This window comes from Anomaloglossus baeobatrachus, chromosome 6, assembly GCF_048569485.1.
Source record: "Anomaloglossus baeobatrachus isolate aAnoBae1 chromosome 6, aAnoBae1.hap1, whole genome shotgun sequence".
In the NCBI taxonomy this organism is placed as follows: domain Eukaryota; kingdom Metazoa; phylum Chordata; class Amphibia; order Anura; family Aromobatidae; genus Anomaloglossus; species Anomaloglossus baeobatrachus.
In genome coordinates, this window is record NC_134358.1 from 393,174,189 (window position 1) to 393,318,367 (window position 144,179).

Sequence of the window (144,179 nt, forward strand, 5' to 3'; positions counted from 1 at the left end):
TCCCCCAGCATCAGCCTCTCTCCTCCCAGCATCAGCCTCTCTCCTCCCAGCATCAGCCTCTCTCCTCCCAGCATCAGCCTCTCTCCTCCCAGCATCAGCCTTTTCTGTCCCCAGCATCAGCCTCTCTCCTCCCAGCCTACCCCAGCCTCAGCCTCCCTCAGCATCAGCCTCCCCCAGCATCAGCCTCTCTCCTCCCAGCATCAGCCTCTCTCCTCCCAGCATCAGCCTCTCTCCTCCCAGCCTACCCCAGCCTCAGCCTCCCCCAGCATCAGCCTCTCTCCTCCCAGCATCAGCCTCTCTCTTCCCAGCATCAGCCTCTCTCCTCCCAGCATCAGCCTCTCTCCTCCCAGCCTACCCCAGCCTCAGCCTCCCCCAGCATCAGCCTCTCTCCTCCCAGCATCAGCCTCTCTTCCCCCAGCATCAGCCTCTCTCCTCCCAGCATCAGCCTCTCTCCTCCCAGCATCAGCCTCTTTCTTCCCAGCATCAGCCTCTCTCCTCCCAGCCTACCCCAGCCTCAGCCTCCCCCAGCATCAGCCTCTCTCCTCCCAGCATCAGCCTCTCTTCTCCCAGCCTACCCCAGCCTCAGCCTCCCCCAGCATCAGCCTCTCTTCTCCCACCATCAGCCTTTTCGGTCCCCAGCATCAGCCTCTCTCCTCCCAGCCTACCCCAGCCTCAGCCTCCCCCAGCATCAGCCTCTCTCCTCCCAGCATCAGCCTTTTCGGTCCCCAGCATCAGCCTCTCTCCTCCCAGCCTACCCCAGCCTCAGCCTCCCCCAGCATCAGCCTCTCTTCTCTCAGCCTCCCCATCCCAGCCTTCCCCAGGATCAGCCTCTCTCCTCCCAGCCTCCTCCAGCACGCCGTGCTCCTCTGCCGACACTCACAGATCCGATCGCATACACTCACACACACACACACACACACACACCCGATCGCATACACACACACCCGATCGCATACACACACACCCACCCGATCGCATACACTCACACACACCCAATCGCATACACGCACACACACCCGATCGCATACACTCACACACACTCGATCGCATACACACACACACACACGATCGCATACACTCACGCACACACACATTGACGATATTACACATACGCGCTCACACTCACAACATCCAGAGATACCACATGCTTCTGGCCATGTGATCCGCCGGCAGGTCCTGGAACCTCACAGCACAGTATCGCCGCCGAGAAGCAAGCGATATCCCAGGATGTTGTGAGTGTGTGGATGTGATGTGATGTGTGTGTGAGGTGTCTGTGAGAGTGAGTGTGATCTGATGTGTGTGTGAGGTGTGTGTGCTATTATGTGTGTGCGTGTGTGTATGTTCCGCCGCTGCAGGACCTTGATGCGCTGGTAACTATGCTACCATGGTTACCAGCGTATCTCGTCCCCCGCTCGCACAGGAGCCCACACCAGCGTACGCCGGCCAGCCCCAGCAATGCGAGGGTATGTGTCGGCTGGGTTAGCGGCGTACGCTGATTTGGGCTCCCGGGGGTACAGTACTCACCTGGGAGTCGTGGCTCCGTGTCGGTCGGTTCGGGTAATACGTGGGTGGGGGCGGGGCCAGAGCTAGCGTGCATTGCGTGAGGGGGGCGGGGCGGGGCCGAGTTGCCAATGCCTGCAGGGTGCCGGGGCAAGCGACCAATCCGTGCGGGGGGCGGAGCCGAGGCGAGGCGAGCGGCCAATCTGTGCGGGGGGGGCGGGGCCATGACGAGCCCAGCGGCCAATCAGCTTTGTGTCACCGTAAGGACACAATTTTGGAGCAAGACAGACAGACAGACAGACAGAATAAGGCAATTATATATATAGATATTGAAGCCACCTGAGTGTGGTTGAGCAGAAAAGCAGTTTGAGCTGGGTCATGAGGTATGAGGGCTCCTAGACCACTTGTCTTATACTTGTCATTCATCCCCCTCAATATTTCTTATGTTAGTAGCCTAGTAAGCTAATGGGTGGTCCATAAAAGTGAGGTTGCACTTTAAAACGGTTTGAGCTGTTTTGGCAGCTTTTGGGCCTCACTGGTGATGTTGTATATGCCTTTGTTTTTGCCTCCCATTGAATTCAATGTAGTTCTGATATATTCATCGAACACATGTGAAGTCGGTGAACACGAACCAATTCGAACTTTGGGAGTGTTACAAATCGGCGCCGTCATTGCCGCAAGCAGTCTGCTGCGATTCTTGTTACTCCCAGGCATCGGATTCCGTTTTTGCCTCAGGTCGTCCACCTGGCTGCTTATTCCTCCACGCTTAAGTGTGGAGAGGCAGCTAGTGCGCATGCGTGTGCCGATTTACCCCAGCGTGAGCCTATGTCTAGTGTTTCGTATAGTGATAGTGAGCATGCTCAGCCTGTTAGTTCCTTTCCTGAGGCTAAGTCCTCAATTCAGGCTACTGAGCATGCTCACACACTTAGTGCGAAAAGCCTCTTTGCCCAGGTACTTGGCCTTCATGCTTCGTGATCTACATCTTGTGTTATTACTACTGAGCATGCTCACACACTTGGTGCAGTATCTGAGGCTAATGTACCGCCCCGCGGGCTCGGCCGACAGCCGAGCCACTCGGATCTGTGCTCGTCAGTGGGTGGCTTGAGCTCTCCACGGACCCGGGGGTCACGTCGCTCTGAAAGGAGGGTTGGCGCTACGTGCAGGGACTTCGGTGGGGAGTTCCATGGCCGGGACCGCTGTGGCTTGTAGGGGATTTAAGTTCGTGACGCCACCCACGGGTTGTGATGAATGGATGGACACCACCGCTGCCATTGACTAGGCCTCCCGGGGACGGTGTTGCGCAGCTTGGTGTTGACCCCCTCCGTGGGTAGGGGAGTGATGGTCCCTGGGGCCCGAGGGAGGTGCTGAGGCGGGGGAGCGGGTGCGAGCTGGGTGCTAGTGCAGTGCGGCGCGGTGCGCGGCCCGAAGTCACTGGTGTACTCACTATGACACAAAACACTGGAGTCTCTGGTAAACCAAACAGGATGATGAACGGTGCCCGCAGCCGGCTGCAGCTTCCCCTTAACAGGTTGGTGGTTTCCGCCTTTCTCCTGCACCTCTTTAGTGTAGACGTTATGACTCCTATGCCTAAGCAACGGTAGTCTGCTCCCCGGCTTGCTGTGTGTAAGGAGAGCCCTGTTTGCCCGCAGACGCTGGCCCCTTGGGTCTCTATGCCTTGGCGGTGGCTTTACCCTAATAGTTGGGCTGTTGTCTTCAGTCGGGTCTTGTGTGGGAAAAGTCCTAAAGTCCAGTCCTCAATCAGTTGATTCGACTTAGCCTAGTTGTTTCTGGGCCTTGTACTGGGTCTGAGTACCCCTCCTTGTGCTCCGGTTTCCACTCAGCTCCCTGGTTCAATACCGGCGGGCCACCGCCCGACCCCGGTCCCTATGGTTCCACCGGCTGTAATCCCAGCTCCTGCAGATGGTGGCCACCACCATCTGCCTCCTTGCCAGAGGTGACTGCGCTCCAACCAAGAGACCTGGTAGACTATGGCAGGCCTGGTCACAGGTCTGCCCTTGAACTTGACTACTCCCGTCCACTGTCAAAGCTCAACTCTAACTAACTGTTTTTCCCGCCGCCTGTGCACTCCTCGTTGGGCGGAGTCAATCACCTGGCTCCACCCCCTCTGGTGTGGACATCAAACCTGGAGGGAGGTGACAAGGGTTTTGAAGTTTGGCTGCTGTCACCTTTTTAGGGAGGGTGTGTGTGTGTGGGACTACCTGGGATGACCTGACTAGTCCAGGGCGTCACACTAAGCCCCAAGAGGACTTCACTGGGAATGTCTGTGAGGTGGCTTGGCCTGATAGGCTGGATAGCATCAGGTGTCCTGCTGATATGGCCACTCCGGACTGGTTCGCGGAAGCCCGCCCTTATGACCTGGCACCTCATCATTGGTCTTCAGATGATGACTGGTAGGGTGTTTGGGAAGGTGATGCAATTGTGTCATCAGTGACGTGGCAGTTCCAGATAGGCTTCTGGTGACGTCACTAATGATGTGGCATTCCGCCATTAGTTCCTGACGGTGCCATCTTGTGTGACAAGGTGTTTGGGGAGGACCCTAGTTATTAAAAGGTCCTGGAAAGTGCACCCAGTTGCACAGTTATTACACATGGGCACACATGTTTGCTCAGAGAGCATTGGCAGCCATTGCAGTCTTAGAGCCATTGTACTGGAAGCAGTAGCTAGGGTTAGGAGTCTGGAGCCCGTTGCACCAAGATTCACGGTGAGGCACGGTAGGGCTAGTCATCCTGCTTCCCTACTACCATTCCAGTCTTGCTGTAGCAGTCCAGTGGTGTTAACTGGGCTGCGCCTACTGTCCCATACAAGTATGGACAGCTACCCTAGGACTCCCTGTGGTGTTAACAGGAGAGTTACTGATTTTAGTGTGTGGGCCCTGTGGCGTAAACAGGGTTCACTATAGTCCTGGTCCAAGTGACTTTTAACTTATATTATTTTGGCGCCACCTAGCTCTGTCTTGTCCGCCTGACTTTTGGGTTGCCAGCAGCAGTTTTCCATCACTGCATGGTGGACACCAACTGGCGATTGGGAGATTTACTACCTTTTCCTAATCCGCCAGTCCCCCTGTAACAGGACAACTGCACCAGGGTTTGGCTGGCATGGCAGATATACAGCAGCTTTATCAGGTCATACAGCAGCTAGAGACCAGAGTCAGGTCTTTGGAGCAGTCTGCTCTTGCTGCTGATATGGCTGATGTGGTGGCTCAGGTGGCTGCAATGGTTTCTTCTTCCATCAAGCCCACTCTACCCCTGCCTTACCTTTCTCTGCCCAATAAGTTTTCTGGGGACAGCAAGGCGTGTAGGGGATTTATGAACTAGTGCTCGATCCATCTGGAGCTGCTGGCTGCAAGGTTCCCTACAAAGAAACTCCCTGGCAAAAAAATAAAGAAAATAGTATTGTGCATCATAAGGCTGCTTTCACACATCCGGTATTTGCTGAGCGGCACAATACGGCGCTTTGCAGAAAAAACGCAAACTTTTTTTTGCCGCCGGTTGCGTTTTTTCCACATAGATTTGCATTAGCGCCATATTGTGCCACATGGCCTTGCGTTGCGTCCGGTTTTTGCCGGATGCGGCATATTTAGCCCATGCGGCGGCTGGATGGAACGTTGCCTGGCACGTTTTTTTGTGCGGCGAAAAAAACCGCATTACACCGGATCCGGCGCGATGCGGCACAATTTACAATGCAAGCCTATGGACGCCAGATGCGGCGTCCTGCGTCAAAAACCGCATCCGGCGGCTGGATGCGGCTTTTTGAACTGCGAATGCTCAGTATCAGGCCGCATCCGTCAAAAAATGGACGGGCCGCATGGAAAAACTTATGCAACAGATCCGTTTTTTTCGCCGCATCCGTTGCATACGTTTTTGAGCCAGATTGGGCCGCACTGCAAAAACCGCATGTGTGAAAGCAGCCTGCGACACATGATACCCATATTGTGGTACTAGAATAACAGACAATTAGGGTAAGTGGAGGCCTGTAGATTCAGATTATTCTGCATCACTTAGCAGTAAGGGATACTAGCTTTCCCTAAACTGCTCCCTGCCTGACAGCAGAGTGTAAACGCCCTAAATTTTTGTGTCCCCAGTCCGCATCGGTTATCCCTTACTAAGCCCTGCCTGCCTTATATGTATTGGGTACATGCTCTGCACACTTTTAGGATTCTCCGGTGTCAGTGAGGAGAGTGGACGATCATGTAAGCACAAGTATGCGATTTGTATACTTCTGGCCACATTCTGATTTGATGTGACCGGCCTCAGTCAATTCCTTTTCATTGAGCGAGGCCATGCATGTCTGTTCAGCACGTGACCACATCTATGTAAATCGCATACCTGCAGCATCGTAACCTCCCACTCTCACTGCCAGCACCAGAGAATCCTGACAGTGTGCAGTGTGCGCACTGTGAGTATTCAGAAGTGTGCAGTCACATAGAGTGACACATGCACTGTGTGCAGAATTATTAGGCAAATGAGTATTTTGATCACATGATAATTTTTATACATGTTGTCCTACTCCAAGCTATATAGGCTTCAGAGCCAACTACCAATTAAGTAAATCAGGTGATGTGCATCTCTATAATGAGGAGGGGTGTGGGGTAATGACATCAACATCCTATATAAGGTGTGCTTAATTATTAGGCAACTTCCTTTCCTTTGGCAAAATGGGTCAGAAGAGAGATTTGACGGGCTCTGAACAGTCCAAAATTGTGAGATGTCTTGCACAGGGATGCAGCAGTCTTGAAATTGCCAAACTTTTGAAGCGTGATCACTGAACAATCAAGCGTTTCATGGCAAATAGCCAATAGGGTCGCAAGAAGCGTGTTGGGCAAAAAAGGCGCAAAATAACTGTCCATGAATTGAGGAAAATCAAGCGTGAAGCTGCCAAGATGCAATTTGCCACCAGTTTAGCCATATTTCAGAGCTGCAACGTTACTGGAGTATCACAAAGGACAAGGTGTGCCATACTCAGGGACACGGCCAAGGTAAGGAAGGCTGAAAAATGACCACCTTTGAACAAGAAACAAGATAAAACGTCAAGACTGGGCCAAGAAATATCTTAAGACTGATTTTTCAAAGGGTTTATGGACTGATTAAATGAGAATGACTCTTGATAGGCCAGATGGATGGACCAGAGGCTGGATCAGTAAAGGGTAGAGAGCTCCACTCTGACTCAGACACCAGCAAGGTGGAGGTGGGGTACTGGTATGGGCTGGTATCATCAAAGATGAACTTGTGGGACCTTTTCGGGTTGAGTTGAGTGAAGCTCAACTCCCAGACCTACTGCCAGTTTCTGGAAGACAACTTCTTCAAGCAGTGGTACAGGAAGAAGTTGGTATCGTTCAAGAAAAACATGATTTTCATGCAGGACAATGCTCCATCACATGAATCCAACTATTCCACAGTGTGGGTGACCAGTAAAGGTGTAAAAGATAAAAAAATAATGACATGGCCCCCTTGTTCACCTGATCTCAACCCCATAGAGAATCTGTGGTCCCTCATAAAATGTAAGATCTACAGGGAAGGAAAACAGTACATGTGATGCCCTGGCAAAATCAGGTAGTCACAAATAGACCCTCGCATAACACCTTCCCTCACTAGGAAACACACAGCCAACCAGTAAACCCTAGTCACCCCCCTTAGGGAAAGATAGACACACCAGTGGGCATGACTAGGCAGTTGGGACACGCCCACCCAGGGGTTTAGACAGCCCAGGGCAGAAAAAAACGTAGATCATTTTTAGAGTTCAAGGACTGAGGAGTGTGGAGTGAAGGTCAGGCCTGTGTGCCAGGCATGACACTGACTGACAGGTACCAGGGTATGAGCCCTGGTGCCTTGGCTAGGAAGCAGACGGTGGTCTCTGTCAACAGGAGACGGGAATACAGCTCGGTGGAACCGAGGTGGACTGGGCCAGGGTTGTAGCCCACCGGTACCAACACGGGGAACCGACACGGAAACCGTATCACAAAGGGGGGTACTCGGACCCTGAAGCCAGGACAAGAACCTACTGGAGCTGGTTAATTAACCAATTGAGGCCACAACTAGAGGTCCTGTCCCTCCCAAAGTCCCTTATAGAAGACAACAGCCCACCGATTAGGGATAAGAGGTCACCGCCAGGGCCCATAGATCACACGGGCCAGCATCTGCAGGCACAGCTCCTTAGGCCACCTCCAGCCGGGAGCGGACTCCTACGTTTCAAACTGGGAAGTCATTTCTACTTAAAGCAGTGCAGGAAAAGGATAGAGACCACCAGCCAGGTGGGGGATCCCGAACGCAACTGGCTGCGGCACCGGCCACCACCACCATGGTTTACCAGAGACTTGTGTGTTTTACTGAAAGTGAGTACACCATCACCCCCTGCGGTCGTCATCTCCCCTGCACCAGATCCACCGGGTCCCGGGGCCACCATCCCTGCCCACGAAGTGGTTAACAGCTTGCTGCACAACATCTTCCCCGGGAGCCCCGTAACAGCAGCGGTGGTGTCCCCCATTTTATTCAGCGTGTCCGCGAGACCCCCGGGTCTAGAGACCCTCGAGCCACCACCCTTGAAGGCCCGGATCCGAGCAGCGTCGGCTGCTGGCACGGGGGCGGCACAGTACACCTCTCGGAACAGTGTCTGGGAGGCTGTGGTGGCTGCTGCATGCAATGTTGATCATAAACAGATCAAGCAACTGACAGAATCTATGGATGGTAGGCTGTTGAGTGTCATCATAAAGAAAGGTGGCTATATTGGTCACTACCTTTTTTGGGTTTTGTGTTTGCATGTCAAAAATGTTTATTTCTAAATTTTGTGCAGTTATATTGGTTTATCTGGTGAAAATAAACAAGTGAGATGGGAATATATTTGGTTTTTATTAAGTTGCCTAATAATTCTGCACAGTAATAGTTACCTGCCAAACAGACATCCTCCTAAGATAGCCAAATCTAAAAAAAAACCACTCCAACTTCCAAAAATATTAAGTTTTGATATTTATGAGTCTTTTGGGTTGATTGAGAACATAGTTGTTGATCAATAATGAAAAAAATCCTCCAAAATACAACTTGAGTAATAATTCTGCACACAGTGTAGAGTGACTGCAGACTTGGATAACCCCTTTAATGCTCCTAACAACAGAAATAAAAACATAGTAATCCTTAACATGTCATATGGCACAAGACTTTATTAAAGAGATTGTCTAAAATTTCAACATTGAAGGCTTTTCCTAAGGGGCACTTTGCACACTACGACATCGCAAGCCGATGTTTGCAATGCCGAGTGCGATAGTCCCCGCCCCCGTCGCAGCTGCGATATCTTGTGATTGCTGCCGTAGCGAACATTATCGCTACGGCAGCTTCACACGCACTCACCTGCCCTGCGACGTCGCTCTGGCCGGCGACCCGCCTCCTTATTAAGGGGGCAGGTCGTGTGGCGTCATATCAACGTCACACGGCAAGGCGGCCAATAGAAGCGGAGGGGCGGAGATGAGCGGGATGTAAACATCCCGCCCACCTCCTTCCTTCCGCATAGCTGGCGTGAGCCGCAGGACGCAGGTAGGAGATGTTCCTCGCTCCTGCGGCTTCACACACAGCGATGTGTGATGCCGCTGGAATGAGGAACAACATCGTAACATCGGTCATTTCCAAATTATGGAAATGACCGACGCTACACCGATGATACGATTATGACGATTTTGCACTCGTTAATCGTATCAAAAAGGCTTTACACACTACGATATCGCCTGCGATGCCGGATGTGCGTCACTTTCAATTTGACCCCACCGACATCGGAGCTGCGATGTCGTAGTGTGCAAAGTGCCCCTTAGCATAGGTCACCAATGTCTGATTGGTCGGGGTCCCACACCTAGCACCCCTGCCAATTGCCTGTTTTAGGTGCCGTGCCAGTGGTGGCAGGTGGCCAGAAGTGCTCAGTTCTGGATCTGCTCCATCTTCTGATAGTGGTAGCTGCCTTCTATTAAAATCAATGAGGTGGATGTGCAGTACCAGGCCATGGACACAATCAGAGGATGGAGTAGATCCAGAAATAAACATTTCCGGCCACCTGCACAAAGAACAGCTGATCAGTGGGGGTCCCATTGCGCTCACATCAGACATCAGAAGCAATGCGCAAGTGGAACCGAGGCCTAATGATGGGACATAGTCAGTATCACAAATAAACATTTACATTTAGGTATCTTATAGATGATGTTGTCTCTGAGTCATTTCTTTCTATTCTTCATCTTGTCCAGACGCCCTGATGACTTTTCACATTCACATCTCGTATCTGCAGATTTCCATCTTCTCCTGTCTTCGACAGTGCATCCCAACATCATGCAACTAAAAATAGCAGAATGATTATAATACTTCTATTTAAAAATATCTGCCGTACGCTGTGTCACAGAATAAATAATAGTCCTCACTGTATTCTCTGCATAAAATATGATCCACCTACTGTCCATCTTATGTTACATGCCCCCCAAACTCCCTCTTTTTTCTATACTGAGCCTCTTCACACTGTCTTTTACACTGTATCACTCTATACTGCCCAGTATTTATACTGTGCCCTCTCATCCCACCCTCTGCTCACTATGGCCTCACACTGTCCTCTCATTCTGCCCCCTCTCCATACTGCCCCCCTCCACTACCCAGTCTCTATTCTGTGCTCCCTCACATTTTTCTCATCCCTTACTGTTTCACTACCTCCTGTGTATCCATATACTTTTCTCCCTCACTCCCCATCCTGCCCACTTGCTCCTCATATCATGTCCCTCTTTATTGTGTCCTAGATTTCTTTCCCATTTGTTCTCCATACTATGTTTGTATACATTCCCCCAATCGCTCCACATACTATGTCTTTAGACATCACCCCTCACTCCCTATACTATGTCTGTATACATCACCCCTCAACCTCACTTCCTATACTATGTCTGTATACCTCACCCCTCGCTCCCAATACTATGTCTGTATACATCACCCGACCGTCTCTCACCATACATCACCCCTCACCCTCTCTCACACCATACTGTGTCCAAATATTCTTTCCTCTTCCCATCCTCTCTTCCCACCACACTGTGTCCACAGATATGTCCCTCTCCCCCCATAATGTGTTTATAGATACTGCCCCCTCCTCACCCTCTGTCTCACATACTGTATCTATAGATAGTGCAGCCTCCCCACCCCATGCTCTGTCCCCCCATACTGTGTCCACAGATCGTTCCCTCTACTTACACTCTATCCACCATACTGTGTTTATAGATACTGCACCCTCCTCACCCTCTGTCCCTTCATACTGTGTCCACAGATAGTTCCCTCTCTCCTCCATAATGTGGAGATAGTTCTCTCCTCACACTCTGTCCCCCATACTGTTTATAGATACTGCCCCCTCCCCACCCTCTGTTACCTAATTCTGCATCCACAGATAGTTCCCTCTCTCCTCTATATTGTGTCTATAGATACTGACACTTCCCCACCCTCTGTTCCCCATTTCTGTGTCCACAGATAGTTCCCTCTCTCCTCTATATTGTGTCTATAGATACTGACACTTCCCCACCCTCTGTTCCCCATTTCTGTGTCCACAGATAGTTCCCTCTCTCCTCTATATTGTGTCTATAGATATTGACACCTCACCACCCTCTGTCCCCTAGACTGTGTCCACAGATAGTTCCCTCTGTCCCCCATACTGTCTATAGATACTGCCCCCTCCCACCCTCTGTCCCCCATACTGTGTCCACAGATAGTTCCCTCTCCACACCCTCTCTCCCCAATACTGTATCTATAGATACTGCCCCATACAGCAGGGATGCCCTCCCCAATGGGGACTGGGTTCAGGTTTGGGTCATTATGGGCACCCCCTTAACATGCTGGGTCCGTTGTGGGTAACAGGATGCCAGGCAGCCTAGGGGCTACCCAGATCCACTGGACCTGGAGAACCAGGGTCAGGGAGAAGCAGTCACTAGGAAAGAGTTAATAACTTCTCTCATATAGGTCGTCCAAACACAGCCAGGAAGCTACAGTTCCTAGCAGACCCAGGTCACTATAACAACAATCTGGATCCTTGCAAAGGTGGGAGGGCTGGAGTAGGAGTAAGTTACAAAGCTGACAGGAAGTAGAGTTCAGTTCCAGTCAGACAGAGACATAGCAGACACGCTGTGGAACAGCTCCCTGAGGGGTCGCCTGCCGGGCACCCCTTGGGGAGGCAGAACAGAACCATCTGGGATGTAACACCACACCGACCTCTGCAGAAGTCTCTTGCAGAAGGGAGCCAGCCAGACTGGGGCTAGTAACACCTGGAGGGATGGGACCTGGTACCAGTAATCGTGGGCTAAAGCAGTACAGTCACTGGGAGAGTATGGGGAGTACTCACAGGACTGAGCACAGCGGGGTGCAGAACCCTAGGTCGGACAGACACTCCAGGCTCATCTGATAACTCTGCCCGGTGAGGGCATCGCCACGGTCCCTCACCAACCTAAGAGCCTGGAGCACAGCAGCAAAGGGAAAACCCAGGGAGCTGAAACAGAGGTCCAACCCCGACAAGGTTCAAGTTGCCTGCATACGGGCCAAGACTGAAAGACCAGGAGGGGACCCTAAACACTTAAGGCTACAGGGACCCACCAATCCAGAGTAGTGCACGGAGAAGAGAGCCCACTAATTACCAGACCGGGCCTCTGGCCTGTCCGGGATCGACCGGAGTCTCTGACGGTGAGAACCAGCACCTGGGGCGCGATACTAGCTTACCAATGAATAAAAGCACCTGGAACCCACACCCAGTGACTCTGTGAGTAATTGCTGCCGCCTTGTGCTCCGGCGCTCCCGTGGACTGCCGCTCTGTTTTCACCAACCTCCCGGGGTAATCATGCTCCGCCTGTGGTACCATCCTGTCTGCATCCAACACCTTCCCCATATAAAGAAACTCTGCAGCGGCAGCTAATTCCTGGCCGCGCACCATGGGTGGTGCTGCAAAGCATCCCCCTTTCCCTTCCAATATCTCCCTGGGAGAGGAACAGTCACTGGAAGGGTCTGCAGCAGAGGAGGCCGAGACCCAGTTGCCATTGCAACTGGCGACATGCTTTCCAGGGACCCATCGCCCTCCTTCCATCCCCATTTACATTTTAGGATGGGACAAGGATGGGGAAAATATATATCAGGATTGGGCCATGAATTCCAAGATGGGACAAGGATGGGGAACATATATACCAAGATGAAGGACATTAGTACAGAATTGTGAATCATTACCCTTATAAATGTGAGTCATGACCACATTTTTTACTTCAATTCTATTTCCTATTTCAAGCCTCTAAAACCTAGGTGCGCCTTATGGTCTGGTGCATTTTTATAGCTCCACAAATATGGTAATTAACTATTTTCTTGGGTGGGGTGTGGCACCATTCAGACTTTTTCTTTTGGGCTCCATGATTTCTATGTACACACATGGCTCTACCCCTTATTTTGTTAGTTCTGCACATAGAGAGGTTAAATTCTACAATTAAGAATTTTCCTGATTGAGTGTAGCTTGTCACAATAGGATTTCTTTTATATGCTTTTGATTAAAATAGTGCCAGCTAAGTACCATTGTGTTATTTGAATGTATTACCACTATAGATTTTCCTACTGTATTTTTCTGATTATAACATGCACTTTTCTTCCCAAAAATTTGGGAGGAAAACGAGCGGTGCTTCCTACAATCCGAATGTTGCTTACCAGCGATAGTGGAGAGGGGTCGCAGGTGCAATGCCATGGGCGCTATGCTGTGCTGTGGCTGCGGGTGCTGTGCTGGGGCTGCGGGCAATGTGCTGGATTTGCGCTGTGCTGGTGCTGCAGGCGAAGGAGCTGTGCTGGGGCGTGTGCAGATGGAGCTCTTGGCTCAAGATTTCATCTGTGCATCCAAGCACCATTTTCCTTAAAGGGGTTATCCGGCTTCTTTGACTTTTTTTTTTTATTTCCCTATTGAACTACATTGGGGCAGGTAAGTAGATAGAGACCACTTACCTGCCCTGCTGTCAGCCCCTCTCCCCCGGCTCAGAGCGGTCATGTGACCGCTCCTGCCGCGATTTTGCTGCTTCCGGTCATTTCATGTCAACATGGGCAGGCCCATGTTGACATGCAAATGTGGAACAGCATGTTGCTGCCCTGCTGGGCTGTACAGTACGAGGAGTCCCCGCCCCCTTCCCTGCACCCTCCCACACATTCCCCCGCACCTCTTTTACTCTCCAGTAACCTCCCCCTGCACTGCTGTGGGGTCCGTGACCTGGGGGAGGGGCCTGGCGGTGGCTGCCGTGGTGTCAGCACCAGCACCAGGCCCCCTGCCCAGGATCGCACATTCAAATGTACCGGCATCGCAGATCACAGATGCCGGTACATTTGAAAGTGCTGATGAGAAGCAGCGCAGCGCTGCTTCTCATCACTGTCCCTCCCGCTGTCTGTGCTCTCTTCAGCACAGCGGTGACGTCACTACTGTGCTGATATTACCAGAACACAGACAGCGCGCGAACGTGCAGGAGCGGCGGGGACCGAGGACGGGTGAGTATGTACTCCCTACATGTGTTCCCTATGGGGGGGGGGGGGTGCGCAGAGCCATATGTGTGCGTGTGCAGAGCCATATGTGTGCGTGTGCAGAGCCATGTGTGCGTGTGCAGAGCCATATGTGTGCGTGTGCAGAGCCATATGTGTGCGTGTGCAGAGCCATGTGTGCATGTGCAGAGCCATATGTGTGCGTGTGCAGAGCCATATGTGTGCGTGTGCAGAGCCATATGTGTGCGTGTGCAGAGCCATATGTGTGCGTGTGCGGTGCAGAGCCATATGTGTGCGTGTGCGGTACAGAGCCATATGTGTGCGGTGCAGAGCCATATGTGTGCGTGTGCAGAGCCATATGTGTGCATGTGCGTGTGCAGAGCCATATGTGTGCGTGTGCGGTACAGAGCCATATGTGTGCGTGTGCAGTGCAGAGCCATATGTGTGCGTGTGCAGAGCCATATGTGTGCATGTGCAGAGCCATATGTGTGCGTGTGCAGAGCCATATGTGTGCGTGTACAGAGCAATATGTGTGCGTGTGCAGAGCCATATGTGTGCGTGTGCGGTGCAGAGCCATATGTGTGCGGTACAGAGCCATATGTGTGCATGTGCGGTGCAGAGCCATATGTGTGTGTGTGCAGAGCCATATGTGTGCGTGTGTGGTACAGAGCCATATGTGTGCAGAGCCATATGTGTGCGTGTGCAGAGCCATATGTGTGCGTGTGCAGAGCCATATGTGTGCGTGTGCGGTGCAGAGCCATATGTGTACGTGTGCGGTACAGAGCCATATGTGTGCGTGTGCAGAGCCATATGTGTGCGTGTGCAGAGCCATATGTGTGCGTGTGCAGAGCCATATGTGTGCATGTGCGGTACAGAGCCATATGTGTGCGTGTGCGGTACAGAGCCATGCGTGTGCGGTACAGAGCCATGCGTGTGCGGTGCAGAGCCATATGTGTGCGTGTGCGGTGCAGAGCCATATGTGTGCGGTACAGAGCCATATGTGTGCGTGTGCGGTGCAGAGCCATATGTGTGTGGTGCAGAGCCATATGTCTGTATGTGCGGTGCAGAGCCATATGTGTGCGTGTGCGGTACAGAGCCATGCGTGTGTGGTACAGAGCCATGCGTGTGCGGTGCAGAGCCATATGTGTGCGTGTGCGGTGCAGAGCCATATGTGTGCGATACAGAGCCATATGTGTGCGTGTGCGGTGCAGAGCCATATGTGTGCGGTGCAGAGCCATATGTGTGCGTGTGCGGTGCAGAGCCATATGTGTGTGGTGCAGAGCCATATGTGTGCATGTGCGGTGCAGAGCCATATGTGTGCGTGTGCGGTGCAGAGCCATATGTGTGCGTGTGCGGTACAGAGCCATATGTGTGCGTGTGCGGTACAGAGCTATATGTGTGCGGTACAGAGCCATATGTGTGCAGTGCAGAGCATATGTGTGCGGTGCAAAGCCATATGTGTACGTGTGCGGTGCAGAGCCCGATGTGGGGCTGTTATTTGCAATGCTGTAGTGATACCAGGTCAGGTGCTGGGGAAAAATACTGACAGGGAATGTGTGTGCAGGGGGCGGGCAGGGGGTGGGGCTGGACACTGGGGTGGGTGGTGACAGCTCTGACTGAGGTTTTGCACAGGAAGTGGTCAGTTTGCTGGATCTGAATGTAAACAAGAGCTGCAGAGAATAAAGGGATAATTCAAGAGGAACAAAAGTTAGAAAACAAAAAATAACAATGTAGGTGTGATTTATATGACAATACAGCACAGATAAACTCAAAAATTTTTGTTAAGCTAATGTCGGACAACTCCTTTAAGTACACTGCAGGGAGATCAATGGGCCTGGGGTGTTGCGTGCATAGATGACATTTTGAGCCAAGAGCTCTATCTGCGCACGCGCCGACTCTGGGCGCCATTATTTGAAGTCCACACCACTGACATTTTCAGGATGGTGCTGGCAGCCCCAGCACAGCGCAGCTCTAGCACAGCACTCGCAGCCCCAGCATAGCCCCCGCAGCATTGCTCTATTCCACCACTGCCCCTGCCTTCTGTGACACCGCTTCACCACCCCTGCTGCCGTCTCCCGGTAAGACACCACCAGATTGTAAGACAGACCCCTCCTTATTTATTTATTTTTTTTATTCCTCTAAATTTGGGGTGCGTCTTATAATCCGGTGCATCTTATAAACAGAAAAATACGGTACTTAATGCAGAGTATTTGATCTGTTTTTAACTCTAGGTTATGTTTGTTGATGGCCACAGTGTGAATCTGGACATACACATTGCATTTATACCAGCAGTTATGCAGACCCATTTTTTCAGCTTTGATTTAGTTCCCAGTACTTTGTACATATGTGAGCATTCCTCCCCCCTTTTGGGGTTGTGCATCTTGCCTATTTAGCCATTTATAGGCAGGTTTTAAACAGTCAAGTCTACGACCTGCTTTACATTTCAAGGCCTGCTGGAACATAGAGAAGAAAGATACCAGAGATAGCCCCATCTCGATTGAGTACACCTTGTCTGGGTGGGATGGCTTTTATGCTCTTTTGATCAACATAGTGAAAAATGAGTACCCTATGCTATTTACATGTACTCATGGTATAAATTTATGCACTTACTGCTGGGTATTTGCTTGGTGTTAAACTAGGTTTTGTTTGTTAAAGGTCACAATATGAATGTGGAACTAGACATTGTAATTATACCAACCGGTATGCTGGCCCATTTGCTCGGATCATAGTTAAGCAACTTTTGCAGCAATGACAGCTATGCAGTGCTTGTGTGGCACATTTCTCTTGTTTACAATACAAATCTGTGCAGTTCATCTTACTTTTATTATTACTATTTTTATATTGATTTTTTTTTATAGCAAAGAATGACTATTTAGAAAAGAATGACTGTACAATACCTACTATAATCAATTTGAATAGCTTTTTAAATGGAAAGGAGAGATGTACATAAAATGTCAAGGGAACTAAATTATACTAAAGTATATTGTTATGTCATGATAGAAAAAGGGGCCTTCTGCAACTCAATGAATTCAGTATCCAACGTAATGAAAACAGGACAATGACATTGTAGAGTGCCAAAATCAAACCTTGAAATGGAACAATATAATTATAACAAATATTAATAAAGACAGTGCTCAAAAAGACTTAGACCAGTTTCACATCAGCTTAATATGTGTGAAGTTTAAAGGACACAACTCTGGGCTCAACTGCAGGAATAATTACCTAAACTAGTATAATCTTACATCTGCTGTTGATTCAGTAAACTCATGCTCGGAATGGGATCATCCAGATGAGAAAAAGTGGCTACTCACTCTGTAAGCGGCAAAAAACTTTATTCTGCAATTGCAGATAAATACAGGTGCAATGGGGAGAGAAAGGGGTGCGGGGACGGAGAGGCGGACAACAGCTTGTTTCGCGCTAGTAGCGTGAAACAGGCTGTTTCGCGCTAGTAGCGCTTTGACTCGTCAAAGCGCTACTAGCGCGAAACAGGCTGTTGTCCGCCTCTCCGTCCTCGCACCCCTTTCTCTCCCCATTGCACCTGTATTTATCTGCAATTGTAGAATAAAGTTTTTTGCCGCTTACAGAGTGAGTAGCTGCTTTTTCTCATCTGGATGATTGGACTCTTTACTATACCATATGCTGAGCACCACTCTGCAAGACACTTTCATACAGGCGCTTGTGAAGTCCAGGATCAGCTGTTTTCTACTGAACCGTGAGTACGGCTCCACTGCCCGGCACTTCTGCTCTGCAGTGCCCGACTTCTCTTTATAACTATATACCTTCATGCTTGGAATGGGACTTGCTTCTGTAATGCAGGCAGAAAAAATGCAAAAGACTTCTCATGTGAACCAGTCTTAAGGGGGCACTCCGAGGAGATAAAAATGTCTTCCATTGTCTGTGGCCTCAGAAGCTATAATGATAAGATGCGCAGTGCAGTTTTATTATCTTTACAACACGTGTAATTCATTAAAACACAGGAGCTGCTCATTCTGCTCCTTTCTCATCTCTGGCACGTTCCATCACACATAAAGGGGTGTGCTCTCTGATGTTAGTAACAGCCAGGCTCCTGATAATAGATGCTTCTGACCTAGAGCAGGGGTGTAACCATGGCCCCTATTATCTGACTGCAAATAAGCAGTCAATATCAAAAGGACATTGACCCCAAACATACTTCAAGAAGCCCTCAGAAATGGATGGAAACAAACGCTGGAGAGTTCTGAAGTTGCAGCAATGAGTCCGGATCTAAATCCCATTGAACACCTGTGGGGAGATCCTAAAATTGCTATTGAGTAAAGAAGAGCAATATTGATTGGAAAAGATCTAAAAATTTCAAAATTGTACGTTCCTTGACCAAAAAGTCGACAATGTTCGTTTTGGATCGGTACATGTTCACCGCTTTTCTAAAACTTTAATTTTAATTTGGCTACTGTAGTGGTGCTGTATGATGAGTGGGGGATGTGATTAATAAAGGGAGGGGGTGGGAGGAGGCCAAAGAATCTGCGCTTTTTTTTCCCTTACTTTGTGTGGATATTGTCTGCAGCCAACCAGGACTGTAATTTAGACAAAAGGGCTTGTGTCATTGGCTGACTAAGTCACATGTCCCTTTGCATATAAAAGGCACATGTAACGCCCTGGCAAAACCAGGTTGTAACAGAGACTGCACAAATCTTCCAGGTGCAGGACTCCATCCTCCTTGGCATACCAACACAAACCCACACCCAGGTACACAACATCAGCCAGCAAAGCCTAGTCACCCCCCATGACACCAGTGGGTGGGGCCAAGTGGATGGTGATGCTCACATAGGGGTCCTGAGGTGTTCTGGGAGGGAACACAACAGTCTGGGTCAGAAAGAGACAAGTGCTGACAGAGGAACAGTACTGACAAAGGAAGTGAGAGGAGTGTAAAGTGACAGGGTAGTCAGGGGTTGGAGCCTCTGGACTACCGGACTACTGACTAGGTGGCAGTCGGCAAACAGGGCCACAGGCGATGGAGATCCGGTCGCGGGAGACTTTAAGTGGACTGGGGAAGGGTTGTAGCCCGCCGGTGCCGACAACGGGAATCTGGTCTGGAGGCTGTGCACAGTCGGGGTGCCTGGACCCTAGGGAGAGGACTGCTTCAATCCCCTTGTCAATTAGCCAGCTGGGGACAAGATTCCACGTCTTGTCCCACCAGCAAGCCCAGAGAACGATATGAAAGCCCAACGAGGCAGCTAGGGCTCCGCAATTGCCTGCTAAGATCCCACGGGTCAGTTCTCACGGACCACAGCTACCAACACATAGAATCACCGGGAGTGGACTTCCCCGTTGCAAGCGGAGTAGTTAAACTAAGGACACAAACACTAAGTGTAGGAGGAAGGGACACCTGTTTGCTTTACCAGGTTGTGTCAACCCTGCAGAACACGCTCCACAGCATCCTCCTTCCTGTACACCTGCGCCCCGGGACAACACCTCCCCTACCCATGGAGGGGATACCATTAGAGGTGAGCGATGTTCGAGGGTCGAGGTTCGCCAATTTCATGTTCGAGTGATTTTGGGGGGTGCTCGAGATCGAAATCGAGCTTTTTGCTAAAAGCTTGATAGCTTGAGTTACATTTGAGAACGGTTCGAGCAGCAAAAAGCCTAGCTATTTACTAGCTGGCTTTTCACTGTAATAGTGTGAGCCACAGTGAGTCACACTATTATCAAATTTCAGCGTATAGTGTGTGTATAGACGTGGTTTAGATCTGTGATGCTGATAGAATGCCGATCGCCATTTTTTTTTTTCCTAAATGCGCGTGCAGTGGGGCGGGCCAGGATGTCAGCCAATCACAGACACACACACAGCTAAGTGTACTTTTTGCCAGACAAGCAAGGGCATGTGTCATAGGCTGTGAATGTCACATGTCCTTGCCTTATAAATACGGCCATTTTCCCTCACGCCGCCATTATCTGCTTTCTGCGTGTGGATGACAGTCACCGCTCACGCTGCTCCTGCTGCTGCTCCTGCTGTGTATGCTATACACACAGCGCTGTACAGATTAGGGACTACAGTTTTCTTCAGCCCTTTCCAGGGCTAATTTGCAGGCGCTCAGAGCCATAGCTGACAGGCTGGTCCGTGCAAACGCTGTATACAGCTTCAGATAACAGTGTCTGTGTACCTCAGCTCAGGGAATACCTTGCTGCATTTCATCATTAGGAGGGATAGAAAGTAAGGCTTCCTTTCCTGTCCTGGTACCCACAGAAGCCGGGCACTGTACCCACCTGCCCATTTTTGCCAAGCTATTTTTATAGCAAACAGTGCTGACACTTAGTGGCATGCAAAAAGTGTCTGCTATACTAATTTTGTGTCCCACTAGTGGCAAGCAAGTTCCCCCACCTCTGCATTCTACCCTCCAGCACATTTTGCTACGCTATTTTTATAGCAAACAGTGCTCAACGTAAGTGGCATCCAAAAAGTGTCTGATATACTAATTTTGTGTCACACTAGTGGCAAGCAAATTCTCCCACCTCTGCATTCTACTCTCCAGCACATTTTGCTACGCTATTTTTATAGAAAACAGTGCTGAATATAAGTGGCATCCACAAAGTGTCTGCTATACTAATTTTGTGTCCCACTAGTGGCAAGCAAGTTCCACCACCTCTGCATTCTACCCTCCAGCACATTTTGCTACGCTATTTTTATAGCAAACAGTGCTGCCAGTTTTAGGGCCATAGTTGCATTGTCAGGGATAATCAGTGTTGGTTCTTCAGCTGACAATAAAGCTAGACCACCTCTGCAATCTACACCACCTCTCAATTTTTGCTAACACATTTTAAGTGGCCAATCTTGTCGCTAACAAAATGAGTGGCAAAAGGAGAGATGCTGGTGGAAAGGGGAACAGTGTTGGAAAAGGAAAAAAAGTTTGTGTCCGTGGGGAAGGTGGGAAAAGTACATTAACATCTGCTGAAGACAGGCCATCTTCCAGAAAAAGTAAGATGTCTACTACTTTCCGTGGACAATCCGATGTGTTCCCTTTTTTATGGAACAAAACAACTGGAACAAAGGTAGACGATGCACAAAATAAACACATGCTTGAATGGATCTCAAGTGCTCCAACGAGTGGCCTCTCCTCCAGCTCAACTTTAAAATCCAATAAACAACAGTCCTCTGAGTTGTCATCCCAATCGCACTTGTTTTCTCCCAGCTCTCAAGTCTCCACCTGCCCTGCAGAGTATGATGTAACAGAGATTGCTGAGTCTTCAGAGATGGTCAGTTACACTATAGGCTGGGAATCAGAGGTCTGCTCCCAAGCTACAGAGTACAGACCAGAAAATGGTCTGCAGTGATGCCCAGAAGCTTTGTGAGTCAGATTCAGGCCCTAATGACCAAGTTTCTGAGCATAATGTAGACCCTCATTCCCAAACTGTAACACCTGTTGATGGAGATAATGAGAAACATACTGATGACGATGAGACGCAGATACCAGATTGGGATGATAACTTAACTATTCAGTCAGGGCATGAAGAGGTTAGGTCTGAGGGCGAGGGGAGTGCAAACACAACGCTTGATGATGAAGTTCTAGATCCCACATACTGTCAACCCTCAGTCGGGCTCTCGAGATGGTCACCAGAGGCAGTGGAGGAGGATGCAACTGACGACGAAGTTACCTTGCGCCTTCCTGGACAGAGTCAGAGTCCTTTAAGCACGTCAACAAGTGCATCCTCAGCCACCACTCTGCCTCTGAGCACAAGTCGGGGTGGCTCTGCAGGTCGCATGTCCTCTAAGCCTTGCCTAGCCTGGTCCTTTTTTGACCTTGCAAAGGATCTCCCAAATCATGTGATCTGTAAAATTTGTCAGCAATCTATAAGTAGAGGCCAAAACCTCACCAGTTTGACAACTTCTTCCATGAATTGTCACATGAATAACAAGCATAAGCCCCAGTGGAAAGCTCACCTTGCTGCAATGCGTCCTAGCGGAGCGGGCCATCCACCGCCTGCCCCTTCAAGTGCATCCGCGCGCTCTTCATCTTCTATGACTGTGGGGACAGCTGTCAGACCTGTTCTTCCACGCAGACCTTCCACCACTTTAACCTCAATAGGCAGTTTGTTTGGTAGGTCGTCAGTTGGTTTGGAAGGGGAAACAAGTGCTGGTGTACAGCTCTCTCAGACATCGAGAGCACCAACTTTGGATGAAGGCAACATCATGTCTCTGCCTGCACTTTCCTCACAGACCTGAATTTTTTCAGGGACACCCTACACACCACTGTCTCCACACAGCAGTCAGATCTCGGTCCCTCAGATATGCACAAATAAAAGTCCATTTCCTCCGAGCCATGACAAAGCTAAGAGGTTGACTTTCACCTTCTGTAAGCTCTTGGCTACAGAAACGCTGCCTTTCCGCCTGGTAGATACAGTGGATTTTTGAGACCTTATGTCCGTCGCAGTGCCCCAGTACTGGATGCCCAGTCACCACTACTTCTCCAAGAAAGGTGTGCCTGCGCTACACCAGCATGTCGCACACAACATCACTGCTTCCTTGAGAAACTCTGTGTGTGACTGGGTGCATTTCACCATCGATACTTGGACCAGTAAGCATGGACAGGGGCGTTACATGTCGCTGACTGGGCACTGGGTAACTATGGTGATAGATGGAGAAGGGTCTGCTCAATAAGTCTTGCCATCCCCACGACTTGTGCGTCAATCATCTGTATGTCGAAGTTCCTCCACTGCTTCTGCCTCCACCTCCGACCCAAGCCTGCCTGGTCAGGCCACCCACGTTGCAACTGTGCACAAGGAATCCTGCACACCTCCTTACTATGCTGGCAGCAGAGCTCAACGGCATCAGGCGGTCTTTAGCTTGAAATGTCTTGGAAATAACAGTCACACAGCGGAGGAGTTGTGGGCATCTCTGCGGTCCGAGTTTCGTAAATGGTTGTCTACACTCAACTTGCAGCCAGGGAAGGCCGTGTTCGGCTCACGTGTTGAACCTTGTTGTCCAGCAATTTTTAACCCACTATCCCAGCCTAGATGGGTTTCTGCACAGGGCACGGTCACTCTCTGCACACTTCCGCCGTTCAACCGCCGCAGCTGACCGACTTGCATCGCTCCAGAAGTCATTCGGCCTGCCGGTTCATCGCCTGAAATGTGATGTGGCGACACGCTGGAATTCGACTCTCCACATGTTACAGCGACTGTGGCAGCACCGCCGTGCCCTGGTGCAACACATTATGACGTATAGCCTGGGCCAACAAGATGCAGAGGTGGGGAGGATCACACTGATGGAGTGATCTCAAGGACCTATGCACCCTTCTGCACAGTTTCGACATGGCGACGAATATGTTTAGCGCTGACAATGCCATTATCAGCATGACAATTCCAGTCATTAACATGCTGGAGCACACGCTAAACACTATTCGGAGTCAGGGGGTGGGAAAAGAGGAAGGGGAGGAAGTACAGGAGGATTCATATGTGCAAGGGATACCATCATCTACAAGGTCCAGACATTCATCATCACCAAGGCATGGGACGGTGGGGGAGAGGGATTAACAAGGGCGCATGGTAGCAGCCAAAATGTTGAGGAAGGTGCAGGAGACCAGGAAGAAATGGAGGACGAACTCTCGATGGACATGGAAGACTCAGCAGATGAGGGAGACCTTGGTCAAATTTCCATTGAACGAGGTTGGGTGAAGATGTCAGAGGAAGAAGAAACGGTTAGCACCTCGCCGCCACAAACACAGCGAGGACTTGGTCCTCCTGTATGCGCAAGACACATGAGCACCTTCTTGCTGCACTACCTACATGACCCATGGATTGTCAAAATTAGAAGTGATGATGACTACTGGGTTGCCACACTATTAGATCCCCAGTACAAGTCCAAATTTTGTGACATAATTTCAGCCATAGAAAGGGACGCACATATGCAGGAGTATCAGCAGAAGCTGTTACTCAATCTTAGCTCGGCTTTTCCACCAAACAACAGTGGTGCACACAGTGAATCTCCCAGTTGTAACTTGACAAACATGGGACTGTCTCGTCATCAACAGTCTAACCATAACAGCAGCACCGTACCTGGTGCTGGTAACAGCAATTTTATTGAATCGTTTCATAATTTTTTTAGACCATCCTTTGCAAGGCCACCAGAGACAAGAAGTCTGACACATAGTCAACGGCTGGAGAGGATGATACAGGAGTATCTCCAAATGAACAATGATGCCATGACTTTGCAACTGGAGCCTTGCTCATTTTGGGCTTCAAATCTTGAAAAATGGCCTGAGTTCGCCACTTACGCCTTGGAGATCTTGTTGTGTCCAGCTGCCAGCGTTGCCTCTGAACGTGTCTTCAGTGCTGCTGGTTGTGTGCTGACAGATAAGCGCACACGTATATCTAATGACAATGTGGACAGACTAACGTTCATCAAGATGAACAAGTCATGGATCCGCAAGGACTTTACTACCCCTGTGTCATCCTGGGGAGCGTAATGGCTTGTGGATTTGGAATGTGCTTGATGCAAATGTACCTGTCAAGTTTGCAACTGGGGCACAAGTGATGCCACTAAAGGGGTGTCTGTGTGGCCCAATTTTTGGAAAAAAGGGAGACTCTGCTTGGAGTCTGCTTGCTGTGTTTTTAAAAACGAGCCAAGATGAACAAGTCATGGTTCAGCAAAGACTTTGCTACCTAACCCGGTGTCATCCTGGGGACAGTTAAGGCTGGCTTATTTTGGAATGTGCTTGATGCAAATTAACCTGTCCAGTTTGCAACTAGTGCACAAGTGATGCCACTGAAGTGGTGTCTGTGTGGCCCAATTTTTGGAAAAAAGGGAGACTCTGCTTGGAGTCCGCTTGCTTGCAGTGTTTTTAAATATGATCCAAGATGAACAGATCTGGGATCAGCAAAGACTTTGCTACCTACTCCGATGTCATCCCAGGGACAGTTAAGGATGGCGTATTTTGGAATGTGCTTGATGCAAATCAACCTGTCCAGTTTGCAACTAGGGCACAAGTGATGCCACTGAAGTGGTGTCTGTGGGGCCCAATTTTTGGAAAAAAGGGAGACTCTGCTTGGAGTCCCTTTGCTGTGTTTTACATGATTTTAGAAGGGCATGACATGCCTATATCTGTGTCTCCTCCTCTGTCTCCTCATCCAGCTGTTTTGTTTTCGCATGAGTGTTTGTCCTTGTCACTTTCCCATGTGTTTGTGTTGTCTTGTGAGTTGTTTGTTACCTTTTGGACACCTTTTCAATGCGTTTTCTATGTGTTTTTATGTGTTTGTGATTGCCTCCCATTGTTTTCAATGGGGTTCGAGAGGTTCGTCAAACGGTTCGCCGAACCGAACTCGAACGCGGCCTCCGTTCGACGAACCAAACCGAACTCGAGCCTCTAGAGGTTCGCTCATCTCTAGTAGAGATGAGCGAACCGGTCGCGGTTCGGCTCGAGGTCGGTTCGCCGAACGGGGGTCCCGTTCGAGTTCGGTTCGACGAACCGAACTAGAACCAATAGGCTATAATGGGAGGCAATCACAAACACATAAAAATGCATTATAAATGTACACAAACAGTTAATAAACATTGCCATAACACTTACCGGTCCTCGCGATCCCTTCTGCACTCTGTCTCCTGCCACTATTCCATCCGATGATCGCTGAATCCTCCCGGTGACGGCACTGCCAGCAGAGATGCAGGACCTATCGTGACATCAAAGTAGCCATGTGACCAGTCACGTGGCTATTATCTCATTGGCTACAGACTGGTCACATGACTATGATGCGACATGTAGGACCTGCGAGTGCATCTCTCCGGTACACGGTGCACATATGTGTATTGCCGTGTACCGGCGACATGCTCTAGCACACGGTCGACTCCCCGTTCCGTTACGGACCGGCTGACACAGCCGGTCATTAACGGAGATCACCGTTGCCATAGCAACGCAGTTAGCGGTGACGTCACCGCTAACCGCGGCTCCGAGAGCACCGTTGCTATGGTAACGCGTCTGTCAGCGTTACCGCTGTTACCGCTGACAGCCAGCACTGATCACTCACGGAGTGAAGGCTGCACGCTGCTTCCCGATTGTAGTGAGGATTGTAGTGAGGATGAGGTTCCCCAGCCCCAAGTGATGAGCTGGTGAACCTCATCCTCACTACAATCGTCACTACTACTACACTAGTGAGGATTGTAGTGAGGATGAGGTTCCCCAGCCCCAAGTGATGAGCTGGTGAACCTCATCCTCACTACAATCGTCACTACTACTACACTAGAAAGAAAGAAGACAGAAGAGCAGGATCGTGGATCGCTGACAGGGGGTAATAAAGATGGAGTCTCTAATGTGTCTGTGTATTTATTTCTATTAAAGTATTCTTTCTCTGTGTGGTGTTTTTTTTTAACCCTTTATTGGAGATTATTAATGGCCGGGTCAAACGTGCCTGACATTAAGAATCTCTGGCTTAATACTGGCTAGTAAAACAAAGCCAGTATTAACTCATGATTACCCAACAAGCCACCCGGCTCCAGGGCTGTTGGAAGAGTTGGATACAGCGCCAGATGATGGCGCTTCTATGAGAGCGCCATTTTCTGGGACGGCTGCGGACTGAAATCCGCAGCAGAGGCGCCCAGAAACCTCGGGCTAACCTGTGCTGCGGATTCCAATCTCCAGCTGCCTAGTTGTACCCGGCTGGACACAAAAATGGGGCGAAGCCCACGTCATTTGTTTTTTAATTATTTTTATTATTAATAAGTGAAATAATTAAAAAAAAATGGGCTTCCCTATATTTTTGGTTCCCAGCCGGGTACAAATAGGCAACTGGGGGTTGGAGGCAGCCCGTAGCTGCCTGCTGTACCTGGCTAGCATACAAAAATATGGCGAAGCCCACGTCATTTTTTTGGTGGGCAAAAAAATTCTGCATACAGTCCTGGATGGAAAGAAGGAGGGGAGCCAGCACTGCTTGTGAATGGCTTGCAACAATGATGAAATAAAAAGTGTAATATTCACAAATTCATTCCTACTGTAACAATTCAATGAGATTTTTTGCAAATGATTGATCAATGATTTGAGCCCCCCTGCCCCGTCACGGCAAATCTCTATAGGGGGGTCCCTAACGCTATATTATAAATGATTATGTACCATAAGGTCTCATATAATGCACAGGACCATATAAAGACACCACTTACCTGAGACATGTCTGAACCGCTCCCATGCTACTAGGACTGACAACCGCGAATAAAGGCAGCCCAGGTGCCAGTGTGTGTGGCAGAACCACACACACCAGCACAATGTCAGGACTGGCCCTCACAGTGCCAGACCAGCAAACATGGATGAGGGCGGAACAAGGTTCAGGCAGGTGGTGTTTAAATAATGATGCCTTGGAGCAGGAGGCGGTGGCTGTGTGTGAACAAGCACCAGACTGAATTTTAATGGCGACAGAAGGAATTTGCAAAACCACACTGGGCGTGCACAGCATGGTGGCGGTCGACCACCTGACCAGTAAACAAAGAAGGAGGGGAGCCAGCACTGCTTGTGAATGGCTTGCAACAATGATGAAATAAAAAGTGTAATATTCACAAATTCATTCCTACTGTAACAATTCAATGAGATTTTTTGCAAATGATTGATCAATGATTTGAGCCCCCCTGCCCCGTCACGGCAAATCTCTATAGGGGGGTCCCTAACGCTATATTATAAATGATTATGTACCATAAGGTCTCATATAATGCGCAGGACCATATAAAGACACCACTTACCTGAGACATGTCTGAACCGCTCCCATGCTACTAGGACTGACAACCGCGAATAAAGGCAGCCCAGGTGCCAGTGTGTGTGGCAGAACCACACACACCAGCACAATGTCAGGACTGGCCCTCACAGTGCCAGACCAGCAAACAGCACCACCTGCCTGAGGCTGTTCCGCCCTTCATCCATGCTTGCTGGTCTGGCACTGTGAGGGCCAGTTCTGACATTGTGCTGGTGTGTGTGGTTCTGCCACACACACTGGCACCTGGGCTGCCTTTATTCGCAGTTGTCAGTCCTTGCAGCATGGGAGCCGTTCTGACATTCCCTGGGTAAGTGGTGTTCTTATATGTCCTGTTCAAGTCATTATATGAGACCTTATGGTACGATATTAATTTATGACATAGTGTAGGGACCCCCCTATAGAGATTTGCCGTGACGGGGCAGGGGGGCTCAAATCATTGATCAATAATTTGCAAAAAATCTCATTGAATTGTTACAGTAGGAATGAATTTGTGAATTTTACATTTTTTATTTTTTCATTGTTGCATGCCATTCATGAGCAGTGCTGGCTCCCCTCTTCCTTGCATTACTGGTCAGGTGGTTGACTGCCACCATGCCGTGCACGCCCAGTGTGGTTTGCAAATTCCTTCTGTTGCCATCAAAATTCATGTTGGTGCCTGTTCACACACAGCCACCGCCCCCTGGTCCATAGGCATCATTATTTAAGCACCACCTGCCTGAGGCTGTTCCGCCCTTCATCCATGCTTGCTGGTCTGGCACTGTGAGGGCCAGTTCTGACATTGTGCTGGTGTGTGTGGTTCTGCCACACACACTGGCACCTGGGCTGCCTTTATTCGCAGTTGTCAGTCCTTGCAGCATGGGAGCCGTTCTGACATTCCCTGGGTAAGTGGTGTTCTTATATGTCCTGTTCAAGTCATTATATGAGACCTTATGGTACGATATTAATTTATGACATAGTGTAGGGACCCCCCTATAGAGATTTGCCGTGACGGGGCAGGGGGGCTCAAATCATTGATCAATAATTTGCAAAAAATCTCATTGAATTGTTACAGTAGGAATGAATTTGTGAATTTTACATTTTTTATTTTTTCATTGTTGCATGCCATTCATGAGCAGTGCTGGCTCCCCTCTTCCTTGCAGTCCTGGATGGAGTATGCTGAGCCTTGTAGTTCTGCAGCTGCTGTCTGTCTGTATGGAGAAGAGCAGACAGCAGCTGCAGAACTACAAGGCTCAGCATACTCCATCCAGGACTGTATGCAGAAGTTTTTTGCCCCCTGAAAAAATTATGTGGGCTTCGCCATATTTTTGTATGCTAGCCAGGTACAGCAGGCAGGTACGGCTGCCCCCAACCCCCAGTTGCCTATTTGTACCCGGCTGGGAACCAAAAATAAAGGGAAGCCCTTTTTTTATTATTTCATGAATTTCATAAAATATTTCATGAATTAAAATATGAATTTCATGAAATAATTAGAAAACAAATGACGTAGGCTTTGCCCCATTTTTGTGTCCAGCCAGGTACAACTAGGCAGCTGGGGATTGGAATCCGCAGCACAGGTTGGCCTGAGCTTTCTGGGCCCCACTGCTGCGAATTGCAGTCTGCAGCCGCCTCAGAAAATGGCATTTTCATAGAAGCGCCATCTTCTGGCGCTGTATCCAACTCTTCCAGCACCTGCCTGCTATACCTGGCTAGCATACAAAAATATGGCGAAGCTCACGTCCTTTTTTTGTAGTTTTTTGGCAAAAAAAATAAAAAATGCTTCCCTGGATTTTTCATTGCCAGTGAAGGTAACACCAAGCAGTGGGGGTTAGCAGCCAGTAGCTGCTTGGATTACCCTTAGCTAGCGATACAAAAAATGCAGCGGGAGCCCATATATATTTTTTTTAATTATTTATTTAAATAACTAAAAATAAAATGGGCTTCCCTGTATTTTGATTGCTGGACATCACAGTGCTGTAAAAATAAATCTTTAAAAAAATGACGTAGCGCTCCGCGGTATTTTTGATTCTCAGCGCTGATAAAGCAGACAGCTATGGGTTGCCACCCCCATCTGCCTGCCGTTACCTTGGTTGGCAATCAAAATACAGGGAAGCCCATTAATTTTTTCTATTTAAAAAATAGTTAAAAAAAAAATGACGTTGGGTCCCCCCATTTTTGATAGCCAGCTAGGGTAAAGCAGACGGCTTTAGCCTGAAAACCACAGCTGGCAGCTTTACCGTGGTTGGGGATCCAATGTGAAGGTCCCCTCAGGCTCTTTTTTATAATTATTTTATAAATATTAATAATTACCCAATAAAAGTAGGGTCCCCCCCAAATTGGATCACCAGCCAAGGTAAAGCGGACAGCTGTGGTCTGGTATTCTCAGGGTGGGAAGGTCCATAGTTATTGGGCCTTCACAGCCTAAAAATAGCAGGCCGCAGGCACCCCAGACGTGGCGCATCCACTAGATGCGCCTATCCTGGCGCTTCACCCCAGCTCATCCCGTGCCCTGGTGCAGTGGCAAACAGGGTAATAAATCGGGTTGATACTAGCTGTAAAGTAACCTGAGATCAAGCCCAGCAGTTTGTGATGTCATGCCGTCTATTAGATACCCAACATCATAAACTGTCAGTACTAACAAAAAAAAAAAAATCGACAAAAGAAATTTATTTGAAAAAACAGTCCCCAAAACATTTCCTCTTTCACCAATTTATTGTAAGAAAAAAAATAAAGGGGTCCCACGACGACTCTGGACCGTCTAGAATATGGGGGGGAGACACTCAGGGAACGTATCCCCCATTTTCTAGGAGTGCGGACCCTTCATGTGAGGAGTGTGGGTGCAATGAATCTGCACTCACTCTTCTCGGGTCCACAGCAGCAGAGTCCATGTCGTAATGGTTGCTACCAAAGCTGCAATGCCCTGCTCATGAGGTAAGGGCATGCCTAATCAGGAGAACTACTGTAGAGGAAGCTCTGCTCACTGGTATATAGGTGCTCAGAGGTAATAATAGATAAAATTAGTGAGGAACCTCGGCACTCTAAATCTCCCAGACTAAGTCAGTAAGTCACAACGGATAGTAATGCAAAATCACTCTTTATTGGTCCGTATTAAGAAATTTTTTTTCATAAGCATATATGTTTTTGTCCAAAACAAGTTACAAATGACGTTTCGGCCTGAGCCTTCGTCAGATTGGACTTATCTGCATGTAATCATGAAAAATGACAATAATCAGTATCACATAAGAGTGAGAGAACAATAACATAAACTCGAACAATGTAGAGGTACAATTGGGATGCAGCAAAAAAATTGCAACACAGCGAGAAGTGAAACACATGATACAAATGTCATAATACAGTACAAGGACAATATAGTAATGACAAATATGGGGTCAGAGTAGGCTTAGACAGCTCTGGTATGAAAGAGATGTCAATCATAAAGTAACATGTGCAGTAGGTGTAGAGCTACAGTATGCATGGCAGAGCTAATGGGTAGACCGACCATAGAAAAAGAACGGAGAAAAAGTGGAGAAAAAATGGAGAAAAAAATGGAGAAAAAGTGGAGAAAAAGTGGAGAAAAAGTGGAGAAAAAGTGGAGAAAACGTAGAGAAAAAGTGGAGAAAAAGTGGAGAAAAAGTGGAGCACCCTTTGGTGCCTTTCATGTGGCACTAAGGGGTGCTTAGCTTTGTATTTAGCCAAAAAAAAGAAAAAAAAATGACGTAGGGTGCCCCTTAGTTTTGTAGCCAGCTAGGGTAAAGCAGACGGCTGCAGCCTGCAGACCACAGCTGGCAACCTCACCTTGGCTGGTAATCCAAAACTGAGGGCACCCCACGCTGTTATTTTAAATTAAATAAATAATTTAAAAAAAAAAACACGTAGGGGTCCCCCAAAATTGGATCACCAGCCAAGGTAAAGCAGACAGCTGGGGCCTGATATTCTCAGACTAGGGAGGTCCATGGTTATTGGACTCTCCCCAGCCTAAAAATAGCAGGCCGCAGCCGCCCCAGAAGTGGCGCATCCATTAGATGCGCCAATCCTGGTGCTTCGCCCCAGCTCATCCCGCGCCCTGGTGCGGTGGCAAACGGGGTAATATATGGGGTTAATACCAGATGTGTAATGTCACCTGGCATCAAGCCCTGGGGTTGGTGAGGTCAGGCGTCTATTAGATACCCGACATCACCAACCCAGTCAGTAATAAAAAAAAATAGATGACAAACACATTTTTATTTGAAAAAACACTCCCCAAAACATTCCCTCTTTAACCAATTTATTAGAATGAAAAACAAATCCAGGTCTGGTGTAATCCAAGGGGTTGCCATGACGATCCACACTGTCCCAGTCAATGAAGAGCAGGATGTTCCCCATTGGCTGGGAGAGCAATGCAGGGACCTGAGCTAACATCAATGGGTCAGCCCAGGTCACTGCAGGGGATGACAAGTGCTGCTGTCAGCGAGGTACATTACCTGCGCTGATCTCCAGCACACTGACAGCCCCTGTCACTGAGTTCAATGACCGGCGCCTTCACACCAAGTATCGCGAGAGGCCCGTGACGTCACCGCTAGTCAGTCTCGGGACGGAAGCGAGAGAAGGTGATGTGACAAACGGCGGCCATGGAGGACAGTGACAGCGCTGAGGTCGGGACTTCATCACCGCAGGTAAGCCGAGCGGGACCGTGTGTGTGTGTGTGTGTGTGTGTGTGTGTGTGTATGTATGTATGTATGTGTACATGCCGCGGGCAGGAGGGGGCGGAGTGAGCTGAGCGGGGAAGTGTGGGCTTCCTGCACGTAACTAGGATAAACATCGGGTTACTAACCAAAGCGCTTTGGTTGGATACCCGATGTTTATCTTGGTTACCAGCTTGTGGCAGGCTGCCAGCGATGGCTCCTGCACACTGTAGCTGTAAAAAGCCCTGCTTTTTGCTGCTAGAACCGTTCTCAAACGTATCTAGAACTATCGAGCTTTTGCAAAAAGCTCGAGTTCTAGTTCGATCTCGAACAGCCCCCAAAATCATTCGAGCCTAGAACTGGAGAACCTCAAACCTAGAACCGCGCTCAACTCTAATCTCTAGATACCATCCTGCTGCCCTGCTCCATCAGCCCCGGGCATCCCATACCAAGGCAGCGGCGGTGTCACTATCCATCACCGCAACCCATGGGTGGCATCACTGACAAACTCTTCTCCTGTAAATACCCCCCTTTTTTTGTTGTGGGCGACGGGCCGCTGCACAAGCCCCGGATCTGGCTGCCACTCGAGCCCCAGCCACGATCCCGGATCCGATCACCTCGGGTAGCCTTCCCTGACGTAGTCTGTCACCCCCTGCCTGCGACACACACATGTGGCATCAGCGATGATGATTTGTGATTATTAAAGCTTAGGGAAGTTGCTGTTAGCTAGTTATCTTAGCTAGGCATTTAATCACAGGTAGTTGAGAAAGAGATAGAAGAGAAATGTGTAGATTTGGAAACACAGTCTAGGGAATGTAGCTGTGTGCCACAAAATCAACATATGATAATAGCTGTTTTGGCAGCTTTTGGCCCCCTAAAGGTGTTGCTATGCCTTTCTTTGCCTCCCATTGATCTTAATGAGATCGGCTAAGCTGAATGATCTGATCGGCGATCCCGAACTGATCCGATCCTCGGCAGGATCGTTCATTTCTACAGTGGAGAGAAGACACCCTTAAAATATGAGAAACCTGGAATAGTTTTCAAAGGAAAAGTGGTCCACAATTCCAGTTTAGAAGTGTAAGATGCTTGTTGATGGTTATAGGAAGCAATTGATTTCAGTAATTTATTATGAAGGGTGTGCAAATATTAAGTTAGGTTGCAAACAAATTTGCCCAGTTCATTTTGTGTGAAAATGATGTCTAATTTGCCAGGAGACTGAAATTCTACTGTAGCTGGGGCTATTACACCAGCTCCAGTTAGAAAAGAAATAAGCAAGAAAAAGAATGCACTGTTGTGTTAAAATATCCCCTTTAAAGAGTTATTCATTACTTTTAGAAAACTTTCTCATTTACCATGTTTGCCCCCATTAAAATAACAATGCTTATACTCACCTCCGGTGTCGGCACCATTCCAGCGGTGTTGGCACTTGTTCTCCCAGGGCTCAGGTAAGATTTTTACATCACACAACGGTTTCCCTATCCCCGACTTCAGGCGATTTGAACATCAAGAGCAAATCAAGTCTGCGGCTGGCTTCTCACTCACTATTGATATTTCACAAGTACGAAGGTGGGGACAGTTGAGTTGGCGCCGATTTGTCAAGCATGGTCTTTTACCGCTTAAATATCTTTTTATTTTTTTGTAAATCAATACTACACGTGAAAATAGGAAACTTTGTAATATATCTTATCAAACAAATCTATTTCTTTCTCTGCCAGAACTGATCAGACATTATCAAAATTCTCAATTTTGAGGTAAAATGTGTATTCAGTGAAGACATTACCAGTTAAAATTTCTAGCCCAATCCTCAACGGAAAATTAATGTCAAATGTGTACGCATCATTTCTATGCAGAGGCAAACACAAATTAAAATGTTTTTATTAGTCCTTTGTAATCATAAATAAAAATAAAAAAGAGAAAAACCGTAACATACTTACTATTTTTCTTTACATGTTCCTCAATATAAGCAAAAAAAAAAAAATGGAATACAAATGTATCAGAAAAATTTAGCAACATGTCGCAGAAAAAGATGCAAAAGTTATCTGAATATGAGAAAAAAATCATAAAACTATTAACAGTAGGCTATCTTGTGGGTTGGGATTTGGGCACTCTTTAGTATTAGATCCAGATGCAGATGGCAGAGGAGTACCTTCAAGATACCTAATTTTATGGTTTTAGGTGTTTCCCAGGTGCTTGCATTTTGTCGACCCACAGAGCTGCAATTGACCATTCTCTAAGACGGTTGTCAAGACAACTGCAAGCTCAGAGAATGTGTAAAACACTGGCTCCCTGGATTCAAATGTACTCACTTCTTTCAAGTACAATTGAAGCCCTGACTGCAAGCAATTTCAGATCAGTTTGTGATGTCGGGTATCTGATAGACGCTATGACATCACAAACTGCTGGGCTTGATGTCAGGTGACTTTACAGCTAGTATCAACCCCATTTATTATCCCGTTTGCCACTGCACTAGGGCACGGGATGAGCTGGGGTGAAGCGCCAGGATTGGCGCATCTAGTGGATGCGCCACTTCTGGGGTGCCTGCAGCCTGCTATTTTTAGGCTGTGAAGGGCCAATAACTATGGACCTTCCCACCCTGAGAATACCACAGCTGTCCGCTTTACCTTGGCTGGTGATCCAATTTGGGGGGGACACTACTTTTTTTTGTAATATTTATAAAATAATCTGGCTGGCTATCAAAAATAGGGGGAACCCAACGTCATTTTTTTTTAACTATTTTTTTAAATAAAAAAAATTAATGGGCTTCCCTGTATTTTAATTGCCAGCCAAGGTAACGCCAGGCAGATGGGGTGGCAACCTGTAGCTGTCTGCTTTATCTGCGCTGAGAATCAAAAATACCGCGGAGCGCTACGTAATTTTTTTTAAAGATTTATTTTTACAGCACTGTGATGTCAGGCAATCAAAATAGAGGGAAACCCTTTTTGTTTTTAGTTATTTAAATAAGTAATTAAAAAAAATATATATGGGCTCCCGCTGCATTTTTTGTATTGATAGCTAAGGGTAATCCAAGCAGCTACTGGCTGCTAACCCCCACTGCTTGGTGTTACCTTCACTGGCAATGGAAAATCCAGGGAAGCATTTTTTATTTTTTTTGACAAAAAACTAAGAAAGACACCACACAGAGAAAAAATACTTTAATAGAAATAAATACACAGACACACTTAGAGACTCCATGTTTATTACTCCGTCTTATCCCTCCACGATCCATGCTCTTCTGTCTTTCTCCTTCAGCCCATGCAGCTATGCTACATGAGCAGCACAGCATGGGAGAAAGACGCTGCTGCTCCTCGTGCAGTCTTCACTCCGTGAGTGATCAGGGCTGCTGGCTGTTAGTGGGAACGTTACCGCTGACAGACGGGTTGCCATAGCAACGGTACTCCGATCATGTGATTCCCGGTGCCGCTGTTAGCGGTGACGTCACTGCTAACAGGCACGTTGCTATGGTAACGGTCATCTCCGTTATTGACCGTCTGTGTCAGCCGGTTCCTAACGGAATTGGGAAGCAGAACGGGGAGTCGACCGTGTGCCAGGGCATGTCGCCAGTACACGGCGATACACAAACCATGTATTGGAGAGATGCAATGACAGGACCTAGAATGACGTCAAAGCCATGTGACCAGTCTGTAGCCAATGAGATAATAGACACGTGACTGGTCATATGGCTATTTTGACGTCACGATAGGTCCTGCATCACTGCTGGTTACCTGAAGGATGCAGCGATTACCGATGGAAAAGCGGCAGGAGACAGAGTGCAGGACGCATTGCGGGCACCGGTAACTGTTATGGCAATGTTTATTAACTGTATGTGTACATTTATAATGTGTTTTTATGTGTTTGAGATTGCCTCCCATTGTTTCCTATGGGGTTCGAGTGGTTCATCGAACCGGTTCGCCGAACCGAACTCGAACGCGACCTCCGTTCGGCAAACCAAGCTCGAGCCGAATCGTGACCGGTTCGCTAATCTCTAGTCAGGAGTAGAGATGAGCGAACTGGCCGTGGTTCGGCTCGAGTTCGGTTCGCCGAACAGAGGTCTCGTTCGAGTTCGGTTCGTCGAACGTTCGACGAACCAAACTCGAACCTATAGGATATAATGGGAGGCAATCACAAACACATAAAAATGCATGATAAATGTACACAAACAGTTAATAAACATTGCCATAACACTTACCGGTCCCCGCGATCCCTCTTGCACTCTGTCTCCTGCCGCTATTCCATCCGATGATCGCTGAATCCTCCCGGTGACCAGCACTGCCAGCAGAGATGCAGGACCTATCGTGACGTCAAAATAGCCATGTGACCAGTCACGTGGCTATTATCTCATTGGCTACAGACTGGTCACATGACTATGACGCGTCATGTAGGACCTGCGAGTGCATCTCTCCGGTACACGGTGCACATTTGTGTATCGCCAGGACTGTATGCAGACGTTTTTTGCCCACCAAAAAAATGACGTGGGCTTCACCATATTTTTGTATGCTAGCCAGGTACAGCAGGTAGCCACGGGCTGCCTCCAACCCCCAGTTGCCTATTTGTACCCGGCTGGGAACCAAAAATATAGGGAAGCCCGTTTTTTTTAATTATTTCATGAAATAATTAAAAAACAAATGACATGGGCTTCGCCCCATTTTTGCGTCCAGCCAGGTACAACTAGGCAGCTGGGGATTGGAATCCGCATCACAGGTTGGCCTGAGCTTTCTGGCCCCACTGCTGCGAATTGCAGTCTGCAGCCGCCTCAGAAAATGGCACTTTCATAGAAGCGCCATCTTCTGGCCCTGTATCCAACTCTTCTAGCACCTGCCTGCTATACCTGGCTAGCATACAAAAATATGGCGAAGCTCACGTCCTTTTTTAGTAGTTTTTTGGCAAAAAAAATAAAAAGTGCTTCCTTGGATTTTCTATTGCCAGTGAAGGTAACACCAAGCAGTGGGGGTTAGCAGCCAGTAGCTGCTTGGATTACCCTTAGCTAGCAATACAAAAAATGCAGCGGGAGCCCATATATATTTTTTTTAATTATTTATTTAAATAACTAAAAACAAAATGGGCTTCCCTGTATTTTGATTGCTGGACATCACAGTGCTGTAAAAATAAATCTTTAAAAAAAATGACGTAGCGCTCCGCGGTATTTTTGATTCTCAGCGCACATAAAGCAGACAGCTATGGGTTGCCACCCCCATCTGCCTGCCGTTACCTTGGTTGGCAATCAAAATACAGGGAAGCCCATTAATTTTTTCTGTTTAAAAAATAGTTAAAAAAAAAATGACGTTGGGTCCCCCCATTTTTGATAGCCAGCTAGGGTAAAGCAGACGGCTGTAGCCTGAAAACCACAGCTGGCAGCTTTACCGTGGTTGGGGATCCAATGTGGAGGTCCCCCCAGGCTCTTTTTTTTATAATTATTTTATAAATATTAATAATTACACAATAAAAGTAGGGTCCCGCCCAAATTGGATCACCAGCCAAGGTAAAGCGGACAGCTGTGGTCTGGTATTCTCAGGGTGGGGAGGTCCATAGTTATTGGGCCTTCACAGCCTAAAAATAGCAGGCCGCAGGCACCCCAGACGTGGCGCATCCACTAGATGCGCCAATCCTGGCGCTTCACCCCAGCTCATCCCGTGCCCTGGTGCAGTGGCAAACGGGGTAATAAATCGGGTTGATACTAGCTGTAAGGTCACCTGACATCAAGCCCAGCAGTTTGTGATGTCATGGCGTCTATTAGATACCCAACATCATAAACTGTCAGTACTAACAACAAAAAAAAAAATCGACAAAAGAAATTTATTTGAAAAAACAGTCCCCAAAACATTTCCTCTTTCACAAATTTATTGTAAGAAAAAAAATAAAGGGGTCCCACGACGACTCTGGACCGTCTAGAATATGGGGGGGAGACACTCAGGGAACGTATCCCCCATTTTCTAGGAGTGCGGACCCTTCATGTGAGGAGTGTGGGTGCAATGAATCTGCACTCACTCTCCCCGGGTCCACAGCAGCAGAGTCCATGTCGTAATGGTTGCTACCAAAATTGCAATGCCCTGCTCATGAGGTAAGGGCATGCCTAATCAGGAGAACTATTCTACATTTCCAAATATTTGTATTTGCTGATATTATTGCTATTCCACCTACTATATATTGGGGATAGGATCTTGGAGATGGAATACCCCTTTAAGTCCAGTTATCCAACTGAATGAATACTTAATAACAGAGCTCGCTATTTAGATGTGTTTTCTTGTGGCGTATAATGGACTCTCATGTTTGGTAGTCGTTCAGCAGGGAAACTATAAAAGCAAATCCCTCCATTTGGAAATGTAGTATATAGCTCTCCTGATCAATTATGTTCCTTACCTCATGAGCAGGGCAATACAGTAATAAAAATAATTTATTCATTTATATAGCGTTATTAATTCCATAGCGCTGTATGTCTTTGGAGTGTGGGAGGAAACCGTAGTACCCGGAGGAAACCCACGCAAACACGGGGAGAACATACAAACTCCTTGCAGATGGCGTCCTTGGTGGGAATTAGCTTCATCCTACATGAGGCGGTCACATGTTCACTCCAGTGCCATTTTCTACTGCTTTTCACAGCGTAGAGCGCTCTGGTGATTTTCTTGTGCTTGTGCACTTCATAATGGCAGAAAGACACATAATGTCCCACTCTCCTGCATTTTGTAATTTTGCACACTTTGGTGCCTTTCATGTGGCACTAAGGGGTGCTTAGCTTTGTATTTAGCCAAAAAAAATGAAAAAAAAAAATGACGTAGGGTTCCCCCTATTTTTGTAGCCAGCTAGGGTAAAGCAGACGGCTGCAGCCTGCAGACCACAGCTGGCTACCTCACCTTGGCTGGTAATCCAAAACTGAGGGTACCCCACGCTGTTATTTTAAATTAAATAAATAATTTAAAAAAAAAAACCACGTAAGGGTCCCCCCAAAATTGGATCACCAGCCAAGGTAAAGCAGACAGCTGGGGTCTGATATTCTCAGACTAGGGAGGTCCATGGTTATTGGACTCTCCCCAGCCTAAAAATAGCAGGCCGCAGCCGCCCCAGAAGTGGCGCATCCATTAGATGTGCCAATCCTGGTGCTTCACCCCAGCTCATCCCGCGCCCTGGTGCGATGGCAAACGGGGTAATATATGGGGTTAATACCAGATGTGTAATGTCACCTGGCATCAAGCCCTAGGGTTGGTGAGGTCAGGCATCTATCAGATACCTGACATCACCAACCCAGTCAGTAATAAAAATAAATAGACGACAAACACATTTTTATTTGAAAAAATACTCCCCAATACATTCCCTCTTTGACCAATTTATTAGAAAGAAAAACAAATCCAGGTCTGGTGTAATCCAAGGGGTTGCCATGACGATCCACACTGTCCCAGTCAATGAAGAGCAGGATGTTCCCCATTGGCTAGGAGAGCAGTGCAGTGACCTGAGCTAATATCAATGGGTCAGCCCAGGTCACTGCAGGGCATGACAAGTGCTGCTGTCAGCGAGGTATATTACCTGCGCTGATCTCCTGCACTGCTAACAGCACCTGTCACTGAGTTCAATGACCGCCGCCTTCACAGCCAAGTATCGCGAGAGGCCCGTGACGTCACCGCTAGTCAGTCTTGGGTCGGAAGCGAGAGAAGGTGATGTGACAAGCGGCGGCCATGGATGACAGTGACAGCGCTGAGGTCGGAACTTCATCACCGCAGGTAATCCGAGCGGGACCATGTGTGCAGAGTGCCAGGATGACGGACGTGTGTGTGTGTATGTGTGTGTGTATGTATGTATGTGTACATGCCGCGTGCAGGAGGGGGCGGAGCGAGCTAAGCGGGGAAGTGTGGGTTTCCTGCACGTAACTAGGATAAACATCGGGTTACTAACCAAAGCGCTTTGCTTGGATACCCGATGTTTATCTTGGTTACCAGCTTCTGGCAGTCTGCCAGCGATGGCTCACTGCACACTGTAGCTGTAAAAAGCCCTGCTTTTTGCTGCTAGAACCGTTCTCGAACGTATCTAGAACTATCGAGCTTTAGCAAAAAGCTCGAGTTTTAGTTCTATCTAGAACACCCCCCAAAATCACTCGAACCGCGAACTGGAGAACCACGAACCGCGCTCAACTCTAGTCAGGAGTTGGTGGGCAAAATGTGAGAGGACCGTATTGGGGAAAAGTTGTGGAGGGCACATGATTGAGACTGGGTAGTATGGGGGTCAATGTGAGGGAACTGTATGAAAAGGACAGTACACAGGGTAGGTGTCTGTAAATGGAAGTGTATAGAGACTGGGCAATATGGGGTGGACTCATTGTGAGTGGTACAGTGTAAAGAGGGGGCCCAGTATAGAAAGATCACAATAAGGAGGCCATGTACCATGATAATGATAATGTGGGGGTCATATTTTGTGCAGGGAGCACAATAATGGCCAACACTTATTCAGAGGCAAAGTGTTGGATAGATATTTTTATTCAGGAGCATTATAATCACACAGCTAATTTTAAGGGCAGCAAGACAGGTACTTGGATGGAAATGTTTCTTTGTGATAATGTCAGTTTCTCATCAGAACTCTTGTATGGACTGCAGTCTGATGATGGCTCGTAAGAACAACTCCCAGTATCACCTTGCCAATTGTACAATTATATATGATGTTGACCTGACATAACAATTGACTGTATTCATGTTACTGATTGTGGTTTTGGTGGTGCATTCTTGTACTGATAGTGGTTCTGGTGATATATTTCAGTACTGATGGTGATTTTGGTGATGTATTCCTGTTCTGATGGTGGTTCTGATGATGTATGTCTGTATTGATGGTAGTTCTGGTAATGTATTCCTACAGTTATGGTGGCTCTGGTGATGTCTTTCTGAACTGGTGCTAATTCTGGTGCTAAATCTCTGTTCTGACAGTGGTTTTGGTGATGTATTTTTGTACTGATGGTTGTTCTGGAGATGTTTTCTGCACTGTTGATGGTTCTAGGGATGTATAATTCACAGTCTGATGATGGCTGGTAAAAACAACTGGCATTAACTCCTGACATATTGAGAGTTACAGGTTCATGTCAAACAATTGTATGTGATTTGACCTGACTTACATTTGATTTGCTGTGCTACTCTTGGTGCTGTATTTATGTTACTGATTGTGGTTTCGGTAATGAATTCATGTAACGATTATGATGTTTCTGGTGATGTATTCCCGTACAGTTGTTGGTTCTGTTGATGTATTTCTGTACTGATGATGGTACTGATGTATTTCTGTACTGATGGTGGTTCTGATTATGTGGGTTTTTTTTACTCTTGTCTTAATGGTTCAGATAATGTGTTTCTGTGATCTTAGTGGTTCTGGTGAAGTATTTTTACAGTGATGGAAGTTCTGATAATATGCACTGACAAGCAAAAGGGTAACAATGTTTTAAACTTTTGCCTTTCAAGCTCCGTGTTGTACAATCCACTACAGCTTTAAACATGAAACTACATTCGATTTATAGACAATCATCTTGGCTATTTGATACATAAATTTGACTTACAACTATTTATCATATGATTACTTATGCAGAATCTTGCCATGTCATTATTGTTACTGTTTTACTCTTGATGTTTAAATTTTTGTACTGTTGGTGGTTCTGGTGATATATTCATGTGATCTATGGCGGTTCTGGTGATGTATTCCTGTTGTGATAATGTACTAATCCTTTACACATCTAAAAATTCATAACTTGTCAGATATCCTGATATATGGCTATGGGAAGAAAGTATTGTACTGTCTGACAATTTAAGGGATACTACATCTATTTTTATATTAAGAGCATTAATTATTAAAATATGCCATATAGCATGCCACATCTTCACAGCTCAGCCTGCCATTTCCAACAAACATCACATGAACCACTCATATGCAATTCTCCCACTTAGGGTCACATGCCAGCCAGTGTCTCTCCATCCTCTCAATGAATCAATAGAGCTGTTGTATTTCACTGGACATTGAGACAACCAAGTAGAGCAGTTCATCGGCATGTTGCCGTAAGTAAGCAAATTGCATATTGGAGGGCACATAAGAACCACTCAAAGCACTTAAGCTGTGCATAGGAGGGATGCACCAAAATGAATTTTTCTCCCACTTACAGGAAAACCTAGATTCAGCTATGCCATTAACTCCTTTCAGACCTTGGATGTACTGTTATATCCTATTTTAATGTCACTTAACGACCAAGGATGTAACAGTACATCATAGCAATTGCGGGGGCGCAGTAGACTGTGCCCCCGCTATTGCGGCAGCGGACTCAGCTTACCCGACAGCTGAGCCCCGAGCCTCGCAGCCAAGGACAGTGTCTGCACCATCCCTGGCTGTTTAACCTCCTAAATGCCGCGATCAATACCGATGGCGGCACTTAGGAGATTAGGAGAGGGAATGCGCTCCCTCTCCCTTCTGATAGGGACCTCTGCGATGTAATAGAAAGCACCCAATCATTGTCATAATAACCCGAGGTCATCATGACAACCTCTGGGTCACTTGACTACAGAAAGCCTGTGTGATCATGCCTGCAGCATGATTACACGGGCTTTCCACTGCAGCTGTGATAGATGCAATGTTCTGCAGTGATCGAGAACTGAAGAACATTGCAGCTGCGATCAGTGTCCTGTGAGGTAATGTCCCATAAAGGGACTAGGTGAAAAAATAAAAAAATATAAAAATATTAAAAAAAAATTAGAAAATAGAGCACAAAATTTTTTAAAACATATTCCAACAAATAGTTACAGTGCCTTACAAAAGTATTCGACCCCTTTGAATTTTTCAACCTTTTCCCACATTTCAGGCTTCAAACATAAAGATAAAAAAATGTAATCTTACGGTGAAGAATCAACAACAATTGGAACACAATTGTTAAGTTGAACGAAATGTATTGCTTATTTTAAACTTTTATCAAAAATAATAAACTGAAAATTGGGGCGTGCAATATTATTCGGCCCCTTTAAGTTAATACGTTGTAGTGCCACATTTTGCTGCGATTACTGCTGCAAGTCGCGTAGGGTATGTGTCTATCAGTTTTGCACATCGAGAGATTGAAATTCTTGCCCATTCTTCCTTTGCAAACAGCTGGAGCTGAGTAAGGTTGGATGGAGAGCGTTTCTGAACAGCAGTTTTCAGCTCTTTCCACACATTCTCGATTGGATTCAGGTCAATATTTTGACTTGGCCATTCTAACACCTGGATACATTTATTTGTGAACCATTCTATTGTAGATTTTGCTTTACGTTTTGAATTAATGTCTTGTTGAAAGACAAATCTCTGTCCCAGTCTCAGGTGTTTTGCAGACTCCAACAGGTTTTCTTCAAGAATGGTCCTGTATTTGGCTCCATCCATCTTCCTATCAATTTTAACCATCTTCCCTGTCCCTGCTGAAGAAAAGCAGGGTCAAACCATGACGCTGCTACCACCATGTTTGACAGTGGGGTGGTGTGTTCAGGGTGATGAGCTGTGTTGCTTTTATGATAAACATATCGTTTGGCATTGTGCCCAAAAAGTTCGATTTTGGTTTCATCTGACAAGAGCACCTTCTTCCACATGTTTGGTGTGTCACCCGGGTGGCTTGTGGCAATCTTTTTATGACACTTTTTATGGATATCTTTGAGAAATGGCTTTCTTCTTGCCACTCTTCCATAAAGGCCAGATTTGTGCAATGTACGACTGATTGTTGTCCTATGAAAAGACTCTCCCACCTCAGCTGTAGATCTCTGCAGTTCATTCAGAATGATCATGGGCCACTTGGTTGCATCTCTGATCAGTCTTCTTCTTGTTTGAGATGAAATTTTTGAGGGACGGTCGGGTCTTGGTAGATTTGCAGTGGTATGATACTCCTTCCATTTCAATACAGTGCTGGCCAAAAGTATTGGCACCCCTGCAATTCTGTCAGAGAATACTCAGTTTTTTCTTGAAAATGATTGCAATCACAAATTCTTTGGTATTATTATCTTTATTTAATTTGTCTTCAATGAAAAAAAAATAAAAAAAATTGTCATAAAGCCAAATTGGATATAATTCCACACGAATCATAAAAAATGGGGTGGACAAAAGTATTGGCACTGCTTGAAAAATCATGTGATGCTTCTCTAATTTGTGTAATTAACAGCACCTGTAACTTACCTGTGGCACCTAACAGGTGTTGGCAATAACTAAATCACACTTGCAGCCCATTGACATGGATTAAAGTTGACTCAACCTCTGTCCTGTGTCCTTGTGTGTACCACATTGAGCATGGAGAAACGAAAGAAGACCCAAGAACTGTCTGAGGACTTGAGAATCCAAATTGTGAGGAAGCATGAGCAATCTCAAGGCTATAAGTCCATCTCCAAAGACCTGAAAGTTCCTGTGTCTACGGTGCGCAGTGTCATCATGAAGTTTAAAGCCCATGGCACTGTGGCTAACCTCCCTAGATGTGGAAGGAAAAGAAAAATTGACGAGATATTTCAACGCAAGATTGTGCAGATGGTGGATAAAAAACCTCAACTAACATCCAAACAAGTTCAAGCTGCCCTGCAGTCCAAGGGTACAACAGTGTCAACCCGTACTATCCGTCGATGTCTGAATGAAAAGGGACTGTATGGTAGGATACCCAGGAAGACACCACTTCTTACCCCGAGATATAAAAAAGCCAGGCTGGAGTTTGCCAAAACGTACCTGAGAAAGCTTAAAATGTTTTGGAAGAATGTTCTCTGGTCAGATAAGACAAAAGTAAAGCTTTTTGGGAAAAGCCATCAACATAGAGTTTGCAGAAAAAAAAAGAGGCATTCAAAAAAAAGAACACGGTCCCTACAGTCAAACATGGCGGAGGTTCCCTGATGTTTTGGGGTTGCTTTGCTGCCTCTGGCACTGGACTGCTTGAACGTGTGCATGGCATTATGAAGTCTGAAGACTACCAACAAATTTTGCAGCATAATGTAGGGCACAGTGTGAGAAAGCTGGGTCTCCCTCAGAGGTCATGGGTCTTCCAGCAGGACAATGACCCAAAACACACTTCAAAAAGCACCAGAAAATGGTTTGAGAGAAAGCACTGGAGACTACTAAAGTGGCCAGCAATGAGTCCAGACCTGAATCCCATAGAACACCTGTGGAGCGATCTCAAAATGACAGCTTGGAGAAGGCACCCTTCAAATCTCAGGGACCTGGAGCTGTTTGCCAAAGAAGAATGGTCTAAAATTCCAGCAGAGCATTGTAAGAAACTCATTGATGGTTACCGGAAGCGGTTGTTCGCAGTTATTTTGGCTAAAGGTTGTGCAACCAAGTATTAGGCTAAGGGTGCCAATACTTTTGTCTGGCCCATTTTTGGAGTTTTGTGTGAAATGATCAATGTTTTGATTTTTGTTTCATTCTCTTTTGTGTTTTTTCATTGCAAGCAAAATAAATGAAGTTAATAATACCAAAGAATTTGTGATTGCAATCATTTTCAAGAAGAAACTGAGTATTATCTGACAGAATTGCAGGGGTGCTAATACTTTTGGCCAGCACTGTATGATCAGTGTTTCTTGGGATGTTTAAAGTTGTGGAAATCTTTTTGTAACCAAATCCAGCTTTAAACTTCTCCACAACAGTATCACGGACCTGCCTGTTGTGTTCCTTGGTCTTCATGATGCTATCTGTGCTTTAAACAGAACACTGAGACTATCACAGAGCAGGTGCATTTATACGGAGACTTGATTACACACAGGTGGCTTATATTTATCATCATCAGTCATTTCAGACAACATTGGATCATTCAGAGATCCTCAATGAACTTCTGGGGTGAGTTTGCTGCACTGAAAGTAAAGGGGCCAAATTGCACGCCCCACTTTTCAGTTTATTCTTTTTTACAAAAGTTTAAAATAAGCAATAAGTTTCATTTAACTTCACAATTGTGTCCCACTTGTTGTTGATTCTTCACCATAACATTAAAATTTTTATCTTTATGTTTGAAGCCTGAAATGTGGGAAAAGGTTGAAAAATTCAAGGGGGCCAAATATTTTCGCAAGGCACTGTAAGTGCTCAGCATAAAGAAGGGGATAAATTTGATTCTTTCTAAAATTTTCTGTACCAAAATTGCAACCAAACAGCATTCAACTAAGCCAACAAAAACACGGTCCCCACGCAGGTCCTTCATTGTTCAACGGAAATATAGGGGGCTTCCACGTTACTGGTAGCAAAAAAGCTCTCGAAAAAAGCTATGGCTCTTCCCCTCCAAAAAAATATCCAGCAAAATCTGGACTCCCAATCCGAACCACCCCCCCTCTTCTCTGCCCCACATTGTGCCTAAAGCACAGTTAGATCCACATGTTTGGCATTGCTGTAGTGAGGAGAGCCTGCTTAAATGTACAGGGTGCAGGATTACAGAAGCACGAACTGGGCACAATGTACATGCAATTCAATTTACTGGGCATAACAAGGAATTATATGCAAATTTTAATCTTTCGCAACATTCACTGTGCTTCACACCATGGGTGTTTTTCAATCGTCACTATATCAATATATAAATTCACAGAGGGGTGTAATTTTCAAAATGTGGTCAATTGAGCGGGTTTCGTCTTTCCTGGCACGTAGGGGCTTTTTAAATTAAGTCGCAAACTATTCTAGGAAAATCTGTGCTCCAAAAATCAGATGCCGCTCGTTCCCTACTAAGCCCTGTGGTGCAGCCAAACAGTATTGTACAGTCACATGTGGGGTATTGTCACAATCAAGAAAAATAGTGTAAGACATTATGGAGCCTTTTTATTTTACCTATTCCCCTTGTGAAAATTGGAAATCCGGGGTTAAAAAAAAATTTTAATGGTAAAAATTTAATTATTTTATGCTCACCGCCCAATTGTATAAAATGCTGTGACACAATTGTAGTGTCAATATGCTTACTGTAGCCCTGCATGAATTCATTGAGAGGTGCAGTTTGTAAAATGGGGTTACTTGTGTGGGGTTTGTGCTGTTCTGGCACCTCAGGGGTTCTGCAACACATAAGAGGTTCTTGCATACTCTGCTCAACGTTATAAAATTCTGTGAAGTCAATGGGGGGTTCCAGGTGCTCACCATCCATCTAGATAAATTCTTTGTGGTGTTGAGTTTCCAAAATGTGATCACTTGTGGGGGAGCTCCTCTGTTTAAGCGCATCAGCAGCTTTACTAATGCGACATTGGCGACATGGCTAATACTTACAGCCAATTTTGCAGTGAAATAAGGCTCATTCCCTTCTGAGCCCTGCCATATGCCCAAACAGTTGATTTCCACTACATATAAGGCATCTGTGTATTTAGGAGAAATTGCACGATACATTTTATGGTGCATTTTTTCCTGATATCCTTGTGGAAAAAAAGCTATCTGGAAGAAGATAAAATGTTGTGGCAAAAATGTATTGTTTTTATTTTCCTGGCTCAAGGTTATAAACTTCTGTGAAGCCCCATGTGGGTTTGACGTGCTCATAAAACATTTAGATACATTCCTTTAGGGGTCTAATTTCCAAAATGGGGTCACTTGTGGGGGATCTCCACTGTTTAGACGCATCAGGGGCTCTCTAAATGCAACATGGTGTCTGTTATGGGGGGACTGGCAGATTAGAATAAAGGTGGTGTATATCTCAATTGCCAGTCGGGGTCCACCATGCTCCTGATGTTAAAGTAGCTGCTGGCGACCCATAGGTAAGATGGATAATACAGAGCTTGGTGGCTCCGAAATAATATGAACCTGACCCGAGTTAAATGTCCCTTGAATCAGGATAACTGTGAACCCTGTTCATGCCACAGGGTCCACACACCCAAACCAGGAACACCCCTGTTAACACCACAGAGGTCCTGGTGTACACTGTTTGTGTGCGTAGGGGGCATACCCAGACAGTAGGTGCAGCAGCCACAGCCCAGTTAACTCCACTGGGCTGCTACAACAGGACTGGAATGATAGAAGAGAAGCGCGACGCCTGTCCCTAATGTGCCAAGCCATGAATCTTGGCGTGACAGGCACCGGATGCCTAACCCTACCTACCGCTTCCAGTACTAGTAGCTGTATCCACAATGAGGCTCTAAACATGAGTAGTGCATGTGAAGACTGAGCAGCTTCATGCAGTCTCCATGCCCTTTTATCACCTAGGGTCCACCCTAAACCCAGGGTGAGCCACAATGGCACCTCCAGGGGCCAATAGCAGAGTGCCACATCATCAATGATGTCACCAGCGGCCTTTCTGGAACCTCTACGTCACTGATGACACAATGGCAGCACCACCCCAAACACTCTACCAGTCATTGTCTGATGACCAATAATGGGGCGCAAGGTCATAGGGGTGAGCCTCCGTGAGCTAGTCTGGAGTGGCGTCCATCCTATCAGGGCCTGCTATGTCACAGACATGCCCAGTTAAGTCCTTACTTGACTAAGCCTCTGTTGCACTAAGTGCCTGAGCATGCTCAGTAGGCTGAACAACCAACTTAGTCTCGAAAATCAGACTATCAGCCTGAGTATGCTCAGTAGGCACAACACAGGACTTTGACACAGAACGAAGTCGAAGTACCTGAGCAAAGAGGCTTGCACAAAGTGTGGGAGCATGTTCAGTAGCCTGAACTGAAAACTTAGCCTCAGAAATGGCACTATCATGCTAAGCATGCTCACCAGGCAAAATACTGCACTTAGGCTCTGGCTGGGGAAAATCGCCCTATCCGCCTCTCCACACTTAGACGTAGAGGAATAAGCAGCCAACTGGATGACTTGAGGCACAGCAAAAAATGGCGGCTGGCGCCTGGGAATAGCAGGAACCGCAACAGGCTGCTTGCGGCTATGGCAGCGCCAATTCGTAACAGCGTCCGCTAGCGATTGCAGTTATTTTAGCATTCAAGAAGTGAAATGGCGCTTCTTTTCTTCCAAGCCCTGCCATGCGCCAAAACAGTTGATTTCCACCACATATAATGTATCAGCATAAGCAGGAGAAATTTCACAATAAATTTTATGGTGCATTTTCCTGATACCCTAGTGAAAGAAATCTGTCTGATTGAAGTAACAATTTTGTGGTAAAAATGTCTTTTTTTATTTTCATGGCTCAGCATTATAAATGTTTGAGAAGCACCCGGAGGTTCAAATGGCTCCTTCCCATCTGAGCACTGCCGTGTGCACAATCAGTAGATTTACACCACTTGTGAAGTATCCTCTTACTCAGAAGAAATTTTTCAACAAACTGCATGATGCATTTTCTTTTACTACCCTTGTGAAAATGCAAAATTTAACATTTTTGTCTATAAAAGTAAAATTTTCATTTTTTCCTTAAACATTGCTTTGGTTCCTGTGAAGCACCTAAAGGATTAATAAACTTATTGGATGTGGTTTTCAGCAGTTTGAGGTGTGCAGATTTTAGAATGGCGTTAATTTTGATTATTTTTTATCACCTAGGCAAAGTGACCTTCTCAAAGTTACTGAAATTTGATGTGGGCCCTAAAACAAATACTTTTGTAAATTTTGTTGGAAAATTTGAAATTGATGATAAAGTTTGAACCGGTCTAACTTCTTAACAAAAAAAAAAATTATGTTTCAAATATTGCGCTGGTGTAACGTAGACATGTGGGAAAAGTTATTTAGTAACTATTTTGTGTGACATATCTCTCGAATTTATGGGCAAAATATTTCAAAATTTAAAAATTGCAAAATTTTCTAAATTGTTGCCAAATTTCCGATTTGTTTCATAAATGAATGCAAAAAATAGCCTAATTTTACCACTATCATGAAGTAGAATATGTCATGAACATAAAATCTCAGAATATCCATGGTCCTGCTCATCTCTAGTGCCAACATGTCTATGATTGTTTATAGATGCCTGTGTACTAGATGTTAACAGAGATAATAATTGCCAGAAGTTACTAAAATTGTGGCTGGAAAGGAGGAGTAATAAGACTAATTAAATGGAACGGTGGGTAAAAATAAGAAGAAAAGGAACTAGGAATAATTCATAGAACCTTTAGTGGAGACAAAAAAGAGTTAATACTTTTTTTAAAAGGAACAATATAAAATGTAGTTACTATACTACCGATATGTCGGTAAAAAAAAATCTAAATGATGATCAAAATAGGGTTCCTTATATCTTGACGTGGATGGCTCAGAGACACTTAACCCCTTCACGACCTTGGACGGATCTATCCGTCATAGATCGTGTCCCGTTAAGCCCCGCCCCCTGCCGCGGGCAGGCGGCGTGGATCGGCACACATATCAGCTGTTTTCAACAGCTGACATGTGTGCCTGCTAGCCGCGGGTGGAATCGCTTCCACCCGCGGCCATTAACCCCTTAAATCTTGCTGCCAAAGTCTGGCAGCAAGATTTAAATGCGCGCGGCCATGTTTGTTACTCACCGCCGCCCCCACCGGAAGTCACGTGTGTTATCACGTGACTATCGGTGGTTGCCATCGTAGCACAGGGTCATGTGATGACGCCTGCTGCTATGATCTTTCACTTTCATTTTCCCTCGGCCGAGAGCAGAGGGAAAACCAAAGTGAGTGAATCTGCTGATTACAGCGGTATTGCTGTGATCAGCAGATAGCGATCAGCGATCGGATTGCTGATTGCTATAGCCCCCTAGGGGGACTAGTAAAATAAAAAAAAAAAGTAAAAAAAAAAGTTTTAAAAAATAAAAAAAAAAACAAAAAACCTAAAAGTTCAAATCACCCCACTTTCCCCCCATTGAAAATTAAAGGGTTAAAAAATAAATAAATATACACATATTTGGTATCGCCGCGTTCAGAAATGCCCGATCTATCAAAATATAAAATCAATTATTCTGATTGGTAAACGGCGTAGTGGCAAAAAAATTCCAAACGCCAAAATTACGTTTTTTGGTCGCCGCAAGTTTTGCGCAAAATGCAATAACAGGCGATCAAAACGTAGCATCTGCGCAAAAATGGTACCATTATAAACGTCAGCTCGAGACGCAAAAAATAAGCCATCACTGAGCCATTGATCCCAAAAAATAAGAACTCTACGTGTTTCGGAAAATGGCGCAAAACGTGCGCCACTTTTATTGGACAAACTTGTGAATTTTTTTTAACCCCTTAGATACAAGTAAACCTATACATGTTTGGTGTCTACAAACTCGCACCGACCTGAGGCATCACACCCAGACATCAGTTTTACCATATAGTGAACACCGTGAATAAAATATCCCAAAAACTATTGTACGATCCCACTTTTTTTGCAATTTTTCCGCACTTGGAATTTTTTTGCCGTTTTCCAGTACACTATATGGTAAAACTTATGATTTCATTTAAAAGTACAACTCGTCCCGCAAAAAACAAGCCCTCATATGGCAAGATTGACGGAATAATAAAAAAGTTACAGCTCTTGGAAGAAAAGGAGCAAAAAACAAAAACGCAAAAACGGAAAGTGCCCGGGGGCTGAAGGGGTTAAAGTCATTTCTAATTGTGGAATAAATATCAACTAAATAACAGTGAAAAGTATTAGATACAGATTTATCACCATAAAAGCAACATCAATTGTGTCAAAACAAAAATAAGTATGGATATATGTAATGCAAAATTTATAAGAAGAAATCTATCTAGCCGCAAAAGAAGTAAAATCCTTGAAAATACAAATAAAGACATAGAAATCTGTATACATACAGTATATTTCTTTTCTTTTACTCTGCTTAAAACTATTTCCAATGTGTGTGTGTGGAAATACTGAAGCGGTGCTTTGTGTAAATCTCAATATAATTTATTATGGAGGACTGTACAGTGGCATGAAAACACATGTTGGAGAAATCCATTTAGGATATTCGATCAGTGGATATTCAGTTTTTGTCTAGTGGCTGCATAGTTCTGCCTACAGATTGCTGCCCACAGGAACAGTCAATAAGATGTATGACATAGCTTATATGACAGTGAAAGAATCCAGTAATGGAGAATTCTGCAATATGATATGACATGACTGTTTCATCTCACTTCTCCCTTTCCACACAATTCATATGATATTATTTTCACCTATTTTAGATATTCTATCTAATGCTTTTCATTTCTGGACACTTACTATTAAATACACTATTAGCATCTTTGATTTGTTAATACCTTCTTTTGCATGTTATTATTATTCATTTTTAGTATTTTTCTCCCCTTTCCATACAATCATTTTGCATCTCCGTAATTCAGATATTCCCGGCTTCACATCACGACCCTATGCTCTAATTATTTTATCTCACTGGTATTTAAATATTCTTTTACATTTTGTTTTGCCAAACCTATATTTAAAGTAATCTATTTTCCTCTTCTACACACTTTTAGCAACCTCCTCTGTGGCTCTCTTCTTATTCCTCACCATATGCTCAAGTCCCCAGTGAATTGTTATTTTTTTTTTTACTTTATTTTCAGTGACAATGGATGAATCATCCACACCCCTTGTGGGCATGTTTTGGTGACCATGTTCAGAAAGTTACATTATTTAAGACTGTTATTTGCTGATATATTTAGTTTTTATGAATTTCCTGAAGATGAAAAAATTGGAATAATGTGAACTACTGATTCTGACTCCTTGATTAGATACACAAAAGCCACCGAGGTCACCCGCTCTCTCCCAACTACGTGCTTTGTGTATGCATGTCACTGCATGTCACTGTATGTACAAGGTGGCCATAAAATAACCTAAGGTGTTTGGAACTGTGTGCAGACTGACCCAGTGGACAGAATGGGCTGAAAATTCAAGGCAATGGGAAACGGAAGTTAGCTTAAAAAAATTTTTGTACCTAAACTCCCTCCCCACCAGGTGAAAAAGTGTCGCTGTACAGTGAGCGCGCCTAGCAACTTTTATGAGAATGCCAGGAATGCTACAGCTGCACTGAGAGCCTTTCGTCATTTGAAAGACCTTCACACATGTAGCAGTCCAATGACTGTCAATTTGCTCAGACAGATGATGAAACGTTTTAAGGCATCAGGGTTACTGACTTGTCAGCTAGGGCACGGGCGACGATCGGTAAGCAGGGAGGTTGTGGAGGACATTGCCACTGCCGTCATGGAACAGGTCACAAACAACCCTGCCTCAAACAGCAGTGCATGCAGTGTTATTAGGCAATTGAGGCGCCTGTACAACACTGTGTTGAAAGTTCTCTGAAAGGTCTTGTGGGCATACACGTACAAAATTAGCCATCATCCGCCACTTCTTCCCCGTGATAATGATACCCGCATGACATTTGCTTCATGTTTCTGGTGAGTGTGGAATTGGATGGCAATTGGCCATGAAATGTTCTGTGCTGTGACGAAGCACACTTTTACCTGAATGGAATGATGAACACACAAAACTGTCGCATATGGGCTACTGAAAATTTGCATGCAGTCAAGGGGGTTTGCTGCATTCACCAAGGTAACAGATTGATGTGGCTTCACCTCATAATTCATCCTCGGACCGTTTTTTTATGAAGAAATGAGGCCAACTGGGGTTGCTACCTGTTCCGTGACAGCAGCGAGATACCAGACAATGCTGGAGTTAGTGATAGTTCTGCAACGCCAACAGCAGCAGTGTCTTTAGATGACCACTTTCATGCATGATGGAGCACTTCCTCACATTGCAAATTGTGTGAAGAAAGTTCTGCGTGCACATTTTCCTGATGACAAGATTTTGAGCAGTTCCTTCCCTAACACATGGCCACCACATTTGCCCAATCTCAATCCTTGTGATTTCTGGTTGTGGCAAGACTTGAAAGAGCGTGTTTATCAGGGAAATGTCGACACCCTGGCTGACCTCAAACACCGCATCATTTTGGAAGTGCGCAGCATCCCACCAGACATGTTCTGCATAGGAAGAACATGATCACCAAGCATGATGGCGGCCATATTGAACAGTTATGCTAGTCTGTGGAACAATTGTGACATCTTCACACGTGACATCAGCACATGGTTTTTGGGCCGCTCGCTGACTGTACAGTTCCATTTTTTCACCTGGGTAGGAGTTTTGGTATAATTTAGATGCCATCCATTTCCTCATGCCTTGAATAGCATGCATACCAATTTTCAGCCAATTCTGTCCACTAGGTCAGTCTGCACATGGCTCCAAATACCTGATGGCCTAAAAAATGTGACTCATTGCCAAGGTTGTACACAAGAAACATCTTATGATGAGTAAAACCAGTGAGATTTCTCAGGAGTTTTGCAACCTTATTGTTGCAAAACATACTAATGGCATTACAGAAAAAATTCTAAACTACTAAAGGTTTTGAACATCATGATGTGGTGTGGGTTTATAGCATATGGCACTGACAAACTTCATAAAATTAAAGAAATGATTTAAGGACAAATGTGGCAAGACATATTTGATAAATATCTGCTGCCAAATACCAGGATGAAGATGAAATGTGGATGGACATTTCAGTAAGATAATGGTCCAAAATATACAGCCAAGGAAACTTTCAATTGGTTTCACAAAAAGAAAAAGCTGCTAAAATGGGCCCTGTATATCACCTGACCTGACGAAAGTAGAAAATTTCGGGAGGGAACTAAAGCTTAGAGATCATTGAAGTGGAAAAGTTCACTGGGTATTAATACTATTTCAAGGCACTTTAGTACATTCCTTAGCTCCCAGGGCACTATGAATTAACTCTCGTAGGAAATTCTAGCATGTACAATGTTAACTGTTATAGTGGTGATGGAGGTGGAGTCAGTAAAGTGCTGGCTTCAGATGATGGTGCAGTTGTCTATATGATCATACTGTGATTATGATGAGTAATGTGACAAATACTTCATTACAATCTCCAGCCATGTCCTTCACCTGTGCCATGCTTGTGTTCAGCAGATATTTTGGACACTGTATAAAGTTTAATTTTTCTACAAACTTTGTTAAAAACATGACCAATTTGGCTTAAATTTCTTCTATCCTAAGCAAAAAAAGCTTAACCCCAAATAAAGAGGTTGCTGTACACTGAAAGTAATTTGCAGCAACAGTCAGCAACATTTTTGGTGTGCATAAAATTGTTAATTAAATATAATTATATTTATATAACTTTTTACTTCTGAATACATTTATTATTTTCCATAAATAATTATGATTCCCCTCTTTAATCAAAATTAAAAGTATTTTGCTGGAATCTAAGATACAAGGCTGCCAAGTAGCTACACATATGTGCATGACTAGTAATTTAGTAAATAAGATACATCAGGAATTGCAGTAAAGTAAAATGATGGACTGTATATAGAGTAGACACTTAAGAAAAGTGTTCCAAATATAAGAGATCTGTCATGTTTCCACCAGATTCCGCTGTTGCGACTTCTGCTATCAGCAGATACCGCTGTATTCCCGCTGGAGGCAGTGCTGGTGATAGGTGAGGAGTCAGTTCCCGTGGCTTTGGTGGGCACAGGCTCAGCCCATCCACTAAGCTGGGTTTCACTAGGACCTGCAGAAACCACTGGCTGACTGTGGTGGCGTGTGCCTTTTAGTTGAAGTTACCACCTTTCAGCCACGGACAATGGGAAGTCACCACACTCTTCTTTTTCCTCCTCCAGTCTGCTGGTCGCTACCAGATATAGTTTTGTGGTATTACTGCTGTATCTCTGGTTCTCACCCTGATCTGTGCTATTGATGCCTGTGTTTTGACCTCTGCCTGTTCTCTGACAACTCTCCTGCCTGCCGTTTTTGTACTTGGCTGCCATCTCCAGTTTGACCTTAGCCTGATTTCCTGACTCTCTTGTCTGCTGATTTTGTCCCTTTTTGTACCTCCTGGTTTGACCCTGTCTGACGATTACTCATCTCTGATTGCAGTCTTCCATAGGCAGCAACCTCTTGGATCCTGTAGTAATTCCAAATCTCTGTACAGGGGTTAAAGGGTTTTGGGGTTCTCATGATCCTGCTGAGTGGGTGGCTAGCAGAGGTCACATGACCTTTTATAGTAACTAGAGATGAGCAAACCTGTTCGGTAAAGGTTCACTAATTTACTAATTTCAAATTTGGTATGAGCCTTAGCTCGTTCATTCGGGCTCAGCACTTTCCTCAAAGTCACTTTCTGTGATAGGCTGCCTAAGTCACATAAAAAAAAATAAAGATGAAAATAATATGAACATATACCCAGCTGTAACTAAATAAAAGCATAATGCATGTTACTGAACATGGGGTACATAGTAAACACTATTTTTGATCAAAAAAGCATAAAGCCATCCCTAAAAGCTCACCATGTGTCAACAGACCTCAATCTGAATAAGGGCAGAGAGTGGCTGGGTCCCATGTCTGTGTGCAAATAAATTGCAAACATGTTGTGTTGGCACCATTTTGTGAATGTCAAATATTATGAAAGGTGGTGCTGACAGGGCTGCTAGATAGTGAGCTTAGCTAGGGGTTTAATGCTAGGTAGCTGAGATATCTAATATATGGCTGTGGACCATTTAGATTTAGGATTTTAGATTCACCCTATTTAGATCCTTGCGGGTGCACTCTGCCTCTGCATATTTAAAGTGTTCAGCTATCAGCCTCCCGACACCCTGATGAAGCCTCTTACAGTGAAACATGTCAGGTAGGCTGATAGCAGAACACTTTTAATATGCAGAGGCAGAGTGCGCCCACAGTGATCTAAATAGGGTGAATCTAAAATCCTAAATCTAAATGGTCTACGGCCATATGTTAACTGAATTCCTACCCTGGTGGTACACTTGGACTAGCCGTAGGCTTATATAATTGATAGCATGTCTGCTTTAAGGGTGTTCTAATATGGGTCACTTATTAGTTAATTAATAGAATAAAAGCACGTCCTTGTTCTAAACTACCACACTCCTATCTATCTCAACTACCTAGGACACTTGAACTAGCCATAGGCAACAGGGAACTACAGTGAGAAATAAACCCGCTATTAAGGCTATGTTCAGGCGTTGCATTTTTGCTGTCTTCTTAGGCAGCATTTTTAACGAATGTGATGCAAATTAAAAGCTGATTTTACAGTCCCAGCACAAGTGATGAGATTTCATAAAGCTAATGCACAGGATTTTATATTTTTGCCTGACTGAAATGGGAAACTGCTGTGTTTTTGCAAGAATGCTAAGGCTGTGTGCACACATTTCATTTTTAGATACATTTTTTTTAGTGCAGTTTTGTCACAAAATGGCTATCAAATCCTTATGCCAGTGTAACGAGGTGAACAACTCTCACTGTGTTGTGGTTGAAAAAGACATGGAGACTGACATTACACAGGATGATGCTGCCACCTTGTGGACAAGTGCTGAAATTGCTCGAGGGGCGGACGCTGTAAAATCTGATCCTCCTCCCACAGGGACTGGTTGTCCAGGAAAAAAGTGCGGGAAAAAAGACACTGAGCTACTGGAGCTGTACCTGAACAGACCTGCCTTGGACTGCCCTCATCGCTGATGTGTGAGGGATTGCCAGAACTGCTGCAGAGGTGATCCTGGACTCAAGGGACCTCTGGACCGTCTCCTTCCTCCATAACAAGAGATTGTAAGCTAGTCCTCTGGCGAGAGGGCTGAAGATTTCCCCATCTCTGCTCCTTGGAGTTGCCGCTGTTTACCCGAGTCCAGGCCTGCTACGTGGGAGCCCTCCCTCCTTGTGTTTTGGACTGGTAATATAACCCATAGGGCAAGTCAGGGACAGAATTCTTGTTTACCATTGCTGTTTTTTTGTGTTCTGTGCCGTGTGTCCGAAGTTAGAGACCCGTATAGTAAACTCTGATTATGTGTGCTGCTAAGCCAGCTGCGTGTGTTATTGAAATGTTTACCAGTAAAGAAATGTACCCTTGCATAAAATCTGAGCGTGGGGATTTTGTTAGCGCAGATTATGGGAACTCAGCCACGGTCAGACCTGCGGCCACTTCATCTGGCGTAGTCGGCAGGATCTGTGACCAGCAAAATCCCCTTCCGGTAGTAGCTTATAGTCAGACAGCTCCTCCGGCGTCTATTGTAAATCAAGTGAGAAAGTTTAATGGACGGAATTACCCTGTACCTGAATGGGCAGAACAACTTAGGATAGTGGGGGAAATGTATAATGTTGATCCTAAGACCTTAGCAGAAATGGCTATGCTGACGCTGGAAGGGGAGGCATGGACAACGGTCAGACTGGAGACAGTTAGGGGCCGACCAGATACCTGGGAACACTGCGCTACATGTTCTTCCAGTGTACACAGCTCGAGTGGGAGGACATTCCCCGATATGCGAACGCCCTCCAAGTACTGCTGGAACAAGCCTGCAAAAATGGAGAAAATCTAGCTGGTACATCCTCCCGCGACCTGGTGCTGAGGGACCAATTCGTAATAGGACTGAGAGATCCGTATCTCAACCGATCATTGCAGGACTTACTCCGGATAAATCCAGTCCTTACGTTTCCTGAGGTTAAACAAGAAGCCATAGAACGTTCTAGGGGACCTGTTATGGGAACAGAGACTTATACCGCTACTTGCAGATCCATGTACAGTACAAATACTCCGAACAGCGACACGGAGGAACTGAAGCAGATGGTGGCGGATTTACAGAAGCAGGTGCTGCAGCTCACATTAGACCAACAGGCGGATAGGCAAGTGAGACGGCAACCTAGCCGGCCTATGGGAAAGTGCTAGACATGTGGTGACCCCCGTCACAGAGCAAACCGTTGCCCCCAGAACTCCTTCCAACCGACCCGCAGCCGTTCCATCGAATGGACTCTCAAACACCCCAGCAAGCGGAGTTTCACTCGAAACAGCGGATGGAACCCCAGGCCTATTCACTAGAACCGCCAAGCCGTGCCTCTCAACAGCTGGCACCTTTAAACTAGACACCCCGGCTGAGGATGCTCACTCGACCGGGAAGACCACGGAGAAAAGTAGCCAACAAAGGAGCAAGCTTGCATCAAACAGCCCTACACTGAAAGTATTGCTAGAGGGGGTTGCCGTGCAAGGACTAATGGATACTGGATCCCAGGTGTCCACCATCTCAGAACAGTTTTACGAGAAATATCTACAACCACGGGCTGCTTGTGACCTGAGTACCGTCATCAAGATCAAAGCGGCCAATAATCTACCCATTTCAGTAACGGGAGTAGCTTGGATGAGCACCGAAATGTGTGGACAGGACCTCGGGAAGAGGGGGATAATCGTGGACAAAGAAGGCTTCGGTTCGGAAACGCCCATGATTATTGGGGATGAACATCCTGAAAGACCTGGACCTGGTATTGTTTACCAAGCGGGGACCCAAGTACTGGCAGGAAGTTACCACACACGGGCCACCCGCCGAGCATTCCGAAGAGTGGTTCGGGCCTGCAGCCTACAGCAAATGGCAGAGGAACAACGGCCCATAGCCACTATCACCGTGCCTCGCCACACTAGGATCACCTTACCGGCTGAAAAGGAGACAATTATCTCGCTACCCCTTAGCACCACAAGACCGCTTGAAGGCGTGGAGGTACTGATTGAGCCGCAAACCCCGAGGGAGGGAAAACTGAACCCATTAGTCATTCGCACTCTGGCTGTCGTGAAGAAGGGAAGGATCCCTGTCCGTCTGAGCAATACGGCTAGTGTAGGCGTCGACCTAGAAGCGGGGACACAGCTCGCCAGAGTCTACGGCCTACCTACAGAGGTGAATCCCAGAGGCCCCCTCCAGTTTGCCCCATCGACAGAGGGAGACTGGACAGTGACTGTCTCCGCCATGGCCACCACCACAGATGACACTGAAGCTGGAAAGGAGCTGCAAGAGAAGTGTCAGCTGGATACATCCCAATACTCTAAACAGGAAGTGTCATAGGTGGAAAAACTACTACAGGAACACCAGGCATCCTTTGCCCGGCATGACACCGACTTTGGATGCACCACCAGTATCCAACATGAGATCCCTACGGGTAACGCTTCTCCTATCCGTGAGAGATACCGGCAGATACCAGCCCAGCAATACCAAGAAGTGAAAAGCCTCCTGAATTCCATGCTCCATGCCGGAGTGGTACGAAAGAGCCAGAGCCCCTGGGCTGCACCAGTGGTAATAGTTAAAAAGAAAGACGGATCCCTGAGGTTCTGTGTGGACTACCGCCGCCTGAATGCTTGCACCACCCGGGACTCATACCCTTTGCCGAGGATCGAAGAATCCCTGACGGCTCTGAAGAAAGCCAAGTACATTTCCTCCCTGGATCTGGCCAGCGGCTATTGGCAGGTACCCATGAGCGAAAAGGACAGAGAAAAGACCGCTTTCATCCTACCCATGGGCCTGTACGAGTTTGACAGGATGCCCTTCGGCCTGAACAACGCACCGGGAACTTTCCAGAGGCTGATGGAGCGCTGCTTGGGAGACTTCAATTTCGACTTCACCCTCATATACCTTGATGACATTGTGGTCTATTCAGCCACGTTCGAAGAACATCTACAGAAGCTGAGCCGCGTGTTCCAGAGGTTAAGGGAACATGGCTTGAAGTTGAAACCCAGCAAGTGCCGTCTTCTACAGCAGAAGATCGATTACCTGGGCCACAGGATCTCGGCCGAAGGTGTACAACCATCGCCGGAGAAAATAGCCGCCGTACGGGACTGGCCCCAGCCGACAACTGTCAAAGAGGTCAGGGCTTTCCTGGGACTGGCAGGCTACTACCGTCGGTTCGTCAAGAACTTCGCCCGGCTTGCCGCACCACTGCACGACCTGCTTCGAGGGACCACCAACAGTCCCAGAGGACGCCGCATCAATTGGGGGCCTACCCAAGAAGAGTCCTTCCAAGCTCTAAAGGGTGCCTTGACGTCATCCCCCATCCTGGCATATGCAGATTACACCCTGCCCTTTCAATTACATACTGACGCCAGCCTACAGGGTCTGGGGGCAGTACTCTCACAGGTACAAGAAGGCAAGGAACGCGTTGTAGCCTATGCCAGTAGGTCCCTACATGAAGGTGAAAAGAATCCCACCAATTACAGTTCATTCCGGCTGGAGCTGTTGGCCTTGATGTGGGCAATGACTGAGAAATTTGCCAGATATCTGACGGGGACAGAAGTACTAGTCCTGACGGACAACAACCCTTTGGCCCACTTAGAAAATGCGAAACTTGGGGCTATGGAGCAGCGATGGATGGCTCGGCTCTCCAAGTTTAACTACAAAATTAAATATAGCGCTGGGGCTGAAAATCAGAATGCGGACAGCCTGTCCAGAAGGACATCCCCCTCGCCCACTAAGGACCGGGACGAAGAGCTGGAAGGAGACGAGATGCCTGACTTCGCAAGATTAGCCCGGCAGATGATGGATTGCCGCCAGCATGCTGTGGATGAGGCTGGCACTCCAGTAGGGTCCCCACTGTTCTCACAGGAATGGTGCAGAATCCAGGACCGGAATGCTGAATGTGCCCTACTCAAACAATGGGTGAAGCAGCAGCAGAAGCCATCCTCTGACACGCGGTCACGACTGTCCACCAGTACCCTGACCCTACTCAGCCAATGGGATCATCTGATTCTGAGGGAAGGAGTGCTATACCGGAGGATCGTCCTATCCCACATGCTGGAGGAGTGCCTACAGGTTGTAGTGCCGGCCCAAATGGCCCGTGAGATGGTGGGAGAAGCACACAAGAGGAACGGCCACTTTGGAATAGACAAGACCTTCTGGTGGGTCCAACAGTCCATCTACTGTCCGGGACTCCGCAAGCTGGTTGAAGATGTCTGCCAAGCCTGTCACACCTGTGAGCTTTACAAGTCCGCTGAACAGCGTGCACCTGTCCAAACAGTTGAGACATCCCGGCCCCTTGAGCTGTTGATGGTGGACTACCTGTCGATTGGGACGGCGAGTGGTGGCTACCAATACTGTCTGGTTATGGTAGACCATTTCACAAAATTCGCAGTTGCTGTTGCTGCCAAAGATCAGACTGCCGAGTCAGCTGCGCGGGCCATCTGTCGACAGTTCATCCAGGTCTATGGGTGTCCGGAGAGGTTGCACTCTGATCAGGGGGCTTGTTTTGAAGGTCAAATTATCGAGGAGCTGCATTGGATGTATGGGATCCAGAAGTCCAGAACCACCCCTTACCACCCACAGGGGAATGTTGTGTGTGAGCGCTTTAGCCGGACTCTACTCCAGATGATCCGCACCTTAGCCGATGACAAGAAAGACCAATGGCCCCAATTCCTCCCGGATCTAGTGTGGGCCTACAACAATCAAGTCCACTCCGTGACGGGTTTTACCCCACACACCCTTCTCTTTGGCCGCCCAGGAAATGGGGTCCACGACCTAAACCTGACCAGTCCTGAAAAAAATACCGGTGGTACCTATCCATCCTGGCTACACACTCATCGTCAGAAGATGGAAACTGTATACCGACTGGTAGGCCAACAAATCCGGGGCCAGAGACATGCTGACCCGCTCCCCGTACAGGAAGAACCCTTAGAAGTAGGACAGCTAGTCCTGGTTTGTATTAAGAAGCCTCAAGAAAAACTCCGAGCTAAGTGGGAAGCTGAAGTCTATCGGGTAGTTGAGCGCCCCTACCCTGATGGTCATGTGTACAGAGTCCGGGGTGAAGATAGCAGCAACTCTCGCACCTTACACCGGAATATGTTGCACCCCTGCCGATCCCAGCCTTACTCCCTGACCACAGTACCCGGTGAGGATGACACTGCTGACATGACTTACACCATTGACATTACTCAGCATAGTGACCTTGTTGACTCCGGGACTGGTTACCCGCCTGCGCAGACTGGCCCTCCCTCTAGGGAACTGACGGAGGTCGGAGGTAGAGAGTGTAACCGGTGGAGGAGTGGAGGGAAATCAACCTCTGCGGCGTACTACCCGCACCACTGCCGGGGTTCCTCCTGGGCAGTCTTATAGGGACCAGTATGTATGGCCCGCTTCTCAGCCTCCCCCTGCCACAGCCTCAGTCCTCGCTGCCCTGGAATCTGTAAATGTTGACAGGGACTGCCAACCTTTCAGTGGGGGGATATGTAACGAGGCGAACAACTCTCACTGTGTTGTGGCTGAAAAAGACATGGAGACTGACATTACACAGGATGGTGCTGCCACCTTGTGGACAAGTGCTGAAATTGCTCGAGGGGCGGACGCTGTAAAATCTGATCCCCCTCCCACAGGGACTGGTTTTACAGGAAAAAAGTGCGGGAAAAAAGACACTGAGCTACTGGAGCTGTACCTGAACAGACCTGCCTCGGACTGCCCTCATCGCTGACGTGTGAGGGATTGCCAGAACTGCTGCAGAGGTGATCCTGGACTCAAGGGACCTCTGGACCATCTCCTTCCTCCATAACAAGAGACTGTAAGCTAGTCCTCTGGGGAGAGGGCTGAAGATTTTCCCATCTCTGCTCCTTGGAGTTGCCGCTGTTTACCCGGAGTCCAGGCCTGCTATGTGGGAGCCCTCCCTCCTTGTGTTTTGGACTGGTAATATAACCCATAGGGCAAGTCAGGGACAGAATTCTTGTTTACCATTGCTGTTTTTTTGTGTTCTGTGCCGTGTGTCCGAAGTTAGAGACCCGTATAGCAAACTCTGATTATGTGTGCTGCTAAGCCAGCTGCGTGTGTTATTGAAATGTTTACCAGTAAAGAAATGTACCCTTGCATAAAATCTGATCGTGGGGATTTTGTTGGCGCAGATTATGGGAACTCAGCAGCGGTCAGACCTGCGGCCACTTCACCAGCAAAGTCAGTGAGAAATCTGAAGTATCATGCACATGTTGAATTTTTTTTCCTTGCAGATTTGGTGCAAAATATAATCTGCAGCATGTCAACTCTTTCAGCATTTTTGCCAGTGTTTTTCACTATTGAAAGCAATAAAAAAGTATCCAAAATAAAGCATTAAAAAGCAGCAAAATGTGCATTTCTTTTCTGCCAAGAGATGCTAAATTGGTGCATAAATTTCTGTAACCAAATACTCAACATGTGCACATACCATTAGTGTAAATATAGCCAAAAGGGTGGAGCAGGAAGTTTTCATCTATGGTTCAAATTATCTTAGAAAAATGTCATTATACAGGAAAGAATGCTTCCTGACATTTTGTCCATAAAAATCTATTTGATCATCAGTTTTTCTTGTGAGTCCTGTAAAGAGGCGTAATACTCCGACAACATTGTTTTCTGCAGTGACTTGGGAGTCAGAGATGTGTCTAGGCATCTTCTACATCCATTTCAGTGATTTCCAGGCCCCCCAAGGCGGGGGCTGTGCCGGAAGAATGCTTAAGTTCCCATTATGCTTTTTATTCAAGACAAGCACACGAACATTAGAAATCTTTCGGCTCAAATACCAAACACCAGAGAATTTTAGTACTCGCCCATCACTACTGATGACCTCTGTGTCTGTGATCAGTGATCCCAATCCTCCTATGAATGCTGGCTTGAGACGGCGTTCATAGGAGATCTTGATTTCTCTTATACAGAGCAGTGGTGGTGTACTACTCTGTATAGCACAAGCGATCAGAGGATCATAGCCTCAGTTCTCCTGATTGGACTATTAGATACAAAAAAATAAGTTTTTAAATATATGGAAAACCACAGAAGTTCAAATCACCCCCTTATGCCTGAATAAAAATCTATCAAATAATAATAAAAAATACACTTTTTTTATCGCTGCATTCTTAAAAGTTTAGAAAAAAAGACAGAATTACCTTTTTTTGGCTGGCACGATAAAATATAATATGAGTAGTTTAAAATATCCTACAGTTAGGTCCATGTATATTGAGATCGTTTTTTGGTAGACAACATCTCAAAGGAAATTTTTTGTTTTTCCTTCATTAATTTTTGTACATTTGACCTACATTTCATGTTTATGACCCTCATTTGGGGACGCCATTCATTTGAATGGATTTTGCATACTGGAGCTATTGTGACTTAAGCTGGTGTCACACTAAGCGACAGCGACAACGACGTCGCTGTTACATCACCATTTTCGGTGACGTAACAGCGACCTTGTAAGTCGCTGTTATGATCGCTGCTTAGCTGTCAAACACAGCAGAAGCAGCGATCATAACGTCGCTGTGCTACATGTGCAGAGAGCAGGGAGCCGCGCTTAGCGCTGGCTCCTTGCTCTCCTAGGTGCAGTACACATCGGGTTAATTAACCCGATGTGTGCTGCAGCTACATGTCACAGTGCAGAGAGCAGGGAGCCGCGCGCACTGCTTAGCGCTGGCTCCTTGCTCTCCTTGCTACAGTATACATCGGGTTAATTACCCGATGTGTACTGCAGCCACATGTCACAGTGCAGGAGCCGGCACTGGCAGCAAGAGCGGAGGCTGGTAACCAGCGTAAACATCGGGTAACCAGGGAAAGGTCTTCCCTTGGTTACCCGATGTTTACGCTGGTTACAGCTTACCGCAGCTGCCAGTGCCGGCTCCTGCTCGCTTCATTTCGTCGCTCTCTCGCTGTCACACACAGCGATGTGTGTGTCACAGCGGGAGAGTGACGACCAAAAAATGAAGCTGGACATTCAGCAACGACCGGCGACCTCACAGCAGGGGCCAGGTCGTTGCTGGATGTCACACACAGCGACAGCGACGGGACATCGCTGCAACGTCACAGAAAATGGTGACGTAGCAGCGACGTCGTTGTCGTCGTCGTTATGTGTGACACCAGCTTTAGTATGGTATGTGGTAGTGGCTACATCTATTGTTATCAATACCTTTGTGAGCTTGGGTATTTAACCTTGTTTGGTCAAACTGGTTGTTTGTGGATCATTTGGCATCAGCAGACTTTAGCTTAGGGATTCCTATAGCGTTTCTGAGGGTGAGTCGACAGTGAGTGGGGGCACCATTTGCGCTTTTTAGGGTGCCGACCTCCGCAGCAAGGTAGGGTCAGCCCCTGGGGGCAGTCTCAGGGCCCTGTAAGTTTTGTCTATATTGTATGCCTACCTTTTTTCACCTACTCCCCTTACTAAGTAAAGACAGCTTGGTTGCTTTTTATGGAGATTTTGCCTAGATACACCCACTTATTGTGTTTTTTGCATATTTAATAAACTATATTTTTGATAATTTTTGTTTGTTAACCCACTTTTTGGATTCCTCCTATACCTAGACTAGTCCTCTTGCTCATTAGCATAAGATATAATATCTTTAGAAATACTTTTCTAAAGATCTCTTTATCTATGCGAGTATACAGGGACAGTTAGGCAGGGATTAGCAATATGCACCCAGAACTGCTCGTGGTTCTGGGTGCATATTGGACCTGACAGGTTCCCTTTAATTCAGTGGGTTGAACAAATTGATTGCATAAAAATGTGAGGAACTAAAGGATTTTATAAATTCAATCCCTTCATTTCAGGGGCTGAAAAGTAATTGGACACATTAAATATTTGGAAATAAAATATTAATCTCTAATACTTGATTGAAAATCCTTTGTTGGCAATGACTGTCTGAAGTCTTGAACTCATGGACATCACCAGACGCTGTGTTTCCTCCTTGTTAATGCTCTGCTGGCCTTTACTGCAGCAGTTTTTGGTGGTGTTTGTTTGTCGGCCTTTCTGTTTGAAGTTTAGTCTTAACAAGTGAAATGCATTGCTGTATTGGGTGAAGATCAGATGACTTACTCAGCCATTCAAAAATATTCCACTTCTTTGCTTTAATAAACTCCTGGGTTGCTTTGGCTTTATGTTTTGGGCCATTAATTTGGGCCATTGTCTATGTGTATTATGAAATACTGACCAATCAGTTTGGCTGCACTAAATTTGAACACACAATATGCCTCTGAAAACCCCAAAATTCATTCGGATGCTTCTGTCCTGTGTCACATCATTTATAAACACTAGGAACCCAGTGCCACTGTCAGACATGCATGCCTGGCCATCACATTGCCTTTGCCGTGTTTTACAGATGATGTGGTATGCTTTGGATCATGAGCTCAACCATGCCTTTGCCATAGTTTTTACTTTCCATCATTCTAGTAGAGGTTGATCTTGGTTTTATCTATCCAAAGAATGTTCTTCCAGAACTGTGCTTTTTTTTACATTTTTATTTAGCAAAGTCCAATCTAGCCTTTTTATTCTTGTGGCTTATCAGAGGCTTGCACCGTGCAGTGAGCCTCTGTATTTTCTTTCATGCAGTTTTCTATTTATGGTAGATTTGGATATTAATACGTCTACATCCTGGAGAGTGTTGTTTGCTGGGTTGGATGTTGTAAAGGGGTTTCTCTTCACCATGGTAATTATTTTGTGATCATTCACCACTGTTGTCTTCTGTGGGCGTCCAGGTCTTTTTACTTTGTTGAGGTCACCAGTGCTTTCTTTCTTTCTCAAGATGTACCAAACTGTAGATTTAGCCACTCCTAATATTGCAGCCATTTCTCTGATGTTCTTTTTCTGTCTTGGCAGATGAAGGATGACTTGTTTCACCTGCATGGAGAGCATCTATGACCTCATGTTTACTTCTCAGCAAAAACCTCAAAATGCAAGCACCATACCAAAAACCAACTCCAGGCCTTTTATGTCCTTAAGTTAGAATGAAATAACAAAGGAATTGCCCACACCTGCCCATGAAACAGCCTGAGAGCCAATTGTTCGATTACTTTTGGGCCCTTTATAACCAGGGTGGCACATGTAAAGGAGCTGAAACTCCTAAACCCTTCATCAAATTTAATGTGGATACCCTCAAATAAAACCTAAAAGTCAGGACTTTATGTCCATGTCCATTATATAACTATTACTTGAATATGTTTCAGAAAACAGGTTAAAAAAACAAAATTTGTGTCATTGTCCAAATATATATGGACCTAATTGTATCTACCCCAAAATGGTATCAGTAAAAATGGTAGCTTGTAGTTAAAAAAGTAAGCCCCTATACAGCCCCATATGCCCAAAAATTAAAATGTTACAGATCACAGAAAATGGCAACAATGCAAACAATTTCTTACAAATATTTTTTTTTTCCACCACTTAAATAAACTAAAAAAATATACATGTTTTGTATCTATGACCTCATACTGATCTGGAGCATCATACTTCCAGGTCAGTTTTGTCATATTGTGAACATGATACATTAAAAAAAATAATGATAATTGCGGAATTATACATTTTTTGCAAATTTGTTCTAGCTTTCTACTACATCATTCTCATTCTCATCATTGCTCATTCTGCAAAAATACAAGCTCTCCTACAACTTTGTGGACTAAAAAATAAAATAATCATGGCTCTTAGGCTACATTCACACGGCCGTTCCGTTTTTGCGGGCCACAAAAAAAGGTCAATTTTTTTCACGGATGCCTCCGTGTGACATCCGTTCCATTCCGTAACGGTCCGTGTGTCATCCGTGTGCCTTCCGTTTTTTTGCGGACCGCAAAAAACGGAAGCAGCAAGAAAGATAAATAGATGAGTAGATAGAGAGATGGATAGACAGATATAGAGATAGAGGGATGAATGAATAAATAAATGAATAGATAGATAGATGAGAAAGACATATATAATGTCCCACCTCCCTGCATATTCTAAGCTGGCACCCTTTTGTGACTTTCATGTGGCACTAAAGGGTGCTTAGCTTTGTATTTAGCCAAAAAATAAATAAACAATTAAAAAAAAAAAATACGTGGGGTCCCCCCTATCTTTTGTAGCCAGCTAGGGTAAAGCAGATGGCAGCTTCACCTTGGCTGGTAATCCAAAACAGAGGGCACCCCACGTTATTTTAAATTAAATAAATAATTTAAAACAAAAACCACGGAGTCCCCCCCAAATTGGATCACCAGCCAAGGTAAAGTGGACAGCTGCGGTCTGGTATTCTCAGACTAGGGAGGTCCACTGTTATTGGACACTCCCCAGCCTAAAAATAGCAGGCTACAGCTGCCCCAGAAGTGACGCATCCATTAGATGTGCCAATCCTGGTGCTTCGCCCCAACTCATCCCGTTGCTCTGGTGCGGTGGCAAACGGGGTAATAAATGGGGTTGATGCCAGATGTGTAATGTCACCTGGCATCAGGCCCTGGGGTTAGTGATGTCACACGTCTATCAGATACCCGACATCACCAACCCAGTCAGAAATAAAAAAAAGACAACAAAAAAAGTTTTATTTGAAAAAAACACTCCCCAAAACATTCCCTCTTTCACCAATTTATTGAAAAGAACAATAAAATCCGGGTCCAGCTTAATCCAATAAGGGGGTCCCACGACGCCATCCATCTCCATATCCATATCCATACCATAGTCATTGTCCCAGTCAATGAAAAACAGAATGTTTCCCATTGGCTGGGAGAGTAATGCAGTGACCTGAGCTAACATCAATAGGTCAGCCCAGGTCACTGCAGGGGATGACGAGCGCTGACTTCAGGAGGTTAAATGAGATCATTACCTGCAGTGACGATCTCTTGCACTGCTGACGTCAGCGCTGTCACTGCCTTCTATTCCCGCCGCGTTCTCAGCAGTATCGCGAGAGCCCGTGATGTCACCGCTAGTGACAGTCTCGGGCCGCCCGCGAGACGGGCATAGAAGGCAGTGACAGCACTGATGTCAACTGTGCAGGAGATCGTCACAGCAGGTAATGATCTTATCTAACCTGACAGCAGCGCTCGTCATCCCCGCGGCTGCCCGCACTGTGAGAAGCTGTTGATACTGCAGTGCAAGCAGCCACGGGGCTGGCAGGGAGCAGAACACAGACTGCACGGGCACCCGCCGGAGGTCACACGGAAGTACTTCCGTGCGGCTTCCAGGGATTTTGCGGGCCCATTGACTTGTATTGAGTCATGGTCTGTTATTACTTAACAGAATAGGACATGTTTTATAATAACGAAACGGACATACGGCATCCAATGTGTTTTTTTGTAAGATCGGATGCATACGGAAGTTCTTCCGTGTGCCATCCGATCCTACACAAAAGACATTGAAAAGATGGTCCTGTCCGTGGGTCCGCAAAAAAACAGGAACTGACCAGGACAAACGGAACGGTCATGTGATTGAAGCCTTAGAAGAAGGGGAGTAAAAAATGAAAGCACAAAAATGGAAAATTGCATGGCTGTGAAGAGGTTAAAAGTGAAGAAAGAAAAAGCCAAGTGCTTTTACTGAATAGGCTGCTAAAAGAAAAACAAATTTTCTGAGACCCGTAGTGTTTTCATTTTTCAGGATTTGGGGCTCAGTGATGGCTTATTTTTTGAGCTTATGTTTTAAAATCTACACAATATTGGAGTTACTGGGTACGTCATGATAAGTTGTGCCTTACCTTAGTATGTCATGGATAGTGCGGGGGTTCAGGTGCCATTCCCCCATGATCACCACCGGGTCTGCAGCTTACTTTGTAGCCCATGGGCATGTTAGTCATAGAAGGTTGACTCAAAGGATACCTTGACATTTGCATGAATATTTCCCTAGGAATCCACATATTTCTTATATGCAAATGAGCTGAAAATATAATCTTGGCACAGAGCTCTTTTAAGCTCATTTGCATATAAGAAAAATGTGGATGTTGTGGGTACTTTTTATTGGCATGTGATATCAAGGCATCATTTGATTTAATTTTCTATGACTTGCATGCCCTTGTAGATAACTTGGGAATGTTTATTTTACTGACAGATTCCCTTTAAGGGAATACCATGCATGTCATAGCTTTTTAAAAATTGGGCTGCTAGATACAAACTCTACTAACAACAAAGACAGAAAGGGCACTGAGATGGACTCAGGCAACATACTATAGATACTCTAAGATGGACAAGCTATTAGCCAAGCAGCTCAGAGACAAAGAAAAGATAAATTCAGTATATTCACTAAATGATAAACAAGGTAAACAAACTTCTCACCCTGACAAAGTTTACAAACTTTTTCATGACTTCTATCAATCCCTTTACACGCAGCCAGCTCAAACACCTGTACCTGAGATAGACAATTTTCTAAACTCTATAAATATCCCTTCACTGAATCATAGCTTTGCAGCATCGCTCCACGCAAAGATATCAGACGAGGAGGTGGATGAGGCGGTTAAAAAGCTAAAACCCCATAAGGCGCCAGGCCCTGATGGGCTCTCTGCAATCTACTACAAGAAATTCCTTCTTGTACTAAAACCTCATGTTATCAACATTTTTAATGACATATTGGATGGACAACCGATGCCCCCAGAATTCCTGCTGGCCCATTTAACTGTCATCCCAAAGCCCAAAAAAGATCCGCTACAGGTTAAAAATTATAGGCTATCTCGCTCTTAAATGTGGACCTGAAACTCTTTACATCTATATTAGCAAACCACCCTGATCAAGTGGGTTTTATACCCTCCCGCCAAGCACCAGACAATATTCGGAAAAATTTAAATATTATTCACCATGCTAATAAATCTAAAACTCCGCTATTGTTATTGGCACTTGATATAGAAAAGGCATTTGATTCTGTTGTCTGGCCATACTTATTTAGGATTCTGACTAGAATGGGCTTCACTCCAAACTTTATACGCACGATTCACTTACTGTATAATAAACCCATGGCATATTTAAAGCTCCCAACAACAGCCCCACAGCCTATACATATTGGAAGAAAAACCAGGCAGGGTTGTCCATTATCACCTGCTCTATTTGCTTTAGCAATGGAACCTTTGGCCCAGGCCATCCGGGAGCACCCAGATATAAATGGACACACGGTAAGTTTTTTAACTGCATGAGAGGACACACACAAGCTAGGGACCCCAACGTAGAGAAATACTTTGGCGTAGTGTTGGGGCTCTTCTGCATTGATCAATTCAGTAGCTAAATTTCTCTTTATTTATATATTCATGGCAGTAATGCAGGTTCCATTTTTCACATTTCATTCTTACACATAGCTATTGAATTTTTCATGTCAGTATTCACACAGCAGTTTCTGCTATTCCATGTATTCCCCTTCCATAGTCACTGGTGTGCATACCTTATCTCCCCATAGTGATGTTTTTTAGGTTTTTTGCACCCAGTTCAGACATAGAATGGAGTTCCAAACGTTATTCCTTAATGTTAGTAGTTTTTCGTTTGTGAACCCTCCCCATACACACCTATTGCCAATCCACATTATACGCATATATAGCCTGGGTCTCAGCTTCCCATACACGGTAAGTTTTTTAACTGCATGAGAGGACACACACAAGCTAGGGACCCCAACGTAGAGAAATACTTTGGCGTAGTGTTGGGGCTCTTCTGCATTGATCAATTCAGTAGCTAAATTTCTCTTTATTCATATATTCATGGCAGTAATGCAGGTTCCATTTTTCACATTTCATTCTTACACATAGCTATTGAATTTTTCATGTCAGTATTCACACAGCAGTTTCTGCTATTCCATGTATTCCCCTTCCATAGTCACTGGTGTGCATACCTTATCTCCCCACAGTGATGTTTTTTAGGTTTTTTGCACCCAGTTCAGACATAGAATGGAGTTCCAAACGTTATTCCTTAATGTTAGTAGTTTTTCGTTTGTGAACCCTCCCCATACACACCTATTGCCAATCCACATTATACGCATATATAGCCTGGGTCTCAGCTTCCCATACACGGTAAGTTTTTTAACTGCATGAGAGGACACACACAAGCTAGGGACCCCAACGTAGAGAAATACTTTGGCGTAGTGTTGGGGCTCTTCTGCATTGATCAATTCAGTAGCTAAATTTCTCTTTATTCATATATTCATGGCAGTAATGCAGGTTCCATTTTTCACATTTCATTCTTACACATAGCTATTGAATTTTTCATGTCAGTATTCACACAGCAGTTTCTGCTATTCCATGTATTCCCCTTCCATAGTCACTGGTGTGCATACCTTATCTCCCCATAGTGATGTTTTTTAGGTTTTTTGCACCCAGTTCAGACATAGAATGGAGTTCCAAACGTTATTCCTTAATGTTAGTAGTTTTTCGTTTGTGAACCCTCCCCATACACACCTATTGCCAATCCACATTATACGCATATATAGCCTGGGTCTCAGCTTCCCATACACGGTAAGTTTTTTAACTGCATGAGAGGACACACACAAGCTAGGGACCCCAACGTAGAGAAATACTTTGGCGTAGTGTTGGGGCTCTTCTGCATTGATCAATTCAGTAGCTAAATTTCTCTTTATTCATATATTCATGGCAGTAATGCAGGTTCCATTTTTCACATTTCATTCTTACACATAGCTATTGAATTTTTCATGTCAGTATTCACACAGCAGTTTCTGCTATTCCATGTATTCCCCTTCCATTGTCACTGGTGTGCATACCTTATCTCCCCATAGTGATGTTTTTTAGTTTTTTTGCACCCAGTTCAGACATAGAATGGAGTTCCAAACGTTATTCCTTAATGTTAGTAGTTTTTCGTTTGTGAACCCTCCCCATACACACCTATTGCCAATCCACATTATACGCATATATAGCCTGGGTCTCAGCTTCCCATACACGGTAAGTTTTTTAACTGCATGAGAGGACACACACAAGCTAGGGACCCCAACGTAGAGAAATACTTTGGCGTAGTGTTGGGGCTCTTCTGCATTGATCAATTCAGTAGCTAAATTTCTCTTTATTCATATATTCATGGCAGTAATGCAGGTTCCATTTTTCACATTTCATTCTTACACATAGCTATTGAATTTTTCATGTCAGTATTCACACAGCAGTTTCTGCTATTCCATGTATTCCCCTTCCATAGTCACTGGTGTGCATACCTTATCTCCCCATAGTGATGTTTTTTAGGTTTTTTGCACCCAGTTCAGACATAGAATGGAGTTCCAAACGTTATTCCTTAATGTTAGTAGTTTTTCGTTTGTGAACCCTCCCCATACACACCTATTGCCAATCCACATTATACGCATATATAGCCTGGGTCTCAGCTTCCCATACACGGTAAGTTTTTTAACTGCATGAGAGGACACACACAAGCTAGGGACCCCAACGTAGAGAAATACTTTGGCGTAGTGTTGGGGCTCTTCTGCATTGATCAATTCAGTAGCTAAATTTCTCTTTATTCATATATTCATGGCAGTAATGCAGGTTCCATTTTTCACATTTCATTCTTACACATAGCTATTGAATTTTTCATGTCAGTATTCACACAGCAGTTTCTGCTATTCCATGTATTCCCCTTCCATAGTCACTGGTGTGCATACCTTATCTCCCCATATAAATGGACACAAGACTGGACGGAAGAGGTACAAATTAAGTCTATTTGCAGACGATCTTCTGATGACAATGACGATCCCACACATCTCCCTCCCAAACTTATTTGAGTTATTGAACAAGTTCGAAAGATTTTCAGGTCTACGGGTCAATATAGACAAGACAGAAGCCCTTTTTAAATACACCTTTAGGCTATGTGTCCACGGTAGAATGTACCTGCGGATTTTTCTGCCTGAAAATCCGCGACTTTCGCGGCAAATCCGCACCCGCGGATTTGCCGCGGATTTACCGCGGATTTGCCGCGGATTTTGATGCGGATTTTTTTTTTTTTTTTTTCCCCATTCAAAACCAAAAATCCGCACCAAATCTGCACCAAACAATTGACATGCTGCAGATTTTTCCGGATCAAAATCCGCGGCAAATCCGCAGCGGAAAAATCCGCAGCATGGACACAGCATTTCCAAAATGCCATTGAAATGGCTTGGAAGTGCCGCTGCTGCAGATTTTCGGGAAATCCGCGGCAAATCCGCGGCAAAATCCGCGGTAAATCCGCAGCGTGGGCACATAGCCTTAAACGTTCAGAACTCCATCCTTTCTAATTTCAAATTTCAAAAACAATCCCAAAAACAGTGACACACAAACCTTTATCATTTTATTACATTTAATCATATATTGAACACTTCAAACACAATTTTTCTTTTTCCATTTTTTTCTTTTTCCTTTTTTTCTCTCTTTTTTTTCTTCCTTTTTTTTCTGTTTGTCAATGTGGCAACTTTATCCACCGATGCACGTGTCTATGAGTCATGAAGTGGAATGGAAGTGGAAGTGGATGACGTAATTGCTGAATACGTGGTTGCATTCTACCACCTATATAGGAGCTCAGGGCTCCTTGTTTGCTATAGTCTTTCTCTGTACATTGTCCTGATGATGAGGACGGATGTGTCCTCGAAACGCGTAGACCTGTGTAAAAAATAAAGAAAGAGTTTTACTAAAAAGCATCTGGATTCCCTGTGGCTTGGCGCGGTATTCCAAATCTGCTTTCTCCTCTACCTCTTGGATTATCTCTACACTGCGGGACCGCTGCCTTCCACATTTACTTTGTGCCTTCATAGGGGTTGTGACTTGCACAACCCCATCAGGTGAGTGTTCTAACCGACACTTGCCCCCACGTGTCATACCGGGTAAAACCCTATTTGCGCCTTTTCTTTCCACAGTTATTCTCACCAAGAGAGCAAAAATAGCACAGCATACTTTTTTTCTCCACAAAAGATGGGGTGGGGGGTGTCTCTCCCCAATTTCTCCCTTTATCACAAAGCAGCCCAGTTTGCCCAAGCCTCTGCAAGCATGATGGGCAAGGGAGCCCCTAGATGGGTGAACCTAGAAAATAGATTATTAGCCCCATATAAGTTGAGTAGTCTACTATGGATGATGGGCTCATTGCCCTTGAAATTGGCGGAGAAATCCCATTTCTCTTTCAACACGATCAAACTTTGGAGGACCAGTAGATTTCAATATGGGTTGCAAACAACCCCATCTCCACTCCTGGACTTGTTTCACAATCCAATGTTTCTACCGGGGGTGTGCCCTTGTGGATTCTCCTGGTGGAAAGAAAAGGGAATCACACGTTTGCACCATTTGGCCCCATTGTTTACACTATACTCTAAACCTGAATTGCTAGAAAAGCTCTCAACACCGAGAGAAATGTTCTTTAGAATTGAACAGGTTTATCATTTTCTACAGAAATGGATTCAATCTATATTGAAAGAAAGAAAAACGCTGAATCCCACAGCTTTTGAGAGAGCATGTATCTTCGACCTAGGGGGGAAGGGCATAATATCTAAGATCTACAACACTCTAAACCGCCCGAATTTAAATCTTATGCTGAAGGTTATCAACCAGTGGGAGGAAGATCTAGGGATAACAATGACTCCAGAGCAGGGGAGAGGGTGTAACGACAACATCACTCAAGGTAGTGTATCGACTGAATGCCAGTTGTTATGACTATTACGATACGATGGCACTATGGAAAACCCTGGGACACAAAGATGGTGAATAACAGTTTTCTTTATGTCTCAAAAAATTATTTTACAAAAAATAAACAGCTCTCTTACAAATTATGGGCCACAACAGCCCGGAATAAGCAATAACAGTTTATGCAACTCGGAGGACTTCAAGTGTCGGTATTCCCCCCCACTATACCGCTCCGTCCCTTATCTATTAATGGGGCTTACCCCGGTGCACAACTACAGATAATGGCACGTGATCCCTCCAAGGATATATTCTTACAACCACCTCCCCTTATGTTTACAATTCAATTAGGGTACCCGCCCACCTTCCCATATACATTCACAAAGAAGTAAATATATGTACATGTACCTTTATACCTGTACCTCTAGCTCTACATGTACTTCTATTCAATATTCGGTACCTCACTGCCCCAGTGTGATGAAGCAAAGGCAGAATAGTCTTATTATCAGCACAACACAGCTTAACCTCCAATAACCTCTGGTTCAGAGCAAACGTCTCAGGATAAACAAGCAAACACTGCTCCTTCTCAGTAAATAATCTGTAGAATAATCTTCATTCTCCTTTATCCTATCTATCTGTCCCTGACTGACTATTAAGGTCCAGTCACACATAACGAGATCGTGAACGAGATCGCTACTACGTCACACTTTCTGGATCGTTTATGAGTCGTTGTTGAAATCGCATGTTGGGTGTCACACATAACGAGTTTATGAACGAGCATGCGTCCCGTATAACGATCTTTGAAATCGCTGGGACCCTGTCACACAGCTACTATGTTAACGATTCCAATCCCATTAGGGGCGTAGTAAAATGCAGTGAGTCACGTAGGCGTGCATTTGTGTCGCCTTTTCCGCTTTCATTGGCGGCCAATACTGCGTTCTGATTGGGCGGCCGGGCGGGCGTCGCCTTTTCCACCCCCTCCGCTCTGATTGATAAGGACCCTGTCACACAGCTACTATGTTAACGATTCCAATCCCATTATGCAGTGAGTCACGTAGGCGTGCATTTGCGTCGCCTTTTCCATACCCTCCTCCGCTTTCTTTGGCGGCCAATACTGCGTTCTGATTGGGCGGCCGGGCGGGCGTCGCCTTTTCCACCCCCTCCGCTCTGATTGATAAGGACCCTGTCACACAGCTACTATGTTAACGATTCCAATCCCATTATGCAGTGAGTCACATTTGCGTCGCCTTTTCCATACCCCCCTCCGCTTTCATTGGCGGCCAATACTGCGTTCTGATTGGGCATGCAGGGGGCGTATCTAGCGGTTAAATTTTGGATCGCGTCCACCCTTTGTCACTTCTTTTGCGCTTTGCTTTGAGATAGAACCTGCGTCTCCACCCTGATTCCTTCGTCCATTGTACCCGGTCGCTTTGTTGGTGTGTTTTTCGGATCGAAGCCGCAGTTGCACCTGGAGTATCCTTGCAGTGCTGTCGAGTGTCGGTGAGATCGTATTTGCGATTCCGCTTGGATTCTACATTGATATACACTTCTTTGAAAAGGTAGGTCTTTTTTCTTGTTGGGGGGGTGGGCTTTTTTTTGAATAATGTTCTTGCTGTTAAGATATATGTTAATATTTATTATGTGAGTTGATTGCTGTTAGATATATGTTAATAGTTATTATGTGAGTTAAAGTTGCTGGCTTTTATCTGTGCGTGTATAATGCCTTTTAAAGAGGGGTCTCTCCATAGTGCTGTTTGTAATGTGTCCTATCCTAGCATTGCTGGCTCTTTTGTCTCTCATTAAATAAAATATAGAAATGTGGCACTCCTTCTATAGTCGCTGGTGCTTGGATAGGGTCCCACCCCAGATCAAAAAATGAAAAAAATCCAGCACTCAAAGCATTTAACTGAAATTGTTTTATATTTTATTCATGGATCTCTGTAATTATTAAAGACGTTTCCGTCATCCGACCTTCATCAGTTTACGCATAAAAGGTTCTGTAGAAATATATGAAAAAGCTGGACCAGAGGAAAAAGCTGCCCGTCCCGGTCTGCAGTCAATGTCACATACTGTCTACAGAACCTTTTCTGTGTAAACTGATGAAGGTCGGATGACCGAAACGTCTTTAATAATTACACAGATCCATGAATAAAATATAAAACAATTTCAGTTGAATGCTTTGAGTGCTGGATTTTTTTCATCTTTTGTCTCTCAGCTACAGCCGCCATTTTGTGTTTCTGCCACACATAGGGGCGGCCATTTTAGTCTCTGCCACACCATAACCAAAAATTGTGATCGGTTTATTGCAACTTCTTTTATGTTTACATATAAATTTTTCATTCTTTATTTCAGATGGCTTATTATAACAAAGAAGACTTTGTGCGTGAGCTGTTGGATTTGTATCAATCACTGCCCTGCTTGTGGAGAATCAAATCCACAGAATATTCAGACAGACTAAAAAAACAAGCCGCCTATGCCCAACTGGTGGAGCTTTTTAAAAAACACAGTGGAGGCGAGGCGGTGGATGTCAAAGTAGTAAAAAAGAAGATCCAAGGCTTGAGGACTGTATATAAGAAAGAAGCAAATAAGGTGGACAAATCAAAAAAGTCAGGGGCCGGCACTGACCAGGTATATGTTTCTCCCTTGTGGTATTTCAATCTCCTGGAATTCACAAGGGACCAGGAGCTACCACGAATGATGGAAAGCTCCTACCAAAGAAACGTAGACCTGGAAGCAGACATTGAAAACGATGACATCCCGATCGATGACAACACCTCCGCTGTTGTAGATGTAAGTACCTTATTTGCTTCACGTTACATAGTATTCAAACTTTTTATGTACATGCCATTGAGGAACACAAAATAGTAACTTATTGTTGCCATGATTTATTGTGCAGTTTGGAAATGTTATCCCTTCCAGTTCAGATAAGTACACTCCAATACAATTTTGTCACACTTTAATTAAATTTACTAACTATTAATGTATGACTTTTAATTAACATTTATTTTTCTGTTCCCGCAGAACCCTCAGACAGATATGGTGAGGCCCCAATTGAATGAGAACCCCACCACATCGAGCGAGCCTATTGTGGAGGATAATGAGGCACCTGCACCCTCTGGTGAAATGCGGCGAAGACAGTTACGCAAAAAGAAGGCCAACACCCCTGTGACATCGGCTGAATTTTATTCTTTGGCAACCCAACTGCTATCACAGCCAAAAAGCACCCCAGTCGATAGCTTTGCCGCATTTGCATCGGACAGACTCTGCAAATTGGATTCCACACAGAGGGAGCAAGCCGAAAGACTGATGTTGGAAGTCCTAAGAAAGGCAGGCCGAGGAGAACTGGATGACAATGACACGATATGCAAGAAGAACCAGTCCCATGATTCTAATACATGGATTCCTCGCCAGCCCCTGCAAAGTACACCGAACAGGATGCATCCACCACGCTTGCAGCTTGACCACCCGCCACAGTATCCCCCCCCACAGTATCCCCCCCCACAGTTTCCCCCCCCACATTATCCCAGGTATTCAAATGATTCATTTTTAAGCCAACTGTCATCTCCCACCCGGCCTGAATATGTCCACCAATATGAAGACGGCCACTAAATTTTGTTATTGTTGTTGTTTTGTTATTTGAAATTAATTTCAATTGATTGTTATATTTTCATTGTAATAATAAATTTATGTTGTTTCAATCTTGCTGCCTGCGTTACTTAATTCAGCATATGGTTGTGATGCCCTGGCAAAACACGGTAGTTACAGAGATTGTACCATACTCCACCCTCATTGGCATACCACCACACAACCCACACACTCATGTACAGCAAACAACCAGTAAAGCCTAGTCACCCCCCTCGTGGATAATGGGATTGGTGCATCTATACAGATGCCTACATGTAATATGATGTTTGTGAGTGGTGAGTTTGTGAGTGGTGATAGCTGTTAACTTGCTTTATGCAATGAGACATACCAAACAGCAGATATCAATTTCAAATTTTTTATAACACATGAATATGGATACAATAACAAAAAAAGAAAAACGTTAGTTGCTGCTGCCCTCCCCTTGTCCAGCCACATAACGGGCCAGCAGCGCCGCATGCCGCTCCACTCTGGCCATCAGCCTCCTGTGGGCCGACAAAATCCTTCTTTGGGAGGACATGATTTCGGCCAAAGTGGGTATGCCTATGGAGGGAATGGTAAAATTAATAAATCATAATTTTTACTTCTGCTTATTATTACAAAGTAGGAGATTCATGACTTACGGTTATCCCCCTCGTCCGATACAGACTCACTTATGGAGCCTGGACTAGCATCTATGATAACAAAAAACACTTTATAGTACTCAACAGCTTTTTGTTTTGTACTTTATATGGCGTTAATGTTATATTAAAAAATTACCGGGGGGCGATCCGGCCGGTGGCCCCTGTGGGTGGTACTCCTCCTCCTCCTCCTCCTCCTCCTGTGGCTGTAGATCCACCGGGGGCTCGGGCACATGCTCTCCCTCCTCTGCGGCCCCTTGCTCCTCTGGGGGTTCTTAAGAAAATATAAAGTTTAATGTGGTTGCGTTATGATACATATAGGACTGTGGGGGGTACATTGAAATATATGGCGGACTACGTAGCCTACCTTATACAAGGACTATGGGGGTGAATTTGAACACATTGTGGAATATGTGGTGCAGTATAATATATGGAGAACTCTGGGGTGAATGAAACTTCATGGAGAACTCTAGGAAATTCATTACAGTTCATGGAGGACTATGGGATGCATTCTAATATCTGAAGGGTTATGTGGAACCCTTTATACTATATGGAAGGCTATGTGGGGGCCAATATTGTATTTGGAGAACTAGATATGAGGGGGTACAAAAATACAAGCAGGAGATGGAATTTTTTTGTGCTGAGGGAAAAAGACCCACTACCCACAGCACCCGGCTTTGCCATGCTCTCTCTGATATGGGAAAAGCTGGGTGGTGAGGGAATGATGTTTTGCCAAGCATGGCGAAGCTGGGTGCCAAGGACAAGAGGTATATCAGAACATATGAAAACTGTGTGCTGATAGAGGGTTGTCAGTTCATGGGAAATATATATATATATATATATATATATATATAATAAATATATATACATTAAAATATATATATTTATTATTTAAATATTATCTGTATATATTTATTTTTATAATTATATATATATATAATTAATATATTATATATTTTTATAATTATATATATATATATAATTAATATCTGATATATTTTTATAATTATATATAGATATATATTATGTATATTTTTTTTTATTATTATATATATCTAAATATATTTTTCGAATTGTATCTATATATCTATATATATATATATATATATATATATATTTTATATGTTTTATATATATATATATAATCTATCGATCTATAAAATAGATTATATATATATAATTTTAATTAAGTAAAAGGATATATATATCCTAAATATATACATTTAAATCAATATATTTATTACTTATTATATATGTATATTTTCTTATATTTATATTTATATATAATTAATATGAATTATATATATATTTAATTTAAAAATATATGTATAGACTTATATATATATGATATATATATATATATTATTTATATATGTATTATATATTTATATATTTATTTTTAGAATAAATATATATATATACATATATATATATAGATAGATAGATAGATAGAGATATATATATATATATATATATATATATATATATATATATATATATAAAAATAAATAGATATATATTTAAGAACACCATTATACGTTGCCAAGGCACACTCATCTGCGCCTACCTTGGTTTTGTAACTCTGCTTGTATGGCAGAGATCCGGGCACTGGAGCGGTACCGCAGATCCGCTAATTTTTTTCGGATCTGGGCGCAGGTGCGCTCCAAATGAAATCTCCTCCTCAACCCACGTTGGATCCTGCGCAATACCGCTTTCTTATGGAGAAGTGGATGCTCTTGCGCCTCACGGCAATCATAATCGCGAGCATCCACTTCTCTAATTAGGTACCGGACCTCCGCCTCTCCCCAAGCTGTTGCCCTCCTGCGTGCCGCCATTGTTCGCTGGTGTGTCTACGTAGCAAACGCAGTTGCGTCACCCGCGGTAACGCCTCTTCACATCTGATTCGACCGATAGCGTCACGTGAACGCTAGCTCCAATCAGATTGGGGTGGACGTTGTTGATCCTGCTCCAGCCAATGGCCGCCGTCGGCCATGGCGGGATTGTTGATTTGTGAAATATTACAATGCTATGTTTGAAGGTGAAAGTGCGACGCACTTTTAACAAATCAGAATGATCTTTGCTGCAGAAATGAGATCGCGCCATGACGCAAATGCTGTGTCAAGGGGTCGTGGTATCACACACTGCGAGCGCACATACAATTATAAGAAATCGAAAAAGAGATGTCGTTTGAAGGTTTCGGGGACGCACAAACGTCCCCGTTTAAAAACCCCAAATGAAAATATATAAGGCTTCATATTCATAATTTGGGGCCTCCGGGGGTGATGTAACGGCAGCAATGGTGGTACTGCTCCCCACAGTAGCCCTTAATAGTGAATGAATGACAAACAAATCTTGTGGAAAGTTAAAACAACTGTTTATTAAAGTAATCATTTTGCAAAAATGACATTTTATTATAAATGTGATGAACATAACAATACAAGTAACCATATATTTTAAAATTAGTATAAATGTGATGAACATAATACAAGTAACCATATATTTTTTAAAATTAAGAAGGGAAGTTTCTAAAACCAATCAATACAAGAAAATAAAACTCAGCATAATAAATGTGCTCAATACAAGTTTATCTAATGCTGCCACGTAATTGCACCAGGACCATTAAAATATTGGCAGTACTTTTCTCGACAGGCCTTCGCATCATCGGTATTTCTGCCGGGCGCCAATGGTTGAAGTCCTGCGATTGCGGGATCTTCAGAATGCCATTCGCCAAGCACCACTTCGCCATTTAAGTCATCAGAGTCTACAAAGCCTGTTGGACAGTACGTAATAGCATCTCGCCGTCGAAGAAAGTTGTGAAGGGCGCAACAGGCCAAAACAACTGCGTCTATTGATGGTAGACTCAGGTTAATTGGTGTGTGGAAAACGCGGAAGCGATTTGCCATTATCCCAAAGGCATTTTCCACAACCCTGCGTGCCCTTGATAATCTATAATTGAACCTTTGTCTTTCCGCCGTTAGACTTTTCTGTGGGAATGGTTTCATGAGATTGGGATGAAGTGGGAAGGCTTCATCGCCCACAAATACAAAGTTAAGGTTTGCGGTAGTGTCAGAGTTGGGGGGCAAATGCAGTTCACCATTTTGCAAACGTTCACCAAAGCCTGTGTGTTCTAAAACCCCACCGTCAGAAACCCGGCCATTCATGCCAACATCAACAGCAATAAATTCGTAATTGGCATTCACAAGGGCCATTAGGATGATGCTGAAATAGCCCTTATAGTTATAAAAATAGGAGCCGCTGTTCAGTGGTTGAGTGATCCGCACATGTTTCCCGTCCAAAGCACCACCACAGTTTGGGAACTGCCAAAGGTGTTTAAAATCGGTGGCAATCTTCTGCCATTCCTCCACAGTTTTGGGGAACTCAATGTAGTTACGCAGACTGTGGAAAATTGCTCTACATGTCTCCGGAATAAGAATGCTGAGCAGGGACCTTGAAATTGCAGAAGAAAAATGTAAGTCTTGCAGGGAGCGTCCGGTGGCCAGGAAACGCAGCGTGACTGCCAATCTTTCATCTGCCGGGATGGCAGCACGCATCGCTGTATTCTTGCGCTGAATAATTGGCGTAACTCTTTCGAGTAAAAGGCTAAATGATTCTTCTGACATCCGCAGAAAATTGCGGAAATCCTGAGGATTATTTTCCTGGAGCTCTCTTAGCAGTTGCATGTGGGAGTATTTGTACCTCTTCTGCAGCCACTCTCTGGTCCACATGCGGCGCTTTCGTTTGGAACGCCTCTGTTCCACTTCACGTAGCCGACCGGCCTCAAACATCAATGCAGCACCCAGCACAACACGCTGCATGTCGTTCATGTTGTCCACACTGCAAAAAAACATGTAAAGATGAGAAAAGTTGCTATAAACCAATCACATTTTTTGGGGGGTGTAAAAGAGACACTAAAATGGCCGCCCCCATAGAAGTGCACCACTTCTAACTGTGTCAGAGAAACAAATGGCGGCTGTAACTGTGTCAGAGAAACAAAATGGTGGCTGTAACTGTGTCAGAGAAACAAAATGGCGGCTGTAACTGTGTCAGAGAAACAAAATGGCGGCTGTAACTGTGTCAGAGAAACAAAATGGCGGCTGTAACTGTGTCAGAGAAACAAAATGGCGGCTGTAACTGTGTCAGAGAAACAAAATGGCGGCTGTATCAGAGAGACAAAATAACCAGCAATACTACATAAGGACACATAAAAGGACGATGGACGCACAAAAGGACATATGTGTACAGATAACAACCAACCACTTTGATGATCCGCAAAAATAATTACTATCTATAAACACAAATACTTTCCATACTATAACAAAAACATGGAACAAGTAACATAGACTTTACGAAAATGACTTACCACGTCCAGAAAATGCAGCCGTCTATGCTATCTATTAATAATCGCAGTTTCGATCCTCCCAGCGACACGCTCGGGAACGAATGAGGGATATACAAGTGCAGATGCGGCTTTGATCCGAAAACCAAGCAAGCGGGAACAAAGCACGAATGAATCTGTAATACAGCGACACGCTCGGGAATGAATGAGGAAAGATGCAGCTTTGATCCGAAAACCAAGCAAGCGGGAACAAAGCACGAATGAATCTGGGTGTAGTCACCGGTTTGCTCCTAGAAGACTCAAAAGGGAACAAAGCATGAAGTGATACCCAATCAGAGCGCAATAGTGTTCTCATTGCTAACCAATCGTTGCAGAGAGGGGGCGCGGAAATGGCGACGTAACTAAACACTATTGTTCTCAGCGCCAACCAATGGGCGCAGAAGGGGCGTGGAAACGGGGACGCAACAACACGCCTTCGTGCATCTCATCTAGGTCGTCAACGAAATCGTAAATAGGGTGTCAAACATACAGATTCATGCAGCCCAGCAGGACTCCAACGAGCCAAAAATGGCCCAAGCTGTTCGGCATCGATCAGCGATTTCGCAGCAGGGGGTGAATCGTTGGTACGTGTCAAACATGACGAGATCGCAATTGAAGTCGTTCTTGCGTCACAGAAACTGTGACGTAGTAACGATCTCGTTGTACGATCTCGTTATGTGTGAAGTGGCCTTTATACACCGATCGGTCTCTGGTCAATTGTTACTCACTGAAGTCTTTCACCAAGATGGCATCCGTCCCCTCAGACTGCTTCTGATTCACTCTTAGATGATTTTGTCCAAACAGATTCTGGAGAAAAATTTACTCAGATGAATTCCCCTCGTCAGGGGCAGTAGGAGCTCAAAAAAAACCAAAACAAGTAAGCAGTCCATAAAAAGAAGAAAAAAAAACAAAAAAACAGGCAATCCTATGAATCCAACTACGGGAAAACAACAGCCGTCTTTCTCTTGCGCAGTCCCTCAGATCTTGACTGAAATTTTCAACCGTCTCTCTCAGTCTACGTTACCAGGGAAACCTAATGTAACCCCTTACTGTCTAGTAGTGTGCCTGCCCTCTAGTGACACCTAGTGGCCATTTATTTAAATTATAGCATAAATATATAAAATACATTAACAAACATGCAAGTTTATCTTATGTACATTTTCACCCTGTTACACTAGCAATCAAGTTTCCTTAACGGAAACATCTATTAAGGTTTTCCATAGAGCATACCACGTACCAGCCTTATTAAGTAAAATATATCCAGCGGTCTCAGACCATTGCTTCAGGGGATGTGGCCAAAGGGGTGATATAGCCCATATTTGGTGGATGTGTCCAGTTGTGGCCAGCTTTTGGAAAGAAATTTACACTATTATACTCGTACGTAGCTTCACCAACAACCCCAGAGTTAATTCACAAGAGGTCCTTTTATTGGGAGACAAACCTAATGGCATTTGTAATAAAAGCTACAAATTGATCTCATATATAACCTTGGAAGCCAAAATATATATAGCTAGTCAATGGAAATCCTCAATGCTGTCAAAAGAGAAAGCCATACAAAGAATCAATAATACGATGCTATATGAAAAGATTGAAGCAGTCAAAAACAATACCTCGGATCACTTCCACACGATATAGGACCCCTGAATACAACGCCACCTTCCTGGTACAACTCGAGAGATTATTTCGATCACTATATGAGTTGCAATAACCCTAACTGTGTCTGATAACCTAGTACCAATGTAATGCTAGTGAATCATTTCTTCTTGTAACCTGCCTGATAATGCTATTTGAACTATATCACTACAGTAGTCATTTTATTTACCTGTTAATGTTGATACTGTTAAATGTTAGGTAACCTAGTAATTTCTTATTACTCTACATGAAAATGAGTTATTTTAAAATTAATTAGACTATCTGGTACAGTTGGAAACTGAACATGTTAAAAGAAATGCATATGTATGACATTGGAACGAGACGAGCGAATTTATGACTGGACTATTATGGATGTCAACTTGGTCTCTGTTAATTTTGTACCTAGCAAAGTCAAATAAAACTGTTGAAACTAAAAATTGGGCTGCTAAAGGCTCGATACTTGGAACAGAGAAGAAAGTAGAGCATGTGTGGCATTGATAAGTTACTCGTATATGCGGAATGATTAGAAAGTAGCATAAGCTTTAGCAAAGTGGCAGGGAGAGAGTACAGGAATTTACTTGCTCTAATGAACTACAAACATTTTTCAAAAGTCTATATATAGACATAAGACCTTCACACATTTCTGAAATCAACAAAGCTTTAGGATAATATAATACTCCTGGAGATCTCTCTCCTTGTACTTGCTTGATCCTCATACAATGCTTTAACACTAACCATGAATGTACTATTTAAATAAAGGAGTGTGGATTTATAAAATTCACCCATTTTCTCTATTGAGTCCATCTTCTTTTACAGCTAATGATTAGGTAACTAAAACTAAATTTAGAATTAGGCCAAAGTACTGTATTATGCCAGATACTTTATAATAATTTGTTTCATCCAGTAAAGATAACTTCACAGGTAAAGGTCATGTCTACTAATATTCTAATGGCTGTATAAGAAGATTACATTTCATTTTAGATACATATCTATTAGAAGGATAACATATATTAAACAGTGGATGTTTTAACTTTTATGAAAGTGTTTGAATGATACATTGTTTTAAGTTTTCTTTAATTCAAATGAAATAGAAAAAGGCACCGGAAAGTATGTAAATTATCTGTGCTTTTCAGCTACTGGAAAAAGCTAAAACTATATCAGCCAACGACAAGAAATTGACAGGCTTACATCACCATTCCTCATTTCCTTTTTGTAATTCAAATGTAAAAAAATATATTTTATTTATTAATTTATATAGTACTTTATAATACCATCTTCTTTACTTATGTTCATACATTGAGCCTGGGACAGCTCATAGAGTCCCGCGGCTTCCAGTATCATCTTTATGCTGATGATACACAAATCTACCTCTCTAGACCGGGCATCACCTTCTTACTAACTAAAATCTCACAATGTCTGTCTGCTATATCATCCTTATTTTCTGCTCAATTTAGAAAGCTGAACATTGACAAAACAGAAGTCATCAATTTTCCCCCATCTCACTCTACCACTCCACCTGACATATGCAGCAAAGTCAATAGCTTCTCATTCTCCCCAGTCCTATGTGCTTTCTGCCTGGGGTAACCCTTAACTCTGCTATATCCTTCAAGCCACTTATTCACACTCTTTCCACCTCCTGCCGACTCCAACTTTAAAATATTTCCCAAATCCGTACATTCCTTGACTAAGATTCTGCAAAGACACTAGTGCATGGCCTCATTATCTTCCCTCTGGACTACTGCAATCTCCTGCTCTGTGACCTCCCTTTTAACACTCTCGCATACCTATAATCTATCCTAAACTCTGCTGCCCGACTAATTCCCATGCTATTCCCTGACCTCTCCTGTCTGCAAATCCCTTGACTGGCTTCACATTGCCCAAAGACTCCTTTTCAAAACACTAACCATGTCATACAAATCCATGGAATAAATGGCGCTATAATAATAAATAATAATAATAATATAATAATAATATTGCATTGATTTGTGGGATTTAATTATTAATTGTGGAACCTAACATTGAAGAGAAACAGTCACTAAAGTTTATCATATTGTTTTTCTGCTGACAACTTAAACCTCTTCACTCTATCTTCATGCTGGGGGACTTTTGGCTCTGATGAGGCCCTGTAACATGCCCTGGCCAGTAGTCATAGATGAGGGCTTCACTATCCTCGCCCTAGCATGATACAGACAACGGTGGTGTGTGTGGAAGCCTTCTCCATTCTTACTGCTATCTTTAGGCTAGGTTCACACACTGTGTTTTTTAGACGCTGCGTTTTTGTGCGGTTTTTGCGGCAAAAAACGCACAAAAACGCACCCGCGTCAAAAAAACACGGCAATAAACGCATGCGTTTTTGCCACAATTTGGTGCATTTTTGCGGCGTTTCGCTGCGTTTTTGCTCACTGCGTCTTTATGCGTTTTTTATCAGTGAACAAAAAAAAAAAGGTCTGATGTCATTTCCTTCTTCAATATGTTCTTCATTCTCCACTAGTGTATGCAGGAGAGTAGACAGCTGCAGAACTACAAGGCTCAGCATACTCCATCCAATAGTGTATGCAGGAGAGCAGACAGCAGCTGCAGAACTACAAGGCTCAGCATGCTCCATCCAGGACTGTATGCTGGAGGGAGAGTCAGGGGGAGCAGACCTACAAGGCTCAGCATCCTCCATCCAATAGTGTATGCAGGAGAGCAGACAGCAGCTGTCGAACTACAAGGCTCAGCATCCTTCATCCAATAGTGTATGCAGGAGAGCAGACAGCAGCTGTCGAACTACAAGGCTCAGCATCCTCCATCCAATAGTGTATGTAGGAGAGCAGACAGCAGCTGTCGAACTACAAGGCTCAGCATCCTCCTTCCAGGACTGTATGCAGGAATTCTTTGCCCCCCAAAACAAAAAAATGACGTGGGCTTCACCATATTTTTGTATGCTAGCCGGGTACAGCAGGCAGGTACGGGCTGCCCCCAACCCCCAGTTGCCTATATGTACCCGGCTGGGAACCAAAAATATAGAGAAGCCCTTTTTTTGTAATTATTTCATGAATTTCATGAAATAATTAAAAAAAAAATGACGTGAGCTTCGCCTAATTTTTGTGTCCAGCCGGGTACAACTAGGCAGCTGGGGATTGGAATCCACAGTGCAGGGTGCCCATGCTTTCTGGGCACCCCCGCTGCGAATTGCAGTCCGCAGCCACCCCGGAAAATGGCGCTTTCATAGAAGCGCCATCTTCTGGCGCTGTATCCAACTCTTCCAGCTGCCCTGATGCTGGGTGGCTCACTGGGTAATAATGAGGTTAGGGCTAGCTGTATATTATCAGCTGGCCCTAAGCCCGAAATTCATGGTGTCATGCCAATATTAGGCATGGCCACCATGAATTTCTAGTAAAGATAAAAAAAAACACAACACACAGAAAAATATTTTTATTAGAAATAAAACACAACACAATTAGTGACTCCATCTTTATTGAAATAAAGAATCCCCCTCCGCAGTAATCCTGGGTCAAGGGTCCCGCGCCATCCAATCCGGATCCAATATCATCTGATCAGTTTGCTGGAAGGCAAAGCGATCAGATGATGTGTCAGGTTCAAGTGCCAGAATCACATCACACATCAGCTGATTTGTTGTGAATGTTAGTTATGTTTTGGCTGCTGGGAGGCTCCCTCTGGTGGCCAGGAATGGTTTGAACAGAGACCAGGTGTGTTGTGCAGTGGGTGTTTCCTTTGCTAACTCTCTGCTTATTTAAGTCCTGGCCTGATTGCAGGCTGTTGCCGAAATGTCAGTTGTTCTTTGTATTTTCAGCCTGCTTAATCCTGCTCTACACCACATCTACTCCAGATAAGTGCTTGCTCTTTATTTATTGTCTGGTTCTTTTGCTTATCTGGGTTTGTCATTTGTTGTGGTTGGTTTCAGTTTATTTCCTTCCAGGGATTTTCCCCCTCAGTGGATTGTTGAGGAACTCCCTGCAGTTCTGTGTGGAGTTTTGCTCCTTTGGGTTTATGTGTTTGTGGCTTGTTGAATTTGTTATAATTCTTGTTTTCTGTTCATTGGTATGACAAGGGCACCTGGTATAGGACGGAGTTCAGATCGAGCGATCTGAGGGCCTTCTTGTACTATCAGGAAGTTGGTATTTTGCAGGGTTTTTCTCTGGCCACCATCAGTCCCTTTCCTGTCCTTTCCTATTTTAGTCAGCGGGGGCCTCACCTTTTGCTAATCCTGTCATCTACCTGTGTATTGTGTTTTTCCTATATCACCGCAGTCTTTGAATGTAGGGGGCTTGCTATTCTTGTCTATTTTCTGAGGCAGAGAGTTATTCATCTTTCCTACCTTTAGTATAGTTAGTTCTCCGGCTGGGTTCGCGGTGCACAGGATGTTAGTTCACCCCTCGGCTACTTCTAGTTGTGATGGTTAGTAAGGGGATGGCGGCCAGATTAGTTGCCAATGCTCTTGTCACCTTTTTTGCCAATGATTTGTGGTGATCTTCCATGGTTCCGGATTATAACACTGATTGTATCAAACTCCTGGAGCGGAGTTTGATCCCGTCCGATCGCTGCAGCAGCTGCCGGTAATCAGGGATGAAGTCTCCTGACGCATCCGCTGATAGGTTAAACCGGCCGGCCGCTGGCGTCACCCCGAGACTTACGATCAGCTGACGCGTCAGGTGACTGCATCAGGTGATCCATCGCCAGGTCCTGCATCCTGCAGGCATACGTACCCAGGGAGACTGCACACACCCGGAGCGGCGGTACCGGGAGGAGGAGCTGAGAGCGGGCATGGCACCGGGAGTCTGCTGACAGGTGAGTATGACATTTTTTTTTCTACTGTTCACTTTTGTTTTCGCAGCCGCTTCCACCTCCTGCCCGTACATGATGCCGCACGGCAGCATACATGCACAGGACTGGAGGTGGAAGCGGCAGTGACGGTACCAGGAGGATTCACACTTCTGTATTTACTGACAGAAGGAATCCTCTTCCTGTACATGTCACTTTACTACCCACCTCCTGCGTGTATAGCTGCGTTTTTGGTCTTAGAAACGCACCAAAACGCACCTATTTGCGTTTCTCATTGCATCTTTCAACATCCCATTGCACTCAATGGATCAAAAGCGCAGTGAAAAACGCGGGAATAATTGACATGCTGCGTTTTTGTGGGCACCACAAAAACGCAGCTGAAAAAAAACGCTGTGTGCAGACAGCAAAAATGAAAACTCATAGACTTTGCTGGGGAAGCAAAGTCATGCAGTTTTCTGAGCAAAAACGCACCCGAAAACTGCGCAAAAACGCAGCGAAAAATGCACTGTGTGAACTTACCCTTAGGCCAGAGTCCCGCTGCTTCTCTTCACTTACACCTAGTGCGGTACAGCAGTGTTTAGGGTCATTCAGAGACAGTCCGCAAAAGAGTTTCCAAACTTCTTTCACTTAACTTGCAGATAACATCCAAAACAGTTTTTCACACAGCATTATGCTTCCATCTTCTACTTTAATACAGACTGGTTCTTCAACATGGCTATTAAGCAGCCACTGCTCTTGTGCCAGTGTCCCTCAGCTAGGGAGCCTTATCATGCTCAAGGTCCCTGTTTTACGCTGGTCAAACACTGTCTCCACACTTCTCACTTGGGTCCCCTTATCTGTCGCTTTTGGAGAGTTAACCCCCGCATTCTAATTCTGGTCCCATGTTCTCCATCTACTACTGTCCTTCTCTACTACATCCTCTCTCTTTCTCTCTCCTTTCACACTACACTACTTTAAACAAGAACTACACCTCCCAATATAGTCTCACACTCTACTACCCTGCCTAGCTAGGCTTAACCTGTCTAGCCCAGAGAAATCTAACCATATTCAATCGAAACTAGTAACCTCTTGTGGTAGGTTTACGTACTGTGGCTATGTGGCGCCCCTGACCTGGTCAGGCACCACTGTGGCAGCACCCTCTGAGAGAGAGGGAGGCCAGGAGGCCGCGCTGTTGTTCCCCTATCGATCGGAGGAGGTTGCAGCACCCCCTGCCAATGAGGAAGAGCTGGTAGCATATAGTCCCAGCATGTATGTCACCTGGTTGCCTGCTGATGACCAGGTGATTGTACAGCGGAGACCAGCCCACAGAGAGTGGCGGCGAGTAAGAGCTAGACCCCCACACCCCCTTGTAAATGTCACCCTAGATCATGAAAGAGATCAAGTGGAGACCTGGGACCTGCAGGACAAGCAGTTCCTGCGGCGGACCAGATTCCAGTCTCGAGGTCCCCTTCACAGAGGAGTAGTGGGAGGAGTTTAACTGCCACACAGGGTATGGCTTTATAGTGGAGGCCGGAGTGAAGAAGGGGATCTTCGTATCCAGGCGGGACGTACAATCCCACCTAATGCGGGGTCACCCAGGTTGCGATCCATATGTAGGGGATGTCGTGGAGTACACAAGGCATATGGGAGAAAGAGACTACACTGTGGTACAGTGTCCAAGGGAAACCATAGTAAGCCTAGGTTCCACCCCCACCGCTTCAATCAGGTCCTGAGAGTCATCACCACTAGGGGACACCCAAGACCCAACCTCCAAGGATCAGTGCACTGAAGTACCAAGCACTGACCTTGGTATGAGGAAGTCCATCTAGAAAATCCATTTAGAAAATCTGTCAAGTTTAAAATGTTTAAAAATGTTTTTATGACCAGTTAAGTAACGTTCAAGAATGTGCCCGCAAGGATTGTTGCGAGAACTTGTTAAAAATATTATTAAGCACCTGGTTACATGCACTTTATATATGGACCACAGGTTATGAACTGGCTATAGCCACAAACTCTTGCATTGTAAAAAGTTACCTCAGTGGTACCAACCCTCAGAGTGTGCCTGTTTATGGGGCATGGCTTTGCACCACCAAGGAGCACGCCTGTTTATGGGGACTGCTCTCCAACATCAAGTGACTTCCCTGGTTGAACCCCACGGTACTTCAAGTCAGGGGTTATCCGAAACAAGAAGTGCTAGGAAGGCGAGTTAATAGTTACCCTCAGATCGGCCTGAAGTAGTTCCTGGTTCCACCTGGTTTATCTCAGCATCGCCCGGTTGCATCACAAAACATCTAAAAGTGAGTAAAGATCAGTTGTGTTACGGGGGAACCGGCAGATTAGGACCAGGGGGTATATATCCTAATCGCCAGTCGGGGCCCACCGTGCTCCAGATGACAATGGAGCTGCTGGCACCTGAGGGTTAGGCGGAGACTATAGAGCTGGATGGCTCTGAGATAACCCAGGAACTCTGGGAACCGGTCACGTGTGTTGGGACACGTCAGACCGGACGACAACCCGATTAGCGTTTTGGTGCACCTAGCGCTACACCAACCATGTGTGCAGGAAACACGTCAGGCCGGGTGGTAACCAGGTAGCGTTGACCGGAAGACCGCCACGAAAGCGCCCTGTCGGCCACGTGTGTAGGACACGTCAGGCCGAGCGGTCCTCCGATTAGCGTTTCTGGCCACCTCTCGACTGGCCACGTGTGTGTAGGACACGTCAGGCCAGATGGGTACACCAGTAGCGTTGACCGGGAAGCCGAGGAAAATAAGGAACACCCTGTTAACTCCACAGGGGTCCTGGAGTACGCTGTCCGTGCGCGTAGGGGGCACAACCGGACAGGTGGCGCAGCACGTGCGTTGTCCGTGTGCGTAGGGGGCACAACCGGACAGGTGGCGCAGCAGGTGCGTTGTCAGTGTGCGTAGGGGGCACAATCAGACAGGTGGCGCAACAGGTGCGTTGTCCGTGTGCGTAGGGGGCACAATCGGACAGGAAGCACAGCAGCCGCAGCCCAGTTAACGCCACTGGGCTGCTATAGCAAGACTGGAACGGCAGGAGGGAAGCACGGCGCCTGACCCTGATGTGCCGAGCCACGAATCTTGGCGTGACAGGCACCGTTCGCCTAATCCTACCTACCGCTTCCCAACATAGGCTTATGCCGCAATGAGGCTCTAACATGGAGGTGTGCTCTGACTGAGCAAATGTGAAGACTGCGCACCTCCATGTTGTCTCCAGCCCCTTTTATAACCTGGGTCCGCCCCAAACCCAGGGTGGAACCACCAAGGTCCAATAGCAGAGTGCCATGTCATCAGTGACGTCACATGCGACCTATCCGGAACCGCCACGTCATTGATGACCTCATGGCAGCCACGCCCCAAACACTTCACCAGTCATCGTCTGACGACCAATACTGAGGTGCCAGATCATAGGGGCGGGCCTCTGCGAGCCAGTCCGGAGTTGCCACGTCATCAGGACACCTGACACCCTCTGCCCTATCAGGGCCTGCCACCTCACGGACATGCTCAGTGAGGTCCTTACCGGACCTAGCCTCTGGTGCACTAAGTGCCTGAGCATGCCCAGTAGCCTGAGCAACAGGCTCAGAAAGCAGACTATCAGTTTGAGCATGCTCAGTAGGCACATCCCAGCACTTAGACACAGCACGAAGTCCAAGTACCTGTGCAAAGAGGCTGTTAGGGTTAATTGTGGGAGCATGCTCAGTAGCCTGAACTGAGGACTTAGTCTCAGACATAACACAATCAGGCTGAGCATGCTCACCAGGCAAAACACCGGGCTTAAACTCTGGCTGGGGTAAATCAGCGCACGCATGCGCACTAGCTGCCTCTCCACACTTAGACGTGGTGGAAGGAACAGCCAACTGGACGACCCGAGGCACGGCCAAGAACGGCAGCCGGCGCCTGGGCGCAACAGGAACCGCAGCAGGCTGCTTGCGGCTATGGCGGCGCCGGTTCGTAACAAGTTGCAAGACATTTTGGAGTTATTCTGGAACCTGTTGTTCTACATGCCCGAGCCCCTGGGGCCAGCCTCACTCACGGGAGGCCACACCATCCTACTGCAGACTTCATCAGCCCAGACGCTCGTTAAAACTGCAGTGGCAGTCACCCATATCCCTGATAACAAACCGTGAGTGACGTCTCGACTTATATATAAATAAACCTGACATACTTGTTGAAAGAGATACCAAAGTGAAGACCCTGTGGCATCCCTGAAGGTGGAGTGATGTCCCTGTGGCGACTACTGCAGTTGGGCTTCACAGCTAACATAAACTCAATCTTCTGATATACTATGCTTCCCATTAATGGAGCTATATCCCACACTATGCTACACCTTATACAATACTACATAATAAATACAATTTTTTATTAAAACCATTAACGTCTTTAAGAGGGTACATGATCGTAGGTCCCCCTCTTATAGCCCAAGATGTTTCTTTACAAATGTGCATATGGTCATGACATCATGAAGTGCACCGCATGTGAAGAACTGTTCTGGGCTTTATCAGACCTGATATTTCTGGAGTACAGTGAATACATTCAGGATGTTAGTGGTCTCAGCAGTGATAGGAAGATTTACATAGGACTGGATGGGGGATGGTGAAGAGTGGAGGGACCACAAAGGTGAGTGTTGAGCAAGCTTAAGAATATTTTTACTTTTTTACAAAATAATAAATTCACTGTGAATTTAATTTCCTGTGCAAATCCACATGATCTGGCAAAATTGAATTATGCCAGATGTGCTCATCTCTACCTTTCAAATTTTAGGGCTCACTCACACAAGTGAATAAATTGGATGAGTGCTATCTGATTGTTTATCAGATTGGACTCAGACCAATGTTAAGGCCCAGTCACACTAAACAACTTACCAGCGATCCCAACAACGATACAACCTGATAGGGATTGCTGGTAAGTTGCTAGGAGGTCGCTGGTGAGATGTCACACTAAGCGACGCTCCAGCGATCCCACCAGCAACCTGACCTGGCAGGGATCGCTGGAGCATCGCTACATGGGTTGCTGGTGAGCTGTCACACAGGCAGATCTCACCAGCAACCAGTGACCAGCCCCCAGCCAGCAGCGCCGCGTGGAAGCGATGCTGCGCTTGGTAACTAAGGTAAATATCAGGTAACCAACCCGATATTTACCTTGGTTACCAGCGTACACCGCTTAGCGCTGGCTCCCTGCACACCTAGTTAATTACCCGATGAGTACTCTGCTACGTGTGCAGGCAGCAGGAGCCAGCTTCTGTGGACGCTGGTAACCACGGTAAACATCGGGTAACCAAGAAGCCCTTACCTTGGTTACCCTATATTTACCTTCGTTACCAGCGTCCGCCGCTCTCACACTGCCAGTGCCGGCTCCCTGTTCCCTGCATTCCTAGCCACAGTACACATCGGGATAATTACCCTGACCCCCGGAGGATGGCCACCGGTCCTGGTGGTGGCTGGGCCCCAGCCTGCTCTGCTGCGGGCCCTTCCTCCAATCTGCCTCTCCGGAGGCGGCAACGGTTTCCATCCACAAAACTATTTACAAGCCCACCAGTTCGTGGGTGGCCTGCCATTTCTCGGCCATGTCCATGAGTAGTTCCTCAGGTGGGTGGTAAACACAGAAAGTCCCTCCGGGGACAACTTGCCGGCAACGGCCGGAATAATCAAGTAGACAATCAGGTGAAGAACTCGGTTGATTTTTGTCATTCATTCAAACTGCTGGGGGTCCCAACGGGGGACACCTTGCTTGCAACGGAGGACTGCTGCCTATTCCGCCTCTTCCTCTGAGGTGGCCTCACCCTCTGCTTTTAATATTGCAAACATCTGGTGGCAGGCCTGGTGGGAGAGGGCCGCCCGGTATCCGTTCCCTCCACCACGCGGGACATAGAAAGCTACTGGCGCATTGCCGTTGGGAAGACCCTCACCCGCTTTCTCGGACTCCGAGACCAGTTCTGTGTCAGCCCCCAAGCTGCTGTCATCTGACTCCAGGGGCCTAATGGTGGGACTTGGCAGGTCGGTAACGGTTTCCAGCTGAGCCCAGACTCGTGGCTCCTCAGTGGCAGGTGACCCGTCATCAGCCGGTGTACGGAGGCCTGCCAGGGGTAGACCGGGTCCTTCAGCCGCAGCAGACGTTCCTTTAGGGACACAAGGGCGTTGGTCACTCACCAGCTCCTCTAGCATGGCCTCTATTTCATGCGCCCGCACAACTGCAGCCAGCTCCTCCATCTCAGCGGTCCAGCGATTTAGCAGGTCCCGTACTTGGGCCCTGTTACGGCAGCACAACAGCATCACTTGGGTATTCAGCCAAGCCGCCGTCCCGGGGGCAGGCTCCGGAGACTCAGGCCTCTCAGGTGGTGCGGACATGTTGCAAGCGGCTTCCAGGAATCTTGTATCTTGAATCCAGGACTCTATCTTGTAGAGTCCTGGCGTCCCCACTTTCTATAGCCTCGGCTACATTAGGCAGACACACACCCGCCCCCCTTGGTTCTCTTCAGCACTTTCGTTTGTTGGGGGTGGGGCTTCGCTTTCGCGCCTTCTCTGCTCGGAGAAGACGCTCGAGCGGGAGATTTTCGCGCCAAGATGGCGGAGATCACAAGGCGCACTACTACTGCTAAGTAGATGGGTTCAATCCTATTCGTGACGCCAAGTTGTCGCGGGCGGGGAGGACGCCGCCGCTGCTGCGCGCTCGCTAACGCTCGGGTCCGGCGTTGTTGTGGCTGCTGCTGCTCGGTGGCTCGAGCGGTGGGCCGGATCCGGGGACTCGAGCGGCGCTCCTCGCCCATGAGTAAAAGGGGTGGTTGGTTTGGGGGATTTAGTCCGTGACGCCACCCACGGGTCGTGGTGAAGATGGGCACCACCGCTGCTGGTGACGGGGATCCCGGGAGTGATGGTAGGGAGCAGCTGGGATGTTGTTTTCCCCCTTCGTGGGTAGGGGTCGGTGGTCCCGGGGCCCGGTGATGTGACAGGGAGGCTGGGTTGTTGAGGTGCAAGGTTGCATGGACAGTGCGGCACGGTGCCGGATGGCACGGGTGTACTCACTCAGTAAGAGATGCACAAAGTCCTCGGTAAACCAAACGGCTGGATGGACGGGTCCCGCAGCCGGCTGCAGTGTCTCTCCCCGGACAGGTGATGGCGGCTGTCTTTCCCTGCACTTTGATGTACTTGATTGACTACTATAGATCTCCAACGGTAGTCTGCTCCCCGGTGTATGAATGCCGGAGGAGCCCGTTTGCCCGCAGGCGCTGGCCCTTGGGTCTCTAGCCTTAGGCAGTAGCTGTATACCCTCACGGTGTGGGCGGTTGCCTTCTATCGGGTCTTTGGCTGTTAGGAAACCCCTGGGGTTCCGGTCACACTCGGTTTTTACTATTGTTGGCGGCTCCAAGCCTGGTCGGGGTCCGATGGCCCTGCCTGTGTGTGCTGGCTTCACTTCGCTCCCCGGTCGGTACCGGCGGGCCAACGCCCGACCCCGGTCCTACGGTTCCACGTTGCTTCACCACTCTGCAGACGGCCACCACCGTCTGCCAACCTTGCTGTCAGTGTCTGGGCCACAAACCCAGACACTCAAGTGCTTGCTCCTCTCACTTCAAACTCCTAAACTAAACTGTCACTTTTCCTGCCTCCAGGCCTGTGAACTCCTCGGTGGGTGGGGCCAACCGCTTGGCTCCGCCCCACCTGGTGTGGACATCAGACCCTGGAGGGAGGCAACAAGGGTTTTGTGTTTGGCTGGTGTCACTGTCTAGGGGGGGTGGGGGTGTGTGTATGTTACCTGTGACGATCTGGCTAGTCCAGGGCGCCACATATCCTTAATGCATGACTCCAGCTGTGTTTTTTCAGCGCTCGAGTGGTGGTTCACATCTAAGCCCCCTGCTCCCTGTCCAATTTTCACCTTCCGGCGTCTTCACCATCTATTTGGTTTGCTACTGCTTCGCGATGTATCCTCCTCCCATTTTTTTTAATTTTTTCTTTGTTCTCCCATATTTATGCTGATTTTTCCTTTTTATTCTGTATTCCTTTGCCCATATAATTTTTGAAAAAAATTCAATTACAAATATTTTGAACAAAAAATACGCTTCTGGCATTTTTAAAAAAAAGTTAACAACTGATATAGTCACCCTTTCTTTTCAATAACAGTTATAAGTATGTATGAGTGGACCTGTGAATGTTCGGGTTCACCAGGTTCGGATGAACTTTAACCCAAAGTTTGGTCCGGTTACCTGAACTTTACCCAGACTGAGACTTAAGTGCTGTAAAATGGTCCTATTAAGGGTTAGGTAGCTACAAAATAAAGCAAATGGGGGTAAGAGCAGGACAATTATACATACCATGTTACCTTGAAGATAACACAGCAGTCAGACTTCTGTCTTGACAGTTGTATAAATAAAATGCATCTTATTGCTTCCCCCACCCACCCTCTGTGCCAGTGTCCGTGATTGATTGCAATCAGACTGCTATATATGCCCCCCACTGTTTAAACAAAAGAATATTCACTGTTTCCCCCTCTCACCCTTTGTGCAGGTGTCTGTGATTGGTTGCAGTCAGTCTACTGTATTCCTGAAATCCCCACAGTGGCTGTCTGCTATTTTAACCAGAGCATGTGTCATGCAGGGCATGATCGGTAGGGAGAGTGACAGGATGGAGGCTCCTGCACTTACCCTCAAGTAACAGTGTTGCCCTATGCTTACCTTCAACCCAGATTCATACATGAAGGTAGCAACGTCTGAGCCCCCAGCCTCTTCCTATCTCCTATCCTGGCCCTGATGATAGTGTCCCCTCCACACCCACCACCAAATTGGACAGACAGGGACAGAGACCTCAACACCCTACCAGGAAAAGACAACAGACAAGGTAACATCTGAAACACTCTCGTACCAAACCACACCACACTAGTGGACTACTAAAGGTGTATAGGGATGGGTAACAAAGTAAAAGGGTAAAGTTAAAGTAACTACTACGCGTACTTCAAACACAACACAGCAGCCACTGATGATGAAACAGCAACAGCAACCACCTCCACACTGCTCTAGGCTAAGCCCCAGAATGAACTGAAATAACTAGCATCCCATGCAGGAAGTAGAGGGAATTTATCAAGGCCGAAAGTGGTCATCAGAGTAAACACCTGAACCGGGGTAATGAGCTTGCAGAAGGCAAAGCAAAACTGACATTCACTATATGGTCTCATATAGTAAAAGAAAAGCACATAGTGACTACTGTGATAACATGACAGCTGCTAGTGTAGTGTAAAAATTAATAAATAAATAATTTTAAGAGATTTCATGATGTACCCCTATTTTGATAAATAGCCAAAATGAAAGCAACAACTGTGGCTGATGTCAGGTGGCAAAGGGACTAATATCCATTGCCCTTCCCTGGCTGATAATTGAAAAAAAACTTTTTTTTTTTGGCGTTCCCTCTATTTTTTCATAACTTTACAAGGTAAGGCAGACAACTGGGGTCTAATATTACCAGGGTGGGACAAGCCATGGTTATTTGGTCCGTCTCAACCAAAATATAGCAGCACGTAGCTGACGCAGAAGTAGCGCTTTCATTAGATGCACCAATTCCAGCACTTTGCTGGCTCTTCCAATTGCCCTTTTGTAGGGGCAATCAAAATAATACTTTTGAGGTTGATGCCAGCTGTGAATTGAAAGCTAACATCAAGCCCAGGGGTTATTAATGGGCAGACACCCCTATTCCTAAGCCGTCAAGTATAGAATTAAAAAAAGACACATGTGCCGTCCCCATGCCAGCAGCCGTTGCTGCTCGGATCTGGATCTGCAGTATGGCTCAAGGGACTCTACCGGGCCCGGGGTTTGCGCGGACACTTCGAATAAATAGGGACATATTTGTACGGGTGTTGTTGAAAACTGTCTGTGACGCCACCCACGGTGTGTTGTGAGGTGTAGCACCACCGCTTCTGCTGTGGGACTCCCGAGTGCGATGGGCTGGCAGCTGGATGTTAACCCCTCCGTTGGTAGGGATGGATGCCCCGGGGCCCAATGTCTCTGTGCAGGGGATAGTAACGGCAGGGGGCGGCGCACCCGGTAAGGCCGGGGATGTTACTCAAGGTTGAATAAATCACACAAGTCCTTTGGTAAACCAAGGTGATGGTGGCCGACTGCCGCGGCCTGGGGTGTATTTCTGGTCCCACACCTGGGCCGGTGGTCAATGCCCCTTTCCTCTGCACTCAGTGTTTTCTGTGATGGACTTCCCTTGTGTAACGCAGGAGTCCACTCCCGGTCCTTTGGTTGGGAGCCGTGCCCATCAGACACTGACCAGTGGGATCTACCGAGCCCTGGCGAATGCGCTATCCCTCTCGGTGGGTGGTTGTCTACTTTTTAGGACTTAGGTTGGGACAGAACCTAAAATCCTGCCCTCAATTGGTTAATTAGCTAGGCTGTTGGTGCCGGTCCTGGCTTCAAGGTCCAAGTACCCCCTTTTTGTGCACGGTTTCCGGGTCAGTTCTCCGGTGTCGGTACCGGCGGGCTGCAACTCTGCCCCGATCCACCTTGGATCTCCGGCAGCCGTCTTCCCGTCTCCTGCTGGCACTGACCACTGTCTGCCACCTAGCCAGTACGCCGGGGCTCCAACCCCGACGCCTGTCAACTTGAATTTCTCACTTCAACTGACAGAGCTTAACTTTCTCACTCCTCCTCCACTACTCCTCCAAACTTCACTACTGTTTTCATGCCCCGGGTTTTCCAGACCCCTAGGTGGGCGTTCTCCTTCTGCCTGGTCCCGCCCACTGTTGTGTCTGTCCTTCCCTGAGGGGGTGACTAGGATTTTGTCGGCTGGTTTAACCCTGTGTGGGAGAGGTGTTATGCGGGGGCCTAGACTGTGTGACTAATACAGACCGTCCGCAGGCTGTTCGACCACCACCGTTTTATTTAACTGGAACTAGAGAAAAGTAGAAAAACAGAAATACAAGTATACTAACATTTTTCCAATTTCTTACGTTTACTGGAGGCAGATATCTTGAACGTTGCTTAACCAAACGGAATGGGACGGACCGGACCACTTTCTAGCTGCGCCCCCACCCAAAACAACCTGTTCCCTGGTGCCACCGCTAAGCACTGGTGCACACCTATTTGCCCAATTTCAGGAACGTGTCCGGGTGACACCCACACGGGCCGGATAAAAAGTTCCGTACCCGTCAGTCTTTGTCATGGGCCCCAAAGTCCGGGGACCCCTTGCCTGGAGGGTAGTCACCGGTTTCAGTAGTGACTGGGCCTCGGACGACTCTACCGCAGGCACTTCCTCCAATCAGCCTCTCCAGAGACTGCAGCGGGACAAAAATGGTGGTCGGGGTTTATTTACAAAGCCCAAAAGTTTTTGGGTTGGCTTTTCCAGTCCAAAAGCTGTGGTCCATTTAAAACTGAAGAACTGTTTCAACTAGGGGGTTAACTGGGGTAGCTGGGAACTGCTACCTTAATCATCATCTTTGGTACTTGGAGATGGTGGAGAGGGGTGGAGGTGCAACTGATCACCAACCTTCACCCACCTCTTTACATCAAGGGCGAACCACCCCCTCTCTCTGTAGTGCCGGGTATATGAAACCAGTTCCCTGGCCTCCAGGTCTCAATCCGGATGGCCAGTCGGTAGGTGAAGAGAAACATCTCTCCGGGGGACGAATATCTCGGCCTCCAGGCCCGGCTCGTATATAAAACCCCATCCCTTTTGGGGGTTAAAATGCCAGACCTATCCTTGATAAGTAGGGCCCCGCACACGGAAGGTGGCCTGTCGGAGGTTGTCCTTCTCCCGGTAGGCTCAGTTCAGCACTTCGGCCTTCCGCTTTTCTCGGGCCGCGATTTCGGTCTTCAGCTGCTGCCGCTCCCAATACAGGGCACTCATTCCGTGCTCCGCCTCCTCCTGCTCAAGGGCTTGGATCATCCGGATGCCCTCACTGCCGGCTACGACTGGCCTTACGTGAAGTGGAGGGCTCCGCTGACCCGCGGAATGCTCTGCCGCCCTGCAGGTGCACCCTAGCTGCGCCTCAGCTGGGACCGGGTACTGGGGAGCGATTGGCGTCTTTGCTGGTGCCAACTTCCGGTCGGGCTTCGCCTCTGTTGTGGCTGGGCGGATTGCCAGGGCCGACGTCATCAAGAGCGCAGCCTTCTTCGGGACCGGAGGTGACGCCATCTTAGGTGCGGTCGGGCGGACTGCCAGGGCTGGAACTGACGTCATTGGGGTTGCGGCCTGGCTCGGGGCCGGAGGGGACGTCTTCCGGGCCTTAGTCTGGCGTGGGGCTGGTATGAGTGCCAGAGCAGGGACATGCTCATGGCCTGAGGGTTCCGTTACCGGGCCCTCGCAGGCAGATGTTACGGGCTTCGCTGCCGTTGCTTGGGGCAGCAGACCGATTGGGGCGCTAACTGCAGGTGCGGGCAGTGAGGGAGGTGACGTGGCGGACGGGAGCAGACTGAGCTCCTCAGCCTGTTGGGCAAGTTCCAGTGGAACATAGGGGCGTGGGTCGCTTACCCGCTCCTCCAAGGCCATCTCCTCTTCGCGTGCCCGCATGGCTGCAACCAGATCCCTCATCTCGGCCGCCATCTTGCCAGCATGTAGTTGGCTTGAGTTTGGATCCTGTGGCACATCCTCGCGGTCTGGGCTTCCACCCATTCAGCAGTCCCGGGAGCTGGTCCTCCATAATCGGGTCGCCGGACCGGGAAGACATCCTCTCGAGATGGTGTCCAGGAACAGAAGATGGCAGAGTCCTGGTGTCCCTGCCTCTTATCTCCTCGGATCACATGCCGCAATTCTCGCCTGCTCCCCTGGTTTTTCGAGAGCAGTCTCTAGACGCTGCTTGCTAGTTTCGATTTCAGCCTCAGGGTCTTCCTTCTGGCCGTGTTCCCAGGGGATGGGGCTTCAACTTCGTGCCCTTTCTCGGGGAAGAAGACGCTGGGTTGTTGTTTTTCGCGCCTAAAAAGGGCGTAAAAAATGGCGATTTTTCAAAATTTTGCAGCGGAGCACCGCTGACTGCCCAGAACTAGGAGCACTTCCACCAGGTAAGTGGATGGGTAAGTATCCTTTTCGTGACACCAAGTTTCGAGGTGTGCTGACCCCATGCCAGCAGCCGGTGCTGCTCGGATCCGGATCTGCGGTATGGCTCTAGGGACTCTACAGGACCCGGGGGTCGCACGGACACTTCGAATAAATGGGGAAGTATTTGTATGGGTGTTGTTGAAAACTGTCTGTGATGCCACCCAAGGTGTGTAGTGAGGTGTAGCACCACCGCTGCTGCTGTGGGACTCCGGGGGGCGGTGGGCTGGCAGCTGGATGTTAACACCTCCGTGGGTAGGGATGGATGCCCCGGGGCCCAATGTCTCTGTGCAGGGGATGGTAACGGCAGGGGCCGGCACACCTGGTCAGCCGGGGATGTTACTCATGGTTGAATAAATCACACAAGTCCTTTGGTAAACCAAGGTGATGGTGGCCGGCTGCCGCGGCCGGGGGTGTCTTTCTGGTCCCACACCTGGGCCAGTGGTCAATGCCCCTTTCCTCTGCACTCAGTGTTTTCTGTGATGGACTTTCCGGTGTGTAACGCAGGAGTCCACTCCCGGTCCTTTGGTTGGGAGCCGTGTCCGTCAGATGCTGACCCGTGGGATCTACCGGGCCCTGGCGGATGCCCTATCCCTCTCGGTGGGTGGTTGTCTACTTTTTAGGACTTAGGTTGGGACAGGACCTAAAATCCTGCCCTCAATTGGTTCATTAGCTAGGCCGTTGGTGCCGGTCCTGGCTTCAAGGTCCAAGTACCCCGTTTTTGTGCACAGTTTCAGGGTCGGTTCTCCGGTGTCGGTATCGACGGGCTGCAACCCTGTCCCGGTCCACCTCGGATCTCCGGCAGCTGCCTCCTGCTGGAACTGACCACTGTCTGCCACCTAGTCAGTACGCCGGGGCTCCAACCCTGACGCCTGTCAACTTGAACTTCTCACTTCAATTGACTGAGCTTAACTTTCTCACTCCTCCTCTACTACTCCTCCAAACTTCACTACTGTTTTCCCGCCCCGGGTTCTCTAGACCCCTAGGTGGGCGTTCTCCTTCCGCCTGGTCCCGCCCACTGTTGTGTCTGTCCTTCCCTGAGGGGGTGACTAGGATTTTGTTGGCTGGTTTAACCCTGTGTGGGAGAGGTGTTATGCGGGGGCCTAGACTGTGTGACTACCTGGTTTTGCCAGGGCGTCACACACACATGCAGGAAAAAAAAAATGTATTTAAATAAACACTTCCTGATTCCCACGTTCACCTCGTTCAATTTATTTAATACAAACAAACCGTGAAGATCCGACGTAAGACGTAGTCCAATAGTGGGAACCTAAAAGAAATAAAAAGACAGATGTTAAATAAAAAGAACAAGGCACAGTCCTTCATGCACTACTTTTTTAGCTCCCCCCAAAAAACCCACAGGTCAGATGTAATCTATAGTGAATAGTGATCTCACGACATTTGTCAATTCTCTAATAAAAGCTATGGAGCAAGTTTCATATATATGGAACTCCAAAGGTCTTTCCAAGACAACACCAGCCCCGGATTTTCCCATGAGCGCTGACATCAGAAACATTACACAACCTTATTGCTTCTGGGTAAATTTGGCTGTGGCGTTGGCCTCCGGCGAGAGCGTCGATGACATCAGCAACCTTACATGACCTCATGACTCTTCCCAAATCTCATGAAGGGCATCGCTAGACCCACAATCTCTCATTAGCGATAACATCAATGAGTTACTGATGTCACTGCATGTGAGAATCCCGATTCCATGTTTACTTACATACTTGATGCTCACAAGTAAACAGTAGGTTTTGCATGTGGCTTGGTAAAGATGGAAAAAGAAAGTACACAGGGTGCTATGTGCTTGCATATCCTGACTGCTTGCCTGCAAATGTTGCCGTTTATGCGTGATGGCACTGAGTCTTTTTGTGATGCCCTGGCGCCGCTAGGTGGTTACATACAGAGTAGACCCCCACACTACACCTTCCCTCACAGGGTTACACCGAGCCGACAAAACCCTAGTCCCCCCCAGGGTAGGAAAGGCACACCAGTGGGCGGGACCAGGCAGAAGGAAAATGCCCACCTAGGGGTCTAGAGAACCCGGGGCGGGAAAAGAGGACAGTTCAGAAAAGTGGTGGAGTTGAGTTCTGAGTTGAGCAGGAGTGAGAGAGGAAAAAGTGAAGTTCAAGTGGAAGCCAGAGAGGAAAGGCATCGGAGTTGGAGCCCTGGCATGCTGGCTAGGTGGCAGACGGTGGTCCGTGTCTGTCAGGAGACGGGAAGATGACTGCCGGAGATCCAAGGTGGACCGGGACAGGGTAAAAGCCCGCCGATACCGAGACCGGAGAACCGACCCGGAAACCGTGCACAGAGGGGGTACCTGGACCCTGAAGCAAGGACCGGAACCACCGGCTTTGTTAATTCACCAGTTGAGGACAGGATTATAGGTCCTGTCCCACCCAAAGTCCCAAAAGAGCTGACCAGCAGCCCACCGCGGGGGATAGAGCATCCGCCAGGGCCCCTTTAGATTCCACGGGTCAGCGTCTGCGGACAAGGCTCCCACCCATAGTTCTGGGAGCGGACTCCCGTGTTCCATACCGGAAAGTCCAAAGAGAACAAAAAACGTGCAGAGGAAATTGAAACAGACCATCACCCCGGGTGAGGGACCAGAATACACCTGGCTGCGGCGGCCGGCCACTGGCACCTTGGTTTACCGCTGGAGTTGTGCGATTTCTTTGACTGTGAGTACACTAACATCCCCTGGTCCGACCGGGAGCGCCGGCCCCTGCAGCCACCATCCTCAGCACAGCAACACTGGGCCCCGGGGCATCCACCCCTACCCGCGGAGGGTTAAAACAACCAGCTGCCATTCCAACACCCCGGGTGCTCCCTAATAGCAGTGGTGGTACCCCATCTTACCACACGCCGTGGGTGGCATCATGGACAATATAGAAAATCCCTCATACAACCGATTCCCCTTTTTTATTTGAAGTGTCTGCGAGACCCCCGGGTCCGGAGATCCCTCGAGCCACACTGCACATCCGGATCGGAGCAGCCCAGCTGCTGGCGTGGGGGCGACACATTTTTATAACCTTATCGCGGAGGCAGCTGTTCCACGGTACTCAATCCCAACTGCCATTCTGTTTTCCTGGTGTGCTGTCATTAGTCATAATAGGAAATATGATATAGATGTAGGGCTGAAAATAACTTTTGGTTTTAGTTAAAAGCCACAAGGACTGTAAGACAATGAATCTTGCCTATATGCCTTTAATGTAAATGTGTCCCTTCTTTAGCAACTCACCCTATACAAAATGCATCTAAGAGCAGTATTAATAGGGAATAAAATAGAATAGATGTAACGCTGAAAAGGACTTATGGTCTTAAGGCCACTTTTCACGCTGAGATATCGGTACCGATATCGCTAGCGTGGGTACCCGCCCCCATCGGTTGTGCGACATGGGCAAATTGCTGCCCGTGGCGCACAACATCGCCCGGACCCGTCACACTACTTACCTGCCCTGCGACGTCGCTGCGACCGGCGAACCGCCTCCTTTGTAAGGGGGAGGTCCGTGCGACGTCACAGCGATGATGCCCTATCAAAGCGGAGGGGAAGAGATGAGCGGAATGTAACATCCCGCCCACCTTCTTCCTTCCGCATTGCAGGCGGCGGCAGGTAAGGTGAAGTTCCTCGTTTCTGCGGCGTCACACGGAGCGATGTGTGATGCCGCAGGAGGAACGAGCTACATCGTACATGCTGTAGCAGCGATATTTGAGAAGGGACCCCCATGTCACCGATGACTGATTTTGAAAGTTTTTGCGACGATTCAAAATCGCTCATAGGTGTCACATGCAACGACATCGCAAATGCGGCCGGATGTGCGTCACAAATTCCGTGACCCCAACGGCATCGCATTAGCGATGTCGTAGCGTCTAAAGCGGCCTTTAGGTTGCAGCATCAAGTCCTGAAAGGGTATAATCCCTGGCTAGATGCCTCTAATACACTATCCCTTCTCCACCGGCTTGTTGTACAGAAAAGAACGGTATTTTTGTAGAATAGAATAGATTTTTAAAGTATCATCAGCAGGGTCTGTAAGGCAAAAATCCCTGCCAACATGTCTCTAATACACTATCCCTTTCACAGCAGCTCTCCCTATTAGAGATGAGCGGCCCCGTGGATGTTCAGGTTCGACGGGTTCAACCAGACTTTAAAAAAAAAAGTCCAGTTCGAGACCCGGACTTGTCCCAAACTTGACCCTGGACTCCATATAGGTCAATGGGACCCTGAACTTATTTGCTGTGCAATAGTTGAAAATAATAGTTAGGGCAAGGGGGATGAAAAAGGAAGTTAAATGGGTATAAGAGCAGGTCAATTATGCATATCATGAATCCAGGAAGCTATTCTGGCCGCCTCAGTCAGTGTTGATATTAAAATTCATTGGGGGAATAGGCGAGGTGTTTGAGGTGTTTGAGGTGTATGTGGGGAAGGTGTTAAAGTTACTGAATGCTCTACTGAACAAACACAAGCTCATAATTTCCAAAGACAACTGACAACTTCTGTTACTGGACGGGTTACTCTACTCCATTTCTTTGGCAGCTGCATAGCGGTATGACTTGATGATGAGGCCTAGAAAGATCATGTGCTACAATGGATGGCAAATGCTTAATCAAGTGACCTCTCCTCCTCTTCCTCCACCTCAAAATCACATACAGTACAATCCTCAGAGGTGGCACCCCAAAATCCCTTGTTTCCACCTGGGTCACAACACTGCAACTACACAACTGACTGTGGAGAACCACAAATGGGTGAGTCTGCAGAGGTGTTCACACATTGTATAGCATGGGCATCAGAGGTCTGCCCCAAAGATTCACAGACTCAGAGGAGAAAAGCATCTGCATCAATGTCCAAAATCTTTGTCAGTTGGATTTGGGGCAGATGAAGTAGGGTCAGAGCAGAATCCAGACCCTCATCACCCCTGGAGTAGAGTTGAGCGCGATTCGCAGTTCGAGGTTCTCCAGTTCGCGGCTCGAGTGATTTTGGGGGCTGTTCTAGATCGAACTAGAACTCGAGCTTTTTGCTAAACCACGATAGTTCTAGATACGTTCGAGAACGGTTCTAGCAGCAAAAAGCAGGGCTTTTTACAGCTACAGTGTGCAGGAGCCATCGCTGGCAGCCTGCCAGAAGCTGGTAACCAAGATAAACATCGGGTATCCAAGCAAAGCGCTTTGGTTAGTAACCCGATGTTTATCCTAGTTACGTGCAGGAAGCCCACACTTCCCCGCTCAGCTCACTCCGCCCCCTCCTTAACGCGGCATGTACACACACACACACGTCCCCAGCCATGCAGTCCACGACACTGACGTCCTCTCCTGGCACTCTGCACACATGGTCCCGCTCGGCTTACCTGCGGTGATGAAGTCCCGACCTCAGCGCTGTCACTGTCCTCCATGGCCGCCGCTTGTCACATCACCTACTCTCGCTTCCGACCTGAGACTGACTAGCGGTGACGTCATGGGCCTCTCGCAATACTTGGCTGTGAAGGCGGCGGTCATTGAACTCAGTGACAGGTGCTGTCAGCAGTGCAGGAGATCAGCGCAGGTAATGTAACTCGCTGACAGCAGCACTTGTCATCCCCTGCAGTGACCTGGGCTGACCCATTGATGTTAGCTCAGGTCACTGCACTGCTCTCCCAGCCAATGGGGAACATCCTGCTCTTCATTGACTGGGACAGTGTGGATCGTCATGGCAACCCCTTGGATTACACCAGACCTGGATTTGTTTTTCTTTCTAATAAATTGGTTAAAGAGGGAATGTATTGGGGAGTGTTTTTTCAAATAAAAATGTGTTTGTTGTCTATTTTTTTTTATTACTGACTGGGTTGGTGATGTCGGGTATCTGTTAGACGCCTGACCTCACCAACCCCAGGGCTTGATGCCAGGTGACATTACACATCTGGTATTACCCCATATATTACCCTGTTTGCCACCGCACCAGGGCGCGGGATGAGCTGGGGCGAAGCACCAGGATTGGCACATCTAATGGATGCGCCACTTCTGGGGCGGCTGCGGCCTGCTATTTTTAGGCTGGGGAGAGTCCAATAACCATGGACCTCCCTAGTCTGAGAATATCAGACCCCAGCTGTCTGCTTTACCTTGGCTGGTGATCCAATTTTGGGGGGACCCCTACGTGTTTTTTTTTTTTATTATTTATTTAATTTAAAATACCAGCGTGGGGTGCCCTCAGTTTTGGATTACCAGCCAAGGTGAGGTTGCCAGCTGTGGTCTGCAGGCTGCAGCTGTCTGCTTTACCCTAGCTGGCTACAAAAATAGGGGAAACCCCACGTCATTTTTTTTTTCATTTTTTTGGCTAAATACAAAGCTAAGCACCCCTTAGTGCCACATGAAAGGCACCAAAGGGTGCAAAATTACAAAATGCAGGAGAGTGGGACATTATGTGTCTTTCTGCCATTATAATGACAGAAAAGACTGATATGAAGTGCACAAGCACAAGAAAATCACCGGAGCGCTCTACGCTGTGAAAAGCAGTAGAAAATGGCACTGGAGTGAACATGTGACCGCCTCATGTAGGATGAAGCTATGGATCCTGGGTAAATTTATGCATTTACCCTCCTTCAGTTTTTTTGCAGTACACAAAAAAAACGGAAGGCACACGGATGACAAACAGATGACATACAAACCGTCTACGGAACGGAAACGGATGCCACACGGATGCACCCGTGAAAAAAACGGACTGTTTTTTGCAGACCGCAAAAATGGATCGGTCGTGTTAATGTAGCCTTATTCTGATCTGCCGTTTATAAACAGCAGGCAGAAATAAGTGAATAACGCCCCCCAGCGTCAGAAAATCTCCGGGGTTTAAGGGCTAGCTGAGACCCTGGAGATCATGATTCAGGGCGGTTTTTCCGGTCCCCGCTCATGTGATCACAGGTATACACCGTACACCGATGATCACGTTACAGTAAATGACAGCGCCAGTAAAAAATTATTTATCTCCCATCTGGCATGAACAAACATGATAAATCTCCTCCCCGGTCCCCTCCGGTCCCCCGGTGTCGCCAAAGTGCCCTCCCTGATGCCCTCCCAGAAATCCAAGATGGCCACGCACACAGCAGCGCACCGGCCGCATTCACCCTACTCCTCTGATTTCTGTCGCATGTGCAATGACACATGCGACAGAAAACTCCTCCCCAGGCCCTGCCAGGTCACCCCCTATAACCCCACCGGTGTTCCCCGGTGTCCCACGGTACCTGTGCAGCGTTGATCCCCCCACGGCCATCTCCTTCACAATAGACGCTGCCGCATGCACAGAGCGGCTGTCAGCTCAGCTTCCTGTGTTCAGACACAGTGAGTGGTGGTTATGCATCTGTAAGCTAACTGGGGGGCATGGTGGCTCAGTGGTTAGCACTGCAGTCTTGCAGCGCTGAGGTCCTGGGTTCAATTCCCACCAAGGACGCCATCTGCAAGGAGTTTGTATGTTCTCCCCGTGTTTGAGTGGGTTTGCTCTGGGTACTCCGGTTTCCTCCCACACTCCAAAGACATACAGCGCTATGGAATTAATAACGCTATATAAATGAATAAATTATTATTATTACTGCAATGCCCTGCTCATGAGGTAAGGAACATAATTGATCAGGAGAGCTATATACTACATTTCCAAATGGAGGGATTTGCTTTTATAGTTTCCCTGCTGAATGACTACCAAACATGAGAGTCCGTTATACGCCACAAGAAAACACATCTAAATAGCGAGCTCTGTTGTTAAGTATTCATTCAGCTGGATAACTGGACTTAAAGGGGTATTCCATCTCCAAGATCCTATCCCCAATATATAGTAGGTGGAATAGCAATAATATCAGCAAATACCAATATTTGGAAATGTAGAATAGTTCTCCTGATTAGGCATGCCCTTACCTCATGAGCAGGGCATTGCAGCTTTGGTAGCAACCATTATGACATGGACTCTGCTGCTGTGGACCCGGGGAGAGTGAGTGCAGATTCATTGCACCAACACTCCTCACATGAAGGGTCTGCACTCCTAGAAAATGGGGGATACGTTCCCTAAGTGTCTCCCCCCATATTCTAGACGGTCCAGAGTCGTCGTGGGACCCCTTTATTTTTTTTCTTACAATAAATTGGTGAAAGAGGAAATGTTTTGGGGACTGTTTTTTCAAATAAATTTCTTTTGTCGATTTTTTTTTTGTTAGTACTGACAGTTTATGATGTTGGGTATCTAATAGACGCCATGACATCACAAACTGCTGGGCTTGATGTCAGGTGACCTTACAGCTAGTATCAACCCGATTTATTACCCCGTTTGCCACTGCACCAGGGCACGGGATGAGCTGGGGTGAAGCGCCAGGATTGGCGCATCTAGTGGATGCGCCACATCTGGGGTGCCTGCGGCCTGCTATTTTTAGGCTGTAAAGGCCCAATAACTATGGACCTTCCCACCCTGAGAATACCAGACCACAGCTGTCCGCTTTACCTTGGCTGGTGATCCAATTTGGGGGGGACCCTACTTTTTTTGTGTAATTATTAATATTTATAAAATAATTATAAAAAAGAGCCTGGGGGGACCTCCACATTGGATCCCCAACCACGGTAAAGCTGCCAGCTGTGGTTTTCAGGCTACAGCCATCTGCTTTACCCTAGCTGGCTATCAAAAATGAGGGGACCCAACGTCATTTTTTTTAACTATTTTTTAAATAGAAAAAATTAATGGGCTTCCCTGTATTTTGATTGCCAACCAAGGTAACGGCAGGCAGATGGGGGTGGCAACCCATAGCTGTCTGCTTTATCTGCGCTGAGAATCAAAAATACCGCGGAGCGTTACGTCATTTTTTTTAAAGATTTATTTTTACAGCACTGTGATGTCCAGCAATCAAAATACAGGGAAGCCCATTTTGTTTTTAGTTATTTAAATAAATAATTAAAAAAAATATATATGGGCTCCCGCTGCATTTTTTATATTGCTAGTTAAGGGTAATCCAAGCAGCTACTGGCTGTTAACCGCCACTGCTTGGTGTTACCTTCACTGGCAATGGAAAATCCAGGGAAGCATTTTTTATTTTTTTTGCAAAAAAACTACAAAAAAAGGACATGAGCTTCGCCATATTTTTGTATGCTAGCCAGGTATAGCAGGCAGGTGCTGGAAGAGTTGGATACAGCGCCAGAAGATGGCGGTTCTATGAAAGTGCCATTTTCTGAGGCGGCTGCAGACTGCAATTCGCAGCAGTGGGGCCCAGAAAGCTCAGGCCAACCTGTGCTGCGGATTCCAATCCCCAGCTGCCTAGTTGTACCTGGCTGGACACAAAAATGGGGCGAAGCCTACGTCATTTGTTTTCTAATTATTTCATGAAATTCATGAAATAATAAAAAAAGGGCTTCCCTTTATTTTTGGTTCCCAGCCAGGTACAAATAGGCAACTGGGGGTTGGGGGCAGCCGTACCTGCCTGCTGTACCTGACTAGCATACATGGCGAAGCCCACATAATTTTTTCAGGGGGCAAAAAACTTCTGCATACAGTAATGGATGGAGTATGCTGAGCCTTGTAGTTCTGCAGCTGCTGTCTGTCTGTATGGAGAAGAGCAGACAGCAGCTGCAGAACTACAAGGCTCAGCATACTCCATCCAGGACTGTATGCAGAAGTTTTTTGCCCACCAAAAAAATGACGTGGGCTTCGCCATATTTTTGTATGCTAGCCAGGTACAGCAGGCAGCCACGGGCTGCCTCCAACCCCCAGTTGCCTATTTGTACCCGGCTGGGAACCAAAAATATAGGGAAGCCCGTTTTTTTTAATTATTTCACTTATTTCATGAAATAATTAAAAAACAAATGACGTTGGCTTCGCCCCATTTTTGTGTCCAGCCGGGTACAACTAGGCAGCTGGGGATTGGAATCTGCAGCACAGGTTAGCCCGAGGTTTCTGGGCGCCTCTGCTGCGAATTGCAGTCCGCAGCCGCCCCAGAAAATGGCGCTTTCATAGAAGCGCCATCATCTGGCGCTATATCCAACTCTTCCAACAGCCCTGAAGCCGGGTCGCTTGTTGGGTAATAATGAGTTAATACAAGCTTTGTTTTACTAGCTAGTATTAAGCCAGAGATTCTTAATGTCAGGCATGTTTGACCCGGCCATTAAGACTCTCCAATAAAGGGTTAAAAAAAAGACACCACACAGAGAAAAAATACTTTAATAGAAATAAATACACAGACACATTAGAGACTCCATCTTTATTACCCCCTGTCAGCCCTCCACGATCCATGGTCTTCTGTCTTTCTCGTTCAACAAATGCAGCTCTGCTCCATCACTGCTGCATGAGGGAAGACGCTGCTTCCCGTGCAGCCTTCACTCCATGAAGGCTGCACGGGAAGCAGCGTGCAGCCTTCACTCCATGAGAGATCAGTGCTGCTGGCTGCTGGCGGTGACAGACGCGTTACCATAGCAACAGGGCTCCGATCATGTGATTCCCGGAGCCGTGGTTAGTGGTGACGTCACCGCTAACTGCGTTGCTATGGCAACGGTGATCTCCGTTAATGACCGGCTGTGTCAGCCGGTCCCTAACGGAACGGGGAGTCGACCGTGTGCTAGAGCATGTCGCCGGTACACGGCGATACACAAATGTGCACCGTGTACCGGAGAGTGCAATGACAGGTCCTACATAACGCGTCATAGTCATGTGACCAGTCTGTAGCCAATGAGATAATAACCACGTGACTGGTCACATGGCTATTTTGACGTCACGATAGGTCCTGCATCACTGCTGACAGTGCTGGTCACCGGGAGGAGTCAGCGATCATCGGATGGGATAGCGGCAGGAGACAGAGTGCAGGAGGGATCGCGGGGACCAGTAAGTGTTATGGCAATGTTTATTAACTGTATGTGTACATTTATAATGCGTTTTTATGTGTTTGTGATTGCCTCCCATTATATCCTATTGGTTCGAGTTCGGTTCGTCGAACGTTCGCCGAACTGAACTCGAACGAGACCTCCGTTCGACGAACCAAACTCAAGCCGAACCACAGCTGGTTCGCTCATCTCTACCCTGGAGGTAGACGTTATGATGAGGAAACACAGATACCTGAAGCATATGCATACTGTACTGTGGTGTTTGGGCGGGAAGAGAAGGGTGAATCTCAAGGTAAGGAGTGGGACAAAAGAGAGGATGACAATGAGGTTCCAGATCTCACTTGGAGTAAACCCAGAGGCATGCAGCTAAGTAGCTCAGCAGAGGAGGTGATGGAGGAGTAAGATGAGTAGGTTACACAGCAGGTCACTGCACAGACAAGGAGTGATGCAAACACGACAAGCCCTGCATCCTCAGCCAAAACTCTGGCGAGCAGCAGTCCAGAGTCTTCAGTGAGCATTGGTGGCAAGAGTTTCCTAGCCTGGGCCTTTTTTGAGACTACAAAGGATAACCCAACTTATGTTATCTGGCAAGTTTGTAAAATATTACTCAGTAGAGGCAGAAATTCCAATAATTTGACTACTACATGGATGAACCTTCACATGTGTATGCAACATGCATTATTCTGGGAATCAGAAACAGCGCTAATCACAACCTAGTGGGTCTCACTAATCACCAGTGGCCTCATAAACTGTGTCTGCTGCTTCTTTTTCCTCTGTCACTGTGGCAAGTGTTCTCAATCAGGTCTCAGGCCGCAGAACCTCCACTTCTTTTTCCGCTACTGTTAGTGTGAATGAGGGCCAGTCAGCTGTTACAGAAATGGACATGCCTGCTGTTTTTGACCGATTTCAGACACCAAGCATACCACATCTTTCTCAATCCACCATAATATCTCTGCCTACACCTCCCTCACAGTCCATCAGTTTGTTCTGTACACCCTACTCCACACTCTCAGCACAGCAGCCAGCCCTCTTTCCCGCAATTGTGGTCACGTAAAAGATTATTTGCTCCTACTCATGCCAAAGGAAAGAGCTTGAACTTTACCATATCCAATCTGTTGGCCATGGAAATGCTGTTACAGCCTCTGAAAGCTTATGACCATCACAATCCCCCAGTACCACTTGCCCAGTCGCCATTACATCTCTAATAATGCTGTGACTGCACTAGACCAGCATGTCGCAGACAACATCAGTGATCACCCATTCATTGAAAACTCTGTGTATGACAGGGTGCATTTCAACACTGACACCTGGATGTGCAAGCATGACCAGGGGTGTTACATTTAGTTGATTGAGAACTGGGTGACTCTTGTGGCTAGATAGAAATAGAAAAGTTAAAGCTCACCAGTTAGTTGTTTAATTCAAAGCTGGATGGAGACTCCTGGACGGTGCATGGTAGACAAGGGAGGCTGCAATCAATAAAAACAGGGAGGAAATCCAGCACAAAAACATCCATAGATGCAAACATTTGAGGAAGATTAAAAAGTCATCTTTATTCCTTAATAATTAAAAAACATGGTGAGTATAAAAACTCCTATGATTTATGCGTTTCAGACGCTCAGTCCTTAGTCTTAATCAATCATGACTCTTGTGGCTGTAGGGGCAGGTGGGGAAGGGGATGCTCCACAAATGTCGAAATCCCCAAGGCTTCTGGAATAATCCTCTGTATCCACCACTTCCTCCACTTTTTCTGCATCCTCCACCTCCTTTAGGGCCTCCACCTGTGCCCTCAACCTCTCCCTTAATGTGTCACGCATTGCAACAGTGCAGAGAGAATTCCCAAACCTCCATACTGCAAAGCCAGGGCTCACTGCAATCAGGCAGTGTTGAACTTGTTGAAATTGCAATGAAGAACACAGTCAAATACCTACAGAGTTGTCAACAGCTATCCAGGTCAAGTTTCAGCAATGGCTGTCTCCAATGAACCTGGAGCCAGGGAAGGCCATGTGCAATAATGGTGCGAACCTTGTGATGGCCATACACCGGGTCAACCTCACACGTGCCTTGCATAGCTTATGTCCTCAACCTGATTGTACAGCAATTTCTAAGCCACTCTCCCAGCCTGTAATAAGGAATAACGTTTGGAACACCATTCTAAGTCTGAACTGGGTGCAAAAACCTAAAAAAACATCACTATGGGGAGATAAGGTATGCACACCAGTGACTATGTAAGGGGAATACATGAAATAGCAGAAACTGCTGTGTGAATACTGACATGAAAAATTCAATAGCTATATGTAAGAGTGAAAATGTGAAAAATGGAATCTGCATTACTGCCATGAACATATGAATCAAGAGAAATTTAGCTACTGAATTGATCAATGCAATAGAGCCCCAACACTACGCCAAGTATTTCTCTACGTTGGGGTCCCTAGCTTGTGTGTGTCCTCTCATGCAGTTAAAAAACTTACCGTGTATGGGAAGCTGAGACCCAGGCTATTTATGCGTATGATATGGATTGGCAATAGGTGTGGTTGGGGAGGGTTCACAAATGAAAAACTACTAACAATAAGGAATAACGTTTGGAACGTTTGATGTTTTTTTAGGTTTTTGCACCCAGTTCAGACTTAGAATGGTGTTCCAAACGTTATTCCTTATTGTTAGTAGTTTTTCGTTTGTGAACCCTCCCCAACCACACCTATTGCCAATCCATATCATACGCATAAATAGCCTGGGTCTCAGCTTCCCATACACGGTAAGTTTTTTAACTGCATGAGAGGACACACACAAGCTAGGGACCCCAACGTAGAGAAATACTTTGGCGTAGTGTTGGGGCTCTATTGCATTGATCAATTCAGTAGCTAAATTTCTCTTGATTCATATGTTCATGGCAGTAATGCAAATTCCATTTTTCACATTTTCACTCTTACATATAGCTATTGGATTTTTCAAGTCAGTATTTACACAGCAGTTTCTGCTGTTACATGTATTCCCCTTACATAGTCACTGGTGTGCATACCTACTCCCCCAGCCTGGACTCTCTGCTGCATAAGGTATGGTTGCTGTGTGCTCACTTACTCCATTTGAAACCCACAGCTCATCGACTTGCATTGCTATTGGGTTATTTTAGTTTACCGATTAACCAGTTAGTATGAGATGTGCCGACATGGTAAAATTCCGCTCTGCACATGTTGCAGCGACTGTGGAAGCAGCATTGAGCACTGGTGCAGTATGTCATGACGCATAGCCTGTGCCAATGCAGTCCGGTAGTGGGGCAAATCATACTTGTGAAGTGGGCACAGATGAAGAACCTCTGCACCCTTCTGCACAGTTTTGAAATAGCTACTAAGATGGTTAGCACTGATGATGCTGTCATCAGCAACACTATTCCGGTTATCTACATGTTGGAGCACATTTTAAGTAGTCTGTGGAAGGAGGTGGTGGTCCCAGAGAAAAAGGAAAAAGCAGAGAAGTATGCGCAAGGGATACCAATGTCTCTAATGTCTGGACTGTCATTACAAAGGCAGAAGGCATGGGAGGGTGGAGTACAGTGATCGAGGGGGGCTCATTGTATTAGACTAACTGTTATTGAAGGTGCAAGGATAAAGATGAAGGAAACCCGGTGTCATGCTGCGCTTATCACCATTCAAGACCGAATAAATTATTCCATGTCTTCATTGAGCTAGTTAAGTACAGGTTAAAGCGTTTAGAAGGTTGCAGCCCCCTTCCTCAGGACATATAGCAGTGACAAGAATAATCAATTAGTCTTGTCATTGCTATATGTCCTCAGGAATGGGGCTGCGACCTCCGAAACTCGTTGACCTATACTTACAAACCTCAATAAAGACATGGAATAATTTATCCGGTCTTGAATGGTGATGCGCGGCATGACACCCGGTTTCCTTCATCTTTATCCTTCTGAATACTTCTAGGCTGCAGCTGTTTCACTTTGATACTACGTGATTTTAGGAGATGTGACTGGCACAACACCTATAGGTGAATTTTACCTAATTTATAAATTCGGTTTTTAATTTGGTAAGACCCTATTGCGCTACTTGTCCACAGCGTCTACATTATTGAAGGTGCAAAAGCTGAGGAAAAATGATGGAAGATGAGATGGAAAAGGTAATGGGAGCACAACAGTCAGGAAATGAAGATATTGATCCCCTCTCTGTTGTCCATGGTTGGTGGGAGGGCACAGAGGAAGCAAGCTTGAGTTTTACCTCGCCTCCAATGCACCATGTACTTGGACCTTTTCGAAGAATCCGACACATGGAGACTACAACTTGTAGTGTGTTGCGTTTAGTGGCCCCCCTACACCATTTAACAACATATCCCTTTTGCCTCCCATTGGGTTCGGCTAGGATCAATGGTTGGATCAGCTAAGATCGATGATCCAGGAGGGCTCGGCAATCCTGAACCGATCCTTGACAGGATCGCTCATCTCTAATTAAGAGCACACGAAGGATAGGCTGAAACAAATTCCACAACGTCTATGCGCAGATTTGGCCACCAACAATACAGCAAAAGGATAAGTGTCGCCTTCTTTTGCCCAGCATGCCCTACAAGCTTGGAGGAGTGACTCCTTTGCAATACTAACTTTCTTTCCGTCTCTGCAACAAAATTCTTTTTGGGTGGTACCCAAAACAAGTCAACTGGAGCCACAGTGAGTATCATGGAAAGCTCGATGATATGTTGAGACTCCTCCTTTTGGTAAGCAGATGAAAAGAACCTGGAGAGCGTATCGCCTAGATGCTCTTGTCGTGCCCCGGGGCAGCCGAGCTGCTCGGATCAGGTGGTCTGTTGCTCGAGGGGTCACGGTCGAACAGTTTTAAACAAAAAAATAAGAATAAAAAAGTCCGACTACGCCACTCGCGGTTTGCGGCCAGGGATAGTAGGGCCGCCGCTACAGGTTCCCACTAGGGATGATGGATGGGGCAGCGTAGATGGTGGAGCCCTCCACGAGCAGGGCTTTTCCCCAGGGGTAGGTGAAGGGTTAACATGGAAGCACGGGACAATGAAGCAGTCCACACAAAGAGGGCAGTTTGGTTTTTACTCACTGGATTCATGCCTTCGGGACATACTGGATCTCAGGTGCGCCCATGTCCCTGATGGCTGTGCCTGCCGACCTGGTGCCACTCTCCACCTTTGCAGTCTGGTGTATGTGGTTCCTCCCTTGTATGGAGCACTTGCAGGTCCTCCTGGTTTCTGGGTCCTGCCGCAGGCAGCTTGGATTATTTAAGGGGATATGTCCAGGTCCCCTCTTTGCTGCTGATGCCTTGGACGTTAGTGGTGGCAGATGAGTCCTGAAAACCCACCCGCCTGGCAGAGTTAACAGATGGCTTGAAGTCATGGACTGTTCTGGGATCTGCAACCTGTGCGTGCAAAGTACTGTGAGCCCTGGATGTCCACCCCACAGGATCCCTCTGTCCTTGGGGCTTGCTCTCTTGCTCTGCAGCTACTTTCCTCCTCTGAGTGGCTGATTTTTCTCCTCAGGTCCTTGAAGTGTCTTTACTACCACTCCACCGACTTTCTTACTCCTAACTTTCCTTTCTGGTTCCTTCCACTTTCTCTCCTCACAACCTTCTTCTTTCACTTCCTTTCTCCGACTGCTCACTAGCCACACTAGAGATGAGGGTATCCTCAGCTCACCTGTTCCTCGGGCTGCCAGTCCTTGCGGGTGCCTGGGATCCACCGATAAGTCCCAACCGGTTTAGGAATGGATGCAAAAGGAAAGGAAAGGATCTGGCACAAAAACCTCTGAATAAAATGTCGAAGCTTTATTGGCAAGTATTAAAAAGGTTCCATCCGTGTAAACAAAATGAGGGAGTTACCCCATGGAAACTTTACGCGTTTCGGACTTCCATATTAAAAACAAAGAGTCCTTAATCATAAGTAATCCATGTATACTACTCAGCTACTAAAATAGACTAATTCACTATGTGGCAACAGAAGAAAAGCTGGTCATCACTAATTGCAATCAACTGGCAGTGGGTGTAAACCTTCATACATAATTGCAAAAGGTGAACAAGCAAGACAATACATGGTTAAAATTAAAATCAAAATACATTAAACACAAAAAAAAAAAAAAAAAATTACATTAATAGTAATGGAAAGGGTCAGTGATCCAACCGCTTTAGTATCAAAATCATATAAATTTATCAGCGAATATACCAATGTATATATGAGTGAACAATCAGGTATAAAGACAGCTTATATTAAAACTCGTCATCAGGTGGGCAGGAGTCACAATGAGAATGCATGTGTACGTCAAAAAAGAGAGAATTCCCAATTGTAAGCACAAGACCTCCAAAATATTCACAAATTACATAAAGATGCATATATGAAAAAATATTTATTTATTACTTTATCTTCATTCTCTAATGCCCTTATTCTTTAGTTATTTTATTTACTTATTTTCTCATTTTTTTAAAAATACTAATTTATTTATATTTATCCATGTCCATATATGTGTATATAATTAAATAATTGTCCCAAATGGGAGGAATATGCATACCAAGGTACAAATTAATCTCAAGCCACATGCATTCCCATTTATATGACATGTTCCAAAGAAAAAAAAAATTATTCCTATCTTTCTCTTCCCTTTTTCTCTCTTTTCTTTCCCTCTTCTTTCCAAATATTTTAAATACTGTCCAAAATTCAAATATAGCATATACCAATTTAATCCTGTATTTAAGGCCAAACCCCAATTTATGTACTCACACATAAAGGGAAAACCTTCCCCTAATGAAAGTAAGGAAAAAACACCAATTATTATCCGCTAATAAGGAACTTCTAAGAAGCCAGAATCAGAAAATATATCGCAGATCTGAGCGGTAATTAAAACCGCCTGGGTATCTTGAATCTAGCCGCAGGATCCATTTGGCCTCAGCCAGCAAAAGAGCCTGAAACCAGTCCCCCCCGCGGGGGGGTCTAGGTACAGATTCCACACCTGTAATCCTCAATGACGAAAAGTCTGCTGAATGACATTCAATAAAATGCCTAGTGAGACCAGATAACGAACGCTTTTTAACCAACGCTACATAATTTAAAGAATTACTATCCAGGGCTGCAGACGGAATCCGAACATGCTCAGAGATCCTAGCTCTCAAGGCTCTTGAGGTGCAACCTACATAATTTTTAACGCATAGTGTGCATGTGGCTACATAAACCACATGTGTCGAGGCACAATTAATGAAGGATCGTATGTTAAAAGAGTTTTCACCATTAATCAAAAGGGATTTGTTATTACCCATAAAGCGGCAGAGGCCACTACGATTAGATCCACATATATATGAGCCAGTAACGCTCAACCAGGTTCTATTAGCTTTTTTAGAGGAAAATAAACTGGGAGCCACTAGATTGCCTATAGTACAAGCTCTTCTGTCCACAATATTAACCCCTGAGTGGAGAATCCTATCCAAAATAGCATCTTGCCGCAAAAGAGGAATAAAACGCTGAACAATCCGTTTTATTTGAAAAAAGTCGGTACTAAAGGGAGTAGAAAAAGTAACCCGGTTTTTAGTGGTAGGCATGACTACACGATCCTTCAATAAATCAGATCTACTTCTACTAGCCGCTATAGAGGTCGCTCTATTAAGAGTGCGGTTAGAATACCCTCTCTCACTGAGTCTATGTTTAATATGTGCCGCCTCAGTATTGTAGGATTCTTCTAGTGTGCATGCACGCTTCGCTCTCAAAAATTGTCCCACTGGTAAATTGAGCAATGTGTGGGGCATATGACAACTGCCGGCGTGAAGAGAAGTGTTCCCACAAATAGGCTTTCTATAAAGGGAAGAATGTATAATTCCAGATACAGGATCACCAGACAGCAAGATGTCTAAAAAGGGGGCCGATTTCATGTGTAAATTCATTACAAATTTCAAATTGAGAGAATTACCATTAAAATAGATATTAAGGGCCTCCATGGCCTGCTGGGGTGAATTATGACCATCTACCCTGCAAATAAGGATCTGGTCATCTATGTATCTTGCATACCAGAAAATCATATCCAAAAAAGGATTATTATCCACATAGACATATTGTTCCTCCCAGTAAGCCATGTAAATATTGACCATCATCAGACCATGGTATTTTATCCAAACACTGCAACAAGCTCTTGGTATCCCTTATATAATAATAATTTTTAATAAAAAAGTCTTTGAATATCTTCTTGTGGATTCTCCGGTTTGCCCTATATTTCAGGGTCTTCCGAAGATACATAAAGGTATTTACCCCCCCCCCCCCACTCAGACCAATAATGGCCAGCACTGGATCCCTTACCAGTAATCTAAGTGAATGGCTTGACCACTGTGTACAACCTCTCATGAAACGGACTACTAGTTATATAAGGGATACCAGGAGCTTGTTGCAGTGTTTGGATAAAATACCATGGTCTGATGATTTCTTTTGGATAACGAGCGATGTTAGTTCATTGTATCCCAGCATACCACACAGGGAGGCACTCCAAGCTTTGTATTATCATTTGGAGAAATACAGTACTTTGGATGATATTACCAAGGAGTTTATTCTCATGGCCACTGGTTTTTTGTTAACCCACAATTTTTTTCAATTTAATGGATCCTTTTTTCTCCAGACAGCTGGTTGCTCTATGGGGGCAAGTTTTTCATGTGCTTTGGCCAATATTTACATGGCTTACTGGGAGGAACAATATGTCTATGTGGATAATAATCCTTTTTTGGATATGATTTTCTGGTATGCAAGATACATAGATGACCAGATCCTTATTTGCAGAGTAGATGGTCATAATTCCCCCCAGCAGGCCATGGAGGCCCTTAATATCTATTTTAATGGTAATTCTCTCAATTTGAGATTTGTAATGAATTTACACATGAAATCGGCCCCCTTTTTGGACATCCTGCTGTCTGGCGATGCGGTATCTGGGGTTATACATTCTTCCCTTTATAGAAAGCCTATTTGTGGGAACACTTCTCTTCACGCTGGCAGTTGTCATATGCCCCACACATTGCTCAATTTACCAGTGGGACAATTTTTGAGAGCGAAGCGTGCATGCACACTAGAAGAATCCTACAATACTGAGGCGGCACATATTAAACATAGACTCAGTGAGAGAGGGTATTCTAACCGCACTCTTAATAGAGCGACCTCTATAGCGGCTAGTAGAAGTAGATCTGATTTATTGAAGGATCGTATAGTCATGCCTACCACTAAAAACCGGGTTACTTTTTCTACTCCCTTTAGTACCGACTTTTTTCAAATAAAACGTCTTGTTCAGCGTTTTATTCCTCTTTTGCGGCAAGATGCTATTTTGGATAGGATTCTCCACTCAGGGGTTAATATTGTGGCCATAAGAGCTTGTACTATAGGCAATCTAGTGGCTCCCAGTTTATTTTCCTCTAAAAAAGCTAATAGAACCTGGTTGAGCGTTACTGGCTCATATAAATGTGGATCTAATCGTTGTGGCCTCTGCCGCTTTATGGGTAATAACAAATCCCTTTTGATTAATGGTGAAAACTCTTTTAACATACGATCCTTCATTAATTGTGCCTCGACACATGTGGTTTATGTAGCCACATGCACACTATGCGTTAAAAATTATGTAGGTTGCACCTCAAGAGCCTTGAGAGCTAGGATCTCTGAGCATGTTCGGATTCCGTCTGCAGCCCTGGATAGTAATTCTTTAAATTATGTAGCGTTGGTTAAAAAGCGTTCGTTATCTGGTCTCACTAGGCATTTTATTGAATGTCATTCAGCAGACTTTTCGTCATTGAGGATTACAGGTGTGGAATCTGTACCTAGACCCCCCCGCGGGGGGGACTGGTTTCAGGCTCTTTTGCTGGCTGAGGCCAAATGGATCCTGCGGCTAGATTCAAGATACCCAGGCGGTTTTAATTACCGCTCGGATCTGCGATATATTTTCTGATTCTGGCTTCTTAGAAGTTCCTTATTAGCGGATAATAATTGGTGTTCTTTCCTTACTTTCATTAGGGGAAGGTTTTCCCTTTATGTGTGAGTACATAAATTGGGGTTTGGCCTTAAATACAGGATTAAATTGGTATATGCTATATTTGAATTTTGGACAGTATTTAAAATATTTGGAAAGAAGAGGGAAAGAAAAGAGAGAAAAAGGGAAGAGAAAGATAGGAATAATGTTTTTTTTCTTTGGAACATGTCATATAAATGGGAATGCATGTGGCTTGAGATTAATTTGTACCTTGGTATGCATATTCCTCCCATTTGGGACAATTATTTAATTATATACACATATATGGACATGGGTGTATATGGATAAATATAAATAAATTAGTATTTTTAAAAAAATGAGAAAATAAGTAAATAAAATAACTAAAGAATAAGGGCATTAGAGAATGAAGATAAAGTAATAAATAAATATTTTTTCATATATGCATCTTTATGTAATTTGTGAATATTTTGGAGGTCTTGTGCTTACAATTGGGAATTCTCTCTTTTTTGACGTACACATGCATTCTCATTGTGACTCCTGCCCACCTGTTGACGAGTTTTAATATAAGCTGTCTTTATACCTGATTGTTCACTCATATATACATTGGTATATTCGCTGATATATTTATATGATTTTGATACTAAAGCGGTTGGATCACTGACCCTTTCCATTACTATTAATGTAATTTTTTTTTTTTTTTGTGTTTAGTGTATTTTGATTTTAATTTTAACCATGTATTGTCTTGCTTGTTCATCTTTTGCAATTATGTATGAAGGTTTACACCCACTGCCAGTTGATTGCAATTAGTGATGACCAGCTTTTCTTCTGTGTCCACATAGTGAGTTAGTCTATTTTAGTAGCTGAGTGGTATACATGGATTACTTATGATTAAGGACTCTTTGCTTTTAATATGGAAGTCCGAAACGCGTAAAGTTTCCATGGGGTAACTCCCTCCTTTTGTTTACACGGATGGAACCTTTTTAATACTTGCCAATAAAGCTTTGACATATTATTCAGAGGTATTTGTGCCGGATCCTTTCCTTTCCTTTTGCATCCATCACTGGCCACACTCCCCAAGTCACTTTCTCCTTCCCCAGGTCTGGTCTCTTCCTTCCAGTTGGCTGCCTGTTATCTAACAGTGCCCAGCTTTGTCATCTGGCTAGGTGAGGCTCCCAGCCGGGTACACCAAGTGTAAATGTCCTGGTGTGCTTGTGTGTGTGTAGTGGCTGACACAGTTATGCTGGACTTGGGCTGTTGCCTTGTTGTTACCTTATTTTTGTGACACCTGGTTACCACAGGGGCATCACAATCTTGTCTGCAGATAGTAAATGAGGGATGAAGTCGGAGCGAGCAAAAAACTGTGACCAACAGGCGTGTTGAGGATTCAGCCTCTGTGCCGAATGCAAGTAGGCCAAGTTTTTATGGGCAATGAAGATAACAACAGAATTAACTGTTCCTTCTAGTTCGCAACACCACTCCTCCAAAACCATCTTAATAGCCAATAACTCTCAGTCGTCAATTAAATAGTTGTGTTCTGGTGCGGAAAAGGTTTGGGTAAAGAAGCTGAAGGTTACCATATGCCCGGTGAGAGACTTCTGTTTGAGGACTGCCCTGGCCCCAGACAAAGACGCATCGACCTTAATCAGATCTGCTTACTGATCTTGGGTCTGTGCAGATTCGGAGCTCTCAGCCTCTGGAGTCCATGTCTTTGGCTTTACACCCTTGCAGATCATGGCAGAGAATGGGGTAGTTTGTGATGAGAAATGTGGTGCTGTCAAATCCCGGAAACCACCAGAGGGCTGTTATGCCGTCAGGACAAGGCCACTTCAGGATCGCACACATATTCCCACGATCTGTCTTCAGCATGGTATCAGAGATTATGTACCCAAGGAAAGGAAGACAAGTCTGCTCGAAAATGCACCTTTCAAATTTGGTGTATAGACAGTTTTCCCTCAGCCTCTGCAGAACCTGATAAACATTACCCCAGTGTGTGCAGCTCAGGAAAGAACACCAGAATGTCATCCAGGTATATGACCACACAAGAGTAAAGAAGATCCTGAAAGATATAGTTCACAAAGTCCTGAAGACTGCAAGGGCATTGCTGAGCTCAAGTGGCATTACCCGAAATTCCCCTTGTCATATATGGATTAGATTATATGCTCCTTGAAGGTTGAGTTTAGTGAAGATTATGGAGCCTCTGAGATAAGCAAGCAATTCCAGTATGAGTGGCAGCAGACAAACATGTACCAGATCTAGGAGCTGGGATTACTGCCGGAGTAGTGACTGCAGCCTGGACAGCTTGAGATGGCTAAGTTGGTGTCATAGCATTCAAGCAAGTATTTAAAGACCGCAGATATGTCAAAATCTGGTCCTGATGATCCCATTGACTGGCCATCTCATGGTATAATGCTGGTAGTATAGGTATACTGGACCCAGCAGGCTCAATGGCCTGACCTACTGCGCCATGGGTTTGGGCTTACATTGGAGGGGCAACTCTAAGCAACCTCATCTTTGCTAGAGTCTTTAATGGTGAGGTTAGGCTTGTGCTGGAAGGTAGCCACCAGGTACCACTCCAAAGTAGTCCCTGGTTCTGCATCATCTGAGCCCAGAGGTCAGGAATGTAGGTACGGACATAGGTACAGGCAGGATGGCAGGTGCAGACTGGATGACAGGTACTGGAAGTAAAAGGTATATTGGAGAAGAATGAGCACAGGATCATAGGAACAGGTACAAAAACTTGAAACTGAGTCAGGAATTCAGGAACCAGACAACTAGCAAACATGCAGACTATTGATAGGACATGTTGCTCAGGCACCTCCGAAATGGGGAGGATGCTGCAAGTACCCAGTACCAGTACAATGTCCATTTAAGAAAAGGGGAAGAGAGGAGAGAGCACACTTGTGCCCTAAGCATGCTCCTGGGAGACATGCAGGAAGCAGTAGCAAGAACCGCAAACACCTTTCAGTGGCTCGGATGATGAGTGTGCCAATGTTCTTGCTGCAGGGGCACTGGTGCTGGTGTTACACACTTATTGTATGACGCCCTGGACTAGTCAGGTCGTCCCAGGTAGTCCCATGCACACCCCCCCCTCCCCTTAGAAAGGTGACAGAAGCTAACCTACAAACCTTTGTCACCACCCTCCGGGTTTGATGTTCACACCAGGGGGGCAGAACCAGGCAGTTGGCTCCGCCCACTGAGGAGTTCACAGGCTCGGAGGCGGGAAAACAGTTAGTTAGAGTCTTGACAATGAGTGAGGAGAGTTAAGTTCAAGGGCAGACCTGTGCTCAGGCCTGCCAAAGACTACACCAGGTGTCTGGGTTGGAGCCCAGGCACCTTTGGCAAAGAGGCAGACAGTGGTGGCCACCTGCAGGAGCTGGGATTACAGCCGTTGGAACCGTAGGGACCGGGGTCGGGCAGTGGCCCGCCGGTACCGAACCGGGGAACCGATTGGAAACCGGAGCACCAGGAGGGGTACTCAGACCCAGTACGAGGCCCAGAAACAACTAGGCTAAGTCAAATCAACTGATTGAGGACTGGACTTTAGGACCTTTCCCACACAAGTCCCGACTAAAGACAACAGCCTAACCATTAGGGTAAAGCCACCGCCAAGGCATAGAGACCCAAGGGGCCAGCGTCTGCGGGCAAACAGGGCTCTCCCGACACACAGCACGCCGGGGAGCGGACTACTGTTGCTTAGGCATAGGAGTCATAACGTCTACATTACAGAGGTGCAGGAGAAAGGTGGAAACCACCAACCTCTTAAAGGGAAGCTGCAGTCGGCTGCGGGCACCATTCATCATCTCGTTTGGTTTACCAGAGACTCCAGTGTGTTGTATCATAGTAAGTACACCAGTGCCTTCGGGCAACACACCGCGCCGCACCGCACCAGCACCCAGCACGCATCCATTCCCTCGCCTCAGCACCTCCCTCGGGCCCCCGGGACCATCATCCCCCATACCCATGGAGGGGGTCAACACCAAGCTGCGCAACACCATCCCCGGGAGCCTAGTCAACGGCAGCGGTGGTGTCCATCCATTCACCACAACTCATGGGAGGCGTCACGAACTTAAACACCCTACAAACCACGGCGGACCTCCCCACCGAAGTCCCTACATGTAGCGCCAACCCCATTTCAGAGCGACGTGACCCCCCGGGTCCGTGGAAGAGCTCGAGATACCCATTGACGAGCACGGATCCGAGCGGCTCGGCAGCCGGCCGAGCCCCGGGGCGGTACAATTGCAGACTAAAGCTGGGTTTACACACTGCAACATCTCAAACGACATCGCTGTAACGTCACCGGTTTTGTGACGCAATAGCGATGTTGTTTGCGATGTTGCAGTGTGTGAAACTTATCAGCGACCTGGCCCCTGCTGTGAAGTTGTAATCGTTACAAATCGTTCAGGACCATTCCTAGGTCCTTTGTTTCCCGCTGTGCAGCATGAAGTTTCAGTGTGTGAAGACTTTGCAGAGACTTTGTTAGCAACTTCCCTTTCAAAAGGCTGCTTATCAACGTCCCCAACAACCAGCTAGGTCGCTCTACAGGTCCGGATCGCTGTTGAGTTGTTGGACAGGTTTGCCTGTTTGAACGCTCACCAGAGACTTAGCAGAGACTTAGGGAGGTCGCTATTGCGTCACCCAACCGGTGACGTTACAGCGATGTCCTTTGCGATGTTGCAGTGTGTAAACCCAGCTTAAGAGCAGTATTAGTTAAGAATAGAATCTATTTGAATTAGCTCTGAAAAGGACTGTTGATTTAATGGTGCACAAGCAAATATTGTGATGCTATAACATACTTCTCCAGCAGAAACTCTCCCTACACTAATTCTGAGTACAATGCTCTGAGCATGGCATCACTGGGTCTTATACACCATGTTCCAAATTATTATGCAAATTATATTTTTCTCTGATTTTCCTAAATGGTCGGTGCAAATGACAGTCAGTCTAATAAAAGTCATCACCCGTTAAGAGTATAGATCTAATTTTATTGAAGAAACCTCCCAATGATAACAGTATAATCTTCAATTTTTGTTTAAAAAAAACAAACCTCAAAATACACTCTTCCAAATTATTAGGCACAGTAGAGTTTCTAAACATTTTATATGTTTTAAAGAACTGAAAATGCTCATTTGTGGAATTTGCAGCATTAGGAGGTCACATTCACTGAAATAAAAAGCTATTTAAATCCAAAACATCTTAACAGTCCAAGCTACATGTTAACATAGGAGACCTTCTTTGAGATCACCTTCACAATTCTTGCATCCATTGAACTTGTGAGTTTTTGGAGAGTTTCTGCTTGAAATTCTTTGCATGATGTCAGAATAGCCTCCCAGAGCTGCTGTTTTGATGTGAACTGCATCCCACCCTCATAGATATTTTTCTTCATGATACTGCAAAGGTTCTTTATAAGGTTGAGGTCAGGTGAAGGTGGTGGCCACACCATGAGTTTATCTGCTTTTATGCCTATAGCAGCCAATGACACAGAGGTATTCTTTGCAGCATGAGATAGTGCATTGTCATGCATGAAGATGATTTTGCTCCTGAAGGCACATTTCTGCTTTTTGTACCATGGAAGAAAGTTGTCAGTCAGAAACTCTATATACTTTGCAGAGGTCATTTTCTCACATTCAGGAACCCTAAAGGGGCCTACCAGATGTCTCCCCATGATTCCGGCCCAAAACATGACTCCTTCACCTCCTTGCTGATGTCACAGCCTTGTTGGTACACGGTGGCCATGCACCAACCATCCACCACTCCATCCATCTGGACCATCCTGGGTTGCTCGACACTCAGCAGTAAAACAAGACTGTTTGAAAATTAGTCTTCAGGTATGTCTGGGCCCACTGCAACTATTTCTGCTTGTGAGAACTGGTTAGGGGTGGTCGAATAGTAGGTTTATGCACCACATCTAGCCTTTGAACGATCCTACACCTTGAGGTTCGAGGGACTCCAGAGGCACCAGCAGCTTCAAATATCTTTTTGCTGGTTTGTAATGGCTTTTTAGCAGCCACTCTCTTAATCTGATGAACTTGCCTGGCAGAAACCTTCCTCATTCTGCCTCTATCAGCACAAACATGTATGTGCTCTGAATCAGCCACAAATCTCTTCACAGTACGATGATCACGCTTACGTTTTCGTGAAATATTTAATGTTTTTATCCCCCGTCCAAGGTATTGCATTATTTGATGCTTTTCGGCAGCAGAGAGATCCTTTTTCTTTCCCATGTTACTTAAAAACTGTGGCCTGCTTAATATTGTGGAGCATCTGGTTTTCCTTTTATTGGGCTCACCTGGCAAACTAATTTTCACAGGTATCTGAGATTGAGTTCAGTGATCCAAAGAATCCTGAGACACAATACCATCAATGAGTTTCATTGAAAAAAAAAAATTAATCGCTATGACACTTGAATCCAATTTGCATAATAATTTGGAACATGGTGTATAGACCATATGATGCGATGTAGCCTGTCAATCACAGTAATCCTAGTAGTCAACATGGCTACGGCATTACCATGATTGGCAGGCCATTCATGCATGTTTAGTGGCTGAAGATCAGTTTTGAAACATATGGGGCAGGGAATTGACCATTACACATGAGTACCAGGATACTCGATCGAGTATCGAACATCTCGAGCACCCCAATGCTTGATTGAGTACCAGGCAGTGCAGAGCACGGTCGCCCATCACTACTCTCCATGCATTCTCATTAAGCTAAAGCTATTTTGCAAAGAAGAATGGGCAAATATTTCAGGCTCTATATTTATAAATCTGGTAGAGACATACCCCAAAAGACTTACAGCAGTAATTGCAGCAAAAAGTGGTCCTACAAAATATTGACTCAGGGCTGAATATAACTACTAGCTACAATTTTCAGATTTAGAATTTTTAAATATTTAGAAAACCATGTATCATTTCTTTTACACTTCACAAATACTTACTATTTTATGCTTCTATATCTCTTAAAATCCCAATAAAATACCTTTTAGGTTTATGGGTGCAATGTGAAAAAATGGGAAAAAGTTTGGGAGTATGAATACTTTTTCAAGGCACTATTATCATTGTACACAGAAGGCATGGGCGTACCCAGGATCAAAACTGGGGGGGGGGGGCAAGCCATGGTCGTTCAGGTTGTAAAATATTAGAACCGAAAAGGTGAATGAAATGAAAATTTTAAGAGAATTAAATGTAATTATAGCTCGATTAATGACTCCGCGCCCCTCTACACACACACACACACACACACACACACTATAATGCACCCCCATTACCCTCACACACACACACAAACAATACAATGCATGCTCCATTACCCCTCCCCCCCCCCCACACACACAATACAATACATCCCCCATCACCCACTACATACACACACACACACACACACACACACACACACACATGTGGCGCCCTGGACAAGCCAGGACGTCACAGGTACTACACCAACACAAACAACACCCCGGTCAGGCACACCTAGGTCAAACAAAAATCCTTGTTGCCTCCCTCCAGGGGCTGATGTTCACACCAGGGGGTGGGACAGGCGGTTAGTCCCGCTCACCGAGGAGTTCACAGTCCTGGAGGCGGGAGAAGCAGAGCAGATTAGTTTGGAAGTGGAGAAGTGAGGTGGAAAAAGAGCAGTCTGAAGTTAGTCCGGGTGTGTGGCCCGGACGGAACAGCAAGATTGGCAGACGGTGGTGACCGTCTGCAGGAGAGGCCTATTTGAGCTAGCCGTAAGCACCGTGGATGGGCGGTGGCCCGGCGGTACCGGACCGGTACGCAAAGAGAAGCCAGCACCAACCAGCAGGGCTTACGGACCCCGACAAGGCTAGGAGTCGCCGCTGAAATTGTCAAATCCGTTAGCGAAGGGAACCTCCGAGGTTTCCCAGCAGCCAAGTCCCGATAGAAGGCAACAGTCCAACCGTTTGAGGGAAACACAGTCACCGCCAAGGCTACAGTTCCCAGGGCCAGAGCCTGCGGGCAAAAGGGGCTCCTTCAGCACATATCCAAGCTGGGGAGCAGGTTACCAGTGGGAACCCATTGGAGCCGTCTACACTACACAGGTGCAGGGAAAGGCAGTCACCATCAACCTGCCGGGAGGAGAAACACTGCAGCCGTCTGTGGGACCCGTCCATCCAGCCGTTTGTTTTACCGGAGACTTTGTGTTCATGATTGGCTGAGTACCACCGTGCCGTGCGGCACAGCGCTGCCCCCGCGACCCTGCACCTCACCAGGCCCCGTAATCCGCCTGCCATCCGTCCCTACCCCATTACCGGGCCCCGGGACAACCAACCCCCTACCCACGGAGGGGAGAACCAACATCCAAGCTGCTCCCTGTCATCGCTCTCGGGATCCCCGTCCAGAGCAGCGGTGGTGTCACCAATCTCACCACAACCGTGGGTGGCGTCACGGACAATAAATCCCCAAAACCAAACCCCTTTTCACTCACGGGCGAGGAACGCCGCTCAAGTCCCCGAGATCTGGCCCACCGCTCGCGCCACCACCAAGCAGCAGAAGCAGCCGGACCCGAGCAGTGGGAGAGCACAGCGTCCCCTCCTCCGCCCGCGACACACACACACACAAAATACCATGCACCCCCCATTACCATCTCCCCACGCACACAATACAATGCACCCCCCATTACACCCCCAAACACACACACAATACAATGCACCTCCCATCACCCCCTACACACACACATATACAAAATACAATGCACCCCCCATTACTCCCTACACACTATGCACCCCCCATCACCCCCTACACACACACACACACACACACAAAATACAATGCACCCCCATCACCCCTACACACACACACACACACACACACAATGCACCCCCATCACCCCCTACACACACACACACAATGCACCCCCCATCACCCCTACACACACACACACACACACACACTCAATACACACAATACAATGCACCCCCCATCACCCCCTACACACACACACACACACACATGCACACACACAATACACACAATACAATGCCCCCCATCACCCCCTACACACACACAATGCACCCCCCATCACCCCCTACACACACAATGCACCCCCCATCACCCCCTACACACACACACACACAAAATACAATGCACCCCCCATCACCCCTACACACACACACACACAATGCACCCCCATCACCCCCTACACACACACACACACACAAACAATGCACCCCCCCATCACCCCTACACACACACACACACACACAATACACACAATACAATGCCCTCCACCACCCCCTACACACACACAATGCACCCCCCATCACCCCCTACACACACAATGCACCCCCCATCACCCCCTACACACACACACAATGCACCCCATCACCCCCTACACACACACACACTACAATGTACCTCCCATTACCCCTCCCCCCACACACAATACAATGCACCCTCCATTACCCCCTCCCCAGACATAATACATTGCACCCCCCATCACCCGCTGCAGACACAAATTACACTACCCCATCACTACAAACACCTGCCTCCCCCCCCCTCCCTCGGAATACAGTGCTCCTCCTCTGCCTGTCACAAAGCTGTTTCTCCTTCACAAATGTTCCCCGTTATGTGTCCTCAGCCCCTCCCAACACATCTCCATTAATTACACCTGTCTCTTCGGCTCCTCCATGGAGCGCCTACTGCTGCCTGATGAATCCAGTGTGGCGCCCAGAGCACTGTGATGACGTCAGCAATGTGCTCATCTCATCACGTTGCTGCACGTTGGGGGCGGGGCCCCGACCCGGCGCGCTGTTCAAATGTATTTACGTCTGAAACACGCAAATACTATTGAATAGGAAGAAGGAGGAAGCTGCAGCCACAGTGCACACAGCACACAGCAGGGCCGGCACAGCACAGCGCTGCCTCCTGCTGCAGCTAGTGTGCCCGGCATGCACACAGTGCTGAGCAGCGCGCCGGTGGCTGCAGATACAGCGGCCCACTACAGGCACCGGCCCACTACACCGTGCCCCTGCTTCTAGGGGGGGGCAGCTGCCCCCCCTGCCCCTCGCTGGGTACGCCCATGACAAAAGGTATAACCCTTTCAGCTTTCAGTACAATTGCCACTACTAGTAATTATTTTTTTTACATTTCATGCTGTATGCTTTAGTGAGTGTCAATTCTGATTGGATAACATGAATTTATTAATTCAGAGTTCCCCCAAAACGTTGCCACCTTTGATATTTCTACACCAGTATCAGCCAAGTCCTTTAGCTTTATGAAAAGTGAAAAGAGCTGAACCAGGAAGGGCAGATTCACCATAATTAATGCCACAAAAATTGCATAAGGCACTACAGAATTGGACTACATTCCCTGATGATTTTGCTTGATAATACAGCACTTTTTTTTTAGTAATTACATGGTTTATACAATATCACATATTCAGCCGTACAAAAAGTTAATTTACATATGAATAATTGACAGCTCCTTGATAAATGTACCATCAGAATATGTTCAAATACTGCAGATGGATTTTAGAGCATCTGTCACCTTTTGTGAGTCACAATCAATGTTATTATATAATATATTCTTAGAAGTGAGTTCAGTTAAATGACATTTAGTATTATTCTCACTTTTGCGTTGTGCCATTTCTCAGGAATCTTTAAGTGGATGCTAATAAGTCTACAAGATTTTGTCGACTCTAATTCTAAACACTGTAAGAGTTTAGAATTATCACCAGTAAAATGTGTAAAATTAGCTCAACTGATTTAACCCCTAACAACCACAAATACAATTTTTACTGAATTTTTTAAAACAAAACAAACACTACACAATAATCACTCTATGGACTACAGACAGCCAGAAATTCAGCAAGAAGGTGTCACAGAAGTCTTAATCCCACCAAGCATTATGTGTTTCCAGCATTGACTAGGTTTCTCAAAGTCATGACATGCATCATGCCAGAATCTACACATTGTAGTCAGCGCTGCAGACCCTGCATACAGAAGGGATCAGCTAGGCGCTGCATGGAGAAGCTAAGAACTAGGGAGAGTTGAGTATATATTTTTTTCATTTTTAAAATCCTATGTTTATAACGTTCTGGGGTCTGTAGAAAACTCAGAGTATAGTAGGGCACATGAAATACAAATAAAATATTTGGTGCCATCCCACAAAGTCATTACCTTAATAGGAACCTGACAGGAGAAATATGCACCCAGAACTATGAGCAGTTCTGGGTGCATATTGCTAATCCCTGCCTCATCATCATTGTATATAGTAGCCCACAAGGGCGTCCTAACATGTTACTCAATGCAGCGTCACCAGTAGTAATGTACGCACCTGTGTCCGCTGTGAATGGTGAGCTGAATGCCCTGTGACACGCCCACATCGGGGCCATGGGGCTACTCGTTACCGGGCCGCGGTTCTGTTATTGGGATGCTGCGGTGGCAAGGCCCGGTTCCGTGACCCCAGCGGTGTCAGTTAAAGTGGAAATGATGGGGATTGTACTTCGTGATGCCACCTCTGGTACTCGGCCAGCGATAGCCAATGCTGCGGGATGGGACCTCTGGGACAGACGGTGATGCAGCTTAGTTGGTATAGCTCTCAACAGGTAGCGCTGCACCCCTGGGCATTTGAGAGTATTATTTTTTGTAGTTGTTGGAGGGGCTTAATGTTGGGGTGCAGGACTGAGGACGCCAGTAATAACTGGACAACACAAGGGCCGTAGTTACCTTTTACTTGATAGTTGATGGTACAATCCCGGGAGACTGGTCCAGCAGGTAACAGAGGTCCAGTCAGCCTGGAAGCAATTGAGGGAATCCACCTAGTAAGGTGGGTTGTAGGCCTTCCTGCTTGCGCTGTGAAGTGTGGGTCCCTGCAACTTGAAGCTACGCTGAGACCTTCTTCCTTCTGTTGGTTCTGGTTCTCACCCATATGGCAGGCAGCGTTTCTTCTATCACGGCTGGCTCTAGTATACTGTTCTGCCCCAGGCATTCTGTGGGCCAGAAGACCTGCAGTCTGCTGCCCTTCGGAAACTGCATAACTAATCATATCCTAAATATTTATGCATAAGATGATTGTCTATGAAATGAAGGTAATCTCATATTCAAATTTGTAGTGGATAGTGAGATATAGAGCCTAGAAGTTAAAGTTCAATACATTATTACCCTTTTGCTCATCAGTGTAATAGTCCTGAAAAAGACTTTTGGGTTAATATAGCAGCAGTATATAATGTAAGGCAATAATCACTCTAATGGACTGTTCCTTGTCTTGTCCCTACACTATTTTTTTGGTACAATCCACCGATCATGGTGTCATCTGGTCTTATAAAGACTCAATGTTGTCACTGCATTGTTACTGTTTTGCTCCCAAAAATCTAATTTTTTTATTTTATTATTTTGTTAGTACCTTGTAATTCTACCTTTGGCTTTTAACACTGCTTAAATCCTTCTTCTGGACATGTTCTTGATCAAATTAAAGCATGTCTCAACTAATATGTGATTCCAGTTCTATTTTACATGTTCCTAATGTTGGGGCATTTGTAGTAAGATAAGGCACAGCCACAAAAGAAAAAGGAAAAAGAGGTGCACTTGTCGGCTTCCAAACCATCTGTATACAAGTAAATACAAGGCACTCTTCAAAGTACAGTTTGTGTGTAGTTTATTTTCAAGAAAAAAAGTTTTTTTTCTTGAAAATAAACTACACCTAATGTTGGGGCAGACTAGTCGTTGACTCACTTGGGTATGTATACAGATTTTTCTTTAACTCTAAACAGGTGTTGAATTTGGTTGAGGACTGGGGACTGTGGAGGCCAATCCAGCACCTTTACTTCATGGTCATCAAATTCTTCACCAAAATTGACGTATGGTTTGGGTCATTGTACTGCTCAAACACTATGTCATTTTTTTCATACCCACAGTACTCGAGTGTAAGAAGTAACTCATTTTGTGGGATACTGACATATAGCTAAGCATTTAGACTACCATAGATTCTGATCAAATATTTAATGCCTTTAGTAGCGATGAGCCACTCCCCTAGAGTTCGAGTTCGGTTCGTCGAACGGAGGACAAGTTCGTCGAACGTTCGACGAACCAATTCAAACCCCATTGAAAACAATGGCAGGCATACATAAACACATAAAAACACATTATACATGTACACATACAGTTAATAAACATTGCCATTACACTTACAGGTCCCTGTGACGCGTCCTGCACTCTGTCTCCTGCCGCTTTTCCCTCCGATAATCGCTGCGTCCTCCCGGTAACCAGCACTGATGATAGGACCTACCGTGACATCAAAATAGCATGTGACCAGTCACGTGTGTATTATCTCATTGGCTACAGACTGGTCACATGGCTAGACGTCATGCTAGGTCCTGTCAGTGCATCTCTCCGGTACGCGGTGCTCATTTGTGCATCTCCGTATACCGGCGAGATGCTCTGGCACATGGTCGGCTTTCACGTTCCTGCATGTGGGCGCTCTTTACAGAGTCAGCCCACATGCAAGGACTGGCTGCCACAGCTGGTAAATTGCGGCACCGGGAATCACGTGATCGGAGCACTGTTGCTATAGTAACCGCCTGTCAGTGGTGACGTCACCGCTTACAGCCCGCAGCCTCTGCTCACTCTCACTGAGTGATTAGACTGCACGGGGAGCAGCAACGTCTTCCTCCCATGCAGTGCTGTTTGATATAGCAGAGCTGTATGGGTTGAAGGAGAAAGAAGACAGAAGACCAGGATCGTGGAGGGGTGACAGGGAGTAATAAACATGGAGTCTCTAAGTGTGTCTGTGTATTTATTTCTATTAAAGTATTTTTTCTGTGTGTGGTGTCTTTTTTTTTAACCCTTTATTGGAGATTCTTAATGGCCGGGTCAAACTTGCCTGACATTAAGAATCTCTGGCTTAATACTAGCTAGTAAAACAAAGCTAGTATTAACCCATTATTACCCAGCAAGCCACCTGGCTTCAGGGCTGCTGGAAGAGTTGGATACAGCGCCAGATGATGGCGCTTCTATGAAAGCGCCATTTTCTGGGGCGGCTGCGGACTGCAATTTGCCCCTCTGCTGCAAATTGCAGTCCGCAGCTGCCCCAGAAAATGGCGCTTTCATAGAAGCGCCATCATCTGGCGCTGTATCCAACTCTTCCAGCAGCCCTGAAGCCAGGTGGCTTGCTGGGTAATAATGGGTTAATACCAGCTTTTTTTTTACTAGCTAGTATTAAGCCAGAGATTCTGGAATTTGGAATTTCTGATGAAGTGGCAGTCATCACTGGCCCCAATATCCTCCCTCTCATGTCCTGACTCTGCTGTAAAACATTATAATGACACCTTACAGAGCGTCCTAGATGAAGCTGCACCTGCTACACACAGAGCAACTCGGCGCACACGGCAACAGCCCTGGCACACGTTGCAAACACGCTTTCTCCAGCGGTGTTCCAGGTGCGCTGAACGTCTGTGGAGAAAATCCAATCTAGCCGAAGATTTCATCCATTATACGTTTATGCTCAAAACATACAATGCTGCCCTTCACCTCTCCAAACAAGCATACTTTAACACCCTCATCACCGCTCTAGCCAACAATCCTAAACGACTTTTGATACTTTCCATTGCCTCCTAGGACCAAGAGTTCTGGCCCCAACCACCAACCTCAGTGCAGATGACCTGGCCAATTATTTTAAAGAAAAAATTGACCATATACGCCAGGAAATTTCCTCCCAGCCTCATAACACTTTCACTCTTTGATCCAGTCACAGAAGAAGAAGTCACCATGCTCCTCGCATCTTCTCGCCTTACTACCTGCACCAGTGACCCTATTCCCTCACATCTCCTTACATCTGTCACCCCAGCTGTCATCACTCACCTAACTAAAATATTCAATCTCTCTCTCTCCTCTGGTGTCTTTCCCTCCTCCTTCAAACATGCCAGCATACACCCATTACTTAAAAAACCATCCCTGGACCAAAATTGTGCCGCTAACTACAGACCTGTCTCTAATCTCCCATTCATCTCCAAACTCCTGGAACGTCTGGTCCACTCCCGTTTAATCCGCTATCTGTCAGATAATTCTCTCCTTGACCCTCTACAATCTGGTTTCCGCTCCGTACATTCTACTGAAACTGCTCTTACTAAAGTCTCTAATGATTTACTAACAGCTAAATCTAATGGTCACTACTCCCTGCTGATCCTCCTGGATCTCTCTGCTGCATTTGACACTGTGGGTCACCAGCTCCTCCTCACTATGCTCCGCTCTATCGGGCTCAAGGACATCGTTCTTTCCTGGTTCTCCTCTTACCTCTCTAACCGCTCATTCACTGTATCCTTTGCCGGCTCCTCGTCCTCTCCTCTTCCCCTTACAGTCGGGGTTCCTCAGGGTTCAGTCCTAGGCCCCCTCCTGTTCTCTCTATACACAGCCCCTATTGGACAAACAATCAGCAGATTTGGTTTCCAGTACCATCTATGCTGATGACACCCAACTTTACACATCTTCTCCTGACATCACCCCTGCACTATTACAAAATACTACCAATTGTCTGTCCGCTGTCTCCAACATCATGTCCCCCCTCTATCTAAAACTGAACCTGTCAAAAACTGAACTTCTCCTGTTTCCTCCCTCGCCTAACCTTCCGAAACCCAATATTACCATTTCTGTGTGTGGCTCTACTATTATGCCCCAGCAGCACGCCCGCTGTCTTGGGATTACATTCGACTCCAATCTTTCCTTCACTCCCCACATTCGTTCACTTGCTCGTTCTTGTCACTTCCACCTCAAAAACATCTCAAGAATTCGACCTTTTCTTACCGTTGACTCTGCAAAAACTCTTACTGTCGCTCTCATTCATTCTCGCCTGGATTATTGTATCTCTTTACTAATTGGTCTCCCTGTTACTAAACTCTCCCCTCTCCAATCCATTCTGAATTCCGCAGCCAGGATCATTTCCCTCTGCAACCGCTTCACTGATGCCTCTGCTCTTTGCCAGTCATTGCACTGGTTGCCTATCCGTTACAGAATCCAATATAAACTTATCACTCTCACTTACAAAGCTCTCCACGGTTCTGCACCACCCTACATTTCCTCCCTCATCTCTGTCTATCACCCCACCCATGCCCTCCGCTCTGCTAATGACTTAAGACTGACATCCTCAACAATTCGAACCTCCCACTCCCGTCTTCAAGATTTTTCACGAGCTGCGCCTATGCTCTGGAACACACTACCAAGAGAAATCCGATTAATTCCCAACATCCACACCTTTAAGCTGGCCCTAAAAACGCATTTCTTTAGACTAGCCTATCAACTCACTGCCCTGATCTAATCTAGTCCCTTTCTACCCTTCAAAAAATTTACAAGCTTTCTGGGCACCCCTGCTGCGAATTGCAGTCTGCAGCCGCCATAGAAAATGGCGATTTCATAGAAGCACCATCTTCTGGCGCAGTATCCAACTCTTCCAGCTGCCCTGGTGATGGGTGGCTCGCTGAGTAATAATGGGGTTAGGGCTAGCTGTATATTATCAACTGGCCCTAAGCCCGAAATTCATGGTGTCACGCCAATATTAGACATGACCACGATGAATTTCTAGTACAGATAAAAAAAAATACAACACACAGAAAAATATTTTTATTAGAAATAAAACAAAACACAATTAGTGACTCCATCTTTATTGAAATAAAGAACCCCCCTCCGCAGTAATCCTGGGTCAAGGGTCCCGCGCCGTCCAATCTGGATCAAATCATCTGATCGGTTTGCTGGAAGGCAAAGCGATCAGATGATGTGTCAGGTTCAAGGGCCTGAATCACATGACACAGCAGCTGATTGTATAAACAGCTTTTATACAATCAGCTGATGCATCAGTGCAAAAAAACCCCAAAAACTACACACTTCTGTGCAGACTCCTGTCCGCAGCATCAGCTGACAGTTTAGCCGGCCGGCCGGTAAAAAGCTGGCCTCACCGCTCGACTTTTAGTGTAAGCTGATTCCGCCAGGTGACCGCATCAGCTGATCATTGCCAGGTCTGAGAGAGAGAAAAGAGAGAGAAAAGAGAGAGAAAAGAGAAGAGAGAGAGGGAGAGATAAAATAGAGAGAAAAGAGAGATAAAAGAGAAGAGAGAGGGAGAGAGAGAAGAGAGGGAGAGAGAGAAGAGGAGAGAAGAGAGAGAGAAGAGAAAAGAGGAGAGAAGAGAGAGAGAGGAGAGAGAAGAGAGAGGGAGAGAGAGAGAAAAGAGAGAGGAGAGAGAGAGAACAAGAGAGAGAAAGAGAGAGAGAGCAAGAGAGAGAGAACAAGAGAGAGAGAAAAGAGAGGAGAGATGAGAAGAGAAAAGAGAAGAGAGAAGAGAGAGAGAGAGAGAGAAAGAGAGAGAAAGAGAGAGAAAGAACAAGAGAGAGAGAACAAGAGAGAGAGAATAAGAGAGAGGAAAGAGAAGAGAGAGGTTGAGAGAAAAGAGAGAGAAAAGAAAGAGAAAAGAGAAGAGAGAAAGAGAGAAGAGAGAGAGAATTGGAGAGAAGAGGAGAGAAGAGAGAGAGAAGAGGAGAGAAGAGAGGAGAGAGAAGAGAGAGAGGGAGAGAGAAGAGAGAGAAGAGAGAGAAGAGAGAGATAAAGAGAGAGAGAGAACAAGAGAGAGAGAACAAGAGAGAGAAAGAGAGAGAAGAGAGAGGAGAGAGGAGAGGAGAGAAGAGAGAGAGAAGAGAGATAGAGAAGAGAGAAAAAGAGAGAGAAAGAGAGAGAGAACAAAAGAAAGAGAGAACAAAGAGAGAAAGAGAGAAGAGAGAGAAGAGAAGAGAGGAGAGAAGAGAGAGAGAAGAGAGAGAAGAGAGAGAAAGAGAGAGAGGGAGAGAGAGCGAGAGAGAACAAGAGAGAGAGAACAAGAGAGAGAGAACAAGAGAGAAAAAATAAGAGAGAGAAAGAGACAGAAGAGATAGAGAAGAGAGATAGGAGTGAGCAATGCAGCCTCATTCTGTGAACTGCTCCAATTTTAGAGGTGTGGCCCACGGCTCACAGCTGATGTCCAGCTCCTCCCCTCAGTGCATAATTAAATTAAATTATTATTATAAATAAATAATAATTATAATTTAAAATTAAAAATAAATTAAATTCTTTACCGGGGCGGCCGGGACTTGAACTCGTGAACTAATGCTTCTCATGCAGTATCTCTAACCATTGAGCCACTGTCTCTAGTGAGAAACATAGGAAGATATGGTTATTTTGACCTCTGCATTGCAGAGTGAAGTCTCCGGTGACAGTGCGGCTCACGCCAGGTGCTGCGTGGAGAAGAACACAGATCGCTCGTGTTCTACGGGGCTTCCTGTCATCTTCATGTAGCAGAGCTGACAGTGTCGTGTGGAATACTTCAGACATGGATTGTTGTTTAGGGATTATTAAGGAGGTAAATGAGGGGTTTTTGTCTTTTACTCCAAATAAAGGATTTTTCGCTGTGCATGTTTCTTTACTTTCACTTACAGGTTGATCATGGAAGGTGTCTCGGGGAGACAATTGTCATGATTAAACAAGAGAATGTATGTCAGCTCACCCCTCCTCACTCCCGGACTCCACACCGATGCAAGGAACGCCCTGGCCCGGGCGGAAGGCAACATCAAGGAAGGCAGGAATCCAGCATCAAGGAGAATGTAGAAGAGTAAGACCTTCTGGTCGAAACGCGTTGGAGAATCCGCTAACATACTTGTGCCTCTGTGCTTACTGGATTGAATATTCACTTTTAAGAAAATTCCAATAAAAGAAAAATTTTTTACTCTTCTACATTCTCCTTGATGCTGGATTCCTGCCTTCCTTGAAATTGTCATGATTAACCCCGTTATTACCTCGATTGCCACCGCACCAGGGCAATACAGGATGAGCTGGGTAGAGTCCCGGGACTGCCGCATCTAATGGATGCGGCAATTCTGGGCGGCTGCTGGGTGATATTGTTAGGGTGGTGGGCTCCCCATTAAATAAATTAAATTTATTTATTTATTTTACTTCACGATATAGACCCGCCCACCAGCGGCTGTGATTGGTTGCAGTGAGACAGCTGTCACTCATCGTGGGGTTGTGTCTGACTGCAACCAATCATGGGCGCCGGTGGGCGGAGAAGACACGAAATATCTGATTGAATAATGAAGCGGCAGCCATTTTCAAAAGAGGAAAAGCCGCCGGAGATTTGTGACAGCCGTGATCGGTGAGTAGGAGAGAGAGAGGGATTGTGCTGGGGAGGCAGGACACATGCAGATATGCAACGTGCGCACATACTTTCAAAAATAATTGGAAACAAGAGTTTTA

At 46.1% G+C, this 144,179-nt stretch overlaps 1 protein-coding gene and 1 long non-coding RNA gene across 2 annotated transcripts; one reads left to right on the top strand and one right to left on the bottom strand.

The window, feature by feature from the left end:
• The first annotated feature begins 76,881 nt into the window (after nt 1–76,881).
• LOC142243937 (uncharacterized) lies at nt 76,882–80,203 on the top strand. The gene is made up of 5 exons (XM_075316129.1): nt 76,882–77,713; nt 78,507–78,944; nt 79,176–79,627; nt 79,659–79,681; nt 80,193–80,203. The coding sequence occupies exons 2-5, from the start codon at nt 78,507–78,509 to the stop codon at nt 80,201–80,203; spliced, it is 924 nt and encodes a 307-aa protein (XP_075172244.1). The 5' UTR covers nt 76,882–77,713.
• On the bottom strand, nt 80,203–80,614 carry LOC142244370 (uncharacterized). Its single transcript, XR_012724528.1, has 3 exons — nt 80,556–80,614; nt 80,420–80,470; nt 80,203–80,339 (listed from the first exon to the last, which is right to left on the bottom strand). It is a non-coding gene; the product is annotated as an uncharacterized LOC142244370 (long non-coding RNA).
• Nucleotides 80,615–144,179: the final 63,565 nt, after the last annotated feature.

Excerpts from the sequence above, each read along its gene's own strand:
- LOC142243937 (XM_075316129.1), top strand. The coding sequence starts at position 78,507 with ATGGCTTATTATAACAAAGAAGACTTTGTGCGTGAGCTGTTGGATTTG. Across the intron at positions 78,945-79,175 it reads ACACCTCCGCTGTTGTAGAT|AACCCTCAGACAGATATGGT; the intron begins GTAAGTACCTTA and ends CTGTTCCCGCAG. Across the intron at positions 79,628-79,658 it reads CAGCTTGACCACCCGCCACA|TTTCCCCCCCCACATTATCC; the intron begins GTATCCCCCCCC and ends CCCCCCCCACAG.